This window comes from Ursus maritimus, unplaced genomic scaffold (genome assembly GCF_017311325.1).
Source record: "Ursus maritimus isolate PB19 unplaced genomic scaffold, ASM1731132v1 scaffold_11, whole genome shotgun sequence".
NCBI classification, from domain to species: Eukaryota; Metazoa; Chordata; class Mammalia; order Carnivora; family Ursidae; genus Ursus; species Ursus maritimus.
Window position 1 is genome coordinate 41,130,649 of NW_024423453.1, and position 144,179 is coordinate 41,274,827.

The window sequence follows — 144,179 nt, forward strand, 5'->3', positions numbered from 1 at the left end:
TGTCTGTGTGCGTTGAGATAATTAAAGGCTCATCTTTAATAACAGGAACTTAATAGATGACATCTTGGTTTCGAAAATCATGACCTATCTGTATCAGCATGTTATTTGGATGCCAATATTAAGAGGAAAAAGCACCTGAAGAGTTGACAGCAGTTGCTTCTAAAGAAGCCACATTAGATGAGGGAAAAGGCAGGTGACACTTGATTTCTGTTTGTTTAATTTTTTAAAATTTTATTTATTTATTTGAGAGAGAGAGCACCAACAGGAAGAGGGGCAGAGGCAGGGGGAGAAACAGGCTCCCCACTGAGCAGGGGGCCCATCGCAGGGCTCAATTCCAGGACCCTGGGATCATGACCTGAGCCGAAGGCAGATGCTTAACCAACAGAGCCACCCAGGCGCCCCATTGTTTATTTTTGTTATTGTGTTTTACAAGCCCATATATTACTTTGATAAAAATAAGAATTTAATTTAAAAATTAAGTTTGTACAGATTGAAATATCTCAATATAGCCCAATTTGAAAAGGAGCAGGCTATAGTGGAAAGAACCAGAATCTGATGCTTAGATTCAAGGACAATTCTGCCCTTTCATTGCTTATGTAAATCTGTGAAAGTCTTAAGCCTTGAGACTCAGTTATACATTAATAACTTGGGGATAGTAATACTTGCTCTACTATGTCAGTTGTTTTTTTTTTTAAGATTTTATTTATTTATTTGACAGAGATAGAGACAGCCAGCGAGAGAGGGAACACAAGCAGGGGGAGTGGAGAGGAAGAAGCAGGCTCCTAGCGGAGGAGCCTGATGTGGGGCTCGATCCCAGAACGCCGGGATCACGCCCTGAGCCGAAGGCAGACGCTTAACTGCTGTGCCACCCAGGCGCCCCTCCTATGTCAGTTTATAAAGGCTGCCATAACAAAATACCACAGACCAAGTGGCCTCAACAACAATTTTATTTTCTCACAGCTCTGGAGGCTGAAAGTCCATGATCAAAGGGTTGGCAGGGTTGGTTTCTCTTGAAGCCTCTCTCCTTGTCTTGCAGATAGCCACCTCCTCGCTGTATCCTCAAATGGCCTTTCCTCTGTGGGAGTTCAACCCTAGGGTCCCTTCCTCTCTATGAGGATACTAGTCATAGTGGATTAGGGCCCTACCCTAATGGCCTCATTTTAATTTAATCACCTCCTTAAAGACCCTATCTCCAAATACAGTTCCATCTGAGGTTCTGGAGATTGGGATTTCTACATGTGAATTTTTGGGAAACACAATTCAGCCCATTATACCTACCTTCTACATTGATTCATTTGCTGGGATTTACTGGGGCTCCTACGTGTTCCATCCTGTGCTAGGCAATGAGGACTGCATGAGAGGATCAAATGAGATAATGGTCCTTTGAAAGGAAAATATTTTTTTAAATTAAGGCACAGCCCATCTGACATAATTCTTTGCTTACAGGAAGTAATTAGATTGGAATTAAATCAAATGAAGAAGATGGAAAATTTCTAAAATGGAAGAAAATGGGAAGTGTGGACAAATTTATTAAATTGCACCTGGTATGTGCCAGGCACTGATTATAAGATTTATATAAATTATCCCACTTAATCCTTACCTCTACCCTGCTTGAAAGACATTATCAAAATCATTTCCTGGTGAGAAACCTATCACTCAGGGACTCAGTAACTTCCCTAAGGTTGTACAGCCAACCTGACTTGAATTTGGATCTATCTGATGCCTCTGCTCTGTACTGTAAGCCACAACAGAAAGGAATTGTGGTTGGGCTTTATTTCCTTAAATTATTTCTGTTAAATATTGAATACACTCAAAATATTAATTTATGTGTATATAGAGTATAACAATAGAATGAACCCCTGTGTACTTACAACCTGACTTGAGATAGAAAATATTACCAATACCATAGAAGTCCTGTTATACATCTCCCACCATCCCTATTCTCTTCTCTCTTCCTTCCAGAACCACTATTCTGGTTTCTTTTTAAAGTTTTTTTAATCTATTATTTTTAGGTGGTGGGGAGGGACAGAGGTAGAAGGAGAGAGAGAATCTGGAGCAGACTCCCCACTGAATGAGGAGCCCAACTCGGGGTCAATCCCATGTCCCTGAGACCATGACCCGAGCCAAAATCAAGAGTCAGACACTTAACTGATGAATCACCCAAGTGCCCATATTCTAGTTTTGTGTTTACTAACCTGTTACACACACACACACACGTTTACATTTTCATTTTGCATGTTTTCAAAATCCAAACAATTCATGTGTTCTTCTGGAATTCACCTACCCCACCCTATCAACATTAGGTCCCCAAAATTAACTCATATTGATGTATATGACCATAATTACATCCCCATCGCCTCTGATGGCCTAGTGTTGCCCACCTGGCTTCTAGAATCCTGTTATGTCCATTGACTCTGAGGCATCTCTTATCACCAATCTTGGTCTAGAGGATAAGCAATTGTGAGCTTCTCAGAATGTACTCGTACAGTACTTATCATTTGAGTGAAGGGAGTGTCCTCTGAGCCCTCCCAGGGAATGTTGCTAGCTGGTAGGTTCTCTAGTATTACATAATAAATGCATTCTTAATTCTAACCTATCTGAATATTTTTACCCCTTCCTCATCTTTCTTCTAAGAAATTCCAGTATCTCCATCTCATCATTGTTTTCAAGTTTCAAAGAGCCACTTTTGCAACATACTGGCTACATTTCTAGGCATTCTACCAGGACATAAAGTCTTGAGTCACTGCATAAGACACACTTATTAATAAACTCTCCCTATCCAACCTTATAGTCTGTCCTCCCTGATCCAGCACCTTTAAGTCCCATTTCCAGGCAAATTCTCCCATTTCCTGCTGGTACATATTTGCCAGGTGCTGCAGCGCTTTTGGTGAATAATCCCTTTCTTCACATAGCAGTATATCTCTGCTTGGCTCATAATGAGACTTCTAATTATTGGTCTAGGAGCAATAAAGAAAGACAAGGAAAGATCTTGCAGACAAGCATCATCTTGCAAGGCATCTGCCCTAGGTAAAGCCTTTGCACAATCTCCAGGCAATCAGACACTGGTTTCCTCTAGCAAGAAGAAGGGCTCCAGAGAATTCTGGCCCAGAGTATCCAAAGGAATCTAGGGAGTTAAGTCTTGAATCCCAGCCACCCAACCATTCCCATCAGAGGTTGCAAGGCTCCTCTTCTTCCCTTTCGAGGTCCTGACTTGAGCATAAGAAACATTCTGGGCAGTGAATTCAACCTCCTTTTGCTGTACCAAAGATCAAATGTGAGGTCTTGTTTTTCAGCTTAGTCTAGTCTGTCCACAGGAGGTGAGAGTCGCTTTTAAAAATGCCAGGAAAGATTTCTGGCCTTCTTTCAAACTATGTTCTAAATTAATGGTTACCTGATCTGAGCCTGTTATTTTCTTCCTTCATGGTTCCTCCGACAGCTAACAACATACCAACTTCAAAATTCTAATAATTACATTGCCCCCCCCATATATTGCAGTTCAAGAGCTATTCTATAGGCCAGTGAATTTTCTTACACTTGTACACTATCCCAATTCATCACAAGTAAGACTCTTAGTAATAATGATGCGAGCGTATGCCAGAGTTTATCAACAGCAACTGGGTCTTCATTGCCAACTGACCAGCAAGTAGTCCAATTCTAGAACCTTATTCTGGTCGTCTCCTTCCTTGCATCACCTCTAGGAACCCACTGACCTAGGCTGGTTTCCTCCAAAAGGTCTGAGTACAGGTGGCATGTTTGAAAGGTAAAATGTGACAGTAGGAAGTACTGGCAGAGGGATGGAGAAGCAAGACAGAAAGGGAATGAAACAGTACAGAGCACTTTATGGAGCAGGTACTGCTGAGGACAACTGGAGCTCAATCCCATAGGGGATCTCTAGGAAACATGTGGAATATACATCAAAGGGGTCCCACCCAAGAAGGCAGGAAGCTAGGATGTTTGTCCTTCACCTCCCATAGCCATTGGCTGAGGTCTGTTCCCTGAGCATGGGCCTGCCCCACATTCAGATACAGAGAAGCCACAGACAGAGAATCACAAGTGCTTCCAGTGAGCTTGGCTTGTACTGGATCATTCTAGAGTACCTAGGGGATGCGGGTAGGGCACCAATGGCTGTCAGCTATACTTTCTCTGACTTCCTTTCTAAAATAACACACACACCCCTACAATGGAATATTACTCAGCCATAAAAAAAGAATGTGGGGTGCCTGGGTAGCTCAGTCGTTAAGCGTCTGCCTTCAGCTCAGGGCATGATCCCGGCATTCCGGGACTGAGTCCCACATCGGGCTCCTCCGCTGGGAGCCTGCTTCCACTCCCCTGCTGTGTTCCCTCTCTCTCTGGCTGTCTCTCTGTCACATAAATAAATAAAATCTTAAAAAAAAAAAAAAAGAATGAAATCTTGCCATTTGCGACAACATGGATGGACTTAGAAGGTATTATCTGGAGTGAAATAAGTCAGACAGAGAAAGACAAATACAATGTGATTTCACTTATATGTGGAATCCGAAAAACAAAACAAATGAGCAAACAAAACAAAACAGAAATGGAGTCATAGATCCAAAGAACAATCTGGAGGTTGCCAGAGGGGAGGGAGATGGGAGAATGAGCAATACAGGGGCAGGGGATTAAAAGGCGCAAACTTCCCGTTTTAAAGTAAAGTCATGGGGATAGAATGTACAGCATAGAGAATATAGTTAATAATATTGTAATGACTTGTATGGTGACAGATGATAGGTTTATCATGGTAATGATTTCATAATATATATAAATGTCAAAACACTATTTTGATACCTGAAACTAATACATTATTATCAACTACCCTTCAAAATAAGTGAATAAATAAAATAAAATAAAATAAAATAACACACACCACATCATCACCCTTTACTCTTCCATTGTTTCTATTATATTTATTTAGAGTCTCCCTCCACCACATACACATCTACTAGGATATAAGTCAGAGACTTCATCTGATTTATTCACTGCTGTATGCTCCATGCCTAGAACAGTGCCTAAAACATGGCATGCACACAATAAATATTTTTGAATAAATGAATGAAAAAAGGTACTATTTGCAATATGGCTTGAAAACACTCAGCCTCTGTGGTTAGGAAGTCAGGAAGAAGGAGGTGGCGTTTCAGAAGATGGGCTTATCGAGCAGGGCCATGAAGGATGAGCTCTTTTGCAAGTATTTTCTCCCAATTTGTGGCTTGTCTTCTCATTCTTTTGACATTGTCTTTCACAAAGCAGTTTTTCATTTTGATGAAGTCCAGCTTGTGAATTATTTTTTTCATCGATTGTGCCTTTGGTGGTGTATCTCAACAGTCATCACCATCGCCAAGGTTATGTAGATTTTCTCCAGTATTATTATTCTGAGGACTTTTCCGCCTCCTATATCAATCATTTGCTCTTTTTCATTGTTGAGTTCCATCGTGTGGGCATATCACAATTTATTTATTTACCTGTTGATTTATTTACCATTTATTTGTTGATGTTGATTTATTTACCATTTTCCATTTATTACCTGTTTATTTATTTACCATTTCTCTTAAGTCAATATCTAAGAGTTAAATGGTAGGTCATTTGACTGGTATACATTGAACTTTTAAGAACTAGTTAGCTGCTGTCCAAAAGTGGTTATATCATTTTGCATTCCCACTAGTAGTACATGAGAATTCCAGTCACTCCGCATTCTCCCAACTTGGGATCACTAGTCTTTTTAATCATATCCATTCTTTCACCTGTATAGTGGTAGCTCATGGTTTTAAATTTAAATTTTTATGAAATCCAATTTATTGACTTTTTTCTTTTATAGTTCATGTGTTTTGCGCGTGTTTAAGAGATCTGTGCCAAACCCAAGGTCACTACAATTTTCTCCTCTGTTTTTTAATAGAAAGTTTATAGTTTTAGCTCTTACATTTAGGTCTATGATCAAATTTAAGTTAACTTTTGTGTATAATCTGAGATGAAGGTTGAAATTCATTGTTGCTCTCAGTTAAGATGTGTGCTTATTCTAAATCAGGAGTGGGGTGATGGAATATAGAGAGGATAGCAGTGAGAGATTTAGAAGTAGAAAAAAGACTTGTTAATTGACTATATCCTAGATTTTTCAGGAGAGTCTTGATTTTTCATTTTCTGTCCTTTCGCCTCTCCCCAGCTTTTACTGTAAAAAAAAGTTTAAACACACAGAGAAGTTGAGAAGAACTTTTACAAACACCCTTATGCCCACAATGTAGATTCAGTAGTTGTTAAAGTGTTTCCTAATTGGTTTAATTATCTTTCTGAACCATTTGAATGTAAATTGCTAAAACCAAGACACTTTACACCTAATGCTTCAACACACAATGTTAGAATGTTCTTTTACATAAAATATTACCATTTTCACATCCAAGAGAATTAATATTATTCCCTATTGTCATGTAGTATCCAGTCCTAGTCAAATTTTCCCTAGTGTGGTCTCTGGTTTTTTCAAACCAGCATCCAACCAAGTTTCATCTACTGCATTTGGTTGTTATGTCTCTTTAGTCTTTCTAAATCTAGAACTTTCCTCCCTTGTTTTAAAACATGTCTTGTAGAATGTACTATATTCATTACATGCTGTGTAATTCCATTTATATAAAATTCTGAAAAATAAAAACTAATCTATGGTGACAGAAAGCAGTTGATGGTCACCTGGGGATGGGGACACAAATTGAGAAGGAGGGATGAATTGCAAAGGACCTGAGCAAACCCTTGGGGTGATGATATGTGCATTATTTGATTGTGGTGATGGTTTCACAGTTGACAACATAAGTCAAAACTGATAAAAGTGTACATTTTAGGGGCGCCTGGGTGGCACAGCGGTTAGAGCGTCTGCCTTCGGCTCAGGGCGTGATCCCGGCGTTATGGGATCGAGCCCCACATCGGGCTCCTCTGCTATGAGCCTGCTTCTTCCTCTCCCACTTCCCCTGCTGTGTTCCCTCTCTCGCTGGCTGTCTCTATCTCTGTTGAATAAATAAATAAAATCTTTAAAAAAAAAGTGTACATTTTAAATGTGCCATTTATTGTGCAACAATGACACCTTAACAAAGCTGTAAAAAGTTGGGGAGGGGCAGAAATGTATAAGTGAAAATAATAGGACAGAAAATTTTAAGTTGAGACTATCCTGGAAAATCTGCTGTACAGGAATTGTGCTTATTATCAATCACCAAGTCTCCATCTTACTTGCTCCTCGATTTCTCACCAATATCCTAATTTTACTCCTATCACTTTCCAGTGGATTTAGAAGAGGTATATAGCAGAAATACATCTTAAGTTTTAAATTATTTCTATATAAGTGCTTGAAAGTAAATTAAGAAAACATGGAAAACACATTTTAATTGAAAAAAAACAAGGGGTGCCTGGGTGGCTCATTTGGTTAAGCATCTGCCTTCAGCTCAGGTCATGATCCTGGAGTCTCGGGATCGAGCCCCACATTGGGATCCCTGCTCTGTGGGGAGTCTGCTTCTCCCTCTGCCCCTCACCCCAATCATGCTCTCTCTCTCTCTCTTTCTCTCAAATAAACAAATAAAATCTTAAAAAAAAAAAAAAAGAAGAAGAAGAACAAAAGAACAAATTTTCAGTAGCCCCCGCATTTCCTCCTGAATCAAACAGAGGCAGGTCACATAAGGATCTAAATCTCTCTTTTCAGCTTCTGCTCCCATTACGCTCTATACATATTCCATCCCCAGATTGACGGGCTTGCCTGCTGCTCGCAGACCTCATGTCTGCCCTGCTGATGCCCTTGGCCGCATTGTTCTTTCTGCTTGAGGTGCCTGCATTTCCCGGGCGCTCTGCTCCTCCTTCAACTGTCTGACAGGCAGAAATCCTCCTCATCCTTTAAGGCTTCTTCTGGAAACTGCTGATTCTCACCCTAACCAGATGCGTCTTCCTTGGCCTTGGAGCACTGCTGTTTACCCTGGCCCCATTGTCCTTTCCAGCCCTGGGACCAGGGTGAGGCCAGGGAGCCACCCACCGGAGATGCAAATTTTAAGGGAGCAGCAAAAAAACTCAGTAATCAAGTATTCTTCAAATCAGCACCTCATCACGTTTCACTCTTTGCATTTGGTTGTCATCTCTTTAGTCTTTTTTTAATCTAGAAAGTTTTCATCTCCTGTTAAAAAATGTATCTTACAGAATGTACCATATCTGGTACATTTTACAATACTTGTATTATATATTCATGTGATATTATAACATTTTTATCATATTTAAATTATAGTTTATATAGACTTCTTCAAAAAATTTTAAATTAATGCAAAATGTAGATGATAATATATTTGATGATACAGAGATTTTAAATGAAGACAGGATCAGGATGACTAATTTTCCCTCAGCCTCAGGCTCCAATATGGCTCCAAGTGGCACTGGCTCTTTCCCATACGGCCTGAAAGAAGGCCTGACTCATCCTGTGTCCCCTGCAGCCCCCAACCTAAGGCCTGGCAGGTTGTGCCTACCCATTCACCTGCCTACAGTTTTCTGCTTCTTCCATATAAAACTTCCCCCATAAAGGAAGGGAAGAAAACAGCAGCTGTGATTAGATGTCTAAGGATAGAAAACCAATGAAGGAAAAAGAGATGATAACAGGTTTGTAATTTAAGAGAATACAGATTGTCTCCAAGGCAAAGAACTTCAGCTGCACCCTGCATGTGAAGACAGACCGCAAGGGAAAAAACAAGCTCTTACCTTAAATTTCTCATTTTCAAAGGCTCTTTTTTTACTCCCATAAACAATCACCTGAATAATTGAAATCATCATGCCCCCTTCTTATCCTCCGTATAGAATTTTTTTGTCATACACAGATGCATATTCTTAATATAAAAATAATAAATAAAGCCTCTTTCCAGATTTTCTTTATCTTTCAGTTGTAGATTTCTTGCTTGCAGTAGGGTTGGAAAGAATTGTCTGTTTGTGGGTGTCCACATTCTTTGTGCTTTAATAACCATTTTGACAGTCCTCTTTTGTGGGCCTAAGACTTCAAAATAAAATCGGTGAAAGTATTTGCTGACAAGTAGGGTATCTCAGTATTCCTATTGTGTTCGTGTATTAATCACAGATTTAATTATTCATTTCTTCAGGCATTATGATATCATCATATGTAGTCTCTTTTCTAATCTGGTTAAAACCAGTTTGGTTCTCATGACTGTAAATACACCGTATAGTACAGAAAACCTCAAGGCTTAAAGGGGGGGGGGAACCCTAATGTAACTTACTGCTCTGTTGTACATTTTCATGTTCTTAACAGTATTGTTTCTAATTATATACGTAATACTGCTTTGTTTGGTAATATATCCTATTTCTAACATTGGTCTTATCAGAATATAAATACCTTAAATTAGGGTAAATAATACCCTACATTCATGGAAAACTTAAAACTACTATTAATTATAATGGAGATTCATCATTTTGTTCCATCTTTAGAGTGAATAATAATAAACAAACAAGCTAAAAAAAAATCCCCTTAAAATGTGAAGTATTTTTAAATGAAATAGACTTGATTCGAGGCTGGGACTAGATTCCTCATCTTGTTCACCTAACGAAATCTAGCACATACAAGCTGCATCTTGCCAATTGGGAGGAAGAAACCAATGAAAGAGTTGAATGATACCTTATATTTTCATTTGCAACTATATTACTGGTAATCCATAAATTATCTTTTGAAATTTCAATTACTTTAGATTTTATTACTGATGATAGGCAGAAATGCATTTCTGTACATTAGTCATTAGGTAGGAAGGAAGATCCAGATATGCTCCAAGCTAAGAAAACAGGCAGAGATCACCTTTTGGAGCAGTTGCTTTTCTCTTGCTTCATCAAACTTCAGAGTTAAAATTAGATCAGGATCTACCTTGTGAGCCAGGAGAGCTCATCCCGTCACAGTAAGGAGAGGGAACTGGCGGGTCAGGAACCTGGTAAATCACTTGTGCATACCATTGGTCTCCTCAAATCGTAAGCAAGCGATTTCTTCAGGGGAGAACAAGAAGACCTTCAACACAACAGGTAGAGTTCTTGTTGCCTTGGAAAATCTGTTGTTGGGGACTGAATATCTGACAGTTCTCAAGCTTAGGTCAAGGGCAACAATCTTGCTTGTCTTGTCTACTGCAGTATACTCAGCAACTATCACTGTGCCTAGCACATAGGGGGTGTTTAATACATATTGTTGATGAATCTTTTAAAGTCAATAGGCTTGAAAATACACAAGGGACGCTTAAATGTGTATTTCTAAGTGAAACAGGCCAGTTTGAAAAGGGTACATATTGCATCATTCCAACTATACAACATTCTGGAAAAGGGAAAACCACAGAGACAGTGAAAGATCAATTGTTGCCAGAGGTTCTGGGAAGGAGGGAGAGATGAATAGGTGGAACACAGAGAATTTTTAGGGCAGTGAAACTATTCTGCATGGCATTGTAATAGTGGGTATATGTCATTATATATTTGCCAAAACCCATGGAATGTACAATACAAAGTCGAACCCTAAGGTAATGCAACGGACCTTCGTTAATAATAGTGTATCCATATCGGTTCATCAGTTGTATCAAATGCATCACACTAATGTAAGATGTTAATAACAGGGGAAACTGGGGAAAGGGAAGGGAGTATATGGGAACTTTTTGTACTTTCTGCTCATTTTCTGTCAATCTAAAACTGCTGTAAAAGATAAAATCTATTAATTAAAAAAAAAATCTTTGAAGCTTTATTGTGCCATTTGCTTCCACTCCAGGACAATATAAAAGAAGCTGCCAGAAACTAGATGAATGAATGAATGTGGTATTTGAATGAACGTAGTATTGGATATTGAATGAATTTGATATTCTTTAGAATCTATTTTGAGTAAATAAATACCTATTGAGTGCCAACCAAAGCACCACTAGGCAGGGTACAGTAAAGAAAGAATAGAAACCGCTCCTTATTCTGAGAACTACAAAGAAGAGCTTTTTATTCTCTTGACCACAAGAGTCTTCAGGAGAGAAGATGTCTGCCTGCCAAAGGAGAAAAAATTAAAACTTTAGGGAGTGTGACAGTTAAGTAGGAATTTAAATAAAGTTGACTGGGACAAAAACAAAGTTTCAAAGCCTAGGGAAATGTGTGAAGACAGGGAAAGCATCCCAGTAAAAGTGAAGGTGAAACAATCCATGTTGCCAATAAATGGATGCAAGAATTGCGATCCCCTGAAATGATCAGAAAGCTTATGTATGGGTTTGTAAGTCACTGGAGATACGCTATAGTCACAAAGACACACACCAGCTGTACTCTCCAAGGATCTCCAAGCTCTAGACAGTCGAACGCAGCTATGGGAGGTAGGGGAGAAGGAAGTATCTTATTTGATGCTTCCACAAAGGAATGCAAAACACAGGCTTCTACAATTAGGACATCTTTCTCATCACCAGAAAGACAGAGAGGTAGTACTGCTCCTTCCTGCTTCCATACCCAATCCTCCCTTTGTGACTTTCTTCATTCTTCAAATCTGGTGATTTTAAGCTGGCTTTACCTGTACACCAATTGCAATGCATCAAGTGGTAAAGAAGGGTGATAAAAGGAAAGCAATATGGGTTACCCTAAATCCTACCCCACATAGTAGAGCCCCAACTTGAACATAGCATTTGGGAACTATAGCCTATTCAACATAGATACACACACACACACACACACACACACACACACACACACACAAAATCCCCCAAGATTCCAGACACTGGACAAGCATCTTAAAGGGTTGGACCACCAGGGCGCCAGCATGGCTCAGTCAGTTGGGTGGTCAACTCTTGGTTTCCACTCTGGTCATGGTCTCAGGGTCATGGAATCCAGCCCCACATCAGGATTCCCATCCTGAAACTCTAGGTGTTCTTTTTAGGTGCTAAAAGATCTATACAAATACTAAAACTAAAAAGAGACAACAAAAAGTATAGGAATTTTAGTCCAAAACCCACCGGTAGTATTTAAGTCCTACCTTCAATTCTGAGGTCAGCCAGAATGAAGTATTTTCTAAATTACAAATTTTAAATAAAAACTCCACAAGAATCGGAAATTTCTTCCTCGACCAAATGAATTTTGCTCCCGAAAAGAAAGAGCAAACTGGACAGAGGAGAACAAGGTATCAGAATCTTGATCTATTTGATGAGAGAAAACCCTGATCCTAGCATTTGGATACTTTCCAGAAGTTTCTCTCTTAAATTTTATGCAGTTCCAATGAACAGCTCAATAGGATCTTTTTTTTTCCTTTGGAAGTTATCCTAAACTTCATCTGAAAGAATGACCAAATGAAAATAATATGGATATTCTAAAGAGAAATGAAGTGGAGAGCTAGTCCTACCAGCTACTAAAACATAAAGCAATAAGAATTAAAACTTTGTGCTGCTGGTATAAGGATTGAATTGACAAATCTCTCAATGGAAGATTATAGCCTGTCAATGGGTTCTAGCATGCATAAAATATATACTAAATGTTGTATGACAGACCAACTGGGAAGGAAAGTTCAGTTCATAAATTGTAATGGGTTGAATAGCTAGCAATTGAGAGAAAAATCAGCTCATATCTTCATCTCACATTATAAATAAAAAACAAAATTTGCAATATGTAGAGAAACGAAAAAGAAAAAAATCAAGCTTTAGATGAGCTCCAATAAAAGAGAATTAAATATTTTTTTTTTAAGATTTTATTTATTTATTCGACAGAGATAGAGACAACCAGCGAGAGAGGGAACACAGCAGGGGCAGTGGGAGAGGAAGAAGCAGGTTCATAGCGGAAGAGCCTGACGTGGGGCTCGATCCCGGAACGCCAGGATCACGCCCTGAGCCGAAGGCAGACGCTTAACCGCTGTGCCACCCAGGCGCCCCGAGAATTAAATATTTTTTGAACCTCTGGAAAAATAGGAATGAAAGAAAAATTTAGGATAAAACCTTATGTGCACACTGAGACTGCAACTAGGAAACAATAAGCATATGAGAAAATAGATCAGATTGGTAACATGAGGGTCATGGGGACTGATTATGTCTGACTTCTTTCATTTTTTTTTTTTTGATTTCCCAAATGTTCTGAAATGTATTTATATTGTTTGATTAATTAAGACACAGGTAGAAAAAAGCCATATGCTCTTCAGAACCTACCAGCTTCCTAGCATTTTTATGAAGAATTTCAGCTACCCCAGTCTTAATTTTCAGAAACTCTAATGACAGGTTTTGCTAACAGCTAGCCTCAGAAAATCTCTCGGTTAAAAAGAGAAAGAAATTCAAAGGAGCACTGGGCATGACAGTGCTCCTAATCATAAAAGATACATTTGCATTGAGTCATTGTGAAAGCTGCCAAAGCACAAAATAGAACCATGATGGGTTTTCTATACATACACGTAAGCTCACATCAAGACATATCCAAGATCAGATATAATACTAAGAGTTGTTAGAATTACTCGTCTCCATGCCATAGCCAAGTACATAATGAAAAGGGTCCTTTATTTATTATCTGTAACAGGGAGTAGCTAATTGAGAATAAATAGGCTAAGGCCTAGGAACTCTACGATTTTTACTTTTAAAGTGGTGTTTACAGCTTTTAAAACTGTAGCCCTCCCCAAAAGTATCCCCAAAGCCTAAGGTGATCACAACTGTTTCTCAATCTCCACAATGACCTTCTCCTTGAAATCACATTTCTTCTTATTCTCAGCGCTCTTCTGGCTCTTGGGCAGTGCTTCTGCCCTTCTAGAGATCCCACAATCACCCACGCTGGTTTATTTGAGAGTCTCACCTGTTTTTCAACCATCCGGTCTCAACCTGATGGATAAGTTCACCCAGTGTTCGCACGAATAGTTACGGAGTGCCTATCTGTGGTAGCTCCTGGGCAGAAACAAGGCATTCTTTCCCTCTTAAAGTTTACAGTGTACTGGGAAAAACAAGTGAACAAAACAAACAAACAAATACAAAATTGGTTAGGTTTTAGGGTGGAAATAAATAGGATTTACTCCTAAGATGGTCAGGAAAGGCCCCCCTGGAAAGGTAAGTTGAGATCTGAGCGTGAGGAGGAGTCCCCCTGGGGCAGAAAAAAAGCAAGTTTATTTAAAGGTGAAGTTGGTTGGGGCATCATAGCCAAGGGACTAAGTGGCGTGAAATAAGATGGGCGTGTTTAGAAGATGCCAGATCAAGCACGTCCTCACTGGGGGGCTTTTATTTAAAATGCAATTTAAAACAATTGGAAGGTTTTAATCTGAGAAGTGACATATCCAATTTACTTTTATTCTTGCTTCAATCTTCCCATTTATTTATCAGTTTTCAAAATAATGAGTGAGTTTCTCAGTATCAAGACGATAAAAACTTTACAATTGACATTGATATTCATAAAATAAGTGGCTGAGATTTTGATTGGGATTGTGTTGAAATCTATAGGTAGGCTGGGGAGAACTGGCATCTTGACAATATAAGGCTACCTGTCCATGAATGTGAGGTATCTCTCCATTTATTTAGGTCTTAACTTTTTTTCAGCGGAGTTTTATAGTTTTACGTATATAGAACCTGAACATATTTTGTTCGATCTATTCCTAAATCTTTCTTTTGGTGTTAATATAAATGGAATTGTGTTTTGATTTCACATTCACTGCTGATTTATAAGAAAGCAATTGGCTTTTGTATATTAACTTGTGTCCTGCAATCTTGCTATAATCACTAATTAGTTCTAGGATTTTTAAAATGATTCTTCGGGATTTTCAACGTAGGTGATGAGTTAGCATCCTTCAAAGGTTTTACATATGTGTGTATAATGATATGAATTCATGTTATTATGAATTCATTGATCTGAATGACTTAATCTGTGTCAATCTCTTGTGATTATCATTTTATATTATATATAATATATTATATATTATTTATTATCGATACATACCTATCTCATATGGGGCCAGTGGAAGTCTCTGCAGGTTGATTCCTGTATCAACCTCCTGACATGCCCTTAGTAGTCTTGGATTTCTTCACTGCTTTCTGGTATGGCAAGACGTTCCAGGTTAATCTTTCACATTTCTTGCCCCACACCTGTAATCAATTTATTCTTCACGGAGCCCTGACTCCTCTTATTGGTAGTCCAGATGTACCATCACAGCATCTTCTAGTCCATTTCTCAAATCACGTTTATCTTGCTTTTATTCTGTTCTCCACATAAAAGTATGGATGGTTTTAAAATCACACCCAGAATTGTAACTCCTAAATACCATTTCCCAAAAAAACAGCCCTTTAGGGAAAAGACAGACTCAAAGAACAACTTCCAAGTTTTGGGGGAAGACTGCTGGGGGGATATCAATATCAGAATAATGAACCTTCTGCGAAGATTTGAAGTGGGATATTAAATCACTGCTTCAGAAAGCCAGAGGTCTAAATTTCAAAGATATAGTATAAACAATGTTTCCGAAATTCTCATGCCCTTAGTAACTGTTTACATTACTTTGTATACTCTTCCAGTCCTTGTTGGCTAAGTCTACAAGTTAAAAGTCGCAAGCAATATGTTCATTCTGTTTTCTGGCTTGCATCTTTCCATGTAGACAATCACTTTAAAAGATATTTAATCATTCTAACATACACTAATTGACTTATTTTCTTATTTTGGGTACGTTGCTTCTGATTTTTTTATTATTGTCAGTTAAGACTTCGGTTATGAGCAACAAAAAGAGATTCAAGTTACTTTAAGTTGAAAGAGTAATTTATTACAAAGATAGAAGGGTGTGTCATGGAGTCAAAGGGTAGAAATGCAGTTTGGGCGTCTGGAAGGAGCCAGAAGGTTGACAGTCCATTCTTTGTTTATCTCTGTTTTTCTTGGTGAATCCGTTTCATTCTTCTTTCCTTTACCCTGACTGTCTGTCCTTGCAGGGAATAGAGTTACCTCATAGTTTATTGTATCACTCTGACCACATACAGAGATTAACCTGCAATTTTCAGTCCCAGTTTCACATCCTGGTTTGCATTAGATCCAACCCTGGTTGAGTTGGAGATCATGAGGGGGATTGCCCACTACAAACGTGGATGCCAGGGCCCCATCTCTGGGAAAGGTGGAGGGGGGAGGAGTTCCTACAGAAGAGGGGCTAGCTCGCAGGCTGGGCTGACCCCTAAAAGACGTCACTACAATTTGAATAACGCTGCTATGAACACGTTTGTGGGAGTTACTTTTGTTCTTTGTCCTTGGAATATGCTCTTCAAAGGGGAATTAGTGGGTCTCAGAGTAGGAACAGTTCATGACTTATCCTTAGACAATGTGAACTGGGCCACGCTGACAACAAGAGAGGAAATAAGGGTGTTAGGAAATACTGGTCTGGCAACTCTCAAGAGGCTCTTCCTTATCTCTGTGATATGCCTTTTAAGTCATTGCCTGTTCCACCCTCAGAAAGCACTAGAATGAACACACTCTCTTCACATTCCTTCTGCTTTTTATCTTTTGTCCCTTCGGTAGTATTTTTTGAACAGAAGCTATGAGACGACAATAAAATCCAATGCTCCTAGAGTCGCATCGCATTCTTAAAGGGAGTTATGAACTTGCAAATTAATTTCTTCTCACAAATAAATACCCCACATTCTTTCATCTTTCCTGTTGGTCCCCTCTTCCAATCCTTTTCTCATTTTTCTGGCCCTTCCCACTCTCTGTCTCCTTTCTCCCCTCAGACTGAAGATCTGAGCCATGTCCCTCCAACATACAGAACTGAGAAATACCCAACAAATTAAGCTATTAACTGCTCGGGGTAAGTTATCACATTCAAGGCTATTGACTACCTTAGGACTTTGCATTTCTCACATTTTAAACAAAACCACATTGTTCTTTTTTGGTTGAGGCCAGAATTTTAATGTATCTGTGGATTCCTTAATTCATGAATTTGGGAACTGGATAGAAGTCAGTACAAGACAGCAGGAAGTCGGGGGCAGGGAGGTGGATAGGCCAGGGAGAACCAGGACAGAGGATGTCCCAGGTCAACACTATCCTGGCTGATCGGCAAAAGCCACACCCAGGAGGAGGGAAGAGAATGAGGTATCAGCCAGTAAGATGGGAGGCAGCTCCCTGACCCAGAGAAAATGACAAAGTGTGGCCTCTCAGCAGGGCAAGATAGCTATGGAAACTAAGGGTCCTGAGTTTGCCAGATGGAAAGATAAACTTGAAGCCCAAGTGTCCAAATGGAGGGTCCAAGGCATGGATGAAAAATATGGCCAGCTCCAGGGGCCAGAAGGATAACCAGAGAGCTTTGGCTCCATACATCAGCATTGAGAGAAGGATTTGCCATGTGTTTTCAATACATTCTAATTCCCCCAAATTGCCTTTTTTCTTCATTCTATTGCAATGTTCCAATGTGGCTTATTTGAAATTGTGCCATTCACAATGGCACTGTCAGAACACGGCTCTCGGTTCTAAGTCAGAAGTCTCATCTTCTGTCTTATTTTTAAGTGCAGGTGACAAAGGTCAGCATAGCCTGGCAGGTGTGTTCTGGTCCACAGTAAGACGGCACTCAGCAGATGCCGCTGGCTGGACTGCAGCCCCGCAGGGGGCAGTGTCCCCTGGGGGATCCCTCTGTTCCTAAAGGAGTTCTTCTGTAGGTACAAGGGGAAGGTTAGGAGCCCTTTCCTATATCATTCATTGTTTGACACACTCCCACCTAATTTTAAGGGTATAAAGGGAACGGCAGCCGGTTTCTGAGTTTGCAGGGAAAAGTGCTAAAAGCAAATAAATAGTTGGGAAATTGTCTTGGAGTCCATGGAGTGAACAAGGCACTAATGTGTAATAGAGGAGCTTTTAACTGTTCTGGGAACATTCTACCAGTGTGTTAGAGAGATGGTTGGCTATTGTTTTTTTCTTTTTCTTTTTCTTTTTTTGAAGAATAGCAAAAGCTTCTCTCTAGTAGTGTTTGAGGGAATGCTGTGGGCACATTACACAAGAGAGGGGGAGGGGGAATGCATGAGCACCATTAAGCAGCTGTCTGTTAGGGAACATTTAATTTAAAATAAGATAAGCATCCATTGTACTGTAAAACAAATATTTTTGCAACATTTCCATCTCTGCCTCCTTACGCTGCTGTTTTCAGACTTTGCTAGAATGTGGGATGGAAAAACAATGTGAAACTCAGATAGAATATGGCTTGATCCCATTCATCAGTACTGAGGGAAGTATTTGGCATGTGTTTTCAATACATTATAATTCCCCCAAATTGCCTCTTTTCTTCACTCTATTGTAATTTCCCCTATGTTGCCTTATTTAAAATTGTACAATTCATAAAAGATTAATGTTTGCTCCAATGAATATGCTCAAATTTCTCATTTGACATAGAATTACATGTGCTTCTGTCTTTGTTAGTAGCTAACCCCTTTTGGGTACTTAATTCTTAATAAATATTAGGTGATGTATTTGCTTTTATGTTCTTGGCTAGAAATTACATGACCGTGCATACTCTTAAATTGTGCACCTTTTTGGATAATGTGCTTTTGTAGTAATGAATCAAAACAGATTTGTATTCAAATGCTTCCAAGAGTTCAAAATAGAGAGAAAGGGATTCTAGGATCTTTAAGACACTAGGGAAATGTGACTCCACAATGGAATTGAGTCAAATGAAACCGCTAGGATAACCTGAGGAATGTTTTTCTAACTATTAATTCTGGAAGTAAAAGGAGAATTTTTTTAAAAAAAGGAATATCTCAAATGAGATATTATTAATTACAACAATTATTTCAACTACTCCAGGTTATGTATGATAACTGAATCCATCCAAATGAACATTATGGACTCTGATTTAACTAGATTGGACCAGTTTTTCAAAGCAGTGAACTTCAACTCGTATTTAGTAGGATTTTTTTTACTATGCTGCTGACCTACTTTCAGACGTGGACTCACAAATCCCAGGCCCCTTAGGAGAGTAGGAAGAAAAGTTACTTGCTTATATTCCACAATTTATTACACCAATTTATGGTCCTTCAAGTCTGGGCAGGGGATGGGCTGTTCTTGTTTTATAGAAGAACCTTTTTGTCCTTTGTTGGGGACGTTTCCAGCAATTTAACAATTGACTCTAATAGAATCTTATGAATAAAACTAATGAAAACATGGAGAAATGAACTCTAGAGACCAAACATACAGTAGCTTATTGTTCACTCTCTGGAGAATAGAAATACCTTCTCTAACAAGGTACAATGGTGCAAACAGGAACTAACACTTGAGTTTCAACGAATAAGGCATTCAGGGTCAGGAGAAGGCCAATATTGCTGACCTTAATCTGGTCAGTAAAAATAAACTCCATAAATGGGTATGAGCCGAGGTGAATGATTCAACTTTGGGCTGTGTTCAGATAATTATTAAAATTGTATTAGGAGAGAAACAAATTACAAAATCTAGCTCTTTGTCCTTTGACTCATCTCCGTATTTTTTTTTTTTTGAAGGGGTTATATATAATATTTAGTGTTCTCTCATTTACTAAGGTCAATCCTTCTTTTGCCTACTCTTGGATTCTGGGGAGTATATGGGAAACGTGAAAAGAAAGAATTGGTACTATTGAAATACCTAGATGGGTTTTTTCCCTCCAAAGATTTATTCATTCATTTGAGAGAGAGAGAGAGAGAGAGCTTGGAGCCCGACACAGGGCTCCATCTCATGACCCTGAGATCATGACCTGAGCCAAAACCAAGAGTCGGCTTAACTGACTGAGCCACCCAGGCACCTCCCCTAGAGGGTTTTTAATTACCAAATTCTTATATTAAGCCCTTTATTGGAGTTGCAATCACAGACTCTGGGCAAATCACTTCAGTTCTTTGGGTCTCAGTGTCTTCATCTATAAAAGACAGGGACGTATGTGATCAGTGTTTACCTAAGTGTGCGACCCCCCCCATGCCACTCGTAGTAATGAGGTGATTTCAGATGACAAATGCTTTAAGTTATGTACTTATTTTACTAGTCTATCAAACCTGCGATGTTTATGAATATTACTTCTTGAAAGTAAAGTAAGTATTGTGTTTTTTTAAGACAGTTGACCTAAAGGAAAATAGTAAGTAAGTGGTATAGGAATATGACAAAAATAGTGACATGTTATTTTTGCATGGGTCTCATCTAGAATATACTAGACTGGATAAAATCCCTGAAGTATGTTTAACTCTAAGTCTAAACTGTCTATGATTTTTAAGCCTTATTCCAAATCTTACTCACATTAACCATAATAGAGAAGCCAACATTAAGTAAAACAGAGAAGGTTAAACAGCAAAAGTGGAAAGGAAGAAAACCGAAGTGCCTGAATAATTCTTAGGCTTGAACCTCACTCAAGAATTAAAACTGGATACATTTCCTTTGATCTTGCCATAGAATTTGCACTTATCTGTCTGAGCTGCCGCAGCAACACTTTCATAAAAGCCTTTAAAAAGACCCCCATCTCAGGGCGCCTGGGTGGCACAGCGGTTAAGCGTCTGCCTTCGGCTCAGGGCGTGATCCCGGCGTTATGGGATCGAGCCCCACATCAGGCTCCTCTGCTATGAGCCTGCTTCTTCCTCTCCCACTCCTCCTGCTTGTGTTCCCTCTCTCGCTGGCTGTCTCTCTCTGTCAAATAAATAAATAAAATCTTTTAAAAAAAAAAAGACCCCCATCTCGAATGATCAATTCTGTAAATCCGCCCGAAATGTTTATATTGTGATCAACACTGGTGTTCTAAACAGTTGCAAATTCTGTTTTGGTTGTCTTTTAACTGCTTGTTGCACCAGAAAGATCATAACATACATACTAACTTCATTTATTGAGTGCCCAGTGATGGCCTTGCACTTTATAAACTTTGTCTTATGTCATCCTCACAACAACCCTACGAAAGAGGCATTATTTTCCCTGTTTTCAGGGTAAGAGACTGTAGTTCTTTGAGATTCCTTATTTGTTAACTATCTTACCCAAGGGCTCACAGCAAGTCTGTGGTGAGCATTTAAAAAAATGCCATTCAGGTCTGTCCCCTTTCTAAGCACATGCTTTTCCACCACATGGAAGTTTTAGGTAAGAGTTTTATTTAATTTTTTTAGTATGTTTTTTATTATATTATGTTAGTCACCATACAGTACATCCCTGGTTTTTGATGTAAAGCTCGATGATTCATTAGTTGCATATAACACCCAGTGTGAGTTTTAAAAAAAACAGTTCTTTTTCTCTACGTGTGAAATAAAGAGCCCTTTGGCCTTGACTAAGAAAAGCTTTTGGAAGAACTCAAATTCCCTAGATTGGACCCCTCGGCTGAAGTTGCAATGACAGGGTGGGTCATTCGAGAGAAATCAGTGGTTATCCTGGAGATCTGCTATTTCCCTTGACAGCTTATGCCTCATTCTGGGGTCCCTGGATTGCGACTCTTCCTCCGCAGAGAACCCCCCACCCCACCCCACACCAGGGTGAAAGTTGACATCTTCCATTACTGCTTTACTAGTCTTTCTTCTGCCGCAGCTTATCTGTCCGGATCCCCAGCCTATTCTCTCACTTCCTCTCCACCACTTTAACTCAGCAAAAAGGGACCCTATGGTTTGCCAAACCTGTGCAAACCCCCTCCCCCCACCCAACCTTTCCTCCCCCTTTATTGTCAAGGAGTTCTCTCTGGAATGCTCTAAGGAAGACCAGTTATTCATTCCCCTTTCCTTGAGAATTCTGTCATTCAAAATCAATGCGGGAAGATCTGAAGTTAGAAATTATATCTGCACATAAAATGAGCAACCTCTTGATCCTTCCAAAAATAAGTTTTTATATAAAGTAATTTTCTTAACCACAGTAAAAGAAGTATCTTATCAAGTGGAGGAAATAAAACTCAGAACGTTGGCAGTATTTGGAAAGCAGTCTTAGTCATAAAGGTGCTCAGGAGAGAAGGAAGCTCCCTCTAAGTATAGTTTAAGACACAATGGCCTCAGTTACAGACAGCTGACAGGTGCCCAGAACAACTGTTCAAGGGCAAAGAGCCCAGAGAAGAAAATATGGATGTAAGCCCTTGGTTTAATCCAGCTCCCAATTTTCTCTGTTATTAGCACCTTTCCCACTCACAGGTCGAGTCCTAGATGAGGCTGTGTCATCAGGGGACCTCTCCATGGCCAGGCCAACCCACCTCTTAATTTCGATATAGGAGATCACCATTTTGCTGGTTACATAATGGCCAAACATCACCGATTCCGACCTATATATTTCCTTCCCATCAAAGGAAGGTAATGCTCCTGCCTTGTACTTGGTCTCTGTTTCTTTCATTTTCAAGGGACAGCTCTTCTAGATTGAAACTTTGTAGGCCAGCCCCCCATCTAGACACCATCTTTAGTGCAGATGGATTGATCCCTGGACTCCAGCTTGGGTAGGAGCTCTGCTCTGCGACCAATGTCCCTGCCCAACTTGCTTGGGAGAAGGCTTTAAATTTAAAGGACCATATCCTGAGAAAAGTCGGGGACAGGGTATTCCTCAGGGAATTCCCATCACTGAACAGGTTCTGGGCCCCAGGCACCACACATACACCCCCAAACGCAGACTACCTCATCCTTGCTACGGACAATGCACATGGACATTTTCTATTATTCCATTAAAAAATGCCAGTGGGTACCCACTAAATTTATTTTGTGACCCCCAAATGGGTCATCACCTACTGTTTGAAAAATATTTCTCAGAGGCCTTCTGAATAAATTCTTTGAATATAAGTAAAAACTAACAAATGGGTCTCTTACCCCGGAGACTTGCTTTCTGGGTACCATGACTAGTCCTTCCAGTTCTGCTTCAATCCTTTTGTCACTCTGGCTCAGAGTTTCCTCATCGAGGGGACTCGACAACTGCTTTGGGAATCTTGTCCTTGCCTTCCTTAGGCCTCCACTCCCTAGGTCCACCCCAGGCTGCCTGTCCAGAGTTTCTTGCCCCTTCAAAATGTGTGCATGACCATGATATGAAGTTCTAGCTTCAGGGATTCATCAGTTTGCCACGTTAGTGATTCCATGTTTTCATCCAATCTTGAAAATTCGAGATGTATCTGATACAGTTTATCTTCACGAAGAGCCCCACTCACAAACAAGTAACCTAAGTACTAACATCATAGCTATCGATTATCAAAGACACTGAGATTGAGAAATGGCAAAATTATATTTCTCAAGTATTTTTTTCAATGTCTGCTCTATTCTCCAAGATTTTTAAAAAGTCAGAATTTTTCTTCATATCTTTTCTTACAGATTATAGTATTTATCTGTGGTTATTTGGTCAATCGTGATCTCCTCTCCATTAGATCCAAGTTCTGTGAGATCAGAAACTCCTTTGATCACCCCCCAACATCTAGCACAAATGATCGGGATACAGTTGGTTTCAGTAACTACTTTCTGAGTGAATAAATGAATGTGGCCTTTAAGAAGGCTTCAGCAGGATCTCGTTTTCCACAAAGGCTTTGAACTCTCTCTCTTGTCTTATAAACTAGAATACTGAGTGTGAACTTGTCACTGAATCAAAAAATAGATGTACAGCCCTATAGGTTTGAGTTATTTTTAGGGTCCCACTGGGTTATACTCCTCCTGCAAGATAAACACATGAGCATCCAACCCCAAATGTACTTTCTCATAATAACAGCTGCCGTCCGTGCATAGTTCACCGTAACTCCAGGAGGTGGGTGCTATTATTATCCCCCATTATACAGAAGAGGAAATTGAGGCTCAGAAAGGCTTAATCTAGGTCTCTGGATTCCATGCCATTTTGCCTTTATTCTACCTTTTTATGAAGCATTTTGTCATCTTTTTAAAAAAGTGGTGGTTTTTTTTCTCTCCATCCTTCTGAAAATCTTTTCTGCAAAGAGAACATTAAGAAATGTCACGAAAGGGAGCGCCAGGGTGGCTTAATAGGTTAAGAGTCTGACTTTTGATTTTGGCTCAGGTCATGATCTCAGGGTCTTGAGATCGAGCCCCATGTTGGGCTCCACTAGGCATGGAGCCTGCTTAAGATTCTCTCTCTCCCTGTCCCTCTGCCCCTCCCTCCCCACTCGCTTTCTCCTACTATTAAAAAAAGAAAATCATGGAAAAGGAATGAGCTTCAAAATCAGGTTATTCCGAAAGAGAATGTGTAATATCCTCATGGAGAGGTTCCTTAAAGATGTTTACACATGTTTTGAATGTGCCATTTAAAAAATGTGTCTTTTTTCAGTGCAAGTAAATGATCAATCTTTCAAATAGCATCACTACTGCCTGATCGTGGGTTATGTTCTTTCATATATAAATGGAAGTCACAGTAACTGAGAGGAGAAATAGCTGGTACCAAAATAAAACATTTAAAATGAAGAAGAAGAAATAATAATTTGTAGTTAAAAAGCAGTATTCTAAACAGTTTTTTTTTTAATTTAAAAGAGAGAGATTTGTTCATCTATAATTCTATGAATAATTTCTACCTTGGAGCATGAAAGGGTTCTTGAGATATATTTTAATCTGCAAGCTCTATGCCTTTCATCTCGCCAGTTCCCTCTAATTGAGTGGTTAGAGTGTGCAAAAGGTGTTAAATGGGGCTCAGGGGGCAGGGGCTGAGTCTCCTGATTTTTACAAAAGCGGTGGCAATTTTTATTACTTTTCTCAGAGTTATTTGCATTTCAAAAGGACACACATCCCGGTATTGTTTTGTCTCTCATAATTGATCATGACAGTGAGGTGCTTTAGGAATCTGGTCGGCAGCAAACAAGGCGACCACCCAAAGCACTCAGTAAATGCTTAGTGAGTAAAAACTGATGTTAAGATTGACCTCAGCAAGCCCCAGGCTGAGAGGTTGTTGAGGAGCAATCCACATTGCTTTTGCTCCTTGCTTCTCTTGCCCAACCTCACCTTTGACCTCGGGAACTAAATCGAGATTCTTTCTGCTGGTTCACGGTGGGAAGGTGCCAATAATTAAGTTAAAGTATCCGCTGATAACATTAAGGCGACTGCTTCCCCCCTTCCCCACCCTCCCCCCCATCCTTGATTTCCGCCTGCGGTCAGTCCAGCTGGGGGCTGGACAGCAGCCAGGGAAGCCACGGTGGTCCAGCCCCTCCGATCATCCGAGAAACAACCCCGCGGAATCATGTTTCTGCGTACACATCGAAGAGGGAAATCACGCAGATAAACGATGCTGCTGTGATAGCCATCTCTCATCTCGTCCCAAAGAAGAAGTTAGGGAATAAGATGAAAAGCAGATTTTAGAGTTTTCAGGGGTTGGGCATTTTGTGATACTAAAGGAGCAGTGGAAAAAGAAATACGCACACTGATGAGGAAGACCAGTTAGAGTTCCTCCACACTGGCTCAGTGTGGGGTCTGGGGTCATTTCTTACCTGCCTGGTCTGGAAAGTTCTCAGCAGCCAAAACACATACACCTGTTGAGCAGAAACTATAGGAATCCCAGTTCCTTACTTTTCACCTCCTGGGAAATAAATCGTCTTCTTTCTTTTCGAAAAAGATAATATAGTAGCAATAAAAACATCATTTTCTTAAATCATGTAAATATCATAACTCTAACAAAACTTCATTTTTGCATATTACCTCCCACATGCATGGTTCAAATATAGTTGCACTCATAGTGTACATACATTTCATGCAGGAATATTTAACAGTAAATAAATCCACCCACTTGAACAAAAAAAACACCCTGTCCTTTGATTTGTTTACTGCAATATACTATACGCATTGCCAGATCTTTTATGTGACAAGTTCTGCATATGTTTTGTTATTTTTCCTTCTTTCCAGGAATGAAGGATCCTGCGGGACATCTGACATTTTGCTTGACTTTTGGACTTGCGTTGTCAGTGGGATTTTAGTTTGTAAACTAAACTTTGTACACAGTTGGATTAAACAGGCATTTAAAACCACCGTGACCTTTGGGTACTCCCAAGTTTCCATATGGCTTCGGCTCCTGCCATGCTATTGAAATTTTTCCTCCTGAAATGAGGGACCACCTCCACCTTTTGAAAACACTCTCCTGGTATCCCTCCACTCCTCAGGCTTCTTCGCTGACTTGTCTTCCTCGACACCATCTTTAAATGCTGGAGTTTTGGGGGTTCAATCGGGAGGCCTAATTTCTTCTCTCGAATATCCTCTCCCTAGGGCAGTTCATCTACACCCATGGTTTTAAATACTTCCCCAACCAAGCCTCCCCTCTAGGCTCACATACACCATATCGTCAATCTACTTATCAAACTGGCCTCTGCCATTTCCCCAGTTTCACTGATGTTTGAAGATGCTGATGGAAATAATCACAAAAGCATCTTAGAGCATGACCATCTTTAAGAATACAGAACTTTCCTAACAGGCACCTCAAAGTCAATATTCCCCAAACAAAACTCTTGATCCAACCCAATCCCCACCCCAGAACATTCCCTCCCCTAGTTTTCTTCCATCTTACCGAGTGGTACCATCTTTCGTCTGGTTGCTAAATCCAAAAGGCCCTGTCATAGTGGGTTCCTTCCTCCCTCTTTTCTCTCACTTCCAATAAATCTTGCCTTTTCTACTTCCTTGAATATTTTTCATCCTCCAACAGTTTCCCTCCAGCTGTAAGCCATTCTCCACTCTTTCCCAGATCACAGCAGTAGTGGCCTGACTTCCCTGTTCCCACCAAAAGATAGCCAGGGTGTTTTCTTTTTAAAATATGAATTGAATCACAATACAGCATTGTTTGACAGCCTTAAACGGATTGTGCTTCCAATAAAATCTAAACGTCTTTCCCGGCCCACATGATTTGGCCTCTTCCCTTTTTTCTGTCTTGTCCCACCTGTTGCCTTGCTCCGCGCATCTCAGCCACACTGAAATCCTTTCTCCAACTGAATATACCATCATCCTTTCTCCTTCAAGGCCTTGTACTTACTGTTCCTTCTAGTTGGGACCTTGCTCCCCCTTCTTTTTGTTTGTCTACCTCCATTTTCAGGCCTTGGCTTCAGTGTGACCTCCTCCAAGAGGCCTCTCTCTACCTAACTACACACATACACACAGCACACATATTAATATCCCACTGCTTCTTTCCATTTATAACATTTACCACGCATTTAATCATGCGTTTTTACTTTGTTTATTGACCATTGACTGCTTCTGCCACTTATCTTTTCACTAGTTAATAGTATATGAGTATCTGTTGAATGAATAATTTATGACATGTGGACACAAAATAACTGGCCTTTAAAAAGGGCGGGGTACAAAGATACAGACGTAGTGAAGAGAAGGGCCATATGCACTCCAATGTTCATAGCAGCAATGTCCACAATAGCTAAATCGTGGAAGGAGCCGAGATGCCCTTCAACAGATGACTGGATTAAGAAGTTGTGGTCCATATATACAATGGAATATTACTCAGCTATCAGAAAGAACGAGTTCTCAACATTTGCTACAACATGGACGGCACTGGAGGAGATAATGCTAAGTGAAATAAGTCAAGCAGAGAAAGACAACTATCATATGATTTCTCTCATCTATGGAACATAAGAACTAGAATGATCAGTAGGGGAAGAAAGGGATAAAGAAAGGGGGGGTAATCAGAAGGGGGAATGAAACATGAGAGACTATGGACTATGAGAAACAAACTGAGGGCTACAGAGGGGAGGGGGGGTGGGGGAATGGGATAGACCGGTGATGGGTAGTAAGGAGGGCACGTATTGCATGGTGCACTGGGTGTTATACACAACTAATGAATCATCGAGCCTTACATCGGAAACCGGGGATGTACTGTATGGTGACTAACATAATATAATAAAAAATCATTATTAAAAAAAATAATAATAAAATAAAATAAAACCTAAAAAAAAAAAAAGGGCAGGGTAAACTATTGAAACTTAAAAAAAATTGTGTTTCCTTTGCTTTGAAGTCTTCAGGTTTATAATCATTTGAACTATAAGCCAATAAAATAATTTTAAGTAACGGTGCTCTCCATGAACTGGCTCACAAGCAAAGAAAGGCAATGTTTGTGTATTTTTTGCGAATGTGACACTCAAGACTGAAGAAGTTGATGGAAATTATCACAGAAGAGTCGTAGAGCGGGACCATTCTTACTGATTCAGAATTTTCTTCTACGGGTGTTTATGGGAAGAGATAATGTCAATAATGGCATTAGCCAAGGCTGCTGTTGTGCAATTATCAGTCACAATAAAGAATCATTTGATCTGACAAATGAGTGACAAGAGGGTTTTGTCATCCCGGTTCAGATAAAACGGCCAAACATCTGGGATTCTCTCAGAGTTTAGGATCTTTTCCTGGTTTATGAAGAGTGCATTTTTTAGAAACATCTGGGCTGGACTTCTTCCAGTTTGGTAAACAGTTGAAACTATCCCATAGTGTGAGTTAGCCAATCTATTCAAATATTTTGAGGAAAAGGAATCTGCAGTGAGTGATATTATGGAATTAGAAAGTGAGCTAATTTTATACTATGATTTAATAAAAGTAAGTGTGCAAATTTTTGATTATCCACCATAATGGTACAGTGGATAGGAATATTTATTGCTTGAATTAATTAGGCATCTATGGTTTTAGTGTTATACGAGCCCGCCTCCATTGATCAAGGAAGGAAATAGTTCCGATGCAAAACCAGGACTAAGGAGAGCCGGAATGCGAGGCCAAGTGAGGCTCCCCAGAACCTCTCCACCTTTCCTTTAAATGGTGTGCCCCCCACAGCAGAGCTGGCACGTGTGCCCGTGTGTGTGCCTGCACGCAAGGTGACCGCCGCAGGGAGCTAAGTGGCCCGCACTAAGAACGAAGGCCGAGCAGAGAGTACACAGAGAAGGGGGAACAGCAAACCCAGGGTGTTTATATCAGCAATGACTTCTGAGCCGGATAGAGATTTGTTTTAAGTTAATACTCAAACAAGAAGTTATAAACATCCTCTTTACTTCTCTGAGAGCTTACAGGCACAGCTCAGACACAGACCGAAGAATCAATTGAGAAGGGGGGCGGGGGTGAAGGGAGAATTTCCCGGATAACAGGTGGCCCCTGCAGGCCCGTGCTTGCTGAGGGAGGAAACACTTGCCTTCTGCTCCACGTGCGTTCCTATCTGGCCTATGACAGAAACACAGTGGATGGCGATTCTCTTTCTCAAAGGGGCACTTCGGGCCACTGCAGAGGGGGAAGGAAAATGAAAAGCCTTCGTGCGAGGAATAACCATTTGGATGACAGCAATCATGGATGAGGAAGAGCACGAAGCCTCGTAGGGCGTTACTTCATGAAAATACCCAGGGAAAGAAAAGGAAAAGATTGTGACAGGCTAACACAGATACAGTGACCCCAGTGAAATTGTTAAGAATCACATGAAATGCTCAGTGACGAGGAGTAAAAGGTAACACCAGAACTGTTCCGTGTATTTTTATATATAAATTTTGATCGGGTCAACTCTTTGGTTGAGTCTATATTGTGAGTTGCCAAAGTATGGATTCCATCAACCTCAACTTATTTATTTATTTATTTTTATAAATTCCCAAATTAAAAAAACAAAACAAACACCAGTCTAGGGGTTGGTTAAAGAAAGCAAGCTGTCCTTCACAAATCCACCTGCTAGTTGCAGTCAAGGTTCCAGAGTGGGCAGACCCCTCAGAGAACAGGGTGCGAGGGGCCGGAACGGATGCTAGTGGAATATGAGTGCTTCCGATCCTGTGATGAGAGGTTGAACAAAGCTGGTGTTTGTCCACTAGACCACAGTCTCCCAAGACCACTGGAGGCCGGTGCCACGGGTGGCAGCGAATGGGTTATGACAGTCATTCCAGGGGAGGGATGACTGAGCTGAGAGTTAGGAAAACCAGATTCGAGAACAGAGGCTATACCAGCAGCTGGCTGAGTGACCCTGCTCAATGCTCCTGCTCCTTTCTCATTGTGGACAACATTCTCCCCTCTAGTCCCAGAACCTTCTCTGGCTTGACTCCACTTACTCTCACACTCTGTGAGATTCCTCAACTCTTCCCAGAGAAGCTCTCAGCGGTCTGGACCCGTAAGCTCACCTGGACCGGGGCCTCTTGCCAAGAGCCTCTCTCTGCTTGCAGAGGATCTAAGATTTCTCTACTCCACCTGTGCCCCCTCCCCCCACACACCTACCTATCAAAGTCCAATGCCTTCGCGGCCAGGTCAGATCCTGAGTTCACCAACAATTATCCTCAAGTCCTCTCAGAATATTTCCCCTGCCTCCCAGAGTTATTTGTGTGTCTATCTCCTTTCTGCTCCTCCTGACTGTGGGTTCCTCCAAGAAGAGATCAGCTCTTCTTGGCTCCAGCCCCGAGCATTTGCTTTGTCGAGTCTGTTGGGTTGCTTGGAACAAAATACTTCTAGGTTTTTATTAAATAAATATCGCCAGGGATAAGTGTAAAAGAACTGGTTGGATGATTTCATACACACACAACACAATTTGACAAACTTTTTTTTTTAACTCCCTTGTGGAGACGTGATTCACATATTCCATAATTCACCCACTTAACAGTGTACAGCTCAGTGTTTCTAGTATGTTCACAGGCTTGTGCGACCATCACCACAATCTACTTTTAGAACAGTTCTGCCTCTTTAAAAAGAAACCCTGGCCCCAATACCAGTCACCCCCATCCTCCTCCCCTCGGCCCCTGGCAACTATTAACCTGCTTTCTGTCTCTAGATATTTACCCATTCTGGACATTTTATGTAAATGGAATCATACAATATGTGGTCTTTTCTGATCTAAGCTTTACACTATTGAAACATTCAGAGAGTTTCCTTTAAAAAAAAGATTTTATTTATTTGACAGAGAGAGAGAACAAGCAGGGAGAGCAGGAGGCAGAGAGAGAAGCAGACTCCCCGCTGAGCAAGAAGCCCCATTTGGGGCTCAATCCCAGGACCCCAAGATCATGACCTGAGCCGAAGACAGACACTTAACCGACTGAGCCACCCAGGTGCTGCTCAGAGATTTTTCTTTTTAAAAGGTTGGCTCCTTTAGAGGGGCACCTGGCTGGTTCGGTAGGTAGAGCACGTGACTCTTGATCTTGGGGTCATGAGTTTGAGCCCCACTTTGGGGTAGAGATTACTTTTTAAAAAATGTTGTAGTTTAAAAGTTTGGCTCCTTTAAATATACGTCTGGCAAAATCCACGCTGGAAGGGAGAAATCATTAATCAGACAGAGACACTGAATGACCTTTCCAAGGTTATTTGTATTTTAACAGAGAATAACAATGCCACCACACAAATAAATGACTCATTGAAGGGGACGACACTTGGGGCGAATGTGCAACGTGTCGCAGGAGCAGCTGTCCTCTCCCGAGCTGGCTCTTGCCTCTGGAATCTTCCGATCCTCTGGCATACCCTGATGGGAGGAACTGTCAAGTTCTTGGAAAAGGCCAGAACTTTGCTGTGTATCTTCTAACGGGAGGAGGTACAGTTTTTCGACAATCTTTGAAAAGTTGCCTGAGAATTAAACCCATCCTCTGAAAAAACAAGTAGAAACCTTTATTACCAATTCATGGATTCTAAGATACAGGTATTTTCTTCCCCACATTTAAATGTTCCTTCTTTTGGGATGCATCTTATAGTTGTCGCTGGCCTGGTGGCAGTCACGAAAGAGTTGTCATTTCTGGCACAACCACAAACCTGTCATAGCTGGTCATGGGGCACTTCAATTGAGATGTGGCATGGTTGTCACCACCTGTGCCGAGCTCCCAGGCCATCTACAACGTCTTCTGAAATTTACACTATGATTCGACATTGACATTCTATATACCCATTGCCCCTGACAGCACAGAGAATGACATTATATGAAGGATCACAGATTTTTTGACAGAGGGTTTTTAAAAAGTGATTCAGAAGACTCAGACTCTGCATGCAAGAAAAGTGTTAGGAAAACCCTAACCTGATAGTTTCCTTTTTCTGTATGTATGTATTTATGTGCGAGTGATGTGTGACTTTAGAAAATCGGTCTAAGTAAGTCCAAAAGAGTATTTTCAAACATTTTTTTAAAAGCTTGTTTTAGAGTTGAATTAGCAGGTATTTCTTTCTTAATGGTACATTTTACAATCTTAAATTCTGCTTCTTAAACTTGGTGTATCCCTGGTGTGTTATCTCATTCTGTGCTCCTCGTGAATTAGAGGAGGGGCTGACAAATGGAGCTGAATTCTCAGAAAGATTCAAGCCAGCAGGGCTAGAAAACTGAGTCTTACGTAAGTAACTTTTGAGGTTACTTCTCATGCCCCAGCGCTTGTACAGAGAACGACAACAGCAGAAATCATGATGGAGACAAGTAACACACAATACACAAGGTTCAAGTGGAATTCAGTGTTCAGAGTGCTGGCCAGCAGCCTGGACACGCTCCATAAGCTCCCGGAATCCTCCGGAGGATTGCAGAACTCCATAAACTATATGCTGACATCATCCCTGTCTGGGCAAAGACAGGACCAGCAGCCACCCAAGAATGGCCTTTCCGAATCCCTAATGAATTAATCGCCACCAACCGGAGCGGGAGAGGGAGAATGTGTTCCTGCCGTCAGTCTGCCTCTGCCCAGGGGTCCCACCTCCCATTCACCAATTAACTTTACAGTCGCATCTGCCTTTCCTGCCAAGCTCTCCCATAAAGGAATTTATCACCTTCTGTTCTGCTTTTCTTCCCAAATGTGAATCAGAAACCAACGGTACCGTTTAAAAAGGCACTTTCAAAATCCAATTATGCTCCCAAGCACCTTTTTGTGGAATGAGGGAGCTCTTCTGCATTGCCTTTTGTGGCTTTATTAACCATGCTGGCCAGAAGCTCGCTGCTAGCTGGGGCCAATAATAATAGGAAACACTTGCTGGGTGCCAGGCGCTGTTCCGAGGGCTTCATATCGATGACCTCATCTAATCCTCGCAAGAATCCTCTGCAGCACGTACTATTACACTCATGCTACAGATGAGGCAACTGAGTCAAAGACAAGGTAGCAAACTTGCCCAAGGTCACACAGCTCTAGACAGAAGAGAGGAGGGTTGAACCCGGGCAGGCTGACTCCAGAATCCGCGCTCCAGCCACCATGGTGTTTGACCATGAAAAAAAGATGATCGGTCTCTTCACTTTGCCTTTTCGTAAGTAAAGAACGTGAAGGGTAGCTCATCTTGTGGTTTTTACATCTTTAAAATCAATCTTCCTTAGAACTTGATTTATACAAAGCTTCCAAGTTTGAAATGGGGGCAAGGGCCCATAGGTATTGACCCTGTTTGGCTTTCCTCCAGACCCGTGAGATGGTCCTGGGCATTTCCCGGGACCCCAGGAGCTTCTGGAAAACCTCTGCCTAAATGCCCCTTCTTCTTGACAAGTTACCGGCGAGCTCAGAGAAGCAGTCAGCTCCCCCAGGCTGCAGGCAGAGAGAGCCCAGCTCTCCTGCCCAGCTCCTGGCTCCCTGGCGCTGCCCCAGCACGTTGCCTCTGCATGTCGGTTAGCGCCTGCTACGCGGCACTTAAGGAGGACAAACAAATGTGCTCATCGCATTGAGTTCAAGTGTGAATGATGTGATCATTCTGCTCCTGCTAGCGATCCTTTTTCTGGAAAGATCTAGGACAGATGCTGCAAAGCTTTGAACATAAACTCCCAGATAACAGTGGCATGCTCAGAGGGAAGTCCTGAGAATCAGAGCCTCAGGGTAGCTCCATTTGTGAATCCGTCTCCATTAGTCTTATCTTCAAGGGAGTTTCTTGTCCAGCTATTACTATTATCTCACCCCAGATATTGTTTGGAAGTCTGTCCTTCTAACCTATCCCTAATAAGATAGGGGACAGAAATCCTAAACCACCTGAGAAATTTCAAAGCATTCAATGAAGTTGGTAATATATCGTTCTGGGGGTATACGTCACCAATGTCATCTGTATGGATCACTTTATATCTGCAGAGAGCCCACAAAGCGTCATCATTTTGAAAGCATTGTCACTTAAAAATGAATCCGTGTCCTTTCCTTTCCAGCAGGTGCTATCAAGACCTTCTCTGAGGGCTCAACCCAGATAGATGGAAAAATTGGCCATGAAGTAATAGTAACATACAATTACCACTCTGTATGTCTAAGCTAATAAAGACATGATCTCTTGATTGCAACACTTTCCTTTGTGTTAACTGAACGTTTACTACCTGACATGGTAGTTTGACAACTTTTTCAGAACTCTGGTCACATGTATGAAAACCTGAGGCAGTCTTGCCTCCCTTTCTGGCCTTGTCTGAGACTGTTTTGATAACTTCAATACTGTTACATTTATGTAGGATAGAAGGGGGGAAAAGAAAGAATTGTGTTCTCATCTAATACCGATTAAAAAGAAAAAACCATTCCGTCTTCCTCTCTGTGAACAGATGCAGACTTAGAGCCAAATGCATCCACGTTATTATGTTCTGCGGCTCTGGGCATCTTCAGATTTGTCTGCCTTCCTCCGTTGTACCCTTGGCCAAGTCACACTTAATTTCTCTCTAGAAATAATGCCACGAGAGTCGTTAACAAATATGAATTCCCTCTTGCTCTGGCTTCAGATCCGAACTCTTAGCCATAACTTGGAAAATTGTGGGGAAAATGAGCTGCCCAGTTAGGAAAGACGTTATTTACAGAGGAGGAGAATATTTCTGCTTTCGGTTAGGATGGCTATCTCCTCGGGTCTCATGCCCTTCTGAAGTCAGTAGTCTGGGGAAGAATAAGCAGTGGATAAGCATCTTCTTGTCCTGATGCAAACAGGTATAAAGGAAAATCATATAACGTCCTTCAGAAAATAGTCTAACAATAAATGCTACTAGAATTGCCTCATGTCTTCCAGTAATTCTTCAAATGCAATCTCTCTTAAGTGAAGCATTTTCAAGGTTAAAGTCCCTGGGGATGTGACCCAAACAGCATGTTAAAAAGGCTTTCCAAGTTTTTTGTTGTGTCTACCCTAATTAACTAAGAATGATTTCTCTCAATGGTTTGTGTTTGTATTCCAATTTTAAAAATTGGAACCACTCTTGTAAGTTTTTGTAATGCTTTATTATTGGCTTTCCTGATGGCACAATTAATTTCCCTGGTTAAAACACTACAGTGCCAGAAGGTGATTTGAAAGGTAAGGTTCACAGCAAATGATCCCTGGGCAAAGGCAGACAGGATAAAAAGTTCGGGGACTTCACCAAGTCGCGGTCTGAAGGAAGCACGGTCTGTGTAGGTTAAAAGCTCTTACCATCTGCTGACTGGATGCTGTGACTTTGCTGTTAAGCCAGCAGCAGACAAGTGCCCCCGTGCCACCAAACCCTGGCCTGGCCGTTATCGGCAATAGGTAGTCTGAAGCATAGAGACCCAGCACTGAGCAGACCCAGCAGGGTCTCTGGCCTATGTCCGCGTCCCCTTTCCTGGGGAGGACCCCTGAAGTCTTAAGGAGAACTGTGCTGAACACCCACGGAGCAGGCCTCCCAAGGCTGTTATTCCTAAGCAGCACTCAGTTCCTTCTGGAAGCACACATGCTTGCACACAGCTGGCGTTGCTGACGAGCGGGTCATTGCCCCTGTGTGAGCAGGGCAAGGCTGAGAAGTGGTTAAACCACGCATCAAAGGCCAGATTGTACCAAGTTTAGGTTAATATATTGTAGTTTCATACATCTCTGTCGTCATTTTACCAAAGAGCATTTTCTCTTGGGCAAAGCGACACCCTTTCAAAACGGCAAAGCGTGAAATAAGAAGGAATCACAATAGGTTAAATCTTCTCCGAGCTATGGTTTTCTATGTGCAGATGCCCGTCGTGAGTAGCTTGTAAAATCAACCACTGTGACCGTTCGTGCATAGGCTCTGCTGATTTTACAAATACATAGTAATGCAACCGCCTCTCCGAGGGCACGCTCCAGCCTGACGTTTGCACAGCCAGCAGAAATCATTTCTTGCAGGAGATAGAATTTCATCGTTTAGCAATATTGCATCAAAGCAAGCTGCGCCCTCAGCCACACACGCTATTTTGGAGGAGGTGGCTGCCCTCCCCCGGCTGCTTCCCTTCAAATTAATAGGCGGCCAGCAGGTAATCAATGCCTTTTACAGACCGACGGCAGAGAAGACCCTGTAGGTCACCGCTTTGGGAATATTTCTCTGCGAGGCAGATACGAGGCTTTGAAAAATAACATGTGTTGTTTTCTCTTGGTTATCAAAGTAAATCATGTTCAACACAGAAATGTTGAAAAATAAGAAAGCTTGAAAGAAAAAAAGATCATTCTTAATCCAATCATTCAAAGATAAGCTCTCTAACGTGTTAACATAGTTTGCAGCCTCATATGCAATTGGCGTTACATGTACATTCTCTCTGCCCCTGCTCTCCCACTTACTATCTTGTGCACGCCAGACATTTCGTTGCTTCTCTTTTGTGATTATAAATACTGTTTCTGTGATTCGCCCTGTCTGTCATTTTGTCGTCTACCTGTCTGATTGTTTCCTTAGGGTAGTTTCCTGGAAGTGGGATTTCTAGATCAGAAGATGTGAATGAATGGCACGGCATTTACATAAAGATTTTCTGGGTTAATTTGAAAGCCTATCGCTGTGTTTCCTGGTTGCGCACGGCTGTTTCTGGGGAAGGGGAAAACACCTGCCACGAGCTTTTCTCATTCCAACGCTTTTTTGATGTTGCTCTGGTGGTAGGTTTGATGCTTCCTCTAGAGAGCAGATGATTGAGTGACGGGACCCACGCTATCCAGCTGCCTTCTTTCTCTTCAGATCTCCTCTTCTCCACCCTGCTTTGTGCCTTGCATGCCTGACCTTCGTGAACTACATCAATGGGTTCCCCTGCTCCGTGCATTCCAGTTGGGTCCAACCAGTAAGGACTGGGGGGCAGGGTGTGGAAGAATAAAGGAGCTGGACCTGCTCCCTAAGGAATTAATGTGGGTTGGCTGCATCCTGGTTGTTTTTTGTTTTTCTTTTTTCCTATCTACACTTAAAAAAATTGTGATAAAATACACATAACATTTACCATTTTAACCATTTTTAAGTGTACAATTTAGTCTTGTTAAGCACACTTACTATGTTATACAACCATCACTACTAATCCATTTCAAGAACCATTTCATCATCCCAAATAGAAATTCCATACCCATTAAACAATAACTATTACTCCTTCCCCTTAGCCCTTAGAAACCTCTATTCTACTTTCTGTGTCAAAGAATTTGCCTATTCCAGGCACCTCTTAGAGGGGGAATCATACAGTATTGGAGCTTTTGTGTCTGGCTTGTGTCACTTAGCAAAATGTGTTCACGGTTCCCCCACGGTGCAGCATGTGCCAGAGTTTTCTTTTCTTAAGGCTGAATAATATTTCACTGCATACACCAATTTTGTTATCCATTCGCCTGTTGATGGACATTTGGATTATTTCCACTTTTTGGCTGTTGTAAATAACGCTGCTACGAACATTGACGTACATTGGCTGCGTCCTTTTACGAGACCACAAATTCTGTCGGGTGGTCCTCTCCATACGGTGAGCGTCTGTTTGTCCCAATAACCACTCCCTTTCCTTGGCTCTTTAGGCTTCGGGTGGTAGTGACTCCCTACGTTGCTAGTCTTGGGGTACTATGCACCTTATCCATGCCTTTCTAATTCTCCTCTTTATTAATCTTTCTTCAAATGACCTGATTTGAGTGTGTCATCTGTTCCCTGCCAGGATTCTGCCTCACGCTGAACTTTTGCTGTAAACTGTCTCCTCTATAGGCCTGAAACAACAGGGTACCTCTCATAGAGAACCTGGGCGTATGGCCGATGCATCCCAAAACAAAATAATACACATGCCCAGGCCCCATTCCACTTCAATTGATTCAAAGTATCTAGTGCTGGGACCTAGAAAATCTTCATCTGAAAAAAATCTCCCCATGACTCTAATGCTGTTGGTCCAACTCTCGCACGACCCCCTTGCCGTGGGCTCTTGTTTGTAGCAATGAACCGAGATATAGTTCTAGATCTGCTTTAAGAATTTAGGCCAACTTTTTGGGGGGTGCCTGGCTGGCTCAGTCATTAGAGCACACGATGCTTGATCTTTAGGTCGGGAGTTCGAGCCCCACATTGGACACAGAGCTTACTTAAAATAAATAAATAAGTAAAGATATTACCTATTAGAAGAAAAATTTTTTAAAAAGAATTGAGATCAACATTTTTTAACTAAAATAACCAAAATATATTGAAATGAAGATAGCTGAAAAGTAATCACGTTTTATTCACTTTCTAAGCTCACTTTGTTTCCTATCGGGTTGCCTTCCACATAATCAGGTTTTTAGGAAGGCAGAACAGAGAATGATGCTCAACCCAGAGGTGGTATTCATCTTCTAAGCTGCCGACATGTGGCCCGTTTTCCTCCAGGCGCCGTCTCGTCGTGCCCTCATCTTCTTACGTTCGAGATCTGTAGTAGCAGCGAGAGGCTAACACCGAGAAGCCTGCTACCTTCATATTTCTAAAACTTACTTAATTACCAATGCTTTTTGTAGTCTCTTTTCTGAGGTACACAAACACAGCTGTCCTTAAGTGTAATATCAAAAGCCGCATCAGACAGGCTATGATTGCATTACCAGTCCCTCTTGGCGAGCAATGACTCCAAATATTGGGACTCCGAGAGAAGTAGGGAGCTGAAAGGCAAGAAAACGGGCTTTATCTACCTCAACATTTTGCCAAAGACAACTATGAATTGGGAGTATTAAATAAGTTATTAAAATATCATTTGCTTATGACCCCAGATTTATTCTCAATCCTGTGAGGTGGTAGTTTTAGGCAATTCATTTAGCTTCCCTAATCTTCATTTTTTTTTTTTTTAGATTTTATTTATTTATTTGACAGAGAGAGAGACAGTCAGCGAGAGAGGGAACACAAGCAGGGGGAGTGGGAGAGGAAGAAGCAGGCTCATAGCGGAGGAGCCTGATGTGGGGCTCGATCCCATAACGCCGGGATCACGCCCTGAGCCGAAGGCAGACGCTTAACGACTGAGCCACCCAGGCGCCCCCTAATCTTCAATTTCTTCATCTGAAAAGAAGGGAGAGAAAATAGTTTTGCTCTACTAAAAAACATCTAAGATCTCATCAAATTAAAGATTCTTTGGTTCATCAATTCCACGTTACAAATGAGGATGTGAGGTACAGAGGATATTAAAGGACATGTCTAAGTCCAGAACACTACGTAATAGCGGGATTAAGCTTCCCATCCAGGCCTCCTGGGTCTTAGTTTCATGGAGAGGCCAAGACACAGCCAGTCAGAAGGTTAGGAGGAATGTAATTAGCAATAAAATAAACAAAAACAAAAAAGAGAGAGAAAGCACACAGACAAGAGCTGCTGCTATGAACACCAGACTTTCCCCACCCCTGGCCAGACTGAGCTGGAGTGTGGTCACCATGCTTAATGCCACCAGCCAGCCCTGATATTTAAAAAAAAAAAAAAGCAATAACTTGCAAAAGATGTGAAATATCCCCCACCTTAAGTGAGCCAGACAGGAGCTAAGCACAAGGGAGGTGTTACCAATGACGAAGAGGCCCTTGTCTGTTTCATTGTGGCGTCCAGTTCAGGTCAGCCACGAGAAATAACCCGCGGCTCTGCTTACAGCCCCGGCGGCTCGGAGGCCAGATGCGAACACTTCACAGGGCTAAAAAGCCTCCCTTCTGGGCCTGATACATTTCTTCAAACTTATCTACAAACGTCCTTTGCCCTCTCATCTTTAAGATGCTGAATCACTAAGTTTTATTCCTGCTCTTTAACTAAAAAAAAATCAATAATCTTTATTTTCTAAGCATCTTTCTAGATCCTGCTGGAAGCTGCTCTCTAGTTGACTCAATTGCTTTCATAATCGCCCAGACTATGAACTGTTGGTAAATGGAGCTTTTAATGTTTAATATTTCAACATAATTACATTTGGGATGATCTTATTTATCTTTTGGAGAACTTGACCCTAAACCACTATCATAATCACTATAGCAAGTTGCTGTTTTGAATCAGAATTGGTTTTCAAAAAATAGATAACTTCATTTTCAGCACATAACATACCACTTATGTTTACTTCAAGATCAGAAATAGGGTTCTACTGGGGGCAGAGCAGGGACCCTCTCTTTCTCCTCAGGCGGTGGTGTAAGAAAGCATGCTGCAGATCGTCCAAAAGCAAACACCTTCCGTTTCTGTAGTGTATGCAGCCTTTGCCCAGCCCTGAAATGTCACTAAATTTGAAATCGTTTTCTAACACACCACACCCTAGCTTTGAGCTGACTGTTGGAGCCATCAGCACAGGCAGAATCAGAAGCCAGAGCCTGCAAAGCCCTAACGTTGGGGGTGGTAGGGACCAGATAAAACAAAGCACGTAGGCTCGGGACAGCTTCCTGGAAACCAGGTGTTAAATTCTACTGCTGTGTCATTGTCATGTTCTTTTTCTACGTGTTGCAGGCTAATTGATTAACAACGTGAGTCAGCTGTGGTCACATCACCTTCATATCGCAATGAACGTGTGAAATAAAAAAACCAAATGTTTCTTATACTCAGTAAATTCAGTTCCTTTTTCTTATTCACTTCTTTAATGGAATGTCTTTTTTATTAGAGCAGCGAAGAAATGGCTACTAGAACTAGGAATGAGACTATGTCGTCAAGTTACAGGGGGATGAGATGACTGTTCTTGTGACCGGAAACTGCCCCCTCCCTCGCAGAAAGGATATAATGGATGTTCCCTCCTTTTGCTTCCGGACCTACAGGCCTCAGGGTGTGATACCAGGTTTATGGTGTTGTATTAGAATGCGGAGGTCCTGTTGAGAGGATGCGAGAGGACCACCTCCACATGGGGAAAGGGAGGGATTTTTCCTGGTGGGAAATGTGTGTGATCATTCCCAGGGAAGGATTATTCCCAGCAAAGGACCTCAGTAGGGAAGCAGAAGTGGGAGGGCAAGGCAGGCAGGCAGAAAGAGCAGTCCTTTGTCCTGATAGCCTCCCCCTGCCCTTGGGCTGGGATTTAGACCTCATTTCCCAGCCCCACCTCTGGGGAAGGGAGCAAGATGGCCTCCATGGTAGGGAAACCTTGGGAGCGCGGTGGCAAAGCACGTCCTGAGCGCCAGGGGACGCGGCACATTGCTCTCCGTGTGATTGTGGAGGCTTGCTTTGAGGATTTCAGCTCAGTTGTGGCGGTGCTGGGAGGAATTACAGGTGGAGCTGGGAGTCTTTGCCCGGGTCACTGTCCCACATGGGGGAGCTGCCGTCTCATGTGGGATAGTCCCAAACGGAACAGGGACATGGGGAAGCAGAAGATGGTGTGCGGCTGCCAGCCCCGGCAGGGCCTTTTCCTCTCTGGCTAACGTTGGAGGCAGTTTGCACAGCAGTTACACGTAGGACTCTTGAGCCAGAGATCGGGCTTACTGTCTCAGTCCTGTCGCTTATTGGTTGTTGACTTTGGGCAAGTTAGCCTCTCTAAGTGAGTGCCCACGGAAGTTGAAGGTTAAGGATGCTGTTGGATTTCCTTCCATCAGGATTCTTAGGATCACTGCTGAAACGGGTGTGCGGCTGCACAAGGCAAGGCCAAGGTAAAAGGAGGGATGGGAAGGAGATCAGAGAAAAGGATGACATGGCCACCCCCTGGCAATGAATGTGACATAGTTACAAAGGACACCCTGAACTGTCACCTCCAGGGGAAATTGTTGTGGCCGCCTTGTTTCTGCCCCATGGGGAAAGGGCAGGGGTGAGCTTTCGGCTTGGACTCAGGACTCTTTTGGTGGTAACAAAAGGAGTGGATTCAGATAAATCGACCCCCCCCCCATGAAATAAAAACTTCCTGTATTTTACAGTACAGTGACCTCGAGCACAAACTCTAGGGATATTTGGTGAAGCTACCTCACAAAGGAGCCGATGACAACTCTTCGTCCTAAGGGGAGATTGCTTGGCTCTCATCTGGTGTCTTCCTCTGACACACAAGGTCGCTGGCACCCCCACCGAATTAGTTTCCCAGGGCTGCGGTAACAAATTACCACGCACTGAGTGACATAAAACAAAAGGAATGTATTCTCTCACAGGTCTGGAGGCGGGAAGTCCAAAATCAAGGGGTGGTCGGGGCTGATTCCTTCTGAAGGCAACAGTTAGGGTTCAGGATGAGCTTGAGGACCCCCTCAGAGTCTCCAGTTGCCGATGGGAGTTTCCAAAGCCCCGTGACAGCAGGGAGGGGACAGTCTATGGCAGGGTGAGGGTTTGTGCAGGATAGCACTAGGGTAAACACTGCATAAAAACCCATATCCACATCTGTTTGCACTGCCCTTTCTACACCAAGCTGCTAACCCTCCAGCAGAGAAAATTGCCCAGTCTCCATGGGGCCCCCAGAGAGGAAGGACAGAGAGCCCGTCCGCCCATAGAAACAGCCAACACTCCTGAAGGCTGGCCAGAGGGGCCAGCTCCTGATGTGGAGGCTGGCCTGTCATTAGATGGAAGCAAGGATGACATTCCAAGCCACTTTATTTTCAAATGAGCAAAAGCAAATCAACGGCCCTTCCTTTTCATCTAGCAGGGTATTTTCTCCATGCAGCGGCACTTAGCAACGGCCTCGTCCCTCCTGATTAGTGCTGCCATTAGAGAAATGATTCCTCAGCACAGTGAGTCATCTCCGATCCTGACAACTGTAACCATTCCAGATGGTGAGAACATCCACGACCATAATGGCCCTTCCTGTCAGTGTTTGCCGTGGATTGTTCTAGGAACCGCAGGGGACAGACACCAGCTTGTAGCCTGGAGAGATTTACAAGGTGTGGCTGCAAAGTTAATGACCCTGATGCCACAAGCCACGGGTGGGAATCAGTCACTTTTCTTCAGAGTCACCACCTCCAAGTAGGGGCCAGATCACAACACCGACCTGGAGAAGCAAAGAACAAAAACATCAGGCAAACCAGCAAAACGCCGAACACGCAAGAAACAGGGGCTCAGTCTGTCTCCGGGACGGTGCTGTCAACCCAGGCTCTTTGCAGGCCTCTTTCATACTGTCACCTCGACCGACGTGCAGGCCTCGGAGGAAAAGACAGGCATCCGAGATGCAAGTGGGAAGATTCAGTGGGAAGAAGAAGAAGCCATCTGCAATCGCTCATGGAGACAGCAAAAAGCCCAGCATCTTGGCATTTTGGATTTTCAGGGAAAGATATGCTAAGCTGGAGAAAAATAAAGGCGGTTTTTAGAATTTGTGCAAATGACTTCACGAAGCTGGCTGAGCGGAGCCGTCTCCCCGCCACACCTGAATATCTGGTTCTGGAGGGCTACGAGAGCGTGCTAAGCACAGCGGAATTTATTTTACCAATTTTCAAGCTTACGTTATAAAAAATAGTGCCGGCCGAAGCGTCATCATCATTACGGCATAGTGAAGTGCTCATTTCACAATTGGTTGTTTAAAGTTAATAGATCAACTGAGCAACCACTAAAAAGATGATGCATTGGCTTAATTCCACGCTGTTCCAGAGCTCAGCAGCTGAGTTAATATATACATGGAGATGTTGGCAGACGGCTCCTTTTGGTAATAATATTCATTTTTATGAATGGCTCATTTATTTTTTATATGTTCCTCTTTAGCCCTGCCCTCATTTCTCCCCTCTGTACTGAGCCTGGCTCCCAGGACTCTGAAGGTAGAGAGAGCTCTGCATTTTAATGGCGAGAATGAGCAGGCTGCTGCCTAGGATGGCTCCGGAGCGTTGAAAAATGAAGAGAAAAAAAAGATTAGGAAAACGAATCCGTGGCAGCAATTGGTTTCAGAAGTGCCAGTCAGCTGGTTATTTACTGAGTCTACACCCCGCATCTCTTTGTAGGTGTGTTTGTTTCAAATCCAGGTGGTGATTCATCATCACAGTGAATCGCTCCCATCCGCTCACTTCCTGCGGGAGGAAACTGTGTATGTGCGAGGCATTTTATCTTTTCATCTAATCACCTGAAGAATAAGAGGAGCATACTTACCTGGGCATAAAAAAAAAAAGAAAAAAAAGAAAGAATGAAAAAGGACAACCCTCAAGGAAAAGCACTAGCCCTTTGCCCTGAAAGTTATTGGAGCGCGTGAGGAGGGGCTTACAGCTGTTCCCGCTTCTCTCTTGCATTTATTTGCAGGTATGTTTATAGCAGGGCCCCAAAGGGTCTGATCATCACTGCTGAGCAGTTCCAGTACTTTCTCTGCCTAACAAAGCTACCTGCTTTCCCCAGATTTCTGGATGTTTACTGTGAAGCAAGGCTTCGAGGCTGCCTCCATTATCCCAAGAGCATTATCCCTCTTTGCCTGGCCCTCTCTCCACACAGCCTTCCTCTAGACCGAGGATGCAAATGGAAAAATTGCAAAAGGAATGGCTAAGGAGCTCTTTGGGGTTGCAGGCAACAGCTGAGGGGGGGCTGAGACTCCTCAGAACATAGGAGAGGCAGTTGAGCCAAGGGGTTTAGAACTTCCGCTGCCGAATCAGACTGCCCTGCCTGGAATCCCAGGTCTCCTGCTTCCTAGAGGGTGGCCCTCAGCACGTTACTTCACCTCTTTTGCTTCAGTTTCTGGAAATTGAGTACAATCGTAATCCCTCTCTCACAGGTTTGTGGAGAGGCTTAAGTGAGTTAGGTAAATTACTTGTATGTTGCCCAGCCCATAGTAAGTTCTAGCCACTGTTGGCCATGATTCAACTTCCTGTACTAACAGTCCCTGATTTAAATGCCAAAGAAGTGTCCAATTGTCCCCATCACCCTAAACTAGCAACAGGAAGACCTCGTCAGGGGAAAGGAAGCCTCTTCCCCTCGCCCTCTCAGAGCCATACTGAAGGGAGCAGGTCTTTGAAAGTATCGCACGTGGGTGTTGAGGGAGCCATGCTTGAGCTTCCCCACCAGTGGAAAACTGAGAAGATCTTCTCTTCTCAAAGCTAGTCATGCCTCACTTGTGTCGGCATCTCATCAGGTCTTGGGGGTCTCACTTGGCCTTGTGCAGGGGCTGCTGAAAATGTCCAGTAAGTCAAGGTAGATCCTGCAGCCAGAGGTCTCGTCCTTGGAAACAGAGATGTTCATTCCCAAGGAACGGGAACTAACGAGAAAGGCAGCCTCTGAAGGAGATTGCGGTGCGTATGGAGCTGGGAGCGCTCTGGGAGCTCAGGGCAGAGAGGGTTTGGCGCCAGCAGCTCAGCCCCGGGAACCCTGGGGCTTACCCTTCAAACCTCTGCTCCCAGGGATAATAGGGCTCTTGCTTATTCTTTTTCTTTTTCTTCCTTCTCCTCCTCCATCTTCTACCTCTTTGAGAATTTATTTGCAATATATTTCGGAGGAAGATACAGCACTGAGACCGCTTGTGGCAGATTTCTATGGGGTCCACAGGTTCCTTGCTTCAGAATGACCTGACATGCTCATTACAACTGTGGATTCGTGGGCCAAACCCCCTTTGGCTTCAAATTTTTAAGAAGCTGCTCAAGGAGATGGTTTTTGGGTGCACTTTGGTGGGACAAGTATTGATTTGGAAATGATTTAATCTAGCTGCTTTGTTTTGCAGATGGGGAAACTGAGGCCTGGGGGAGTGAAGCAGCTTTCCCAAAGTTCCCCAGCTGGTTAGTGGTAGAAGCCGAAGCCTGTAGGAGAGGAAATACGGGAGTGTTCTGACTGCAGAGAGGGCCTCAGGCTCTCTGGATGTGAAACTCTCTCAGACAGGCAAATACTGAGCTCTGTTTCCTCTCCAGCTGGCATCTGGTCCTGGCCACAGCGATAGGGGACTTATTGCCATATTTGACAACAGACATAAATTCTGCATTTCCAAATCAAACCAGAACCCGGTATCTGCCCAAAGAGAATAAATTAATTTTACGAGGAACTCACGTGTATTTACAGCTTTTGCATGTTTCATTTGGCAATTTAATGCTATTTTACCTTGGGTGTTGATACTGAATTGATGAGGTTGTTTTTTTTTTTTTAAGATAGGAAAGACGAGACCATAAATATAACTACTTCCCAGCCTTTAAAATTCCACAAGAACTAATAACACAAAACTTTGTAAAGAGTAGATAACGACAGAGTTGGGGAAATATCAGCAATAAAGGGGGAAGGTGGGAAAAATAAAGCTACAGCACAGCTGTCTGCATCATACCTCGAAGTCATGATGTCTTAGAAAATGTCATTATGGCTCATATTGAAAACAATTCAAGGCCAGCCTCTATATGACTCTCATCTTCTTTGTACTGTCCACAACACTAAGCTCAGTCTTGTGTCAACACTCCAAATCTGCTGCCTGCTGGATGGGAGAGGAAGTTGGGGAGCAGGTGAGGTAGTGAGAGGGGATATGCGAGGGTGGGAAAAGACAACTGACATCAAGGAGTGGAGGAAGTCCATGTCTAGTTCATCTTTGATAGAATCGGCGTGTACAGAAGGGGTGCGGGTGTCACAGAGGAGAACGGCATGGTCTGGCAGGAAGGCCAGCGGGAGGCTGAGGAAGCCAGATGCTGAGTAGGGCACACGCAGAGAGCTATAGCGAGGGCAGAGAAGAAATGAGCCATCCAGCTCGAGAGCTCTCAGCAAACAAACAGCAAAAGCATCTAAGACAGGTAGCTGTCCACTGTCATTTCATCCATTCATGTTTTGTTTGCTCACTGATTCATTCACTTATTCTAAAGACTCTTGTTTCTTTCTCATAATCACGATAAGAGTGACCGCCAGTGATAAAGTGCCTACTCTGTGCCATCACTCCATTACATCGAAGAGGAGCTGAGGTTCAGAGAAGCTGGGTACTTTGGCCAAGCTCACACAGCTGGGATTCAAACCCAAGACTTCCATGCCAGCCTCGCCTCTGACTCACTGTAATGTTGCATGAAGTGAGTCCTTACTCAGGTATGGTCATCTGGGGCTGCTGCAAACTCTCCCCCCGGTCTCTTTCCTCACTTCATCCAGGGAATCTGGTTCTGGCCCCAGCTCAGCCACCCACCTGCGGTGTGACGTTGGCCAAAGCTCCCTGTTTCTATGGGTCAAGTCTCTTCATCAGCAAAATGCAAGGATTGTACTAGGTGATTACTGAAATTCCTTGCTCCTCTGAAATTCCGTGTACCCGTCACTCATTCCTCTCAGCTGGATAAACATTTATGAAACTGCACAATTCTCTCATGACCTCAACCATCTCATCTAGGCTCTGGCTTCCCGTGGTAGAATCAGCCATTGCCCATCCGATAGACATTATTCTTAGGAGAACCCCTGACTTTCTTTAAGGTAGCAATGCACCCACCTAACGGACTACGTTTTCTAGCTTTCCTTAAGGTGAGATGCACCACTTTTCTAGTGGTTTGGGCCAATGAGACATAAGTGCATCAGAGTTTTGGGGGAACATGGGCCACCTCCCCTCTTCTTCCTTCTTGCCAGCAGGACAGGCTTGATGACCAGCGCTCCAGCAGCATCAGGGCCAAAGGCGGCTTTGAGGATAGAATCCACGTTCTAAGAACAGTGGCATAGAAAGGTAGAGGGCATGGTCTCAGACGACCATGGGGCCACCATATCAGTCCTGGACTTCCTACCTCCAAACTTCTTGTAGTTGAGACAACAACAAACCCTTGGAAATTTAAGCCTCTCTTCTTTTGGATTTTCTGCTACATGCTGGCAACTAATTCTCATTAATGTACCCCCAAACTTGTCACACTTTCTTTCTCTAGCTGTAATACTCCCCTTGAATTGTAGTGTTAAATTTGCCACAGCCTACTGGACACATTGACAACCTGCGGGGACCTCCAAATCAATTTGTATAATGCTGGGTTCATAATCTGGAAAACAGAACCTGAAAAATGGTTCTTCTTATGTTCTCTGTTGCAGCAAAGGGCAACACCAAGTTTCCTGCCACTAGTGTCCAAAGCCTGGTGTTAGTTTTCATTCCTCTTATTCAGTCAGTTATCAAATCCTGTAGATTTTCCACTCATTGATCTAACATTTTGAGCGTGTGTTAGCTCAAGAGATGATTGGTGCAGGGAATACAAGAATAAGCCAAACAGATATCTGTTGCTTGTCGTGATGCTTGCAGCCAAGGGCAGGGATTTGTCTGTTCTCATGAAACTTACAACCAAGACAGGCATTAGTTGAAGAATCACGCAAACAAATGTACAATTGCAATGGCAGCACGTGCTACAAAGACGCAGTGGGGGCCAGAGAAGGCTTTGACTAAGCTAAATTCTGAAGGATGGATGGACCTACAGTGACAAGGAGTAGGGAGGGGTGGGGGATGGCAGGGATGTATTTCAGGCAGAGGAAAGAGCATGGGAGAAAGTCCAAGGAAGGAAGGAGCAGGGGCACCGTGTACTCCATGAGTTAAAAGAAGGCTGTTGGCTAAAGCACTAGGGGCCATGAGGGATCCAAGAGGCAAGGGTAGTGTTCCGACCACATTAAGGACTTTGGCTCATTTGAAAATCCATGGAAAGCCATTGCAGGTTTTTAAGCAGCTAAAGGAGGGTGGGCAGTGACCTGATCATATCTGCTGTGTCCTTCCTATTTCTTTTCTCCCCTTTTCTTAATTCCCTCTGCTGCTACACTCATTTCCTATTACTTGCTTCTCTCCCTGAAACTCACCCTCCACCTGTAAGGACCGTTCTTCCAAATCCCAGGGCTGAGCACCGTGCTCTCATTCCCCAAGGTCTTCAAGAGCTCCTCATTCCCGCTGAATGAACTCCAACTTCCTCAGCCAGAGTTCAAGGCCCTGGCTTCCCTGTGCCTCCTTCCTCACTTGCCACTCTCCCTTACACGCCCTGTGTGCTCCAGCCGAATTGTGCTGTACTGTGCTCCCCGATTCCGTGCCCTTCCTCATGCTCTTCCCTAGAACTGGAATGCCATTTTCTTGAATGACCATTTGTCACAATGCTCTGCCCTTTAAGACCTTGCTCCAATTCAACTTTCCCCCTCAGGTTTTGCCTGCTGTCCCCAACCCAGTCATCCTTCCTCCTCTGTGACTCTGAGCCCTATATCTGCTCCTCCCCAGGAACTTGTCACTCTGCATTTGGGCGCAAGCCTTATCTCTTGAAACAGCTTGATGGGAGGATCCTGGCTTCTTTTCCGTGCCTAACAGGTCCCACTGTGCCCTACTTAGAGCAAGGGGCTCAGTAAATGTCAGCTGAAGGAACAAATGAATGATATTCAAATAAGTGGGCAAACGCCACCCAGGGTCACCCTTTGCATCATTCCTTCACAGTCAATGGAAACGGCACATCTGCACAGTGAGCCTGGTAACATGCAGTCTGCTTTGGGAAACAGACTAGCTGGGTTCAAATCCCAGCTCTACCACACCCTACCTGTGTGCCCTGAGCCAGTTACTCTTCTCTCTGTAGATGGGGGTAACAGGGACACCTCGGTGGCTCAATAGGTTAGGCATCCGACTCTTGGTTTAGGCTCGGGTCATGGTCTCAGGGTCATGAAATCGAGCCCCGTGTCGGGCTCCCCACTCAGTGCAGAGACTACTTGAGATTCTCTCTCTCCCTCTCCCTCTGCCCCGCCCCCTCCCTCTCTAAAAATAAAAAAATAAAAAATAAAATAAAACGGGGGTAATACTATACTTGCCTGGGGAGGTGAACACGTAGAAGAGTATCTGTCACCAAGTGCTCAGGGGAAGTCTGCATCATCATGCTGTCATTCCCAGTTGGAATGACTCTCGCTAGGTGACAGTGCCTTCTGTGACCCAATGACCTACAAAATGGTGCTGGGGCCAGAGTCCTGGGCAGCGAAATTTCCTACAGGCTATTCAGGGGGGAGACTCCCAGCAAGTCTGCATCCTACCAACTGAGCCTGGCACGTTCTTCCCCTTGTTCGACAAACTTAGAGTTTGTGCCATTTCAGCCTCTGGACTGTGGTCTCCTTAAGGGGGAGACGACAAGAGGAACACCAGCACTAGACAATCCTTGCCACACACTGGGCACTCACTGTTCACAGCGTTCACATGGATTGGTTCACGTGGTTTTCCAGAAAATCTTATGAGGCAAGTAGGGCACAGAGAGCTTAGGTAACCTCTCCAGAAGCATGGAGCCAGCATTGAAACCCAGCCAGTCTGGCTCCAGAGGCTGGGGCTTTCCCGCACTGTCCCACCTCTCCTCTGTATCTTCAGTGCCTGGCGCAGAGCCCGTAGAGACAATAAATGTTTGCAGAATGAATGGATCCCAGTGGCATCCTCAGGGAAGGCCTTTAGTATTTTCTCTCTCCGGGGTTTCTGCCTGGCTCCCTTTCCTATGGACCCTTCTAAAGCCCCCAACAGCAGCTGGCGAGTGTTCCTGCTATCCTCAGGAAAGCACGCTCCCTCGGGCTGCTTGAGGAAGTGCCCACCCCCCGCCCCGTGGCCTTCATCAGGGTTCACTCTCAGCCTTCTTCTCACATTCCCTGTCTTAGAAAGAGTTGATGGGGACTCCACATCGCTCGTAAGAATACAAATTGCCTTCCGTGGCAACTGTAGAGGTGTGCAAGGGAGAGATTTTAAATGGAGGATATTTTTGCTCTTAATTCAAAATATTCTTTAATATTTAATGATTCTTGTAGTAAAAAAAAAAAAAAAAAAAAAGAAGAGGAAGGAAAGAGCCCAAGTGATTAGACATTATGCAGTAGGGAAAGTCTTTCTAATGCTGGCTTGGTCTCCTTCAGCTTCTTAGCATCTTGACAACTGTTTTAATACCTTCTGCTCCTGTCCTAAATGGTGACACGATCCACAAGGTAAACACAGAGTCTCAAAAGTTACACCGATTCTCCCGTAGGTCCCGAAGAGAAATGCGCAAAGCGTGTCCACACGCAGCCTGGGATACAGGAGTGCACGGAGAAACAAAAAGACCGATACGTTTCACGCTGCAGAGCGAGGCTTTCAGGGCTTTTTACCAACCCCTGTTCTGAACCCCTTCTCTTTCCTACAAAAAGTGGTCCTGTCATATACACTTAAATATATTCACTAGCTTTGCAAGTAAGTGTCACAAGACATTCTTATGCTGTAAAAATATTGGTTTTTCCTGTTTGAAGTTCTTAAAATTTCTGCCTTGGTTCATGAAAACTTACCCACTCTGTTTTTTGTAACATACATGACAAAGGTAATACATATTTACTGTGGAACATTTAGAACATATTAAAAATGTACAAAGAAGGGGCGCCTGGGTGGCACAGCGGTTAAAGCGTCTGCTTTCGGCTCAGGGCGTGATCCCGGCGTTACGGGATCGAGCCCCACATCAGGCTCCTCCACTATGAGCCTGCTTCTTCCTCTCCCACTCCCCCTGCTTGTGTTCCCTCTCTCGCTGGCTGTCTCTATCTCTGTCAAATAAATAAATAAAATCTTTAAAAAAAAAAAAATGTACAAAGAAGGTAATGAAAAGCATCAGTAGATCCACCATCTTGAGAACCTGGCCCTCTCTGGACTTCTGACTCTGAATGTGGTTGAGGAAGGGGAATGGGAAAGAAGAGCACGTGTAGGGTGGGGGGATATCTGCGTGCGTGGCTGGTCCCAATGCCCTGCATCTGGTCAGAGCAATCTGATTCCCTTTAGAAGCTGCTTCCTCATGAATCCTCTTCAACCAACCAACGAACTAACCAATCAACCAACCAACCAACTAATGAACTAATCAACCACCTACCCCACCGACTAACCAACGTGTGTAACAGACACACACACACACACACACACACACACATACACACACGTAGCAGATACACACACACTCAGCCTGTGGTAGCACAGGGAAGTGTCAACCCCAGTCAGTCCCGGTACCGTCTTCACAGGGTTACACATAAAAGTCCTTCTGCGGGACTTTTCGTCATTGGGTAAGGGAGAGAGATTCCCTTCTACTTTGGTGCGAAAGAGAGAAAGAGGAGCTCCCTAGAGCTACTAGCTGCCATAGTTATAGCCCCGTGGAGGAAGCTGTTTCCGACAATGAAGGAAAGACAAAAGCACGGAAGAATCCTTACTGTGTTTGAGTACCTGGTCTGGCTGTCCCTCGCTGTAGCTGAACCCGCTTCTGCTGGCCTCTGAGAGCTTCCTGCCTCTGCCCAATTTGGTTACCTGAACCCATAAGTCTCTTTTGGTCTGACGTATTTTGGGTTGGAAATTTTCTCATGGAATCAAGAGTCTTGTTTAAACAAACACACCAACATTACGTGTGAGGCAGAAAATTAGAAGTGTATTTATTTAGGACAAATTTGTAAAAGTTATTCAAAAGAAAGTGTTGGGCCTCGCCCTGTCCACACGTCGCGTCGCCTACTCTGGATCTGACCAGAGATATAGGTGGTCTGCCCCTTCTCAGACAATCCAGTTAGCTCCCACCCCTCTCACAGCTCTGATAGGAGTCAGGGCATGTGTCTCAATGCTGTGGGAGCATGAATCCTAACCGAGGGTTTAATATTCATGCTGTGTCTCTAGAACTGAGTTTCTCAACTTAACAGGGAGGAGACACAACTCTGTCATAGAGAAGGTATTATTATCTAGTGTCCTTTCTGCCCTTCCACCATGAAGCCAGGCTGATCACCATTCCCTGTGCGTCCAGTGGCCAATGAAAGCGGACTCTGGACAGCTCATCTCCATTGTGGAAATCACCCAGAACCCTCCTCACTCTTCTCACTCCCAATCCTTTCTAGTCTGCTTCTGTCTAACTCCTGCCTCAGATTTGTGTTCCAAATTTTGTTTCCTATCCTGCCCCTTTGGTCTTCACAACTAATCTTGGTTTCATCTGTTGAACCAGAGAACTCCCCAAGAGTTTTTCCTCACATACTCCCCACTCCCTTCCCCAGCCCACTGTGTTCCCCTTGTTCGTGCTCCAGCCCCACTCAGAACACAAATGCTAACATTAATTCATTTGGCTGCTTCCCCAGATATATCTATTCCCAGTCCCTCAAGGCAGAGCGCTGGGCACTATACGCAAAGAGGAAGGATGGAGGTCCATCTGGAATGGAATGGGTTACAAACAGAAAGGTACATTCACAGGAAATGAGAAGTCGTCAGTCATTGCATGGAACAAGATGGAGGAATTTCTGCACAGATTCATGGAGGTGAGAAATAAATGGGTCCCATAGTTTACTATCTTGCCCCATTAGCTGGCTTGGTTGGCTTCATCTACATTTAGTGCTGGCTGGAGAACTTTCAAGAAGAGTTTATAGCACCTCTTATTTTACTCATCTGTCTTCCTATCCAGGGCGGCAACCGTCCATATCTTCCTTGTATCATCACCTAAAATAGATCATTGACTCTTTTTATTAATAAAACTTGCATTTCCTTTCCCCATGCACATTCTAGACAGCAAAGAAGGGGAGCCTAGAGCTAAGCAGAAAGAGCTGCTGAGAAGATTTCAGTGGTCTGCTGGGCTCCCCCCTTGTGTTCCTTCCCCTCCAAATGGGGGCCACCTTTTCCCCTCCACCTCCACTTGCTCGTTAGTTCAATGATGATCGTTCTCTGCCACCTTCCAGATTGGATTTGAGACAGCTAAAAAAGAAAAGCACACACAATAGGACAATTTCAAATAAAGACTAAAAATGGCAACAGAATCTATTAGCTGGAAGTGAGGGAAACACAATGGAACTGGAAAGTTGGGTAGAAAATGATAATGGACAATAAGCAATTCTCTTTTGTGTCCTGTTGTCACTGATGATAAAGACTGACTCGGTACTAAGGGCAGTACAGTGACTCTCAGCTCAGCAGGTGATTGGTTTTCCCAAGATTATTGAGCATTTCCTAGTGCCAAGCACTGTTCGGGACACAGCGATGCCTAGCGGTTTTCATCCCTGTCCTCAAGGTGCTCACAATCAAATCTGCTCCCATTATAACCTTAGGTACTGAGAATAGGCAGAAGTTTAGATTTTTTTGGTTTTTCCCCCCCCCCCCCCAGCCTGTTCTATGCTATGTCCCAGGGCTCATGTAGCTGATGAAACCTACCAAACATTATTGGACCAGGAATGCTTGTCTAAGCCAAAGACAGCCTTACGGGCACTGGATTCAGGGAGGTCAAATATTCCTTAGGGCACTGATGTGAGCTTGCCTATTGTATTTCCTCTGGATAGCATGGAGCCACACCAACTTGGGAAGATGATGTTTTCCAAAATGCCTATTACGTATCTCCCATCCCACTTGCTCTTGACACTGAATGGTAACATTTACGTCCTCTCGCCCTTGAACTTTGTGACTGCTTCAAATGACAGAGGATGGCAGAAGTGATGATATGTGACTTCTAAGTCCAGCTTATAAAAATGCCATGTCCTTCCACTTTGATCTCTTGGAATATTTGCTCTTGAAACCTAGCTACCATCATGGTGGCAGCCATGGAGAAGACTATGTCGTAGGAACCAAGCCCCTGGCCCACAGACCTGGCTGCGTTCCAATCAAACAGCGGGTCCCAGCTAGCCAGCCTTGGGAGTGAGCCGTGTGACGGCGGATCCCCCAGCCCCAATTCAGTCGTCCAGCTGATGCCATGTGGAACAGAGATGAGCTATTCCCAATGGGCCCCACCCAAATTGCAGTCTCATGAGCAAAATAAATGATCGCTGCTGGTTTAAGCTATGAAGTTTTTTGGTTTTGTTGTTGTTGCTGTTTTGTTTGGTTTGGTTTTTTGGCTTCAGCTACCAAGTTTTAAGGGAGTTAGGCAGCAATACATGGGCAAAATGCCAATTCAGATTTTCTCTCTTGCGAAGTACGAATGCTTCCAGAGGTGGGACTCTTGAGCTCAGGCCAAATCTCAAACAATGCTGCTTTTCCTCTTCTCCACAAGTCCATGTACCTACCAGGTTTGGCTGTTCTGAAAGCCACAATGATTATGGCTGTTGGAGAGGTGATCTTTCAAGCAACTCTACATTCACACGTGCTCGCACTAACCACCTGTGTTCGAGAGTGTCTGGGCACGCCTCTCTATCGCAACCTTAAAGAGAACAACCGCTATCCTGTTGACTTCAGCTCCAGTAAATGGGATTTTATTTTTTTCACTCAGTGACCAAATCCTTACCGGTACCTAAGTCCAGAAACTAGGTTTTCCCTTCCTTATCCCCCCTATTGCAAGCTCTGGTTTCTTTTTCTCAGCATGATATACCATTTCCACTGGCCCTGTGTGCCGTCCTTCCTTCCCCACTGGCCTGCAGCTTCCGTTACTTCTTGTCTGACCAGGCCCACCTATGGGCCTCCGTGCCTATGACTTACACCTTCTTAAACATTCTCCTACTGTTTATTACTGGGTAGGTGGTTGAGTGTAGTAGTTTAAAGCGCGTGCTCTGGAGTTGGAAAGACAGGGGACAAGTTCATGAGTTCCCTAATCCAATCTTAAAAGTATATGGTGAGGATTGAAATGAGATGATGTGGGACAAGTGCTTAGCCCCTTATGGCCGGGATTGCTACCTCTTTGGATACGCAGGATTCCCTCACTGCTCTGAGAAGCAGAGCCTTACTGTTGGCTGTACTAATGTGCCAACCCCAGAGACCCCTGTGCCCTGCCGCCTGGCAGATAGAGAGGTTGGCTCATGCGATGTAGATTGAGTTGTTTCAATGTGCTGGCAGGAAAGCTCTTTCAAGTGCCTCACCCCTGCACTGCTTCCCTTTCTCTCCTCCTTGTGAACGTGGTGCTGGAGCATCTGCCTCTTACGGCCACCTGGACGACAGGAGCTCTGCCCCATGGAGGTGGGAGGGTGAGAGGGAACCCAGGTCCCAGGGGACCATGGAGTTACCACACCAGCTTACCTCTGTACCCTTTCATGTGTGAGAAGAAAAGATCTTGCTCAAAACAATTGTATTCTGTGTGTCTACTGTGAGAAGCTGAACTCAATTCCTAGCGGATACACACAAGAGACACTAGTTTTGTTCGTATTACTGTTCTCTCTTAGTATCATTTCCCTGATGCTGTGGGACTGTCTGCTCTTCGGGCCCAAGCCATCTCGAGGCTGATCTGTCCCACCACTTCAGTCCCTCAGTCGTTCTGGTTCAAATAGGAAGGAAATGCAGCTGCCACAGACTCGAGCAGTAACATGCCATAAGGTACCAGGTACTACTTTAGCCGGGGCCTGGAGGGGGATCTTTCTGCTCGTTGTTCATCAATGTGCTGACTACTTTTGTGACCTGCAAGAACGCGTCCTTATTCAAAGACGTCTTCATATGATCTGTGTGTGGTGAACCTACCTCTCAGCCTTGCTCTAACTATTATAATGTCAATGTGTAGAAAATGAAATTAGGATTAAAGGCACGAAGAAAAGTAAATAATCAGGACAAAGAGAAGGCTTTAGTTCTGAGATTTTTCTGTTTTTACTAAAAATACTTTCAAAAATTACATCCCATAGACAAATAAAATTTCATTTCTCAATTTAAAAATATTTTGCAAAGAAAAAGACAAGACTGTGTTATGGTATCTTTTAGATAGGTAGAAAATCCGATTAATTTTTAGGGTAGATAATTTTGTATAAAGCAGGCTCAATTCTATAAGAACTTTTAAAACTGGCATTGCTTCGTTTATTTAAAGAGGTATACAGATCAAAAGAGCATAATTATCAAAGGTAACAATCCTTCTTTTTCATAGTCACAGAAGTTAAATTATAAGAGTTTTTCTTTAAAAAGATGTTTAATTCACCCCTTTACTCTCAGTCAGCAACATTTTAGTAAACAAATACCTTACCTTCAAATGAACATCTATTTTAAATGTTAATATACATTAATTACATAGAAACTAATGTCAAAGATATTCTTTATTCCTATCTTATAGTGCTGTTTTTTTCCATTAAATTTAGAAATGCTTTTAAGTCGATCACTGATGATTGAGCAATTTAGCATACAAGCAGATATGGACTTATTCATTTTTTTAATAAAAAATCATGCAGCTGAGAATAGAGCAATTTATACAAATACATATGACTATCTGACATTTCTAAAGCCATTAGCTGTAAAGGAAAAATATTATCATGTATATTATTTTCAGCATACAAGGCAAGAGAAAAAACCCTAAAACCTTTCATCAGTCTTAAACCTTTAGTAGTTGTGGGACGCCTGGGTGGCTCAGTCAGTTGAGTGACCAACTCTTGATTTTGGCTCAGGTCATGATCTCAGCATCTTGGGGTCAAACCCCATGTTGGGCTCCATGCTGGGTGTGGAATCTGCTTGAGATTCTCTCTCTCCCTCTCCCTCCTCCCCTCCTTCTCTAAAAACAATCAAACAAAAAGAAAAACAAAAAAAAAAACCCCAACTTTAGTAGTTTAACAAATCAGTTCTAGTCAGTAGTGATGGGGCCCTTTCTTACCTGAGGCTTCCAAGGTTGAATTTCTACACTGAAGCCAGGTAGTCAATACAACATCTGATGATCTTACTGACCTTCTGAGGAAACACTTTATACTGCTTGAAAAATGAGAGAGTCTAATAAAATCATTTTTTACACTATTTTCACTTAACTTTAAAAACAAGATGCATACATGCTAAACCACCAATGATCTACCCGATTATTTTTGAACTTGTTGGAAAATTAGAATCTCCTCTCTTTCTGAAAGCTGACATTTATTAAACACGCAGAGTGTTCCTAAGCTCTTGATGTTATTTATAATTTCAGGGGTTTCACCTAAGTCAGAGTAATATGGTGATTACTCTCCATCTGATATTGACGCTGAAAAAAATGGGGCTTACTATTTGTAGTTTCTATGTAGCATTCATTTAATTCTTGCCACGCAGACCAAAGAAGTGACAAATGTGAAGAATATGGTTTTGTAAAAGGTCCAGTTATTTACTTGTAAAGTACCAGAGGCCAGTGATGATACCGTGATGGGGAGTGAGGAGTGTGATTACCTGAGCCCTCCACACCTGACGTCCAATTGAAGAGACTCCATTCACCTTGGTTGTCTTAACAGTTCAGTGTTGTATTTCTAAACCTGTACAGCACTGAAATTAAAGTCTTCATGTTATTGGATGTACTTCGGTTTAGAAATTGAACTTCTTAAAATATTTCAAAAAGACCTTAGAGCATCTATAGAATTGATTTTTGAAAGTTTAATTTTATACAACTGTATGGATTGCTATCCTGTGAATACGTTATTTAGAAAAGGTAATAAGGCAAAAACCAAAAGAAACCAAAAAAAAACACTGATTCTCTACAAATAGGCACCCTCAAAAGGACTAAGAGGAAAATAAAATTTTGGTACCAGATCGGAGAGTTCCAAGGTAAGGTCAAAGAGCTGCTCAAACGAGCAAGCAAACTGAGATAATTCATTGTTTGGATTATGCAATTATTAATAACCAATTGGACTAACTCCATTCCACACTATTACAGTGACTCTCCTGGTTATTTTAAGATTGAAGAAATGTAACCTATGAATGAAGCTAGTCTGGCCTGCCCATTGTACCTATTACATGGAACCCCAGGATTCATCCTGGATATCTTCTAGGTGTGAAAACATGGCATGTGTAAATTTAATTCAGCATAAAATTTCAATGTTTTCCCCACAATGAGAATTTCGGCGGTGTCGTCCTAGTATGTAACCATGCCTGATCACTCCAGTACGTTCAGAATTTGTATCAATTCGGACAGAAATTGAAACTCAAGTCTGTATTTTCTGTTTAATCATCATAGGGGCCTCCTTCCAGAAGTGGTGCAAACTGATAGTTTAAACAACCCAAATTAAAAAATAGACAAAAGCCTTTTTAAAGCATCCATTTACATTGCTAGAGGCATTTGCCTCCCCTCCCCCACCCCAACCATAGATACAAAGTTTGATCCATGCCGCATTCCTGTGTTTGGATAACAATGAGCTCCCCAGAAAGAGGAGTCACATCATTGAGTTAAGAGTAACAGACTGATATTCTTACATATTTATTAAAACAAGTTTCCTGAGAAGTTCGACTCGACTATATATAAGATACCTATTGATTGAACAGTAATAAAAAGATACAGGGTGCTAGGATTGACCCTTCACTGCTTTGGTTCATATATCTTGCCAGAATAATCTCCCTTTAAAAAAAATGCCTTTTATACTGTGCAGTTATAGAGGTTAGTACATTTTTCAGACATAAATTGAATGACGTGTTGCTGAAGCCTGCTTCTTCTGGAATTTGAAATGATCTTAAATACCGAATGAGAGTATTTTAATCCTATCATAAAATATTGCTTCATCAAAATGAGATTCCAAGACCCCTGATAGCTCTCTGGACTTCTGAGTCGCATTATTTGATAGTCTCGGATAAAATGTACAGGCCTCAGTGTTCACCACAAATCCTGGATGCTTAGAGAGAGAGAGAAGGCATCTGAGACTCTTCTGAGAGTCAAAGTGTTGAGAAGAAACAAAGTAACAAAATAGGCAGAAAGGATGATTCCAAAAAGTGGCAATCTTGGCATAAATATATGGGAGTCACTGTGGACCCCAAGTTGAATACGAGTGTGCAGAACAGAAGAGAAAACAAAAATGCCATATTAGGAGGTGCTAATGAGAATATGGCAGATAAATCGGTTGAAATTATATACCACTGTCTTTTGCCAAAGCTCTGTCAAGTCTCAGGATAGCATGATAGCAGTGGTTAAGCACGACCAGATCGTTTTCTTTCATTGTGTGGAAAGATCTCCCCGGCTTTGGAACTCTGCCTTTAAAACTATGGGCACAGTTCAGAAGGCGAGTGTGCCAGAGGGATTCCAAAAGGGAGGAGGGGGTGGTTTTTGTTCTGTATGAAGGCAGCCTTTCAAACACAAGACCCCCAATTCAGCAGCAAATGTTTGGTGAACCTCATCTCCCCTCAGTTTACATGTAGAGAGTAAAATAAATAAAGTTTTCATTCTTTACTTCTTTCCTGGAATAAAATATCAGGTGTCGTAGAAGACCTGAGGACTCCCAATTTGCTAGATTGCTTTAAAGGTCAGAAGTGGAGAATTAAGGATTAAAGGAGGATTGCTGTTACGTGAGTGGGAGTGATAAGCAGGCCCTTCTGCACTCGGCGCCATTGCTTCTTGTAAAGGGCGTCAACACACACCAGGGGGACCGTCCTCTCTGACGGGCTCATAGCGGCCTTCTGGAGAGCTGTGTCCAGGACAACGCGAGGCTTGTCCCAGCTGGACGGGAAAGGGCTCTGAGTGATATCTGCCACAAGCAGAGGGATTTCCTATTCCTATTCTGTTTGTTTCAAATGGCCTTAACCATCTCAGAAACACAGAAGGTTGACAGCTGAGGCCCCCGTGCACCTGTCCTCGTCACATACCACGGGCAAGGGAGGTGTGGTGAGAGCAAGAATGAGCTTGGGGGGAAATGTGAACAAGCAGGTGGTTTTAGCTGAGAAGGAAATCACTTTGCTCTCTCACTGAAGATTCCTAGTGCTCCGAGAAGGTCCCAAGGGATCTGGCCAACTCAGAGTCCTCGAGGCACCCAACAGCATCTCCTTGGGACGGTGGCCTCTCTCACTAGGTCTTCCGGGCAGGTAGCTGAGCTTAGCTAGCCCCTGCAGTGATGTATACAGTGAAACACCCGCTTTGTTGTCTGTCTTTTGCATGATGTAACTCGCCCTGAGGAAANTTCCTGCTGAATGCAGATGACCTATCAGAGGACTTGACTAATCAGAGGAAATTATCCAGAGCTAATTAGGTAATAAGGTGACCCAGAAGGAAGCCATATATAAAACAGCTTCCTGATTGAAACTCCAAGGAATGAAGAAGCAGAAAGGTAACAAAGACCCAGAGAGCGTGGCCAGAGTGAGTCCAGGCAGCGAGAGGTTGGCCGAGAGGAGGGCAGAGGCCCTGATGAGAGCTGAAAACCACGTGCTTCCTCCTCCCTCAGAGGTCACCATGGACGGCAGCTGAGCCTCTTCCTGGCGCTTCTCAATCGTGCATTCTTCCAAGTACAGGTGATGCCATCATTAGGAAGAGTGGGCGTTGAAAGAAACAGCAAAAGGTTCTTGTCTATGTTGATTTGAAATTAATTAAATTCGCATCCTCTTCATCGTCTGCTGGCAGGCTCGGCAGGCTCCCTCCGGGCCGCTTCTCTTGGAAAACATTAGCACCATTCACTTTCAGGATTCATTGTCACTGTGAAAAACAGAACAATCGTATATTTCCAAGAAGCTACCGAGAGCTGGTCACTCCACTGTGGAGGTGACTCAAGAAAACATAAACAGTCAGGAAGCCAACAGTGTCCAGCTTACGATTTCTGAAACAAAGGTTGGTTTGGATTTTACATTTGATCCCTGAGGAGGAAATCCATGAAAGCCAAGAAATAATCCCTGGCTCTTGTTCTAATATCCCTCCCTAGTGCCGATGTGGAGACAACCAGATGGAGTTGGGGGTTCCCCCCCTTTAATTAAATCTAATCCCATTCTCTATGAATAGATGCCAAATTACTTTTTTTTTCCTTTTTAAAAAATTTCCATGTGTTGTTTTTTCTCTGGAGTTTGTGGTCCTGGCGTGTTTTCAAAAGCCCCTTTTGCTCATATCCCCAAAGGATCTGGAGGTGACTTCTCAGTGTCATTTAGAATTCAGTCATTGGACATCTTGGGGTGTGAGGAGACATAAACTATGGACATGGTGTTCGGACATGACTGCGCTGGCAGGCTAATTTGTGCTTTTGTTTCTAACTAGACTACCTTGGCCACATATCTGGCTCGGCAGCTTTTCCCCAATGAGACCATGCCTCCACCCACGTCTCCTGGAAAGCAGGCCACTCTACCTCTCCTCCCACTTCTTTTTTTCGGTTTTGTGTCCCATCGCTCAAATCCCAGAATATCCCTACTTGAAGTCACCTTTGTCTCCAAGAAAGTGCCTGAATGATACTAGACAACAGAACCTCGCATCTCCTTAGCTCACAGGCGTGTATAGTCTGCAACCAACTAGATTCATCTGACTCCTATTCCAGAGCTCTCCTGCTCAGGGAGACAGCCTGAGTTTCCAAAAGGACTGAAGCAAACTGACAGATAAATAGATCTATCCAGGGAAGGAGAGGGGAAACGTATGTATGGTTACGTGTTTGTGTTGTGAAGATGAGGGGAGAAGCTGGGATTAAGGATGGGTAACCGATGGGAAAGGGGAAGGCGGACAGCTGTGAATAAAAGACAACTTCTGTAGCAAAACTTACTTGAAATGGAAAGCTGATGGAAAATTGAGACACTGTTTAGCCAAAGAGCAGATGTAACCACCCCTTCACTTCGGTGACCCTGAATTACTCTTCACCTGGGCAAGGAGGTTCCGTTTCTTGGAAACTGGGTGGTAGCAGATATTATTTCCAAGATTTAGGAGGTCATCTCTATAGCACTTAAGTCTCTTTCCTTCCGAGGCCTTATCTTGAGAATGCATGTAAATGGGGCTTGTTGAGAACACCCTAGGAGCATTTCGAAGGCAGAGCGTGTGACGCCGTCCACCGACCCGAGCATGTTTCCTGCGGGCGCTGCAGAGCCCGGGAGCTCCCCCGGGGCCCGGGCTGCTCAGCTCTGTGCCGGTGAGCCGTGCGACGGCGCCTGCCACACACGCCCCCAGCGCACACCAGTTGCTCGCGCGGTGGGACATCGGGTCCTGCCTGCTGTCCCGCTCTCACGGGCACTTTGGGGGGGGGGGGCTGCCGCGGCCGGGTCCTGGCCCACCACCTAGGCCTGGAGGCGTTGTCGCTCGCTCGCTCAGTCCCTGATTCAGTTAGACGTGTTCCCTGCTGGCTTTGCGGCCATTCGTCATCTCCGTGAAATGAGCAAGGAAGCCCGGGCGTTTTTAACGCTGGCAACTCCTAGCGTTCCCTGTTAAAAATACCTTGGCAACCTGCCACACGATTACAACAAATGAAATCCGCGATCCTGCCGCAAACCTCTACTGCTCGCCTCGGTGTTAATTCTGGCAGCTTTAGTGTCTTGCCGACGACAGTGGCATTCGTGAGTAATTTCTCTCAGAGGGTTGCAGAGATATTTTAAGAATGTGGGACAGCTTCCCCAAAAGCCTTTAGAGTAACAGGCCTGCCAACTGTAACAACAAATTGAACTGATGACAAAGCATCGTCTTACGATTTTTAAGAAAGCATCTAATGGGCACCTAGCAGTGAAATGAGGGCAGAGGCAGCTCTGAACACCTTGTTTCCTAACTGCCCCTGGGTCGCAGGCGGGAGCAGATCAGCCGTCTTTGTTCTCCTGACCCGTTCATCTTCTAACACCCCCTCTGTATGACCACTTCGAACGTTCCCTAGCTCCGAAGATGGCAATAAACCTGCATTAAACCTTTCCGTGTTATCATGCTCCCTAACTTGGTTTTGGGGCAATGCAGAGCTCGGTATAAGCAAAGTCACGTGATGATTAGATCATGCTCTCTTTCTCTTCATTAATATAACCTCCCTTCCCCTTCCCGAAAGGGGCCTGGCCTGCCGGGGGCAGGGGGTAGGGGGAATTATAGAGGTCACGCATCTGGCTAACATCACAGCCAGGCCTAAAATTCATCCAGCACACATAGATCATGCCCGCTGCCGACATAATCTGGGCCACTATTCAAGCGATGCCGTGGTTTATTAAATTTAATACATCTTCCCTCACCCACCACACGCATACGCAGGCACACACGCACGCACGCACAAGCACACACACACACGCACACACACCTGCATTTTAACAATGTTATCTGAGGTTATCATCCTGTGGGATTATAAGCGGTTACCTTATGACCCTTGTATGTCACGTATATCCTTCATAATACAGAGCTCAGATTTGAGGGGAACCAGTTGCCACCCAATACACTTCCCATTGAATACTTGTTGAGTTTTAAAGGACTTTTGAGAGTCTAGAAAGGAAAAAAGGAAAAAAAAAACTCATAAAGAAAATAACTAGAAGTGGCCACAGAGATTTACTTGAGTGGAGAGGCCAAAACAGTTGGCCAAAACTGCTGTTTTCTCGCAATTAATGGTTCAGTCTTGTCAATGACTGCACGAGATGATGGATGCGCCACTCACCAGATACTCTCATGCGTTGGCCTCATGGTGGCTGCCTTTCTTGCTGTGGAGTGTCCCTTCTATTTTTTAATCTCTAATTTGTCTTTTAATTTGTAGAATGTCTCTTATCTTAATTAATTAATAAAAGAAAATGAAAATGTACTTTAAAAGACACATTGAGTTTTATCACAAACTTACTGTGTAAATTGGACAAATCACTTAACCTCCCTGATTCCAGGTTTACTCATACAGATTATTTCATTTTAACTGGTTGAACTGTCATGACGTAGACCATGCCAGGCACCGATTAGGTGTTCAGTCAATATAGTTTGTAAAACTACATCAACAATCATACTTTAAACAAACAAACAAAAAAAGAGAGACAAAGAGAAGAGCAGAAACAGGAAGAAATTCCCAAAATTCTTTATTAAACTAACCTGGATTTTCCTAAGAAATACTGAGGTGATCCATTTTTAAGTCCCTGAGCTCAGACATGAATCATAAAATAAACAATAGAATTATTACAAAAGCAGAGCAGGCAGGCTGTTATTGACCCTCTCTGACTAGCTGACTTCCCAGGTGAGAGTGCCTAGGCTTCTGGTATGTATAAAATGCTCTATATGTGTCTTCTTATATTTTGTTATTGATGTGCTTTCAAAATCCTAAATCCACTGGGATGGAACCAAGTCAATTTTTTCCCTTGTCTTTCCCAATGCTATTATTCAATATAAACTCATCACAGTGGCCAATTGGCATAAAGGGAAAAAAGACGGACATTTGGCTGATATTTGCAATTCCTTTTCTGTGGTTATTCACCTAAGCTCGCAGAGACAGAAACACCGAGTTTGCAGGAAATTGTCCAACGATAAAGGCCTCGGGAAGAAGGGCCAGGCTGGCTAGACCTTCAGCACTGTGATGAAAGGGATTCTCTCCTTCACGTGGTTACGACTATCTCGGGGCATTCAGGAAGATGCTGGGAGGGTTCGGGTAGACAATAAGGGAGTACGTTCTTCACAGAGAATTCAAACAATAATAAAACCAACTCAGTAGATCTGCTTTCTGTTATCACCAAGTGCTGGCAAAGCTTAACAACGCCACTGACGAGATCCTCTTCAACTCCAGCGCAGACCTCTCCCGCTGCCCCGCCACGCCCCCTGCACACTATTTCACCGACACTATTCCCACTACTCTTACAACGCCTCACACGTGACAGATAAGAATTAGGGGGGAAATGCTAAGGTAGGAAATAAGAACATGTAACTCCCCCTCCTCCACAATTCCTCTGTTATCTTTTCTCACTGATTTTCTAAAGACATGAAAACCATAGTATAAACTTCCCAGAGTGCTTTGTAGGTCTCCGGCCCTCATAAAAGTCCTGTGCTAAGTGTTAGATTCCACAGCATAAAAGGAAACGTCCATTGCATGAGGACAGGGCAAAGTAATGAACGATGGCTGGCCAATGGGATATGTGGGAAAAGACCTGAGAGACCTGAGACCATGGGCCCTAATGAGAAAATCTTCACACCTAGTGCGGTGCATTAAGGGTAAGGTGGTGACCAGATTGACTCCTTTTTCCAGAAGTACATGAACTCTATATATAACAGAGGTTCTGTGTCGGGCTTCTGTGCCTAGCATCAAGAAGGATTGAACTCTTGAAGTGGGTTCTGGATGTCTTACTGTAGTAAGAGGATGGAGATGGGTGTTTCCCACTAAGCTCACTCTCCAGTGACTGTTAGGTACTTTCTGAAGCATTGTGGTCACTGGCATGCTGCTTGAATGGTAGAGGAAGGATGAGTCGCAAATGTAAAAGCCAATGGGGAACTTAGGGGGTAATGATGTGTCAAAGTACGTTAGCTGATTGGGACAAATGTACCCCTCTGGTGTGGGACGCCAATGGTCAGGGAGGCTGTGCATGTGTGGAGGTCGGGAGTATATGGGAACTCTGTAATTTCTGCTCATTTTCCTGTACACCTGAAACTGCTGTAATATGGAAAGCCTTTTTTTTTTAAATGCCCCAACCTCCAATATGGATGTGCCTGGGCCTTTGGACACAGGCTCCTTAGCCCAAAAGGCAGTGAATTTATGTAAATCGATTTTAAGCTAATAATAATAATACCAGGGACACCTGGGTGGCTTAGTTGGTTAAGCATCTGTTGTCGGCTCAGGTCATGATCCCGAGGTCCTGGGTTGGAGCCCTGCATCAGGCTGCCCGAGGGAGCCTGCTTCCCCCTTTGCTGCCCACCCCCTCGCGAGCGCTCTCTCTCTCTCCCTCTCTCAGACAAATGAATAAATAAAATCTTTAATAATAATAATAATACCAATACTTATTGAGAGTCTATTTTGCGTCAGACTTTGTTCTGAGTGCTTTGTATTTTTCTGAGTTTTTAGTGACTAAAAATTGGATTTGCTTTACAATCTTGTGCTGCTCTTTGAGTAATCAGAAAGTCCCTACAGCACCAGGGCCTTGGGACTTGCCACTGCTCGCTCCGTAATGCCGGTGCCGGCTTCACTGAGAGGGAACGAAGTGAAGCCGGACTGTCGTCCTATGAATTGAAGCCAGACGGATCTGGACCAATGGAGGAAGGTAGACATGCACCTTAAAAACAACAGTTTAGCATAAAGCAGCCCTCCAAATAGGATAAGGCTTTTTGTTTTACAGGCAGAAATGAGCTCGAGCTTATTTTCCAAGACCAACTTTTCAATATTTCAGAAACGTGATTTCTAAGATGCTTTCACAACCATGTAATCCTCTAACATTCAGTTTCTTCTATGTTGCCAATAATTTCAAAGATCAAGAGGCAGGTACATAAAAACCACTGATGTTTCGCATCATTTGAGGGTGCCCGTCAGAGATAAGGTAACAAGATATTTATAGGGTTTCGGCGGTGATGTGGGTGAGCCCCACACTGGGCATACACAGTGACTCATTTTTAGGTAAGATGAAAACACGGAGAAAATACTCCTTTGTCATTCCCTTTGTGATATTCCCCTAGCATTTTCTTTTCTTTCGTCTGCTTGCTAATATCTGGCATCTCATTTAAATAGGATAGAACCTTTTCTGAGCCAGTGATGAATTTTTAACATGCAGATACCTGGACAGATAATAATGACTGAAATCTTCAATACGAAGTGGATTTCCACGTCAGAGCTGAGGCTTGCCTCGGTAGGACTCTGGGGGCCTGATGTGTGAGATGTGGGGTGACCGCCTCTCAGACAAGGTTACGGGAAAGGTGCAGAATAAGAGTTCAGGAGACAAACATCTGACAGCCCCAATCACTACTGACTATCAGTCCTCCCCTGTGCTGTTCCAGCCTCAGGGCCTGCCCAGCGACAAGTGACTGCGGTCTGGAAGCATCTAACATGACTGGCACAGGACATTTGGTTAACATGGAGGGAGAGCAGACGGGTGATGTTTTTCCTGCTTGAAAGTTTCTTCTATTTATTCCCACAGAAGTGTAAAGTCTCGGTTACAGGCTCAGTCACGTTCTTTGCTCACCGATCACCTCTGTGTCACCCCCTACTAACAACTTGGCGCCCCCCAAATCACAGTGCTGCCACGTGGCACAAGTCCCCGAGCTGCTGTATTATCACCCCTTTCTCCTGCGACACTTCTCAGGTCCTGACCAAGCAATTCTCTGATCAAAAACACCCATACATGGTTATTTCCATCCTCGAAAACGGTAACATTTAAACAAGATTACGGTGTGCTGAACACCACCCAAGCCCTGGACGCTAGAATCTTCTATCAGGCAGAGCCACCTAGTGGTAGGATGGAATACGCTTATTAAATTCTCGTTTAATTTCTCTCCTACACCAACCATCCAATCCAGATGGGGTTTTGTTTTGCTTTGTTTTTCATATGTTCATTTTGCTCACTCTTATTTACGGCTATCCCCTTTAAGACGGCCACTTCCACCTGTTTTCTCACCAAACATCGCTTCATCCAAGCTAAACAAACCTATAGTTTGTTACAATCACAAAGTTTCATGACTAAAACGGAAACCGACTCAACAGTGTGTCTTTCCAAGGGCAAGAAAATGCCAATTCTAATTTACTTCTAAAGATGAAGTCACTAGGAAATTTACTTTGCATTTTTCTATTTGCCGTAACTCACACTTTCTTTTCTCCACATGACACACACATATACCCATGTAAATTGTCACTTAAAATTCATAGGCACAGAGACAGTAAGCAAAAGGGCTCTACCGCGGTCTCCCACCCCCTCCCCCATACACCCATCCTCAACAGTGGGAACTAGAAGTACCTTGGGTTGTGGTTTGATTCCTTTTCTTCCTTTAAAGTGGGTAAACATTCACAGTCAGCTAGGACAGAGGAAAAGCAAACTCATTGTTAGTCACCAAAATTCTATTTTCTATCCACAAAACTCTTACATCTGAGCCTCACATTTCCGTGATCTGTATGGTGACTTGTGCAGAAATGGCCTCACTCGGGAGTTCCAGAGGTTAAAAGATTAATGATGGCAAGGCTCTTGAAATGGAAAAAGCATTAGTAGCACAGATACAAGACTTCAACACGCCTCTGGCCCTGTTGGAAAGGGCGCAATTCATCACGGCTTGGTTATTCAGTCCCTGAAGAACCCCGCTCTTGCTCCAAAAGCTAGATCTGCATGTTTCAGGTTAGACACTGGAATAAAATAGCTTTACCGGGGGTCCTGATGTGCCCACGGAATGATTTCTGTCAGGATGCCCAATCGAAAAGCAGCAGGTAGAGTGAGGAAAAACTAACCTTCTTAAAGTCGTCAGAGTTCCCTCCCATGAAGCCACAGTTATTCTTAAGGACAAACAAAAATCCATCGGCTCCCTCATGTATGTGTCAAAATTTCTCTCTACTGTAGTTGTTAAATAGAAATGCCTTTTTCCAGGTTTCTGGTTTAGCGAAGGTAATAGGACCCTCGATGTGTATGACAATGATCTCAGGCACGAGAGGACATACGGCAAATGATTAAGAGAGGTGCTCTTTGAGGGGTATACTTTTTTTTCTTCTTTCTACCTTTTCTTTTTTTGGTTTTTCCAAATTATATTATGTAGGTATGTTTTATCATCTAAAAACAACAAAATGAAACTACCTTCAGGATTATCTCAGTGACCCCTCCCTACCCTTAAATGCTTAACGGAGCTGTTCTTTCCTCCGTGTTGGGCTATGAAAAACTGTTCAGCTCAAAATTGTACAAGTTCATTGAATTGTTCTAATCTTTTGGAAAGCTTATGTTGATAAGCCTTGGGTACAATAATTCTGATGACAGGTGTCTGGATTTAGACTTCACTAGTGTTGAATCTGACAGACCCCAGAGTATTTTTTAAAGATGCGTATTAAAAATACAAATGCTATGATAATATCAACGGTGGATTTTTAAATTTAATCTGAGCATTAAAATAATTTCTTGACTTTTGAAAGGAATTTTTAAAAAGAAAAAACAGCTACCATCATTTTTAAATCCGAGTATTGATTTAATGAAAAGTAAGGAACACATACAATTACTGGCAGATATCAACTGGCAAATAAGTTCCTGAAAATATTTATAATACTACCTAGATTAGTGTTGTCCAACAGAACTTTCTATAGTGATGGAAATGTTCTACCTTTGTGCTGTATAATAGAGCAGTCTTGAGCCACAAGTGGCTACTGAGCACTCAAAACATGGCTAGAGTGACCAAAGAACAAAAATTTTCACATTATATCATTTTTTAAAATTTTAATATGGCTCGCGTCTGTCGTGCTGGACAGCACTGACGTATGTGAACTGGATGTGGTAAGGTTTTATATACACATACAGATGAAAGTCGCAGATCTCTAAATTCTAGAGTGTATAAAGTAATGCCAGATGCTAACTTCTTCCAGATAATTTGGACCTGGAGAGTTCCTTGTTGGAAAAAGACCATCTGCTTCTTTAAAGAGGCCATTTGAAAAGCTTGTAAAAAAATAAAACCAAATGGTACCAAATGGTGCGCTAATCAAGCTGAGTCTTTAGGGACGGTCAGACCCAGGGTCAGGATCTGCACGTGCCGGCTCAGACGTGGACCGGGCTCACACCGGCACACTCCAGGATTTACGGGGTATTTTCCACAACTCCGGCAGCCTTCTCATACTAGAGAAGACGGAACAAGCAACTTCAGGTGACCGTACCGTTTCTGTTCACGCTGTTCATCCACTTGTCCAGCTCTTCCATTTCGATTTCCATAACAGACGGTGTGTCCTCCTCAAAAATGGGGCTAAGGGGAGAGCAAAAACCGTGTCGAAACAAAAAGAAGTGTGGTGGGTGGAGTTCCCTTTGGGGAGAGCCTGGAAAGCTGAGTGGGAGAAGGGTGAAGTTGACACCCTGTGTGACACTCCAGGGCAGCTGGCGGGTTTGCCCAGGTCACACGTACCACACTCTCAAAGGAGGAAAGGCCAGAACTAAAATAAGCCTTCCTCTATCACTGATCCGAAGACTGAGGGCACACAGCTCAAAGGGAGCCCAGGAGACCCTGACTGCGCCCCAGAAGGTGCAAAGTTGAGCCGCCCGCTTCCACCGTGGGGATCCTCGGGGAGGTGCCCTGTTTAGCATTTTAGCCTTGCTTAATTTCACTTCCCTTTCTTTGAGGTTCCTGATCTGTGCCCCAGGTCAAGAGGCCACTGTGCACAGACTGCTTTCCTCACCTCTCGTCTCAATTCCCAGGCTTCTCTGTCACGGGGAAATAGAGCCCTTGCTTTCAGAAACCCACCGCCCTCACTTACCAGGGCTGGGAGCCCACAGCTATGGGAAAGAGCCCCCGGTTAATGTAAGTGGGGTCAGGGAGGAGGACCACCAGCTCCGAACCACAGCGTGGGCGGGACACCGCGCAGAGGAAGTGAGCAAAGTGTCTAAACAAGCAAGGTTACGGCGGGGAAAGCAGGAGGGGCGGTGACATGGCCCCAGAACAGTCTTCTGGTGGAATCTTGCTCTCTCTCTCTCACTCTTCCTCTCCTCTTCTCCTTCCTTCCCTCCCTCTCCCTATCTCTCCCTCCTTCTCCTTGCTCCCTCTATCTCTCTGTCCCTTTCCCTCTCTCCCCCTCCCTCCCTCTCTCTGTCTCACACTCTCTTCCCTCACTCCCTGTTCTATCCTTCCTTCCTCTCCACCCCCCCCCCCATTCCTCTTCTCCCTCCCACCCCACCTTGGTTCTGCCGCATGAACTTCAGGCTTCTACCAGGGCTCTCCTCCTTTAATACAGGGAACATCTCTTCCCTGGTGATAAAATGTTTAACCAGATTAAACGAGCCCATGTCCTTGAAATACACCCAGGGTCAGAAAGCCGAACTACGATGCATTCGGAACTGGAAGCAGTCAAAAAAGATTTTTTTTTTCTGTAGAGGACCCTGTTCTTCACCCAGATCTACCACTGAATTGAGGTTAGGGGACTAGAGTGTATTGCCCTCCCCCCTGTAGGCTGCTGAGGGCCCTCTCCTGGGGCCCAGAAAGCAAGCGGCTCCTCACGGGTCCCTCAAGGATGTCAGAACAAAAACTCTTAAAAAGGCAGATGGCTGTCTAATCTGCTCTTCTCCCTGATATCCTTGTCCTCACTGAGCTGGGTCAGAGGCAGTGGGGACTTACACTTTGATGTTTTCACTTCCCAGTTCACCTGAAGAGAAAAAACATAAACGTCATGTTAGCTTTCATGGTCCATAACAACTTTTTATTTCAACAGCAGTTGAAATCTCCTTTACAAAGACAAGGGATGGCTTCAAATCTCATTTTTAAGGGAACAATAATTAACCTGAGTCAAACATGCGCCATATTGAAACGAGGTCCTCATCCACAGGAAGTCTGTTTTTTTTTTAAGATACGATGGTCCTCTGGGAGTGTTTACCTCAAAGCAGAAGTTTATCCCTTTTCATTTTTTTAATTCATATGAAGAAGAAAACAGTGATGAGGGAAAGCAAGGGAAAACAGTGGTGAGGAAAAAGCGAGGGAGAGTCAGACAAGAGGGATGGTTCCTTGGCCCTGTACCCCAAAATGTCCCAGTTCAAAACACCACTGTTGCATTTCCTTGTGACCCATCGAGCCCAACACTGTGACTGTCCCTCTGTCCCGGAGCAGGCTGTGGTGTACTCCATCAAGCTTCCACCTGCAACTCTGCTCTCCCCCATGCTGCTTGCTTGGCTGGACTCCTCACACCCTTCTGGTTTCCGTTTATACTCTTGCCTCAAGGAGCACCTTACACCTGAAGTAGGGCCCACCTTTCCGGTCGTTCCCCAGCCCAGCACCTTTCTTGCTCCTTTACAGCATTTCCCACAATTTGTCACTGATCAATCCATCTGCTTAATTTTGTCTGTCTCTCCCACTAAAACATAATTCCAAAAGGACAGAGCTCATGCCTGTCTTGTTCGCCCTGATGTCCCGTCACCTCCCATCTGTCTAGCATAGTACCTGGCAAACACTCAGTAAATATGTATTGAATAAATTCATGCCCAGTGCTTTGGACTTCATAATATCATAAAAACGACACTCTGAGCAAACCAGTTTTGTGTTGCTGTGGTTGAGGTGAGAACCAGGTAACAGTTTGTCAAATGCCCATCGGACTCCAGATGAACATGTGGCAAGGATCAGAGCCCAATGCCCCAGCTCCAGCTCTGTTTTGTTTGGCAGGGGAACCAGTGCACCCAGAGACATGAGGCAGTGATGTGCATGAGTGGATAGTGCAGGCCCCTGCACCTTTTATGATGTGAAAACCATTGAGAAGCAAACCACTTTTCAGAGGTCCACCAAATAGTTAGATATTCCTGATCCTTGGCAATCAGAGGTCTCTTTTCGCCAGGCCTACAGAAATGCACGTCCCCATCGAGGAAACACAGCCAGCAGGCACCTGGAACTGAGCTCCTGGCAGCCAGCGCCGCTGTCATTTCCTGGGGGTTGGCAAGCTTTCGTGGCGTTGCCGATCCAGGAAAGCTAGGCACAGATGGAAGTTTCGTGCCATTACTGCCTACCTTCCAGGGCTCTGGATTATGTCTTCCTGGCCCCTGGTAGGAATCTGAAGCTCCCTGCAGGTGGCTGATCCTCAGACACTTGGGCTGGGGAAGGGGAGTATATTCAGCCTATATTTCTTATATACATATTTTTAATCTCAAATTGACCTGCTATTTCCTTAAGGGATTTTACTATAAAGTCCCTACACAATTGAGCCTCCCCTACAGATGACCCATAAAGATCCCCTTGTTTTGTCACTTCCCCCCTTTCCCTCCCCTTCTTTTCCTGCTTAGTAACACCCCCCCACACACACACACACTAATTTCTCAGCGAGCAAGTGGCCCCCCAGCCCCACCGTAGAAGGCAGGATTTATCTTTATAATTTGAGCGCCCGCAGGCTTTGTGGCGAGCAAAAGCGAACCCTGCATGCAGATGATGGAAAAGTTTTAAAAACCCATTACAGAAGTGCTCCCGATGCAGCAAATGTGAAGCTCCTGTAATCAGTATTCAAACAGAGCAAAAAGCCTTCTGTGGCCTCGCCTCCCCTGCTCCGAGACCATTACCCCTGGCCCAGCCACCATGGCAACAGAAAAACATCTGGGAGAGCTCACCGGAGCCGAGCATTAAACCAGGAGGGAGACCAATTACGTGTCCCCAGCAATCAGGCCCTGCCCGCACCACTCCACCTGGCCTCTATCTCTTTATTAATAGCCATCTACTCCCTTTGCAACCGGAGGGCAAATGTACCTCTTACACAACCCCCCACCTGCACTTGATTCCATTTCCCTCCTACAGTCCTTCCATTTCATACCCTCCTCCCCACTTTGTCCTCTGCCTCCGGTTCCCAGTTACACCCACTTAGTCCCCCCCGCCGTGTCCCCACCATCAGCCACTCTCCTCTGTTCATCTTCAGTGGTGGGATTGCTGCGCTGTGGGGGTGGGGGCCAGAGCCCCACAGGAGACAGGCTTGCTTAGCTTTTTTTCTACAAAGAACCCGGAGCAAGACAAAGTCTTTCTGGAGATGTACTGAGCCGAGCCAGGGGTCGCGTTGCCACAGCCTGTTTAATGCTTTCCTTGCAGCTCTCAGAGAGACACAGCGCATCGAGACCCTTAATAAATGTTCATAAGAACAGCTGCAAATTTAAGTCCTGGAGGTCTAGAAAGAAGGGCAATAGAACAGTGAATTACCACCCTGCACTTCCCTTCTCCCGGACTTGAAATGGACAAGCCCAAAGGAAAAACGTGATTGCCGGTCGGAAGAAGGGTTCTTCCTGAAGGTGTTGGCCAGGTCTTCCCCAGGCATCAAGTGTACAGGCTGACTTCCTGCTGGAGAAGAACACACCGGGCTCTATTCACGTGGGGGAGAAACCGATGTGTCTATCTCTAGCTTTCTGAGGGGATATCATCCATGCCCTCCCACAAAACATTGTTTTGGGTGCTTTTCAAGCAAAATGCTGGTCTGACCCAGCATGATAGTTTTATTTTTCCTGGAAAAAAATATTTAAATCACATTTTGTTAATTTGAACAGTCTCCTTTTATTTATTTTTTCAAGATTTATTTATTTAATTTTTAGAGAGCTGGGGGTGGGCGCAGAGGGAGAGGGAGAGAGAATCTTAAGCAGACTCCCTGTTGAGCATGGAGCCTGATGTGGGGCTCGATCTCAGGACCCTAAGAGCATGACCTGAGCCAAGAATCAAGAGTCCGGCGCTTAACCAACTGCGCCACCCAGGCACCCCTCTCCTTTTATGGACTTGCGTTATAATGTCAAATATGAATGCGTGACTTTGGCGGACAGTAGTGGGTAACTTTTCAGCATTGAGTTTGTTTGAAGAGATATCCATGGTTAAGAGATATCCATCCCTATCTATATGAAAGGAAATATTCAAATAAAGCTCTCTCTATCAAAACTTGTGATAAGCAATTGTTTTGAAATTTTAAGATTTGTGTGTTGTTTCTCTTAAAACGAGGCATATTTAAAACAAAAAGAACGTGCCCATTTGTATTAAGAAGTTTCGAATTTGTTTTTGTCTCTGAGAATAGGTAGGTGTTCTTCTAAAAAAGTGCTAACGCTGTTTCAGTAGCTCGTTCATTCAACCACATTTATTGAGCAGCTAATAAATGTGTTGGGCTAGACACCCTGTCAGGTCAAAGGGGCAGTAATAATAAGAAGCAGCAGCTAACACAATAAGCCAGCTATTCTTTTTCCTAAGTGGTTTACACAGATGAATCCATTTCATTCTCACCATGGCTCCGTAAACCAGGTGTCCTATTTGCCCATTTCACAGATGAGGAAACCGAATCAGATGAGTCATGGAGCTAGGAGAAAAGTCAACCAGGCAGTGCAGTTCCAGAGCCCATACTCTAACCTCCACACCACACTATTAAACAAGATAGATAAGACAAGTTCTTGGTTCTCTTGGACCTTAAAGAGAACATAACCTAGTAAGAGAGACCAAAAAAAAAAAAGACAAGTCATCCACTTTTGCCAACGTAAATACTGTGTACAGTAAATGAGAAGTCTCACAGAAGAGGCAGCGATTCATTTTGCCCAGGGAGTGATTACTCAAGGCTTCATAAAAACTTCTAGAACTGGGCATGAAGAATAGGGTGGCAGTTTGCCAAGCAGACAAGACGGAAACCCCTAAACAGAAGGGTAGTGTCAGCCAGGCGTGTAAGCATCGTGAACATGTAAGCCAGGCTCCTGGAACAGCAAAGACTTCGAGGGCAGCTCCAGGGTAGGACGCAGGAGCCCTCTGAGAAGGAGGCCGGTTCTTGATTGGGAATGGCTTTTGAACTTTGAGTTGTTCCCTACAGAGTTCCATGAAAAATCCCTTTCTGTCTTTAGAGCCTAAAAGCATGCACATTTGACTGGACTCCCCCCGCCCCATCCTTCCCCCAAACCCCATGACATCATTATTTAAGACTGGCTGTAGGGCTATGGTTTAGGCAGGAAATTCTTACTGTCCCTGAGGTTAAGAAAATGGGGTCCAGACAGCTCCGTTTGCTTTATCTTTCTCTTTAGCTTACAGAGGAGCTCCCACGTGACCACTGTTACTAGGTCACCCTGAAATTTCAAGCAGTGGAGAAACATGTGTATTTTCGACCCCCTTGGAATCTATTATATTGGCTCCCGCCAAGAAAGGTAATGCACATCAGGGCTTCTTCCCTAGCTTGCATTTACCATACCTGCTGGCAAAATGGAAAATGACCGTTTCTAGCTCCTGTCAAGAGCTCAAAGGCTCTCCGGGTGTAAGGACGGTGAGCCAGGCCCGCAGGCCAAGGGCATGATCTCAAAGCCAGGGGTGCCCTGTTAGTGAGTGTGAGGGATATAGAGTGCGTTTTGTATGCACGTATCAATACATAGCTCATGCGAGATGGTCTCACCCCTTGAGTGATTTTTGGAATAACGAAAGGCTTCAACTTTAAAAAATCTAATTAGAGTCATTTTTACCAGCATAAGCCAAAAGTACTCAAGTCTGCTTTGGACTTAGAAGTACCCTGACACCTAGTATTTGTTGCTCCTAGATATGGAACTGAGTACTCCAAGAGGTATCTCTGACCTAGGGAATTCTCTGTCAGATTGGTTTCAGATCAATGCTGGTCATCTTCAGCCAACTAGGAATTTCATACAAAAGTTAGCGTAGCTTTAATGAGAATAAGAACAGTGCCTTACTCAAGCATTTTCACAATCAAATTGGGATGTGGCATGGAGGAGAAAACAGTATTTTCCATAGAAATATACAGAATATATTATATATAAAATACAGAATATACGGCAGAAGAATCCTCTTCCGGTGGAGACGAGCCCAAGGTCTCAGCCTTCCATCCCCAACCCCAGTCTGACCCACTGCTTCGCCATTTTGAGTGTTTCCTCCAATTTAGGGAATGTTGCATGGACCTCTTGGCCAATATTAGACAGGGCCCTCATCTGGATTAAGTACAGAGATAGCAGCTGTGTGTTGTAAATCTCAATTTAGGCTGAAGCCATTCTTTTTTTGAAAAAATAAGGGGGAATTCATCATTTACTATTTTATGTACTCCTGTTTGCTCAACTTTAAAACCTCTCCCTTCTTTTTCCTCCCTCTCCCCACTCCAGACAGGCATTAGGATCGTACTCACATGTCTGTAAGACACTCTGAGATCCTTGGCTAGAAGGCTCTGTGTAGAAGAAGCAAAAAATACTTTGTTTTACTGATTGTTCCTTAACCCATGAAGCGATTGTCCGGAAATGGGAACATACAAAATATTTACCTTGCTTGTTCCTTTTTCTTTTATAGCGTATTACAATGATTATCACTGATAAAAATAGGAGGGCAAATAAAATCACTGGGATCAACACCATTAATATAAACTCTAACTGATTTGCATCCTCCTCGTCAATGTAAATGTCGCTAAGACTTGAATTTGCCATGAATGTTCCTGTGGTCACCGCAGCAAATTTAAATGGACTATTAACATCTTCATCTCTGTGTTCGTCTTCCAGGGGCGTATCTGCTGACTGTTCCGGTTCCTCAGAAGAATCTGGAGGGGCACACACAAAATTGAGATTGCCATGGAGACAAAGCTACTGTGTTATGTTTTCAATGATTTTTAAATATATCCTACATGCATTCAGTGGTAAACTTGATCCCCTGAGTTCCAGTTCAGTGTGACAGAGTATTGATTTACCGTAAACGGAGCTCAAGCTGGGAGTATATTGAACATGGAATCAGAGCCCAGAGAGAAACCTCCCACAAATGCAGGCAGTTTAGCCTTGACCAGATACGTTAGACACACTTATGCAAAAGGCATTGAGAAGCTTTGTTGTGTCAAGGGTGATATTGCAGAACATCTCCCGTAGGGTATCATTGCTATTTCAAAAACAATTCTGGAGGAATCTAAATTCATATCTACTAGAAGTTAACTACTTTCCTCGTGACACTTAGGTACAAAGGAATCCACACTGTCCCCAATGTTTTTTAAAGATTTTATTTATTTATTTATTTATTTATTTATTTGAGAGTGAGAGATTGCGTGTGCTCTCAAGTGAGTGAGGGCAGGAGCCAAGGGGGAGGGACACAGGGAGAGAGAGAATCTCAAGCAGACTCTCCGATGAGCATGGAGCCCAACGCGGGGCTCAATCCCACAACCCCGAGATCATGACCTGAGCCCAAACCAAGAGTCGAAGAGTCCGACACTTAACCAACTGAGCCACCCAGGTGCCTTGCACAGTCCTAATTTTTAATTAAAGGTTACCTATCCGTGTGGAAGAATTCTTAGAAACTAGGGTGACTGATTAGATTTCAGTGTCAGGTCTCACATTCTGCAGAGAACTGAGTGTCTCTGAGATTACCTGACAGAAATCTTCCTGGGTTCTAAATAAAAACACCCTGAGTCTTTCGTTTGTGAGGCAACATTCTCAAGGAGGAAGTTCCCGTAGGGACTAAGGAAACCGCACCAATATTTAAATGTATTTAATAAAAAGCATCTTTAGAACTTTCCCGATTAAGAAGCTATAAGCAAGTTTATTCTGTTTGAATTTCAGATTGTGTTGGAAAACCATCCTGGGGCTCATCGCAGGGCAGGAAAGGACTATGAGCCTGAAGATTATCTGAAAATCCTCTCCTCGCCTTGGCTATGTAGTGACCACCGTAAGGGAAGCTGAGGGTCTTCATCCTACCGTAGCATAACGGTGCCTATCGTTCAAATGGGGCCCGCCGAGGAAAAGAGCATATGAGTTTAAGCCATAGAAAACTTCTCCAATAAGATGACATATGGGAAAATTCTTTCTAAAGTGCAAGGTGCTGAGCAAACAGAAAAGTAGCTGCTTCAAGCTGCGCTCTATAACCAGAGGTTAGGTCACCCTGTGGAACACCTTACCCATCTGCGTGAGTGAATGACGATGGATTCCTCTGATTTCATTTATAAAAATATTTGCTTGATCACAGTCTAATTTTTTTTTTTTTTTGGTTATACAGACAAACATTTCCGTTTCCTCCAAGACCAGGGAATCCACTTGATAATCACATTGGTAAATGGCACCCAAAACCATCAGAACCGATTACAAACTGCAGAGTCCAGCTAACTGGTGTTCCTCACGTGTTTATGCCAAAAGCAAGATTTTTAAAAATATATACTATTTATCGACCTCTGTCTGGTTAAGTGGACTTGTCTTATATTTATGTCTTTGAAATAAGGTAATAAATTAGTAATAATAGCATATGTTAAAAGCTTTGATACATCATGTATCGCCCTGAACCAGGAAAAGGTATTTGTCCACTAGAATAAATCTCATTAGAGTCACCCCACCTGTAGAACTATTAGGACCAAATAGCATTCTTCACTGATAATCCAAGCGGTGGTGACAAGACATTTACAGGGCGGGGGTGGGGGGCACATATGCAGGTGCAGCTGGTGATACTGACCCTATTCCCTGAGGTCAGTGCTTACGGACCTTCCTCGAATACCCTGACTTGCCTTTTATCTCTTTTGCTTACTCTACTACAGCCGAGGCTGCTGCCACTATGTCAGGCTAACCTTTATAGAGAATTGACTAAGCCAAGTCCTGTGCTCTGCCTTTTACCCAGATTAGCTCATTTTGTCCTTACCATTTTTCCAGATGGAAACTGGGCCAAAGAGGTTACACAACTTGCCCATGGCCCCTGAGCAATCATGGAGCAGGATTTGAACCCAAGAGGGCCAGTCGCTGAACCTGAGCTTTGAACCTCACGCCTTATTTTCCTTCCGATGAGACAGGAGCATAATGATTAGTAGTCATCAAGTGGTGAACAAGAGAGGGAGCCCCATGTCTTTGCCCCTCTGCCTATAAGGAGGTGGCTTCCTGGCACGAAGGGGAAGGGCAGGCAGATGGGTCCCAGAAACCTTGGCTTTGTGGGGCTCCTGCTAAGCTCCTTAGCCCTGATGCACTGTGAGCAAAGCTGCCCAGACCAGCAGGATGTGTTCGGCGCCTCTCCAAGGAAGGCTTTTTTTTTTTTTTAAGTTTTATTTATTTTATTTTTAAAATTTATTTATTTTAGAGAGAGAAAGAATAAGAGAGAGAGAGCACAGGCGGGAGGAGGGACTGAGGGAGAGAGAGAATCTCCGGCAGACGTGCCACTGAGCCCAGAGCCCATTGCAGGGCTCGATCCCACAACCCTGAGATCAAGACCTGAGCCAAAACCAAGAGTTGCACCGTCAACCAGGCACCCCTCCAAGGAAGGCTCTGAGTCACCGCTTGACCCATGGCCCCAGTAGAAGAGAAAATAGGAAAGGAGATAAGGTAGCAGGAATAACGAGGGCATTTGGATAATCAGGAATGAAAGAGAAATGGAAAGAAACACACCAGATGGTCCTGGGCTGTACTTTTATTTTCTAGCATAAGGGGCAGGACTGGTCACAGGTGGCCTTTAGTGACAATTTGCAGGGCAAAGGGGGGGATTTTTCTCCCAATACCCTTTTCACATACACCCTAACATATGTTTTCCACATTAAGCATCATTTACTCCCTCAGAATCTCTGGCGACTCCCTAAATAAAGAAGAACCAAGGGGTCAGTCTCTCTCTACCTCTCTGTTTTATTTTTCTATACCCTACAGGCCTTCATCTCCAGACGCTTCTATGATAACCTTCCTCCCAGCCCTCTCTGCCCCATCCAACACCAGCATAGCCAAAAATGATAAATAACAGTAACCGGCATTTATCAGATGCTTAGTATGCTAAGAACTAGCTAGGATAACAGGCACTACCTAATTTTATCTTCACAAATTTATTGTGCACATTTTACAGATGAAGAAACTGAGTCTCGAATGTCTTGTCCTGGAGCACAACCCTGTCATTTATAAGTTCCGCTACATAGGGTTTGGAAGCTGCATTCCCTAGAGCATAAGTGCCAAATGACAGCGAAGTTTCTAGTCACAGCTCTGTCACTTCCTCGTAGCGGGAATTTGAAAAAATGATTTACCCCCGAGGCTTCATGTCCTAATCTGTACAACTAAGGGGTGATCCGCAAAGCCCCATCTACTTCCACATTTCCACACATATGGTGTTCATCTTGTTTTTAATTAGAATTTTTGAATTGGTACCAGACTCATGGTACCAAGGTCAGAAAGGAAATGTCACTACGCCTCGTCCCCCAGTTACCCTGTTCTCTCCCCAGGGGTAGCCATTGTTTCTGTTGCCTTCCAGAGAAACTCCACGCGTATATAAGTATCATTTCCTGTTTCCTTTTTTAAACACAAAAGGTAGCAAAATCTATCTATGTTCTTCCCCTTGCTTTTTTCACATAAAATTTGGTCTTCAAGATTATTTCCTGCTTATATACAGAGAGTTGTTTTTCCCCTATTATTTGGCTGTATCATAACTAATCCTACTGACAGAGATTCAGGTTGTTTCTTTTGCGTTTTCAGCGATGCCACAGTAAACACCCCTACACATCCTTCAGTTGGCACGCGTACACGTATCGTCTGTATTTTGTCTCAAGTGTGGGGAGAGCCGGGGGGAGGGCGTTGGGTGCAGGGGGAGAGGAGATAGCGCCAAACTACTCTTGGTGGTCTGCCCTCACAACTTCTCTAAGATAGCTCCAGCCCAGGCCTCACACCATGAGAACAGGCAGAAACTAAGTCAGGAAAGTGCTGGGTGTGCAGGGGGTGTTTGATGGCAAGGGGGGGCAGGATTGACAAATAGTGGGGATCGGCCCCGAGAGTTTGTGCTAGGAGAATTACATGTCATCAACAGGGGAGCTGGAAAACCGGGGTGGGCCATCGAATCAAATCAGTGACCAAGCATGGGCGACCCAGGGGACAGAGGTAAGAGGAAGAAAATCAGAGGTGGACAAACGCAGACGGGAACCGCAGAGGAGCCAGGGGTCCCAAGAGCAGCCAGGGGAGTCCAGAGGGCAACTCAGGGGACGTTTCCCCAGACCATGATGGAGGTTCCTCCTGTGGCCTGTGAGGTAACAGCAACTCTTAACCCAATGGACACGGGGCCCCCTAAAACCACACACAGACATGCCTTTGGACCCCAGCCTTTTCTAAGGAACACTTGCTAAAGAGGTAGCAGTCAAGGGTGATTTCCTGTAGGAACCATCCTATGCTTCTGGGGTAAGAGCGACACTTTAGGGGGGCCTGGGTGGCTCGGTCGGTTAGGCATCTGCCCTGGGCTGCGGTCCTGATCTCAGGGTCCTGAGATCAAGTCCTGCCTCATGCTCCCTGCTCAGCGGGGAGTCTGCTTCTCCCTCTGCCCCTCCCCCAGCTCATGCATTCTCTGCAACTCACTGTCTCTCTCTCTCAAATAAATAAATAAATAAATCTTTAAAAAACGAAAACAAACAAAAAATAAATAAAAGTGACACTTTACAACCTAAGGGGCAGAACCCAGAACTCTCTTTCAGGAAGTGAGTCTGGAGCTTGCATGTGGAACCGAACGTGCAGGGCCGTGTCTTGGGTGGTGCGTGGACTTTGTGGACATCTCTGTGGCACCGTGGAGGGCAGGATGTGGATGCAGACAGGGCTTGTGAAAGCCCCTCGCATCTTCAACCGTCTCTTTCTTAACGGCCAGGAAAGGAGGCCCCTGTCCTGCCCGTGCCGTAGTGCTTGTATGAAGGGCAAAGCGAATCACAACGGGGCAAAGGCCGGCTAACCCAGACAGCGCCACACTCATGCCCGGTGCTGGTAGACGTGCTGCTTCCTTTGTGCCCTATCCATTCTCCCTCCCCCATCTCTAGACTCACCAGTTTCTCTGCTGCTCCCCAGAGGACTAATCTGCCTGCTATAATGTCGTTATTTTTTGTTGTTGTTGTGTTTTACCTAAATCTGGACGTATTTCAGGGTAGAAGATGTATGGCCCAGGGGCTAAAACTGAAAAAGCTGCAGAAAGCGAGAGGATCAAGCCTGAGAGCGAAAAGGGAGAGGCATCAGCCAGCAAAAGCACAGAAGAGAAGAAGAAAGAGAGAAAGAGAGAAAGAGCAAGGACAGTAAGTGACAAGCAGACAGGCTGCATGAGGGCCGCCCTGGGCCCTCGGAATCCCGGCAGGATCCAGGATCGCAGCACCACCACCACCACCAGCACCACCCCCCTTCACCACCGGTCTCGCTCTGCTCAGATCCTGCCCCATTACTAGGAGAGCATGGGCGTGGTCACGGGAATGAGGAAAGTACTTCACTTGGCTTTTAATCCTCAAATCCTAAAATTGCCAGCTGGTCAGCTGCACGGTTGTAGCGTCCCTTACAAAGGATCATTGACAATATCCATGCAAACACAGTTGGGACGCATATTCCACACATCTGGCAAGGACCCTGGGGAAAATCCTCATAGGTCGGAAACTAGGGGGGGTGGAGGGGGAATGCTGGAGGTGAGCCTGGCAACCCCAGCCTCCTCCGAGCAGGCACGTCACACTCCCACCACTGTCCCACCCCCATCACTGCTCCAAACACCGTCACGAAGTGGAAATGACTCTGCTTCCCATGAAGCAAACTAGCTAACTTCTCCTTTTTTGAAAGTGGAACAAATATGCAACCAAGCTCTATTTTTTTTAAGTGAAAAAAAAAAAAACCCACGTATTACGTACCAACTGCAAGAATGCCGCGCTGCTGTTATAATGTAAAATAGAACAAGGCTGAGAGCATGGCGTAAACTCAGGATCTCGAGTATGTTGGGCCTCAATCAGAGGACCCATTCTTTCATTTGTTATATAGACTCCCTGCACAAATTGTGTCAACTATTTTACTTCATTTTATTATTTTTTAAGATTTTATTTATTTATGTTTGCAAGAGAAAGAGAGAGAGAGAGAGAGGAAGAGAGAACATAAGTAGGGGCAAAGGGAGAGGGAGAAGCAGGCTCCCCACTGAGCAGGGAGCCTGATGCAGGGCTCGATCCCAGGACCCTGAGGATCATGACCTGAGCTGCAGCTGGACGCTTAACCGACTGAGCCACCCAGGCACCCATATTTCATTTTATTTTATGATTTTTAAGAATTTTATAATTCAGACAATGAAACGAAAGAAAACACAAGTCAGGTGTCAGGCATTTGACCTCAGCGCTGCTCTGAGGAGTAACTGGAGGATATGAATGTCAAGATATTCCAGACACCAAACTCAAGAAGTCTGCCTACTTCTCATCCCCCTGTACGTCTGCACACAGCAAAGAGCCAGTCAGTGTTAGAAGGATGAGACAAAACCAAAACAAAAGCTTTCCAGCGGGTCTCAGCCTTGGTTGCACGAAAGAATCACCCGGGACCTTCTAACGCTCCCGATGCCCAAACCTTTACCTCACAATCTCTGCAGTAACGTGGGCCTCAGTATTCTTTACAGTTCTCCAGGGGACTCCAAGGTTGAGAACCACTGCCCCCGACCCTACCCATTTCTGGTCTTCCCCCGGGCCACCCCAGCACCCCTCCCCTCCTGTTCTCTGTGCTTCTGCTTGGCAAACTGAAGAAAAATCAGAGGTCAGGGAGTTGGATGCCAAAGGCGTGCCTAGCGGCTGCCAAATCAATCACCAGAATGCGGTAGCTTAAAAATCCCCACTGATGCCTGGAGCTCCTGACAGACTCTGGCCAGGCTAGACTGAGAGAGCACTGTGACCCCTGTGCCTTCCCGAGTAAGGCTGAACAGGAGAGAAGGTGCTGGAGTGTAAAAGCCTCATCTCCAGGAACGATCACCCCTGACAGATCAGCTTGGAGGTTTACACCAGTGGTCCTCAAACTTTAGCACCAGAATCACCTGGAGGGCTTCTCAGACACAGAGGGCTGGCCCCTGCTCCCAGAGTCTCCGCTTTAGGAGGTCTGGGATGAGGCCAAGAATTTTAAGGGTTTTTTTTATTTTAAGATTTAAATTTTAGGTAACCTCCCCACCCAACATGGGGTTCGAACCCACAACCCCAAAATCAAGAATCACGCTCTTCTCACTGAACCAGCCAGGCGCCCCAAGCATTTTCATTTCTAACAAAACGGGGCTGCTCCTGGTCTGGAGGCCATCCTTTGACAGCCGTTGGTTTAAGTTGCCCAAACAACCTCATTTAGTTGTGCATTTAGTTGTTCTCAACACTTCAGGACGCACCAACATCGCCTGGGGGATTTCAAGCCCCCCCAGATCCGTTATGGGAGGGGATCTGCCGCCGCACGTGGGCAACGATAGGTTCTCAAAGCTCCCCCAGTGACCGCGCCGTATGTAGGCAGGAAGGAAGTATGCTGGGCTGGGAGTTACTGAGTTAACTTGAAATTCAATTGACGTTATTTTAATTTGTTGTTAGTCGTGAAGATAGTCCTTCCCAGCTTTAAAGACGATTGGAGAGCCCTACACAGAAAGAAGCCTCTGAAAGCAAAATGAATAGGCGTATGGCCTCTCTCTCGGGTTCTGGTATCTTTTTACAGATCAGTGCCTCGGCCTCTGTGGAATCCGGCTGTGCGGGACCAGGGAAGAATGGGAACAAATGACTTAGCAGACCCGTCAGGCCCCGGTCTGTCTGTGGGAGGGTGACTGCGTTTGAGGCAGGAAGAGGCCAACACTGAGTGGATGGGCTGGATGGACAACGGTCCCTTGCTGGGGGGCCACCGGGACACCATCCTGCATGGCTTCTGAAGTGTTCTGCCCTTTCTCGGGTTTGCTTGGTTTCAAAACAGTGCTAACTTACTGTTCATTATCTGAGAGTATTTCATTCAGGTCCTTGTCTCTTGCCCAGTGCCTCCGCGCTTGGGCGCCATGTCTCTCCCTAGCACCCGGGAGCCTGTCTGCTGCGCAGCAGCCATTGGGTACAAGTCGCTCAGGAAAAGTAAAGCAGCCAGGTTTGTCGGAGAGACAAGGTTAGGACATCTGTCACCTTTTTACCACGAATATCCTGTCCTCCTCCCTCTGCCCACCCTCTTCCAAGACCACACACAGTGCATTCATAGTCACAAAGATCTCAGGTGGTTTGCTCTAAAGGTTATCTGAATTTTAAAGAAAACACTGGAAAATGAGAGGAACTGTTTAATGCCAAGTGAAGAATCCTGAGTGATGAAATTTCATGTTTCTCGTTTTCATTGGGTGGGGTGGGGGGAATCCGGTGTTCTACATGGTTTCCCGCAGGTGACCTAAATCTCCGGGGACAGGCCTAGGGAATCGGAGGGATTGTTGTTTCATTGTAAGCTCTGTTGTACAACGTATTTAACAGTTTTGGTTAAGTGAAATAGTCACTTACCATATTTTTCCTGACGTATTTACCCGAAGAAGATACGGTCAGAGTAAGTAGGGTCGAACAGATGCGAGGCCAAAGCCCCGAGGGGTATGGGTAGTTCTAACCATCACGGGGCTGCCCAGGGAAAGCAATGCCCGGGTTTTGCATACCCTTTCTCTCCAGCCATCGCGTGACTAGAGGGGACGATGCCTTATGTTGAAAGAAGGCTGACAAATGTTTCTTTTGCTTATTTGGGGAGGGTCATCTGGTAAAATGCTTTCCTGCGGTCGTCTGCTCTGGGAATTTACTTGTGGAGCTCGGTTACATTTTTACCTCATTGCCTTGAGAAACACACCTGCAAGTACAATTTACTATCAGATGGAAACGCCCCACGAAGGGGGCCCACATGCTCTCATGTCTTTTCTGTTTTAAACTGGTTATTTTGATGTCTTTTTAAGAGAAAGCTTACTCATATTTAATCAGACTTGCCCAGACCCTAAGGCTGTCTTGGTTTGAAGTTACTCACCTGGGGAAGCTGCATTTGACCATCTGACTACCTTTTTTGCACACTGGAGACCTATCCTGGCCTGTGGAACCTGGCGGCTTAAAGGAATGGATGTATTTTTATGGGACAGAATACACATACACTTTTCACATTTAACTCTTTCTATTGTCAGTGGGATAATAGACGCACAAATGCTTTATAATGGGAAAAAAAGGATTTTATTAAAATGATAGTTATTGTCACTACTAATCTGAATACTTTTCTATTTTTATTATATTTCTCTCTCTCTTTTGAATAGCCAGTTTCAAGAATACAATTCTAGAGAGTAAGTTGGAAACAAATGTTCTTGGCCATGCCCTTGTCTTCTCCCTGGCCTGCTACCAGCCCCCCTCTGAGTAGGGAAGGGAGACAAGGTGGGCTCTTGTGTGGGGCGTGGAGGCCCTCAGTCCAGGCGTGGCAATCGTTGCTCAGATCAGCACAGGCTCAGAGTTGCCAGAGAAAGGAACTGAAAGACAGGGATAAGCCAACAAACTAAGTGGTGGATGCATGTTTGTGGTAAATGAGAGGGCAGGAGAGCGGGGAAAAGAGATGCGGGCTGGTATCTCAGGGGCTAAGGTACCTTCACCACAAGCTGCAGGAGAAAGGGGGACAGGGTGTAATCAGAATTTCCCATCGCCAGCCTATGGGGGAGCAGAGAGCAAAGAGTTTGGGAGGCTGAGGAAGAAGGCAATCTCCTGAGGTCTCTGACGTGGTGTCTGAGGGGAGCAGATGGTGGGCTGGACTTTCTGGGCTCAGCAAAGTCCCTTACCAGGTCTCTAAGCCCTGCTTGCTTCTGATCCTATTTTACCTTGAGAGAGAATCAGTCCTGCCCCCCCATCCCGGGCAACCTAACAGGGCTCGAGCACTGAGAATCGAGCACTGCTGCTTGAGCTACTGACGCTGGCCAGTCCCACTCTTGCCAATCTCTTTTCTGTTTTCACTATTATGATCCTGCATTTTTTTTTCCTCTTCTAGTTTTTAATAGGATGAATTACATTAGTAGATGTTCTAAAGTTGACCCATTCTTGGATTCCTGGTTTTAGCCTATGCAATCTCTGGGACGTTTTTTGTTCTGTTTTGCTTGTTTTGTTTTGGTTTTTTCCAGCACAGTTCCTCTACTTGTTATTTGAATGATTGATCTAGGACTCGGCCTAAATTTTCTTCTGATATTTGTTAACTGGCTACATAGCTAATATGCTTGTGGTCTTAGTGATGCACCAAGATAAGGATGGTCTTTGCTTCACAAAAGATAATCATAGTCATAGAGTTACTAAAATACAGGATGCCCAGTTACATTTGAGTAACAGATAAACAACAAATAATTTTTTGGTATAAATGTGTTCCATGCAATATTTGTGTGGCCTATACTTATACTGAATTGCATGAGATGTACTTATGCTAAAAAAAAATAAAATAAAAGTATTTATTTGAAATTTACATTTAACTAGTGTCATATATGTTTATTTGCTAAATCTAGTAATCTTAACCATAAAAACCAAGCATTATGTTTTAAAAAGAATACATGAATTTTTAAATTAATATTGCCAATGGAAGAAAAAAGCACATGTCAGCAAACCTTAGTAACCACTGGGCTCCTGTTTCTAACAACTACAATGGGACCAGGAAGCAGGAAATAATAAATTCATATATAACAAAGACACATAGAAGAAAAATTGAGATTTCAAAAACGAACTAGATTTGGTGGTTTCGTTTCAAGGAAAAGAAACCAAAACACCACCAACAACTGGCCCCTCTCTAGTAGATAACTCTCCTTTCAAACCACCTTCTTTAATCAATCAGGAAAGGCTTCCGTGCTGTTGTCCCCCCCCCCCATGCCCACGCAGACTTTTCTATTCATTTTATGTTACAGAAATTTTATTTCTTTTTCGAGTTTTCAAATCAGCTCTTATTGGCTTGAAATTTATCATCTATGGAATTTGTATTCCTTTTGTATTCCTTTCAAAAGACTCCTCAAAATGTTTGTGACTACCTGGCCTTTCAGCAAATCGTCATGCTGCTCAATGCATATTTTCTGGGTCTGAACTCCATCCCTAGTTTGAGAGGAAGACAGATAAGAATACTTTCTCAGGGGGCGCCTGGGTGGCTCAGTCGGTTGAGCGTCTGCCTTTGGCTCAGGTCATGATCCCAGGGTCCTGTTATCGAGCCCCACATCGGGTTCCCTGCTCAGTTGGGAGCCTGCTTCTCCCTCTCCCCATTGCTCGTGCTCTCGCTATCTCTCTCTCTGACAAATAAATAAATAGAAATCTTAAAAAAAAAAAGAATACTTTCTCAGCTCTACTGGTAGACGCAGCTACGTGATATTCCCTACGGGAAGGGAAGCAGTAACTGTTGCCTGTTTTGGTGTGAGAAGACGGAAGTAAACTATTTACACATAAAAAGATTTGGGATAGTTCACATTTTGGAATAAAATAAAACATGGTTAACTAAAAAATCCTATTCATCCAGGTATTACCACAGTTTCATTTTATTATTTAAATGGTTATGATTTTTTCATGAATACATGTAAATCTTGGATAAATTTCATGTCATTCCTCAGTCAGTCGTGTGTCTATTACGTACTGGACGCAGTTCTAGGTTCTGGGATATAAAGGTGAACGAGACCAGGTCTATGCCTCCCAGGGAAACACGGGTAAGTAGGGACAATGGTACATAAATCAATAACTACAATACAGTTTAATAAAAGCAATTGTGTATGATTGTTGGTGTATGGAGTCCCATGAGGACATGGGGGAGGAAGGCCTTCATTCATCTGGGGGTAGAAGATTCAGGAAATCTTCACAGAGGAGGAGTTCCTTAAAAGGAATCTCAGGAGTTCATCAAGCAAAGAGGTCAGGGAAAGGCACCACAGTGGAAGCACACAGGAAGGCTCAGAGTTTGGCACATCCAAGCAGGTGTACCCACGGGCATGTGGTAAGGAGTGTCAGGGTTGAGCAGGAAAGGAACTCAGGACAACTCATAAGGGGCCTTGAAATGGTGTCAAGGGGTTTGGAAGCTATCCCAAGGAAATGAAATCCCACCGAAGGGGTAAGTGCAGGAGGAAATGATTACTTCTGTCATAGAGCTATTCTCTGGATGTTACGTGAAAATGGGTTGGAGATGAGACTAAAGGCAAGGAGATAGGTTAAGAAGTTAATGAAGTAGACGAGGTGAGAGCTCACAAGGGCCTAAACTAGCAGGGAGCTGAGGAGTTCTGCTCTGGACATGTTGAGCTTAAGGCCCCTGTGGCGTGCCCAAGGAGAACCGAGGGCAAGAACGCAGGTCTAGAGCTGGGCAGCTAGGCCTGGTGGGAGGTGGTTTTTTGGGAATCATCAGACAAGGAGTGAGATGAAAGCCAGGAACATGGATGCCATGACCTAGGAGGGATGTAGGGAATAAGAAATAAAAGATAGACATTATTATGGAATGAGCAAGTGGAAGAGAAAGACTCCTACCCCCAAACTGGAAGGGAGCAACCAATGTCACAGGAGATCAAGGAGAAAATGGCATCATAAGACCCAAGGAAGAGGAGCATTTCTATAATTGATTAATTATGTTAAGGGATACAGAGGAAAACGTGTAAGAAGAACAGAAATGCGTGCCTTCGGTGTAGCTGTTGGAAGGCACTGGTGATCCAGAGAGAGCAGCTTGAGTGCTGTGCTTGACACAGTAGCCAGGTTGCAGTGGGTTGAGATGAAGGCATGCTGACTGTCTTTCAAAGAGATTGGGAATTATGGAAAGGAAAGATAGAGGAAAGCTCGAGAAGAACTCAGAGGTGCTCTAGTTATTTTTCATTATGAATATATACCTATCTTTTTTTTAAAAAAAGTGTTGATATTGTTTAGACACTAATTTGAACAGAACAACTATTAAAAAACATTTACAAGATAATTTGCCAGAGCAAATTAGACATTGATTGGATATGTGATGATGTTAATTTTTAAAATAATAATTGTATTGAGGTTATACTTTTTTACATTTTTTTTTTTTTAGAAAATAACGTAACAGATAACCGACTACCAACCACTAATTTTTTTTACACTTTTCCATATTGACCAGAGGGTGGGTTGGCAAACTTTTTCTCAAAGAGCAGAGAGTAAATATTTTCGATCTTGTGGTCCAAAAGGCAAAATGCAGTTTTCATTTAACCGTTTAAATAAGTTTTCATTTAACCATTTAAGTATATAAAAACCATTCCTAGATCATGGGTCAGAAAAAAACAGGACACTCACCGTGATTGGTCCGTGAGTCTTCATTTGCTGTCTGCAGGACCGTCATGTTTTTTCCTGAAAGAAACACAGCAGAGATGCAGTGAAGCCCTCCTTGTACTCCTCCCTGATCTCATTCCCCTGCCTCTCTCTCCAAAGGGAACTGCTCTCCTAAAGTTAACATCAATCCCAACTTTTCAAATATGCCTATATCCCTAAGCAATATAAGCATAATATGGAGTGTTTTTAAAAACTTTAAATAAATATAATCATTCTGTGCATAGTAATTTTCAGTTGGCTGCTTTGGCCAACACTACATTTGAGATTGAGTCATCTTCATACCCTTGGACTAGTTGGTTAATTTTACCTCTTGGATGATATCTCATTTTGTGACTCTAGTAAGTTTCATGTACGCTTCTTCTGTACATGCACATTTAAGTCGTTTCTGTCTTTTCCGTCTTTACAAACAATACTACAACCAACATTCTTGGCCATGACTCTTTGTGGCACATTTGTGTTTGATCTGGAGCACACACCTAGGATGGAATTATTGGGGTCGTAGGGCACGAAAATATTCAGCTGGCTAAATATTTCCAAATTGTTCTCCAGACTGATTGTATAGAAAAATTTTCTTTTCCAGTAATCTGATATAGTTGGTAACCTGAAAAATTCTCCCAATATGCAACACCTAGAGATACTGAATGAAATATAAGAGGCAACTTCATACATGTATAAAGAAACCTCAAAAAAGCAAGGAAATCCCCAGGTCCCCGGAAAAAAAGTCTTTTTTTTTAAAGAAGAAAAGAAAAAGGTGATACAGAAAATTTTAATCCAGAGACAAATTGACCTATGGGGACTTCCTAGAACAAAGGTTTGGGCCCGTAGGGACATAAGAGGCTATGTAATACTTCCAGAGGGTTCCTGTCCATCTCTAAAACACCAGGCCATGGGGAGGGGGGGGGGAGAAAGAAAGAAAGAAAGAAAGAAAGAAAGAAAGAAAGAAAGAAAGAAAGAAAGAAAGAAAGAAAGGGAAAGGAGGAAAGGAAAAGAAAGGGAAGGAAAGGAAAGGGAAGAGAAGGTGGAAGGAAGGAAGAGAGAGAGAGAAAGAAAGTGAAAGAAGGAGAGAGAGAAAGGGAGAAAGAGAGAGAAGGAGGAAGTGATGAAGGGAGAGAAAGAAAGAGAGAGGAAGGAAGGGAGGGAGGGAAGGCGGGAGGAAGCGTTAGGGAAGGAGGAAGGGAGGAAGGGAAGAAAGGAGCAATGATTTTGGCCAAGTTCTAAGTCAGAGTCAGGTGTGCCATGCCCAGGCTGATCTCACCATCACCCTGACGCTGTGGACCCTGGCTCTGCTTCTGATTTTCAGTTCGATTTTGTCTACTTCTTTCTCCTTGTCAATAATTTTGGCGTTCTTGTCTACCTGCTTCTGGGATCGGCCTGTCCCCACAGCAGACCCTGCTTTGTTGGCTTGCACATTTCATGAGGTTTTGGCACCTCCTCATACAACTCTTGGAGTCTGACCCCTGAGGCCTCCTCAGCCTGTCCCCTCTCCATCCCAAGGCTGGCCTTTAAGCCTGAGGTCCAAGCACCACCGGCTCCGCTCAAGCCCGGCACATCCCTGCCTCCATATCTTCCAAACACTATTCTGTAGTGACAGGACTAAGTTGTATTGGGAAAGTATTTACAATAACCTGGTGATGGAATCAGAAAATCTGGGTTTTTGCCAAATGGTGTGAAGTCAGCCTCTGTGTGCCAGAGTGCGTCCTCAGTGCCCCCAAGATTTCTATTATGAACGGGAATCAACAGATACAATAAGCAACAAGATTAGGTCTACAAACACTGCAGGTCAAAGTTATCAGAAAATACTATGTTTTTAAAAAAGACATAAAAGAAGGAATAATTAACGCAAGAAAAAAAATAAAAGCAAGACAAAGTATATTTTTTTTTCTGGAAATGAAAACAATTTTCTAGAGTGAAAAATAGAACGGAACTGAAAAGCCCAATGAACGGGTGAAGCAGCAGGATAGGCTCGGGGATTGCACGAACCCTCCCACCAGCAGCGCAGAGTTCCTGTTTCTCCACGTCTTTGCCAACATTTAAGGGCGGTGCAATCTAGACGCAGGTAGGCGGATTGCAGGTCGTATTGTTTCTCTGCAGAACTGGGCCCATTCCAGCCAAGACCCAGCCCTCTTCTGGCTCCTTGGATCAGGCTCTCAGATACAGAGGGACTTCAAATCCCAGTAAATCCCTTTCTGCCTGGTTTTTTTATTATTTTTATTTTTTGGTGCCTGAAGGCAATGTGGTCCTTGGGGTCAGCTCTCAGCAGGGCTCTCGCACAGGGTTCTCTCACAAGGCTGTGCTTTTTCTCCCTGGTTCCCACACCCTGAAGCCTCTTACCAGTGACTTCGTCATTCCACTTTTCCTGCTTCTGGTCTTAACTTTGCTAATCCCCGGATGTTCTGTTGCTCACTCTGCACCTTGCAGCTCTTCCCTTCCCCCTTCCTATAGGCCAGTTTCTGACCCAACCAACCAAAAACAGTTCCTTTATTAATATGCAATAACCTTCGACGCCGACTGAGGGGGTCTAAGATGTATGTGATACGTCTACGGTTGGAAGGATACCAGAGACATATTTTTCTAAACCTGAAACTAGACACATATTCTGGCAGAGCCTAAAAACCCGGAGATGTTATAATGTATGTCAGAGCATGGATTCCTGAGACTGAATCTTACTTAGGTTCACTATTTAGCTGTGTGACCTGAGGCAAGTCACTTAACCTCTCTGTGCCTCCTTTTTCTCATATGTAAAGCAGGGATACTAGTACCCACCATATCAGGTTGTTAGGAGAACTAAATGAGGGAGTGTATGTAAATTATTTAGAAGGGCACCCAGCATACAATGAGGACTATATGCGTTTGCTCTCATCATTATTACTAGTGGAAATCAGAACTGTCCCAGTCAATAGCAGATGCCAGTCGCATTCATTGAAATGAGATCAGTGTCAGAAAATGCAGCTCCATTTATGCGACTAGTATTTTCTTTAATTCTTTCTTTTCTTCTCAAGGTTTATCTACTAATTACATGGTTCTTACTCTTCTGAAACGGTGCAGAAAATCTCCCCGTCTTTCCTGTCAAACCCAGTGTGTAACCCTGGCCACCAAAACAGTTACGGCCTCCTCGTTTCTGCCTCATGCCCTTAGCTCTCCTTTTACAAACCATTCTGCCCATCGCAGCTAATAAATCCCGTGCTTTCGGAGTCTGGGAAGTTACTTCTAGCTTTCTGATAGTGTTAAGCTGACGTGGACAGGGCACAGGGCAAGAAGCCAGGTGCAAATGACTCCCTCGCTCCCAGGACAGAATGTTGCCTTGACATTGAACCTGAATTTTCTTAGCGTCCAACACTGGCCAAGATACCTAAAGCACAGCTCTTCTTTAACAGTGCTCATCTGTTTGGTCAAAATCCCAGAAAAGCTGTTTTCTCATTTCTCTCCTGGTGACTTCTAAGTAGATTATTTCACTTGGGATAGTAATCAAGACTGCAGCAGGCACTCCATAGAAAGAGAAAGGACACTGACTCCGAGGTATGGATGCTGGGCCAGGTAACTGCTGATATGAGATTATGTTGCCTGTTTGTGGTTGGCGTGACTCGAGCTATATCCTGGAATGTGCTTGCAACGAGGGGCGTCAGGCTGTTCAGTAGACTGGGTTCTGCGACCAAACATCTCCAAGAGACTTGCTGAAGAATTCAATGAAATACGAGTGTAACACCCATACACTAATTCACATCCTCAAGTCTCAGGCACCATTAGCTCAAAAGGATATACATTAATTAATTTAAAAATAGATAATCAGTCTTTAATTTATAAGAGACTTCCCCTTGGCTTTGATTATATAGCAAAGTGTGAGTGGGCATTTTTGCATTTTCTGACATTGGAAATCCAGACAGGGCCCAATAAGCGTGTTGGATTATCTAGGTGAGTGCTGCACTGGGCTGAAACGCTGAATTTCCCCTCCGACTTCCCTGACGTTCTCGCACTACCTGTTCTCAGGAGCTCCTCGGTTTTTAGTGCTCCGCCTCAAATCCATTCTAGAATGATTGTAGCATTTGTCAACAATTACAGAGTTATTTATTTCTGCTGATGCCACCAAGGTTTTGGGAAGTCAAACATGAGCGACCGAGGATTTTCCCTGGCGGCTCTCACAGCCTGGTGGGCGATAGGGACACGTACACACTAAGGGGTCGACACGATCAGTTGTGTATATGGAACTTTAGCTTAATGTGGGTGTGACCCAGGGAAAATCACCAGGCAAGGCGCAGTGAGAGGAGACATCAAGGAGGAGGCAACCTCCAGTCTGGGTCTTTAGGGTTATGTAGGAGTTCACTAAGGAGGAAAAAAAGAGAACTTGTCATTCACTCTTGGCAAGAGCCCCAGAGGCCTGGAGCACACGCTCCGTTCGGCATGACCAGCTGGGCCGTGGGAGGGCCCACGGGAAGAGACGCCATGGGAAGGGGGTTGAAGCAAGAGTCAAAGTGGCATAAGTGAGGAGCACCCAAAGGTCTTCATGTGCACGAGCCACTGATCAGATACGAGCATTAGAAATTAGAAAGAACACTCGTACTGAGTCTTCAGATGATCCTTTTGCTTCGACTCAGAAATGTCAAGAAAATACCCAGAAGCTCAAGGAAATACTCAGGCAAGCTTAACAATCACTCTCAGGACGCGTTTGGAGGCACCTGTGGCAGTGCTGAGACTCACAAGAGGCGGAAGTGGGATGGCGGGCTCTGCTTCCTGGGGTGCTGAGGGACACCCTGCAGGGAAAGGAGTCTGGCCTGGAGGGCTTTCCACTGGGGCAGAGGAGGGACCCCCGGAGTCCCGGTCAGAAGAGCTGAGCAGCTGTGAGGCTTGGATATCTGACCTTTCCCTGTCCCGGCGTCTTGCCCTGTGCCACCTGGCCACCTTGGAAGCTGCGACGTCCTTATGCTCGCTCCCAGCCCCCACACAGTGCGTAAGACCACACACTGTCCCCCTCGGGGCATCTGCAGCACTACCTCCCATTCCAACCAGCCGTCTTTCCATTGGGAATGGTTTGCCTTTCACTTTTCATTTTGCACCTCAGATACCTGGCAAGACCACATGGGGAGCACGCAGGGCAAGAGAAATTGGTGGGGCGGTGTGGTTGGGTGCTGACCGTGAATCTCCAGGAAATTGCCACATGCTAAGTCAGTGCCTGGTGCCTGCCCCCCCTCCATCCTATTTAAAGAACCCTAGCTTGAGAACTTTCCTTTTGCTTGAAATACTGACCTACACTACTAGAAACAGGTAGTTATCTGTTGACAGAAATCATGGGCAATGAGTTTATTTACCCAAGGGCAAGTCAACAAAACCACATGAGGCAATCGAGGGTGATTGAGCTTGTTGTAGCAACTGTCAAGGGTATAAATCAATTGCCGCTCTTAGCTCAAAATAATGAGAGTTAATATTTTGCCTTTCCAATACCTTTGATTTGCTCCAATCACATTACTTGCTAAAATAAAGGTTCATTAGTTACAATCAATGCAAAGAAAATATCCCCCAAAGTAACAAGATCAAAGAAAAACAGATGAAAGACTTCTCTTGAAAAGTTAGAATGGATGCCTGGTAACTCCTCCGATGATTTCCTGTTTACTTTCTTTCTTTCTTTTTTTTTTTTTTTAACTTACTTTTTTTTTTTTTAACTTACTTTCTTTTTTTTTTTTTTAACTTAACTTTAGTATACTTTCCAGTAGTACATTTCCATGCCCCAGTTTTTCCAGGAGATTTTGGTACTAGCAGATTTCCCAGTCCACGTTATTAAAAGTAAATTCATGACTTCTGATTGAAACATTTTTTTACACGACCTGCCAAAAAAGTTTATGGTTTCCTTACGATGCCTGTCAAAGTGGGGAAATTACAGGGACCCCGCACTTGTTAGAAGACAAAAATTTCAAGAAAGTTAAATGGAGTGAGGGAGCTGGAGCCGGATTGGCCAGCAGCCGGGAAAGCCAGACAAACCCCCCCTTACTCCACACCCCCCCACAACTACAATTCTAATTGTCTCCGTCTTTCACAGAAAGGACTAGGTTTTCTGGGTGTTGCCCTCCCCGGCAGAGTTCTGTAGCCTGGGGCACTGCACCAGCCTGGCTGGCGTCCTTCCCTGCGGTGGAAAGCGGGGAGGTAGCTTACCCCGAGCCTGGCTGGTGGGCAGCAGCGCGATCACCAGGGCAAAGGCGAGGGCAGCCCCGGGAGCCTTCCTGTCAGCTCGCCGCCCCGGCATGATGCTCCGCTGGCTTCAGCCTCCCTGAAACCTGAACATTTCCTGTTTCCTGCTTGTTTGGGTCGGTGCTAACTTGAAGGAGAGGTGTTTGCCTGTTTTTTAGGAAGTGATGTAATTCTGCAGGAGCCTGTCAGACCAGCGAGGATTGCAAAAGAGAAGTTGTTCTGCAAGCACTGATTCAGTTAGCAAGGTCTCCCGGAGCCCTTTTCCGTCCCGGCCCTGCCGCCGACCCCCATCTTTTGAAACTGTCTCTGAGAAACGGTGTCTATAGCTCAGCTGTCGTTGGGGATCCGGGACTGAGGATCCTGGACCACAGGCATTCTCCATTGGTGATTTTACTCCAACCCAAATGAGTCTCTGGGGCTGCCCAGAGCCTAGAGCAGCGCCATCCAGTAGAACTTTCTGAGATGATGGAGAGGTCCCCAATCTGTCCAATACAGTAACCATTAGCTACATAGGCTATAGGGCACTTCAGATGAGACCAGAGCAACATGAATTTGTGGTTTTATTTTTATTAATTTAAATTAAAAGTACTCCCTGTGGCTAGCAGCTGCTGTGTTGGACAGCTCAGGCCTAGCGAGCAGCGGCACCTGTACCATCAGAAAATGGCCAGGACACTTCTCTCCAGCCAGGCACGTCACCATCCCTGGGCCCTGAATGCCCCCTCCCTCAGAGGGGGGTAGAGGACAACGCTATCCACATGCCTGAATGTGCTCTGCTTCCCCGGAGAGAAATGCTTTCTATTTTTTTTTCTTTATAAAGCCTTTGATTTCTTAGATCAGTTTTAGGTTCACAGCATAATTCGGAGGAAGGTGCAGAGAGGTCCCACGTACTCCCTTCCCCCACACATGCGCAGCCTCCCTTTATCGACATCCTCCGAAAGTGGTACAATTGTTACAATTGTTACAATGGATGAACGCACACTGATACGTCACAGTCACGCAAGGTTCATAGTTGACACTAGGGTTCTCGTGTGTCACACATTCAACGGGTTTGGCAAATGTATCATGACACAAACCCACCATGATAGTATCCTCCGAAATAGCTTCTCTGCCTTAAAAATCCTCCACGTTCCACCCATTCGTCTCTCCTTCCACCCTAACTCCAGGCACCCACGGATCTTTTTACGGACTCCGTAGTTTTGTCTTTCCCCAAATGGCACGTAGCTGGAACCATGCGGCATGCAGTCTTTCAGATAGGTTTCCTTCACTGAGTAACATGCATTGAAGTTTCCCGCGTGTCTTTTGATGGCTTGATAGCTCATTTCCTGTTGGCTCTAAATAACAGTCCGTTGTCTGAATGAACCACAGTTACTAATTCACTCACCTACTGGAGGACATCTTGGCTGCTTCCAAGTTTTGGCAATTATAAATAAAGCTGCCAGAAACATCTGGGTGCAAGCATTTGTGCAGACGTGTGTTCAACTCCTTCGGGAAAAGACACCAAGGGGCTTGATTGCTGGGTGTATGGTAAAGAGAAATGATCTTTTAAAGGGCCCATTTCTGAAGCAGAACAGGTTCTCAGGGAGAAAAAAATCTGCACTTCACTTTTCTCCCTTCTTACATAACAAAAAATTTCTCAGAGGTGGTTAGCAAACCAAATAGGACTGAGCTGGATTAGAAGGGAGTGGAAATCCCGCCCAGCGGAAACAATGCGGGAAGGAGGTGTCTGTTTAGAACAGCAGGCAGGGGAGATTAGAGTGTGTTAGGTGTTTGCGTTCTCCTTGAAGTCCTTCCCTTGGTGTAGGTTTAGGGCCTAGGCAGCACAGAATGAAAGTTCATAATCATGTTTGCGCTGGTGCCAAGAAAGGCAGAGAGCGAGAGAGGCATCAGACACCGATCTTGTCTCTAACCCTTCGTGGGCAGGTACCATGAGTCACCCCTTACCAGTCAGTTCTTCTCTGGGGCTCTGGTTGGTGTGAACACTGGAGGCAACTGGAGTTCCTCAGCCCCTGACACAGCCAGCCGTTTTGGGGTTAGTGCATCGCTGCTTTTCAGCGACATTAGTCACTGTTTACCTCCGTTCTTATTCACAAGAAATGGGTTGGTGACTCATGGAATGTTCAGTTTGCTCACGGATCTACAGTATGCATTTCACTGTTTTAAACGGGCTTAGAAAGCCAACTGATACGGTATGCTTTGCCGCTTAGGTGACAGTGCAGAGAGCACTGCTGGAGAAAACAGACAAGCTCAAAACTGGATGACGGATTTGGAAAACAAGAGGGAGCGAACTCTCGCCGAGCAAGTGCGCAGACCACTGGCTCGGACGGTGAGGGCTCTGAGTCTGGCTGGCAGTTTTCCCCATCCTAGCACGCACCTCCCCCGTGTGACACCCACGCGCGGGAGAGGACGCCCAGTGATGGGAGTTCCCTTCCTTTGGCCGTTCGCACCCTATTAGGACTAGTGTTGGAGGCCAGGCTCCCGGCACTCGTTTGGCCATGGCGGGATGTCAGCCTTGGTTTCTCCAATTTAAAACGACAGCTCACCGGGGGGCTTTGCAGAATCTGGGATCTGTGGCTGGACCGCAGACTCTTTACTGCGGCAGAGTCGGGCAGCTCCATGCAATCTCTCCGAGAGTGCCGGGCATGCCCCTGGGCCGCACGACACCACAGCAGTTGGCGCGATGTGCCAAATCAACGAGGTCCTGCAGAAAGCTTGCACAGCCATGTAATTTTCTTTTGACCCCTGTGCTCTCAAAGACCCTTAGTGTGACTAAGCTTATCTTAAGGAGAGGAAAATTACCATCACCGATCAGAAAAGTGTAGCACCTCAGTGATCTCTTTGCTGCTGTTAAAATCACAGGGAGGCTGTGTGCTAGGTAAAGGCTATTTACCTCTGTTTGTTCTAATTTTACCAACCATTAATTTTGGTAAGTGGCCGCCTGGCCTCTGATTAAATCCGGATGCACCTGTAACTAAAGGGAAGTCAGGGCCCCAGTCACATCCATGAGACCCCGGGGAGGCCCCGGAGGGCATGACAGGCACAGCGGCAGGGGGGCCACCTCGTCCTGGTGCCTGCCATTGGCTTTCAACGATGAAAGGAGAAAGGGAGGCCATGAAGTATGGTGGCTGGGCGATGCTCTGAGGGCTTGTCGCGCTCAAGAGGGCAGGGGAGGGGCTGGAGGGACAGGTTATCGATTGGCTTTTGTCGTCAACTGTCCCTATCACAGAAGTGACTCTCATCCAAATTCTCCTCCCTCCCCACCAGCCCTACAAGAGGAGGGGCAAAGGGAACAAACCCAGAAAGTGATGAGATCTCACAGTGAGTGCGGACTGCCACTCTACCCCGCACCCCTGCCGCTCCCACACACAGCTCCCTCGCACACGCACGTCCTCGTATACACAAGCTCTACACACTCCTGGGCGCTGTGGAAATTCAGGAATATCATCTAAATGAGAGCAAACAAGGACTGTCAAATCCAGGCTTGCGGGAGCAAGGGAGTCGGCCACCATCACTCGCATTTTGCCCGAGAGGCGAAGGCAGGCCCAGGAGCGGGGAAAACTTGATAGTGGGAAAAAGAGAAGGTTTCACGTATGCCCTGATAGCAGAGGCTGTTGGCATGAGGCACTAGAAGCAAGTTCTAATTGTTGGTTCCAGTGACTGGCTAAGGGTGCCTTTTCGGCTTCTCCCAACTCGGAAGAGGGAATACAAGTAGGGACCATTGTTACAGGGATTATTGGCTGGCTTCCTGGACCAGTGACTAGAGATAGGGTCTGACTTGTATGTGTTCGATTTATGGCAGACTGGCTTCCTGAGTTGTTTGCTATGGACCGTGGGTTACAGTTTTACTATCACATATATAGTCTGGCCTTTGTCCATTTATAGATCGTCTCTCAACACACCCACGTGCATACTCACGGAAAAACTCCACCCCCACCGAGACACATGCACACACGTTCTAGGGCTTCTTTCTCTGTCTAAATGTGAGATGGTGGTAGCTGATGGTCTGCAGTGCTTACTTAATAAGAAGGTCCTCAGACATGGTAATAGTAAGAGCAGGTGGGCGTGTGATCACTCTGAAGCTAATTGAGAGGGTGTAGGGAGCAGACTAAGGTCCCAGGCTCTGAAAGGCGTGCCCATACAAATAAATGGGCAGGGCAGGGCGGGGGCAGAAGAACCCCAGAGTGTGCAGAGAGACTACAGTCAGGAGAGGCGCTGATGGCAATTCCGCCATGTCTCGGTTAGCTTGGGATGCCATACAAAATACCATAGACTTTACACTTGACCTTTGAATAACACAGGGCTTAAGGGCACCGACGCCCCACACCTAACTTTTGATTCCCCCAGAACTTAACTACTAACAGCCTACTGTTGACCAGAAACCTTATGGATGACACAAATAGTCCATTAACATCAATTTTGTATATGTATTATAGACCACATTGTTACACAAAAGTAAGCTAGAGAAAAGAAAATGTTGTAAAGAAAATCATAGGGAAGTATGGAATCAGAAAAGACCCCGAATAGCCAGAAGAATGTTGAAAAAGAAAACCAAAGCTGGAGGCATCACATTCTGGACTTCAGCCTGTACTACAAAGCTGTAATCATCAAGACAGCATGGGACGGGCACAAAAACAGACACATAGATCAGTGGAACAGAATAAAGAACCCAGAAATGCACCCTCAACTCTATGGCCAACTAATCTTCAACAAAGCAGGAAAGAATAGTCAACGGAAAAAGACAGTCTTTTCAACAAATGATGTTGGGAAAATTGGGAAGCCACATGCAGAAGAACAAAACTGGATCACTTTTTTTATACCACACACAAAAATAAATGCAAAATGGATGAAAGACCTAAATGGGAGACAGGAATCCATCAAAATCCCAGAGGAGAACACAAGCAACAACCTCTGTGACCTCGGCTGGAGCAACTTCTTGCTAGACATGTCTCCAAAGGCAAGGGAAACAAAGGCAGAAATGAACTTTTGGACTTCATCAGGATAAAAAGCTTTTGCATGGCCAAGGAAAAAATCAACAAAACTAAAAGGCAGCCTATGGAATGGGAGAAGATATTCACAAATGGCGTATCAGATAAAGGGCTACTATCCTAAATCTACTAAGAACTTACTAAACTCACCACCCATAAAACAAAAAAATCCAGTCAAGAAATGGGCAGAAGACATGAACAGACATTTCTTCAAAGAAGACATAAAAATGGCCAACAGACACATGAAAAAATGCTCCACATCACTAGGCATCAGGGAAATACAAATCAAACCACAACGAGATACCACCTCACACCCGTCAGAATGACTAAAGTTAACAAGTCAGGAAATGACAGATGTTGAAGAGGATGTGGAGACAGGGGAACCCTATTACACTGTTAGTGGGAATGCAAGTGCAGCCACTCTGGAAAACAGTATGGAGTTTCCTCAAAAAGTTAAAAATCGAACTTCCCTATGACCCAGCAATTGCACTACTAGGTATTTACCCAAAGGATACAAACACAGTGATTTGAAGGGCACATGCACCCCAATGTTTATAGCAGCAATGTCCACAATAGCCAAACTATGGAAAGAGTCAAGATGTCCATCGACGGATGGATAAAGAAAATGTGGTACATAGATACAATGGAATATTACACAGCCATCAAAAAGAATGAAATCTTGCCATTTGCAACGACATGGCTAGAACTAGAGGGTATGTAAGTCAGTCAGTGAAAGACAAATACCATATGATTTCATTCATATGTGGAATTTAAGAAACAAAACAGATGGGGGGGCCTGGGTGGCTCAGTTGGTTAAGTGTCTGCCTTTGACTCAGGTCGTGATCCTAGGGTCCTGGGATAGAGTCCTGCGTTGGGCTCCCTGCTCAGTGGAGAGCTTGCCTTTCCTTCTCCCTCTGCCCCTCCCCCCTGCCCCTCATGCTCTCTCTCGGTCTCTCTCTCCACCTCTCCTACTCTCTCTCAAATAAATAAATAAATAAAATCTTAAAAAAAGAAAGAAAGAAAGAAAGAAAGAAAGAAAGAAAGAAAGAGAAGAAAGAAAGAAATCAAACAGATGAACATGGAGGGAAGGAAAAATAAGATAAGATAAAAACAGAGAGGGAGGCAAACCATAGACACTCTTAACTCTAGGAAACAAACTGAGGGGTGCTGGAAGGGAGGTGGGTGGGGGAAGAGGTAACTGGCTGATGGACATAAAGGAGGACACATGATGTAATGAGCACTGGGTGTTGTATGCAACTGACGAATCACTAAATTCTACCCCTGAAACTAATACTACACTATATATTAATGAAATTGAATTTAAATAAAAATATTTTAAAAATCAATCAAGAAGAAAAAAAATCATAAGGAAGTTCCAAAAAAATCATAAGGAAGAGAGACTACATTGAGAGTATTGTACCTTATCAAAGAAAATCTGTGTATAAGTGAACCCATGCAGTTCAAAGCCATGTTGTTGAAGGGCCAACTGTATTTTCTCACAGTTCTGGAGATGGAGAGTCAAAGATCAGGGACCCACATGGCCGTGTTCTCGGGAGAGCCCGCGTCCTGTTTATAGATCACTGCCTTCTCGCTGTGTCCTCACATGGCAATGACCGAGAGCAAGCTCTCTGGTGCCTCATCTTGTAAGAGCACTAACCTTAATGTGAGGGCCTCACCCTAATGACCCCATCAACCCCTAATATCTCCCAGAGTCCCCCTCTCCAAACACCTTCATACTGAGGGTATAGGCTCCAACTTCAGAATTTGGGGGGAGGACACAAATATTCAGTCTCTAGCACCCTGTCTTTGAAGCTGGAGCCTACACAGCTAGGTCCATCCTGACCAGCCCCTCTGCACTTGTCAGGACCCTCAGTGGTCTCTGTCCCTGCATCCAGGCTGCCGACTCTGGTGACACACGCTTCAACTGGTCACTCCAAGAAGCTGCTGCAGCATTTGGAGAATGCTAGGAGCTCCCACCCCGGGCCTCAGTGGACACCTCCTCCATGACAGAGTCTCCAGGGCCCAGGCGGATGGCTTCATCACCAAAAATGAAACTGAGAAAGATTGTGGTTAGGGGCAGAAGTGGCAATGAGCACGTGGGGACAAGGTGCAGATCTGTGGTCTAGAGGGCCCCATGGGGAGCATGTGAGGAGAAGAGGCTGGCTGGCCCGGAGAGCCTGCGGCCCTCCTCACTGCCTCACTGCCCAGAGTCTCCCTGAGGGCAGAGGGCTGCTCTGTTTCGTTCTCCGGTCAGCCTTGAGGACAGTGCTTTCTAGTTGTTTGAATGAACAAATGAATAAAAAGTCGATTTAAAAAAATTCCTTTGATAGTGGTATTTTTTTTAAGTGGGTGGAAAGAGGAACCCACGATGGAGTTATTTGGGTGAGCTTGTTTATTTCAGAGTCCTGGACCGCACCCCAGGACTACTGAGTCAGAATCTCTGGAGCTGGGGTCCAGAACTCTGCATGTTTCATCATGTTCGAGGGGATTTTTTAATACAGGCTAAAATTTGAGAATCGCGAATCTAGAGTTTCATTTTTAGCTCCTGGAATGGTATTTCCCTTTTCTCAAATAGTAAAAATAAGTAGCACATTATATTTCCCCTTTTTGCCTTGTTTGTCAGGAAGCCTGAAACGAAGAGTAAAACGTGGTTGTAAAACTCTGCCTAGCCCAGGTTCCCTTTACCACTTCTAGGAACTTTTCTTTTCTTGGCTAATTCAACTTATCTTCCAGGACCTCATTCGAGACCCATCTCCACCAGGGAGCCCTCTCAGAAGTCTCCCCTTGCCTCTTGCATGGCTAAGTGCCCTTCCTCGTCCCCACCCCCACAGCTCTGGCGAATAGACCCGGGCAAGTGTTTCCCACCTGACTGCCCCGGTCTTACTCATCTGGGCCTTCCCATGCCTGTTAAAAGGAACTCAATTTCCTTCCACTGCTGTTTCGGTTCTGATCAAATGATATCTTGATGACTTTTCTAAGTCTCTTGAAGTAATTTTTAAGTAGGGCAAACATTAGTAAATACATAATATCTGTTCCGAAGTCCACTTCAGAATGATAAATGCAGATTAGTGGTCTCAGTGCTTTTTCTTTTATTGATTTTTCTATTTAATTTGACTTCTCCAATTCAGTGGATGTCCTGGCCAACTAAATCCTCAACACCAATGAAACTAGAAAATATAAAGGCGCAAAGGTTTGGGGGGAAATTGCAAATTTGAATAAGAAAGATGTAAGGGGAAGCAACTCCAAAGCCAAGGTATGTGGGTAGTGCCAAAAATAAGTGAAAATGGAGAGGATTTGTATCAGGTAGGACTGAGTAGTGGAGGGTGGGAGGTGATTGTTTTTTAGTTAAAATACTATCTTTCTTATTACAAATATCGTGCGTGTTCATTGTGGAAATGTTCAAATGCATATGAGCAAAATGAAAGTATTCCGTGTTAATATTGTTGCAGAACTTTTTCCATACGTTTAGCTAGCAGGGTTACTCCTACTCTCATTGCCAGTAGTAGTAGCCGATACTACTATCTTGCCAACACCAATAGGTTCAAAATGCACAGTCACAAACTCAGGTCTGGAAAACAGTAACTTACTCTATTTTTCCATTATAGTGTCACTTCTGAATTTCAATTCCGGTAGTGATAAAAGGAAGATAGGCACTTACAAAGACAACCAGTCAGTTTAGCAATTTCCGTTTATGTGGGATGAACTTCAGTCACTTCAGGGTCCCTCCATCCCCTTAGTTTTCTCTGAGATTGCCCTGGGAATTCCCGAGTTGGGGGGGAGGGCTGTCTCTAAAATGCAACTCTGGTCCTCGGCCCTTAGAAGATCAGAAACTAAGGATTATCTCTATAGTTATCTTTGCATTTTAGCTGAGATCTCCTTTTCCTAGGCCAAATAGTCTAATTTGCTGGTTTGGGGAGCTCTCGATGAGTGTGTGGACAGAGAGAGTCCAAGGCCCCATATCCTTGTATTTATAGACGTTCATCAGGGACCTGCCGTGCTCATGATCCTTTTAGTAAGAATGCAGCTGACTGCCTCAGGGAAGGATGGCAGCGGTGAGACACTCTGGGTCCCCTGGATCGAGAATAAGAAGTCCAAGACCCCGGCCTTTGTTCCTTCACTAAATGGACTCTCTGGGCCTCATTCGCTTGATCTCTAAAACAGTAGGTTTGGCTGGATGCCCTCGAAAGTCCCAGCGCTCCCATGCTATGAGGCTATGAGTTTCTTTGGAGGCAGGCTCATATAAGCATTTTCAGAGGAGAGCCCGACCCCCCTTTCTGAGGCCGGGACCTGCTTACGAACAACCCAGCCAGGTTCTCGCGACGTTCCTTCATCACCGAGATTCAGAAACGTAGGCCTGTATTCAATGCAACACAGCGGCGCTGGGCTGGGTGAGAGCAGGGAACGAGGATCACTGAGCGACCCGGAGCAGCCCTGTACGCGGTGGGCTGAGAAGCCTGACGGTTGTGGATGAGGCAGGAGGACGGGAATGAGCAGGCGAGGACACTTAAAAGAGGATGTGTCTCCATGTTTCCTTCACTGTTCGTGAAGCGGCAGGCTCAAAGCTTATTTGGGGCCGGGAACCAAAGCCCTCAAAGTCTGTGGTTATGATTATTTCAGCTGTAACCACACAGGAGCGCTGGGCACAGGTGTCAATCCCACATTCTAGTACCCAAAGGTCAGCAGCAGCCCCACTGCCCAGGAAGAGGTCACTTACTTATGCATCTCATTGGTAGGTTCTCTCTGTGAGATACAGCAATCCCTTATAATAGATTAGATCGTTGTTCCCAGTTCTTTATGCTTTCTCTGAATTACATAAATTACATCCATGCCCTCGTGACTTGGCGGTTCCTTCTGCTCAGATAGGCACATATTATTTCCCGGCCTTAGTGGTGTGGGGCCAGGCCATGTATCACTTGCTCTGCCGAATGAAATACGGGGGCGGGGGGGAAGGGGGGAGATAGTATGCCAGGTGTGAGCAAGCTCTTTAAGAGACATCGCGTAATCCGGCTTGCCTTCTAGCATGTCTGTGCTCTGAGATCATGAGCCCATAAAGTGAAGCAGACCTCGACAGGGTCAGAAACCTGGACTCCAGCCTCGCTCAGTCAAACCTCAGCGGACTTAGACACCCAGGGGCATGACGATGAATGTGTCTGATTTTGTAACTATGGAAGGATTTAGGATTACTTTTTACATGAGTACAGCAATAGCTGACTCACGTATTCCTTAAGATTCTTCATTCACAAGTTACAAACCTGAATGGAGAAAATCAGAGAAGAAAATAGAGCTGTTTTTGGCAAAGTCACCAAGTTCTGCATAATGCGGCCGTCACCCATACTGTAGACGGTAAAGATAGGGCTTGTAAAGATAGGGCTGATCACACTTAACTCGCCACTATCCTCTTCGTCCCCTCCTCCTGCAAGAGCCGCAGCTCAGTCCAGAGCCAGCAAATACATACGGCTGAGTCATGCTGTGTTACCACTCAGGGTATGCCTGGATCTCTGAGTCCCTGTACAGTTGTGCTAAAGACACTGTTCATGGCAGTGATTAGTGGAGAGGAAGTATAGTGACAGCACCTGCGGCCTTTTAGCTCTACTCATGACCTTTATCACAACACATTCCGATTATATAATTTAGACAATCTCCTTCTGCCCTAATTGACTGTGGGAAAGCAGGAACCATGTCTGAGTTTACTTTAAGACCTCCTGTTCCTCAAGACAGCCTAAAACCAATTAATATCTGTTGAATGAACAAAGGAATTAAAGAATCTAAAAACGGCCCTTATTCAAATGGAATTTTTTTTAATCTCTTTTTTGCCTTTGTAAATGGTCACAAGTTACCAAATCAGAAACAAAATAATTCTCACTGTCTGCCTGCCAGGAGTTTAGATTCGCGAACCTTCTCAAGGGAGAACATTTACTCCCCGATGCACACGCTGCCTAAATTTTCCTCCTCTGGTGTAGTTATTTTTCCCATTGCATAAAAGTGTCCGTCCTCCATCCTCAGGTTTTTTTGGTTTTTTGTTTGTTTTGTTTTTCCAAAACACATTGCCTCTTTTTTTGAAGAAAAAAAAATCAACCACAATAGAATGGAGGTTTTAATGTTTGGTGTTTTGTATACGAACACCTGAAAGTGTTAGCGTGGTGATGTCTGGAGATCTGTTCGGGCTGAGCTGAAGGTGTTTGGCTTGCTTGGCGAAGGGCGATCTCATGTGGTTGGAAAGTGGAGTGTAAGGTTGGAAAGGAAGGCAGAACAAGGTCCTAGAGGAATGCAACTGGAGTTTGTTGGCGATGCAGAAGCAATATGGCTCGACTGGCCATTCTAGTGAAGTCCACCCCATGAAGAACATTTTCTTTTACATAGCATGTATTCCCCTGCCCATGTTGCAAAATGGGTTGCTTTTGAAAGCATTGCCTTTGGCTTATACGCTGGGAGCCTGCTTCTTCCTCTCCCACTCCCCCTGCTTGTGTTCCCTCTCTCGCTGGCTGTCTCTCTCTCTGTCAAATGAATGAATAAAATCTTTTTTTTTTAAAAAAAGCATTGCCTTTGATGTTGGTGGGTTTTCACTGAGGACTGGGCGGTTGGCTACAATTTGGATAAACAAGTTCCTGAGGAATTGGAGGCAGATAAAAATAGCATCGTGCACAGCTGTCCTTTTGGGTGCAATCTAAATCCACAGCAAGTGAAGTCATAGCACAAATACTCATGTAAGTAGCCATCATCTGACACTTACCCAAATAAGTTTATTACCACCATTCTAAATTCAAATGAATCAAAATAGGCTACAGTGTGTTCCCAGGGTATCTCATGTCATTTACGTTTGCTAGTTCTGGAATGGAGATCATCACCCTCAAAAGCATTAGAAAACAAAGCCCTTATTACTTACGGCACCACACTGGGCACTATACCAAATAAATTCTTCTTTTTTTCCTTTTATTTACTTACAGGTCATACATTAATGTAACATTTTCATGTATGTTTTTAAAGATTTTATTTATCTATTTGGGGGGGGAGAGCACAAGCAGGGGGAGGGGCAGAGGGAGACCAAGAAGCAGACTCCATGCTGAGCAGCGAGCCCAGTGACGATGGATGACAATGTGGGGCTCTATCCCCGGGACCCTGAGATCAAGACCTAAGCCAAAGGCAGATGCTTAACCAACTGAGCCACCCAAGCGCCCTAACATTTTATTATTTTTGAAGTGATATGTGCACACTGTAGAAACATTAGAAAATGCAGATCAGTAGGTGGCAGAAAATAAAAGCATCACCCACTATTTCTTTCTAGAGTTTTTTTTTTCAAAAGAATAAAGAAAAATTATCATTTTTTTCAAAGAATAATTCTGAAATTACACTTGTGTTTTTCTATTTAAAAATAAAAAATTTCCTGGAATACAGTGTGGAGATTCCTCAAAAAGTTAAAAATAGAACTATCCTACAATCCAGCAAATGTACTACGAGGTATTCACCCAAAGAATACAAAAATACCAATTCGAAGGGGTACGTGCACCCTGATGTTTATAGCAGCATTACCAACAATAGCCGAACTATGGAAAGAGCCCAAATGTCTATCGACCAATGACTAGATAAAGAAGATGTGGTATATATATATGTATATATATATATATATATATATATATATATATACACACACACACATACAGACAATGGTTTACTCAGCCATCAGAAAGAATGAAATCTTGCCACTTGCAATGACATGGATGGAACTAGAGGGTATTAAGCTAAGCGAAATATGTCAGCCAGAGAAAGACAAATACCATATGATTTCACTCATGTGGAATTTAAGAAAAACAGATGAACATGATGGGGGAGGCGGAGTAGAGAAGAGAGAGACAAACCATAAAACAGACTCTTAACTATAGAGAACAAACAGAGTTGCTGGAGGGGAGGTGGGCCGTGGGATGGGCTAAATGGGTGATGGGATTAAGGAGCTTTGCACTTGTTACATCATGAGCACGGGGTGTTACATGGAAGTGTTGAGTCATTAAATTCTACGTCTGAACCTAATATTACACTGGATGTTAACTGCAATTTAAATAAAATGAAAACAAATAAAAGTAAAAATTTTCCATTTAAACAGTGCCTGGGTGGCTCAGTCGGTTAAGCGGCCAACTCTGGATTTCAGCTCATGTCATGATCTCAGGATCATGGGATCAAGCCCAGAGTAGGGCTCCCAGCTCAGTGGGGAGTCTGCTTGAGGATTCTTTCTCTCCCTCTCCCTCTGCCCCATACCCACGCATGTCCTCGCTCTCTAAAATAAAAATAAATCTTTAAAAAAAATTTTTTTTCCATTTAAGTAAGTACAGGAACCTAATCTATCCTCCAGGTAACTCTGTATTCTTGGTAAAGTTGATGCCTGTATGATAACCTCTTGCTCTGGGAATATAATTACATGTATAGTGGTAATTGACCGTAAGGAAAAACAACTACAACAGTGCCTCGTATATTGTTTTTATATTAACTACTTAATTTAATATTTCTAAATATTATTAGTCCTTTAGAAATATGACACTGTGGATTGATGGTTTGTCCCAACAGAGCACATCTTTGGTTTAGCCCTGATAACTTAGTTTCCATTTCTTTTCCCCAATACAAGTTACGAATCATTACCAATTTTACTTTTTTAAGATTTCTTTATTTATTTTAGAGAGAGAGAATGCCACAAACAAGTTGGGGGGGAGGGGAAGAGAAAGAGAGAAAATCTCAAGCAGGTTCCCCACTAAGTGCAGAGCCCAATGAGGGGCTTGATCCCAGGACCCTGAGATCATGACCTGAGCCGAAATCAAGAGTCTGACACTTAACTGACTGAGCCACCCAGGCGCCCTGAGAATCATTACTAATTTTGAAAGAGAGACTTTGATTCTGTTTTATTTCATTCTTTTAATCTGAGGAGGTAGAAATCATTAAAAGCACAGCAAACAGGTAGCACAGTGAGAGGCACGACAGCAGTGACCAAAGATATTAGTTCTGGAGTTATTTTCTATATCACCTTTTTAAACCCTTCAACATGCTCGTCATGGTGCCTTTCATTCCCAATTTCCTCTCAGAGTTTGAAGGAAGATACATGAGGGTATTTTATTGTCTTGAGGCAGTCGTTGGCTGACTCAAGGTGGCACTTGATCCAAAGCTGTCCAGTGGTCACAAGGTAGTGGGACCGAGAGCTTTTTCCTAATAAGGTGATAATAAGCTAACATAAACGTGTCCCTCCGAAACCTGAAAGCGTTTTTACCCGTTTGGCCAGTTGGCTGGTGGAAAGAGAAGGACAGAACTCACAAATAGAAAGAGAGGCCCACATGGGTCCAATAAGTTGGAGGCAAGGAGAGGACAGGTTCAGAGCTGTGAGATGTGAGAGGTCCGTCCATACACAGCCTCACAATAAAGCCTCTGTCTCTAAAGGTGGTCAGGTGCCCTGCTTTTGCTTTGAACCAAAAGCTTTCCGTGCATATGCTCACTTTAGTGTTCCAAGGGATTAGCATAAGCTTGATACGAACTAAGCCTTAAAATGCATGGAAACGAAATAACTACGGGAATGAAATAATTAATTTGTTCTCTCAAACTACATTGTATTTGAGACCTTGGAAAAATTCTGCATAAAATGTCATGATTCCAATAGACAATATTAAGAGAATTAGGAGACAAGACCCAGACTGGGAAAAAATATTTGCAAAAGACACATCTGATAAACGACTATTATCCAAAATATATAAAGAACTCACAAAATCAACGATAAGAAAAAAACCTGATTGGGGAGCCTGGGTGGCTCAGTCGTTAGGTGTCTGCCTTCGGCTCAGGGTGTGATCCCAGGACCATGGGATTGAGGCCCACATCAGGCTCCCTACTGGGAGCCTGCTTCTTCCTCTCCCACTCCCCCTGCTTGTGTTCCCTCTCTCGTTGGCTGTCTCTCTCTCTGTCAAATAAATAAATAAAATCTTAAAAAAAAAAAAAAAGAAAGAAAAAGAAAATAACCTGATTGAACACTGGGTCAAAGACCTTAACGGACCCTCATCATAGAAGATATACAGATCGCAAATAGGCATGTGAAAAGATACTCCACATCATAGGACATCAGGGAAATGCAAATTTAAACAACAGTGAGCTACCACTACATACCTATTAGAATGGCCCAAATCTGGAACATTGAAAATACCGAACACTGGCGAGGATGTGAAATAACAGGAATTTTTACTTCTTGCAGGTGGGAATGCAAAATGAAACAGCCACTTTCGAAGACAGCTTGGCAGTTTCTTACAAAAGGAAATAATCTCTTACCATGTGATCCAGCAATCATGTTCCTGGGTATTTACCCAAAGGAATTGAAAATCCATGTCCACATAAAAACGTCCTGCACACGAATGTTTATAGTGGCTTTGCGCATAGTTGCCAAAACTTGGAAGCAACCGAGGTGTCTTTCAGCAGATGAGTGGATAAACTGTGGTACACCCGGACAATGGAGTACTATTCAGTGCTGAAGAAATGAGCTCTCAAGTCATGGAGAGACATGGAGGAAACGTAAATGCATATTACCAAGTGAAAGAAGACGATCTGAGAAGGCTACGTGCATACTGTATGATATGAAATATCTGCCATTCTGGAAAAGGCAAAACAGTAAAAAGATTAGTGTTGCCAGGGGTTGGGTGGTGGAGGGATGAATAGCAGAGCGCAGAGGGTTTTTTTAGGGCAGTGAAATTACTTTGTGTGAGCCTGTCATGGTGAATTTATGTTATTATACATTTGTCCAAGCAACACCAAAAGTGAACCCTAATGTAAACGACGGGCTTTGGATATCAGTGTAGGTTCCTCAACAGTAACAAACACACCACTTTGGTGGAAGATGTTTTAATGGGGAAGGCTATATATACATGGTGGGGGGGGGGGCAAGGGGTGTCTGCTTAATCTCTGCACCTTCTTAATTTTGCTGTGAACCTAAAATTACTCTTTAAAAAATGAAGCATTTTGGGGTACCTGGCTGGCTCAGTCAGTGGAACATGCATCTCTCGATCTCAGGGTTGTGGGTTTGAGCCCCACATTGGGTACAGAGATTACTTAAAATCTTTTTTAAAAATGGAAGCATTTTTTTAAGATATAAAAAAATCATGATTCCTGATCTCAAGAAATTTAAGATATATACACAAATATCTGCCGACAAAGAAAAATAGAGAAATCTTCAGGGGGCTAAAATATCATATATCATTTAGGGTGCTTTTGGCTTGAAGAAACAGAAGACCTAACTTCAAATGCCCTAAACAAAGAGAATCTCACGTGACAGAAAGTCTGGAAATAAAGCAAGTCCAGGGTGTGTGAGCTCAGTGGCCCAAGGACATCGTCGAGGACCTGGTTTCCTCCCACCTTTCTTCTCGGCCATCTTTGGAGTATTGCCTTTGCTCCTGAGGCTTGTTCCCTCAGAGATGCCAGATGGCTCTTTCTTCTCTGAGGATCAAACCCTCACACAACAGTCTGCAGCCTGGCACACAGAATGTTCCTGATTCCTGTTCTAAAGAGAACTTTCCCAGGGACCACCAGCTGACTTCCCGTCACATTGCCATTTTTATGCTAGTCACTGGCAAGAAAGTGGAATTACCTTTATTGGCTTAGTCTAATTAAGAGTCACCCCTGATAACACTGTATTGTATAATTGAAATTTGCTAGGAGGGTAGAACTTCAATGTTCTCACACACAAAAGATAAACGTGTGAGGTGATGGATGCGTTAATTAACTAGATGGGAGGAACCCTTTCACAGCGCACGCGTACATCAAATCATCATGATGTACGCTTTTAAGTATCTTACAATATCATTTGTCAATTACTTCTCAGTGAAGCTGGTAAAAAGATCACCCCTGAGACTTACAGGTTTTCATGAGGCACATGACTACCCAATACCTCAACAAAATTGGGGTCTGGTTAACAGGAAAGGGGGATATAAAATGAGCCTGGAGTGGGCAACTGTTATATGGGCCAAAAGGGCAAATTAAAAAAATATTGATAAAACAAAATGGAATATAAATTAACATTAAATGTGATAAGAAAAATCTAGATAAACTATAAATTCAGGGGCGCCTGGGTGGCTCAGTCAGTCACGCATCTGACTTCGGCTCAGGTCGTGGTCTGGGTCCTGGGATCTGGCCGGTGAAGGGCTCCACACTCAGTGGGGAGTTTGCTTGTCCCTCTGTCCCTCCCCTCTCATGCCCCCTCATACTCTCTCTCTCTAAAATGAATAAATAAAATCTTTAAAAAAAACTAAAAGTTAAGAAAAAATATATAACATAATTTAATAGGAAGAGGAAAACAAAAGCTAAGGAAAATCAAGATTTAATTGAAACACTAAATCCGGAGAACTAAAATACTAAGAGGATAAAATGGTAAAGTAAGACCCACGGTTCTCAAAGCGCGATTCTTGGAGAGGCAGCACCAGTGTAACCTGGGGACTTGTCAGAAAGACAAATGAGTGGGCCCCACTCCAGGGCCCCGGCATCACGAACTCTGGGAGTGGGGCCCAGCAATCTGTGTTAACAAGTTTGCCTGGTGATTCTGCTGTAGCTAAAATTTGAGGATCCAGAAGGAAAACAGATATTTTAAAACATTAAGACTTGCAAAACTCAAAAGATCACTAGGCAAACAAGGCAAAATAAAAACCAGCCCCTGGATGGATTCCAGGGTTAACGCCCTTGTGCGGGGCAAACGGGTCCTCTGATCCTCTTTACTTCCCCCATCCCTCTTCCTCTCCCGACTGGCCACCTATTTGGTTGCCCCACCAAAGGTAAAGTCAGTGGTTGTCACCCTAGCTACACTTCAGAATAACCTGGAGAATATTTCAATAATGTGGCTGTCGCAGATCCCACCTCAAACCAAGTAAGTCAGAAGCCCTGCAGGTGTGGACCTGGCACTTGTATTTTTAAGAAATACTCAGGTGATTCTATTATGTACAGCCATAGCTTTGAACCCTTGCCTTAGAGCCTCTGGGCTGAGAGCGGAGGGTCAGAGAGGCCTCTTGCTCTTCGTGGCTCCCTTTGCCTGCCCACATTTGCTGCTCACATCCCGCACAGCCTGGCTAAGAACATTTAGGAAAAGATGAAGCAAACATGCGAGCAGCTCATTTCTTTTCTCCAGCAAGTCTGCATATACCTGCCCCACCCACACACATCTACCCCTCAAATAAGACCACCCAGTGTGGGAAAGCATAGGCCAGTGCTGAAATCCTTGACTGAGGTCTCCTGTTTTCTGAACACCTGCTGGGAACACAATGTCCTTCCTCACTTCCAGCCTGGGCTGGTTCCCCAGCTAGCCAGCAACCTATCAGCGCTTTCAAAGCAGCGCAACTGCCGTGGGTGGCCACGACACGAGCCGCACAGGGGCTGGGCATGGCCATTAAAGGCAAACCATGGTGGCCAACAACTCAGCCAAACACTCCCTCAAAAAGTGACCCTACCTAGGCTCATCTGATACTTTGCTTTCTCATCAAGAATGGGCAACCCTTTTTCCCAGTCTCGGTCATGTGTACTAGCCAGTTTTCCTTCCTGGTTCATTTTTGTGCCCTCTCTGACATTTGTGCTCGCTTCATCCCTTAGTCTAATGCAGTGGACTCCAGGGGCCCATGGCCCACAGTACTGACCCTTCATTGAATCACCAGTGCTTACAAAGTAAGACACTTCTGTTGACTTAGAGAATGATTTCTGGAGTCCTGAACATTAAAGGACCAGAATCCAGGCCTCTTGTCCATTCTTGAGCCATTCCCTTGACTTACATGTCTCTATAGACTGATTCCTTCTCCTCTACATGGCTTACTGCTTCCCTGCCCTTATCCACTCTGTGGGTAAGACCTGCTGACTCATTTCCCCAGTGTGTCCTTCAGCTCCCTTGACTTCCCGAGGCCCCCTCATCACACATCTTAAATGTCTGTAGCAGTGATCCTCAATCATGGCTAGACTCCCCTGAGAAGATTAGGTAGATAGACAGTGCTTTGTAGTAACGTTTCTCAAGAGGGTGAGGGCAGAGAGAAAACAAAGAAGGTTGTAAGGAGGGAACTTAAGGGAACCCAAGGAATTTATGTGATTACATATATAATCGATAAAGGGATCTATATTATTACATAGAATATGTAAGTTCACATACATAAAGGAATTTACATATAATAATTATATGTAAACTCCTTTATTTTATGGGATGATAATATCTCTATATATGAATTCCTAAAAAATTTTATATATAATTTTATATAATTTTTATATTATATATAACAATATATTATAGCTAATGTATTAAGTAATTATAATATTAATTATATATGTAATATAGACATGTGATTACATATTATATGTAATAGTATTATATATAAATTCCTTTATATGTAGTTATAATATACTTTTTTATGAATTCCTTTATATATAGCCTTAGGAAATTATACATATGCATAATATAATTACATGTATAAAGGAATTTATGTAAATTGTATAATATATGTTAATTACATATGATTACATATTACATAATTACAATATATAAATTCTTTTATGTAGACTTTCATATGTAAAAATATATGTAAATCTCTTCTGTGTAATTATATCTTATATATATATAAATTCTTCAGACTCCCTTCTTAGAGATTCTGACTTAAGTGGTCTAGGCTGGGGCCTAAACATTTTTGAAGCTTCTCATGTGATTTTCCTGTGCGGCCAGAATTGAGAACCACTGATTTAGAACGAATCCTTTGTAAACTGAGATCTCCAGATAAGGTAACTGTAACATATTTAAACTGAAAGGGAAAAATACAGCTAACCAAAGTCCCCAAAGAATTCATGTTACCTTCACCACAGAGCACCATCAATAGCTCCCGTAGTGGCATTGGCTCTTCCCCTGATCCCTCTGTCTTTTCTTCTTGTCCCAAAGGCTTTGCTCTCACTCCCCGCCCAGGGAGTGAGCTCAGTTCAATGGCCTCTTCACGTTTGCCCTCTACGGCTAAGCCTCACTTGAACCAACAGACACAAACAATGCCCCCGAGGCTCCTTCCTGTCCTCAAGGCTCAGCTGACTGTCCCCAGCAAAGCTGAAGGTATTCTTCCGGAATGGAACCTCACGTGTGGCAGCGAGATCTTACTAAGCACAAGCATTTCCTATTTGTTGCCCTGTGAGCATGCAGGGAGTTAATTTCCCAGTTTAACTTTTTGCTTTTTAAAAAATTAAGAAAGAGTTGATTTCGATTTACGCTGGAGAAAATGCTGTGAGGGCTGAGAAAGCATCCAACCAGATTGTCCATGGAGGGCACGGGCTCTTCTTTTCCTGGTCAATAAAAATAGAACCATTTTTCTTCAAACAGGGATGCTTTCGACAGTACCCTGCCTTAGGATGGGAGGGGGGGGGATAATAAGTACCCCTTCCATTTATGTCATATGTTATCTAAATTTCTTTCATCCTCCTAAATTTATTGTCAGTGAAATAATCATTTCAGGTGGCAGGGCTATATTATTTTCCCATTTCCTAGATGAGAAAATGTAGCATGAAAGAAGTAAAGTGACTTGCCCAAGGTCCCACAGTGAACTGGAGAGCTCGAGAATATTCTTGACCCAGGAGTCTCGGTTCCCAGGACTCTTGCCACACTAGCTGTCTTCAGCCTTTAGCACATATTAGAATCACCTCCAAGGGCTGGTTAAAACACAGACTGCAGCATCCACCCCCAGAGTTTCTGATGCAGGAAGTCTGAGGTGGGGCCTGAGAATTTGCATTTCCACAAAGTTCCCAAGTAATGTTGCTGCAGCTGTCTGGGGACCACACCCTGAGAACCACCTTGTTACACCATGCCTGTTGGCCAACTAGACTGGCAGTGGGAAAAAAAAATTTTTTTCCCTTGAGGCCACAGGCCCATAAAAGTTTCTTTAACTTGAAAAATCATCTCCATGGAAGTCACTAGCATCTGACCACCTTTATAAACAACGGGGAGCTGGGTTATCAGAGCAATACAGCACACACATCTGTTCCCGGGGTAAGGGGCCCATGCTTTCCAGAGTCCCACCACACAACCCGAATAGGGAGAAGTGGAGCAAGACATGAAGAAATATTGAGCACATATTCTCTTCTATGACAGGCATTCTTTAAGGTATTTTATAATACCCTTAAAAGAGTAGAACCTAAAAGGGTTCATAGTTCCTCTTTGATATAGAAATAATTTTTTGACTTTTGCAGATTAAGAAACTGAGGTTCAAAATGTTATGCAACTTGAAAAAAGAAAAAAAGTCGAATATCTGACTTCAAAACTATATTTTTCTTTGACATCATGAATGATTTTAGATCCATTACCTGGTTTCCATTATACTCACCTTAATTTTTGTCAGGTCCTCAACACATCAGTCAATGTTTCTTTCCCCCACTCTACAAAGTTGTTTGCTCCCTAGCCTATGGCCTTATATTTAACTTCTCCCTAATCCACAAAGATCTTTTCTGGACTTTGGTGCCGGAATCAGTTAGCACTTGTGAGCTGACCAATTCATTTGAAGTGAAAAGATCCACCTAAGAAGGAACTAGTTGGGTAAGTATGTACATCCAGACGGTGCTGTTTTCGTACACACTGAAATGAAAAGATTGTCATAACAGAATCAACGTTTTCAAAAAAGCAAGTTACAAAGGCAAATGCCATATGGTTTTATTCATGTGTGGAATTTAAGAAACAAAACAAATAAGCAAAGGGAAAGAAAGAGAGAGAGAGAAACCAAGAAACAGAGTCTTAACTATGAAGAATACACTGATGGTTATGGGGGCGGGGGGGGGCAGGTGATGGGGATTAAGGAGGCCACTTGTTATGAGGAGTCCCCGGTGTTGTACGGAAGTGTTGAATCACTATATTGTACACCTGAAACTAATATTACACTGTGTGCAACAACTGGAATTAAAATAACTTAAAAATTAAAAAAAAAGCAAGTTGCGAAACATCTAAGGTATAGCTTTTTTGGTAAAAATGAAGTCATGTAAACACATGTGTGTGTATGCGAATGCACGTACCCACATTTCAACACTCAGGAAGAGCATACGTCAAGATGTTCAGTGATTATCTCAGAATGGGTGGCTTTACGGTGACTTTTTTATTTTCTACATTTGCTTTTCTAAAGCTTATCCTTTGTCTTCCAGGGGCATGTATTATTTTGTGTTAAGAAGTCCTTCTTTACCAACCCTTAAAATCTCCCTCTTCCTTCTTCACACTTTCTTTACATTTTCCTGGTGTTTCTTCTCCTAATTGAATATTGAGCTCTATCTTCCCCTCTGTACTAGAAAATAAGAGTTCTTTGGTAACAGAAAGGAAAAAAAAAAAAAAATCCAGCCTCCCACCTCTGTATAGTTCAAGGAGAAAGGAAGGCAGCTACCAAACCTCCCCGGGCTCACATTTTATGTGGCAGTGAGAGCACTCTTCAAGGGCATCTAAGCCCTGAGCATATAGGATAATTATTTCTTCGGGATTCTTGGGCTCTGCAGGGTATGATTAAGAATGGACTACACCAACTCATAAATCCAAATGATTTATAACAAGAGCAAATATACCCTAATAAATACTCATGGAAATCAATGAACAAAACTTCTCTGTTGTAGCAGTGCCTAACCAACACGCAAAAATTAATAGCTAAAGTTTGAAGCCCTCGATAGAGTAGTAAATTCTCTAGCAATTCTCTGCCCAAGTGAGTCTGCTTGAGGCTTGAGGACAGTGAGGACTCAAAACTGCAAGTCTGAAGAAAGATTGGGCCTTGTGAAGCGATCGCCCTTTGGGGAGCGAGCCTCAGCGCCAGGCCTCTTCCGGTAGAAATCTTTTGCCAGTGGAACAGGAACCACCAGGTGATGCCCTGGGTTCTGACGACTTGCTTAATCACACCCAGTGCCCTGAGTCAAACCGCCCACCCACTTCAAGGGAGTGGGTAGCTGTCCTCTATCCCAAGAGCAAAACCACCTTTCACCTCTAATGACGGGCGAGCCAGAAAGGGAAGGAATATGGCTGCTTTCATATGAGTTCATGGAAAGGATGGAGGGCAGGGGGAATCATTCACTGAGCAAAGAGAAATATTTGAAATTAGAACGCCTCCAAGCCTGCAAATAAACATCTGTAAGCCTTCAAAATAGGATCGTGAGAGTGAGAGCAATTTCTGGCCCTGAGTGCTTCACCCAGACAACCTTCCTGAGGAAAACAAAGGAGCCAGCCCCTCCCCGGGGTCTGGCCTGAAGGCTGGTTGCTTAAACGGATGATTGTTTTCTAAAGAGCTCTCGGGGAGAGCAAAGTAATGAAACCGTTTGGTGTTTTCTCTCTGGAGAGTCAGCCTTTGGCTTTCTTGCCGCTTCTCCAGAGCCTTATCCAGCACTGTCACCCGCAGACCTGTCAGGTGCGAGTGGGGCAGACAAAAAAGAACGACTTCTTAGGGAGCATGGTGACTCTGCAGCGGGGCACCTGATGGCCAAGGGCGAGGCAACACGTTGCTGCATTTCCACTGGGTGTCTGTCGAAGACATTGCTCCTGAATTCTATCTTGGCCCTGTTGCTGAAATGACTGTATCCCAGACTCACTTCCTCTTTGAGGTGATCTTTCGGAACGTGTCTCTGTGTGTGTGTGTGTGTGTGTGTGTGTGTGTGTGTGTGTGTGCGCGCGCGCGCGCGCCGAAGGCTTCTGCTCCCGGCCCCAGCCTGCCTCCCTAACGTGGGGTCCCCGCCATCAGCGGCGTCACGGGTGGTCTGTGAGCTGTCCCTTCTCCTGTGAGCGCTCCCTCGGGCCCCAGGAAGACTGGCAGGGCCGGACAGCACAGCAGGGAAATGACCAAGCTGGCAGCACCTCACATCCCAAGCCCTGGGCGCAAGGGCGCTGTGAACATTTCTTGACCAGTGTAAGCGGAGGAAAATGCACAGCGGTGGTGGGATGGCCTCCGCTCCAGCAGGGGCGCTACACCGGCCCCTGCACCTCGGAGCCGCAGGGCCAAAGAGACTCTTGGAAAGTCTTTGGGAACCTTGACAAGCCGCTGAATCCGATGAGGCACAAAGCGGCTCTCTAGCCGCAGAGTCCTGCTCGCAGCCGCACGTTCGTATTTGGAATTCCTAGCCCCTGCCACTGCCCCTGCCACTGCCTAGTATCACTTGCCTCCTACTTCTCCGGAGAGGTCCAGGGAAACAGTAGCTCACTGAGTTGTCTTCTAGAATAGCCGCACAGATACGAGAATAGCAGAATGTTTCTCATCTCCCCAGGCTGACTGTAGTGTGCCTTTGCCCCTCCTGCGAGAGGACCAGGGCTTCCTTGTCCCTTCCTGTCCTCCTCGTTCTTATAAATCTATCTGAGAAAACACTCACTCTGCCTTTCTACATTGCACTTAAGCACCCTTTCTTTTGGAGGCATTTCACTGCTTTGTTTTGTTTTTTAAAGATCTTATTTATTTATTTTTTTGAGAGAGAGAGAGATCACACAAGTGGGGGGAGGGGCAGAGGGAGAAGCAGGCTTCTCCCTGAGGAGGGAGCTCAATGCAGGGCTCCATCCCAGGACCCCTATGCTCCTGGAGCCACCCTGCCACTGGTTCTGGAAAGAATCCTTTGGGCCAGAGATGAACTAGGGCCTGGATGGCTTCCCCAGCTGAATTCCTGTCTAGTGTGCCATGCCCAGGGTGGGGCCCAACAAGGCAGGCCGTCTTCCTACAGTGTGGAGGCTCGAGGGTGCCAGGATTCTCTTTACCTCTGGTTTCTGCCTCGCCCTGGCTGGAGGCTTCTCGCCATTATTCTTCTCATTGCTCTTCTCTGGCTCTTGGTTACCCTGACCAGCAGCCTTCTCTCCCTCTCTCTTTCCCACTTGTATTGAGGTATGATTGACATGTGATAAGCAGCCCATTCTAAACTATACAATTTGCTAGATATTGACATGGGCATACTCTCAGGAAACCATCACCAGAATCAAGATAGAAAATGTGTCTATCACGTCCCCAAACTTTCCTCATGCCCACTTTGTAATCCCTCTCTCTTGCCCTTGCTTGCTTGCCCCTCATTCTCAAGATTCACTGATTGGCTGTCACCATAGATGAGGTCACATTTTTTAGAGTTCTATATAAATGCAATCATACAAATCTCTCTCTCTCTCTCTCTCTGGTCTGGCTGCTTGCAAAACAATTATTTGAGATTTATGCCTGTTGCTGTATTTATCAATAATTCCTTCCTTCCTATTGCTGAGTAGTATCCTATCATATGGCTATGCCACAATTTCCTTGCTATACCATTCATTAGCTGGTGGGTATTTGGATGATTTCCAGGTTTGAGGCCGCCTTTCTCTTAAACCAGCTGGGCTGGCAGTCCTTTAGGAAACATCCAGGCTTCCAAGGCTTCTTGCTCCAACCTCCCCTGACCTGCCAGAGTGGGAGTGGCAGGCATCAGTCCGCAGAGTATGGGAACAGCTGTTCGGAGACCATTCTCCCAGCATCTCCACACACCCCTCCGCTGCTCCCCTCCTTCCCCACCACCTCCATGCCAGCAGCCTCTTAAATCACAACAGCGCCTTGATTTGAGGAAGGGAGGTGACCATATGAGCCCCGGGAGGAAGGGACAGTTTGATAAAGATATCTTCCATGGTGATATCTCCCACCGTTTCAACCCTTTCAGAAGAAGGCAAGTAAGTCTTTGCAGTGTGTTAGGTTGTGGACAGCTTTTTTTGTTTTGTTTTTTTGAGATTTGATTTTATTTATTTGACAGAGAGAGAGCACAATCAGGGGGAGCCTAGACAAAGAAAGAGGGAGAAGCAGGCTCCCCCCAAGCAGGAAGCCTGATGTGGGGCTCGATCCCAGGACCCTGAGATCATGACCTGAGCCAAAGGCAGACGCTTAACGGACCGAGCCACCCGGGCGCCCCAATTGCTGACAGCTTGTGTAACTGGCTCTTGGAACCTGTTTTTAAGAGACCAAGATAAAACGTCTATGGCAGTGCTTCCTCGACTTTGATGCGGACCCAAATCATGACAGGATCATGCTAAACTTCAGATTCTGATGCAGTAGGCCCGGCCTGGGGGCCTTGGGTTCTAGATTTCCAGCAGGATCCTGGATGATGCGATGCTATCACTCTTCAGACCACGCTCCTGGAAGGGGTCAGTCACAGGTATGTAATCACTTAATAATTGCTTTTTAACAAGTGTTTAATCACTACCTGTAAAACTCCACTAAATACGGGCTAATTCCAGTCTTCCTGTCTCCTGAAGATCCCTGCGGCTGTTCTGAATTGGCCAGGGCCTCCTACTGAACGCCTCCAATGTTCCCTGGAGGTGAGGACTGGCTTGTGAGCTGGATGGTGTCAGATTTTAGGGGGTCAAGAACAGCACCTCCTGCTGGCAAAATATCTACTGCTTCTCTTGTTTTCTGCCTTATCCCTTAGTTCCCGAGAAATACTAAGTTCTGGAACTAAGATGCTACAGAAATGGGTTATGGGATAGGCTGAGAGACTTAAAAAAGAGAATAGAAACAAGGGTATGAACAGGAAAGAGAGGAGGAACTCCTAATTTGTGCCCAAGGTTGATCCAGCTAGGGGCCCAAGGACTGGATGGTGGTGAATCTGAGCCTTGCTCTAAGTTTCAAGCCTAGATCACTAGAAAAATTCCAAATGGGTCTCGCCTGGTCTACTCTTCCCATGAAATGCCCCTACCCTTCCTTTCATTGGCCCTCAAGAACGTCCATGTTTGAGGAATGGCTCTTTCATTAATTTGACTCATTTTTCAGCCTCTATACCTTCCCCAGAGCCTAGCTCTAATGGAATCTATTTTCCACAGGGGCCAACTATCACAGACTTAACTAGAGTGGAAATGAGCTGGTGATGGTCACTGTGGAGATCACAGATCTCTTGAGTACAAAGTTTTGATAAGGTGATTCATTCAATCATGCAAGTGAGTATCCCCTAAAGTGTGCAAAGCACTGGGGATACTATCCCTTCCCTCAAGGGAGGATGAGACAGAAACTGATATGTCCACTCTCATTCATGTTGGGAGGTACAAATTAAACGTTTGAGGAGAGCAGACACGAGAAGTGTCACTTGTAGCTGTGGTAAACAGGGAGAAGGCAGCCTGAGGCCGGTGGGCCTTACCTGGGTGATTGCTAGAAACTTGTTAGGGGGAATCCTTACGGAAGGAATGCTCCAAGTGAAAGGCACAGAGGTGGGAATGCCTGTTGTCCTTAGGAACAGGAATTCACCCAGTCTTTGTGTTGGGAGGAATAGAACAGGAAGATGGGAAGGGAGGCCAGAGAGCCACCCTGACTCTATTGCTACGTGAACTCTGTTGATGGTTAATTGAGGATACAGAAGTGACAGAACCAAAATGGAGCTTTAGGGTTCACTGATGGATGTGCTCTGATGGATCAGAGTGGGGTGAGTCGGGAGGTAAGGAGTCCCGTTAGGAGGCTGCCATATCAGTCTGGGTGTGAGGGCGTTGGCCAGCATGAGGTTCTGGGAATGGAAAGAGTAGATTGGATGAAGGAGTGGGGAAGTGCGATACTCCGGAATTGGGGGTCCGTATGTCAGAGGTGATGGAGAGAATGCAGTGGTCATGTTGTGATTTTGAGTCTTTCTGGGAGAATGACAATTCTGAACCATAAATTTAGTTTTAATTAAACTGGGACATTATGTGAAAATGTCCAGCAGGCAGTTAGAAACATAAATCTGTCGCCTTGAAGGCAAAGGTCTCCTGAAAATACACATTTGGTTACACTGAGGTCCTTCTAGAAACAAGCAAACAAAAACATGAGAACCTCTGGAACTCCATGCAGTGCTACTCACTGGGGCTGGAAAAGTAAGAAAGACAGGGTCTTTCCTTTGTGCAGTTTTCTGATTGTAGAGAAAACAGACCCCTTCTGCAATAATAGATTCCAGTTCCCCGGATGGGAGAAGTACTGCAGTAGAGAGGCATTCGGGGTGCTGCCCATGAGGAAACTCCTGGAATGGATAAGAGTTCTGAGGAGGCAAGGGCATGAGGAAGCAGGTTCTTTGCCCATTGGCTACATTTTCTGTGTGCTTACAATGTGCCAGGCACTGTTCTATGCACTGCAAAGCACGGACCTGAGCCCACTGTGCCATACCGTCCTACTAGGTAATGTCTGCACTCTGCGAGCAGAGGAGAGAAATTAGAGAACATGGAGGGGAAATCAAGATACTAAGATGTCTCTGAAGTAAAAAAAGAAAACAGTTGCAAGTGATAGCAGTGTCAAATGCTACCAAGAAGTCAAGAAGGATAAGAACTGAGTAGAGATGAGGCGCCTGGGTGGCTCAGTTGGTGAAGCATCCAACTCTTGATTTTGGCTCAGGTCATGATCTCAGCGTCGTGAGATCGAGCCCCGTGTTGGGCTCTGTGCTGGGCATGAACCTGCTTAGGATTCTCTCTCTCCCTCTCCCTCTGCCCCTCCTCCCCACCCCCCTACCCCTGCTCTTCTGTTTACTCACTCTATCTCTCAAAAAAAAAAAAAAAAAAGAAGCGAAGAAGAACTGAGCAGAGATGACTGATTTGGGGACTTAGGAGGCATGGTGACCTTGGGCAACAATTTCAGTTGAGAAGCATCAGAGAAAGCTATATTCTAAAAAATTAAGGAACGAGCTAGTTAACAGGAAGTGGAGGAGCACTGAGTATAGATGTCTTTTTCGAGAATTTTGGTAATAAAAGAGGAAATGAGTACTGGCAGTTCAAGGTGAGAGCAATTTAGGATTTTTTTGTTTTTGTTTTTGTTGTTTGTAAGGTAAGAGAGCCTGGGGCATGTTGGTACTCAGAGGAAAGAAGGAATCAGTGGAGTGGGAATGTTCAAAGGTTGGGGAGATAATAATGACCTAGATCCCAGCGGGAGAATGTAAAGCTCTCCTCAGCTTCTAGCTTCTGGGGGCCCTGCTCTCCACATGGGATCATCTAGCCCTCACCTGTGGTGGCAGCCCTTGGTGGAGAGAATGGGGCCCTCAGTCAGTAGCACTGTGGTTGGACCCTGAGTCTTTCTGGAACCACCCTGCCCTGACCAGCAATTTCTCTCTTGTGCTCCATTTCCCTGAGAGTGAATTAGTGGCCTGAAACCGAGTTTCTAATGGCGTTGCTTTTGCCTTCTCACCTGTAAATAAACTCTTGACCTGTCACAGAGATTTCAAGAAACTGGTTTTCCTAGTTCTAACCACCAGATTCCCCAGATACCCAATGATAAACAGCTCCCCACCATTTGTCTACCTGGGTTTCTATGAACTCCAGCTTTATTTACACAGACACCCAGGATTTGAGACTTGGTTTGGAAATTTCGCTAGTTGTTCTTCTCCCAAGAGACTTTACGTGGAAAACACCTTTCTAACACACAGCTCTTAATAACCTGCCTTATTTTGGACCAAATAACCAGCATTCGGCTGTCTCTGGTTTAGCTTAGCCTGCTGTTGCCTCAGCTTTGGTGCGGAGAGCAGGAGAAATTGTGACAAGAGCATGGGAGTTGTGAATGGGACTACACCCCTGACTTCCGGGAAGTTCAAAGGAGGGGGAAGATTAAGGAGTTCAGGCAGGCCAGCCTCCAGCTCCCGGTTCTCCAGCCCATCCGTCATCCACCTACTCATTCATGTATTCATCCCCTCAACCACTTTTTGTCTGTTCACCAGTAAGCAAGGTTTGTGAAGTCCCCACAGTATTCCAGGCACCAGAAACAAGAGACAAAAATACCGAGAAGTCTCAGGAAAGACTGAAACCAGTCCATCAGTGACTCAGAGACCTAGACTCACCCAACTTCTCTCTTGCTTTCCGCCAAGGAGAAAGGGAAAAACCTGTTTTATTCGCCCATCTCAGTGCTGGGGCCTCCCTTAACGAATTAGGATCTCAGGCCTCTCTCACCCTCCCATTCTCCCCTGGGAATTGCGAACAAAACCATCATTCGGCAATTCTGGACAATAAACCGAGCACGGGATGCCAAGTCATTTAAAGACCTTGCCCTGATTGCCAAATCTAGAGGCGGGGATGAATGTGCCCTGCCTACTACATCTTTCTATTCATCAAGGCAAGAGGAAAATGAAGATTCTCAACATCTGAAACTCAAATTTAACACCAGGCCCTGGTCCAACAGAAGCCCCATATGGCCTTCTCAGATTTCTGCTGCTCAGCCCGGAGAAACCAGCAGTGGGACCCGCTCATCCCAGTCCCACCCTAGAGATACCTGCTTCTAGCTCCACTTCCTTCCCACACAGGACTCATGGGACCCAGAATCCGGCCAGCCACGTCTGCTCCTGCAGGACCAGGACGGAGCCCAGCCTTGGCTAGGCAAAGGAAGAGGCGGGGCTCTCAACTACAAGGTGGGGTGAAATTCAAGACTCTAACAAAGGCTCAGGAAGGATGTTCCACCCCACCCTGCCCCTGTCAGACAAGGCAGTGTGTAACAGGCCTACCTCTAAATACGCGTGTTTAAAAATGCTTTTGTATTTTTTTAAATTATCTGATTATAAGCAAAAATTTTGTTATGGTAGAAATTTGTAAAATATTAAAAACTATTAAGAAGAAATAAAGGTCACCCAGAAATAAGCACTGCTCACATGTGGTCTGTTGCCTATGTATACACGCGTTCTCTTTGCCTACATAAATTATGTATTTACAAAGTTGTTATCGGGATTATGGATACTCTTCTGCCATCTGCTTTTTTTTCTTCACTTCCTGTATCGTGTCCATTTCCCCCTATTTTTCTTTTTTTTTTTTTTTAAAGATTTTTTATTTATTTATTAGACAGAGATAGAGACAGCCAGTGAGAGAGGGAACACAAGCAGGGGGAGTGGGAGAGGAAGAAGCAGGCTCATAGCGGAGGAGCCTGATGTGGGGCTCGATCCCATAACGCCGGGATCACGCCCTGAGCCGAAGGCAGACGCTTAACCGCTGTGCCACCCAGGCGCCCCTCCCCCTATTTTTCTATGTTCTACGACCTATCTGATAGCCATGTTGTAGCCCCAGCAAGAAGAGTAAGGAAAACAGCAGCTAGCACATAGACTAGGGCAAGCACCTTACACAGAGCAACCCAGTTAATTCGCACGGTGACTTAGTGAGGCAGATGCTATAAAATTATCCTCAGTTTACATGTAAGGACACTGAGCACAGAGAAGCCACCCAGTACTAAGCGAAGAGCCAGGATGTGAACCCAGGCAATGTCCGTGTGCGTGCTTTTTTTTTTTTTAAGATTTTGTTCATTTCTTTGAGAGAGAGAGCACAAGCCGGGGGAGGGGGAGGGTCAGAAAGAGAGGGACAGGCAGGCTCCCCGCTGAGCAAGGAGCGCGATGAGGGGCTTGATCCCAGCACCCTGGGATCATGACCTTTGCCAAAGCTGGACGCTTAACCAACTGAGCCACCCAGGCACCCAGCGCGCAAGCTCTTAACCACTTACTCATCCCGCAAAGTAATTTACTGAACCTTTTCCCAGCTGATGGCTATCACTCCATCTCAAGGGCTGATTTGCTATCATCGACAATACCGAGTTGAACGTCCTCGAATACACACTTTTGTGAACATGCTCAATTATTTTTTTATGATACTTCCTAGGCCAAAGGGAAAACTAACTTTTAAGGCTTTTGATACATATTGCCTAATTTCAGGAACATACCAAGTTACATTCTGAACATATGAAAAGTACTGTATTTCTATGAATGCTAAGTTTTTTTCTCCGTGGTTTTTTGATGAAAATGTTCCTCATGGTTGTTTTAATGCGCATTTACTTGTTTACCAGTTGGGTTTGGTTTTTTTTTAACTATTTATTTATTTATTTATTTGAGGGAAGGCAGGGGTAGAGGGAGAGAGAGAATCTCAAGCAGGCTCCACACCTAGCCCCTGAGCCCCCAGGGCTTAATCTCACAACCCCAAGATTATGACCTGAGCTGAAATCAAGAGTCAGACGCTTAACCGACTGAGACATCCAGGCGCCCCACCTTGTTTACTAGTTTTATAGAAAAGTTTTTTCATAAAATTATTGGCTACTTGAATTTTTCTTTTATAAATAGCCAATTTATTTATTTGCATATTGTTTTCTATTAGGGTCTTCTCCTTTATTTTATTTATATATTAAGATTTTAAATCTCATGTCTGCAAGGTATGTTGGAAACATTATTCAAGGTTGCTATTTGCCTTTAATGTTATTTACAGTGCTTTTGAAAAAATGTACAGACATTTTTAGTTTTTACTGTGTCAAATTCACTGATCTTTTTCCTTATGTTCTATTTTAATGCCATATTTAGAAAGAATTTCCCTATCTCAAGAGAAGATGAATATTCACTTCTATTCTCTTGCAATTCCTTCCAAACAATGTCCATTCATGACTTTATGGTCCAGTGAGGAAAACTGCAGAAAATCCGAACAAGGTATCCAATGACTTGATGGATTGTCCATTTCAATATCTACTGCGCTGCCATTTTTAAAATGCCCCTCTTGGGGAAAGACAGGACTCAGGGCTATGTTGTGGGTCTCTTGAGAGCAGCCTATCATTCTGCCTCAAGGACTTAACATTGCTCATTCTCACAAGGCTTCATTTCCTATCTCAGAGGTGGGCTGCTTGAGTCAAGATGATTTCTTGCTGCTCTTGATGGGAGCTGTGGGTTTACCATCTGTGTGCACTTGGACAACTTTTCTTTCCTCTCCAGGCTTCTCCAAAGAATATGTTTAGGAAAAACAAACACCTAGAGCTCCCAAAGACATTGAAAAATTGGTCCAAGGACTCTAACATTTCCTTTCTTAAAAAAAGAGAAAAGAGAGAGAGAAAGAGACAGAGAATCACCTTTGTAGATTTTTTTTTTTAATTGCAATGGCCTGTTTTGGGTTTGTTTTTTTTTTTTGTTTTTTTTTTTGTTTTTTTTAAGATTTTACTTATTTATTTATTTGACAGAGAGAGACACAGCCAGCAAGAGAGGGAACACAAGCAGGGGGAGGGGGAGAGGAAGAAGCAGGCTCCCAGCAGAGCAGGGAGTCCGTCCAATGCAGGGCTCGATCCCAGGACTCCGGGATCATGCCCTGAGCCGAAGGCAGACGCTTAACGACGGAGCGACCCAGGCGCCCCTGTAGATGCTTGATAAACCTTGTCCCTGCAGGACCAGTTGCACCCAGGGGCCGCCCTCTACCTGGCTGTGATCCTCACAATAAGGTGGTTTTCCAAGCCCCACTGGGCATTCTTGCAGAGGGATAGGAAGACTTGGTGTATTGAGCTGCATTTTCTCAGCAGCCACTGAGGAAAAGATCATTTGAGTGCTGAAGAGTCACACACTGCTGGCACAGAGTGTCTTGCTAGACAAACTTCACCTGGTGCAGAATGAAAGAAATATGTCCTAAATGCCTGAGCAAGAGGCTGGCAGTCAAGCAAATGGACGCATTCGTGAGGCAAGAGCCTATGAAATCAGTCTTCTCACACTATTTCTCCCCCATTTTGAGTAAAAGGAAAGAAAACTCTGCATAATTTTTCTCTGCATAATTTATCTTTATCCCCTTACCTCACCATATTTCCCTCCCTCTCCCCAGCCCCCACCCCCGTATTACAATTACTACCAAAGTCTTTCAAGAGAGTTCTCCAGGCGAAGTGTTTTCTCCCTGCGGTGACAAAGGTGTGAATGAAAGAAGCTTCTGCTGAGACAGGAGAGGAGGGTTGAGGCCCAATCCGCCTGAATTCTTAGAAAACATGACTGTGTTACTCACAGTTTCCCCATCACCTCCCCTGCCTGCCAATGTATCTGCAACCCTGAGGTGGAAACTGGTCGTAAGTCTAAAGTGAGCACCAACTTGCTGCTTCTCGCTGAAGAGGAACAGGAGGATGACAGGAGATGCCTACAAAATATCAACTTTTAGTCACTTTCAATTCCTTCTCCCGCAAACATACTTCAGTCTTCAGCTAAGGAATGCAGGCTTGTGGGGGGCAAAAGAAGAAATGAGAAATCGTGAGAGGCTCGGTCCATCATACCACCAGACTCTACCCAATAACCAACTTACACCATTAATACACTTTCTATTTTAGGACAGTTTCAGACTTATAGAATTTTTGGAAAGATAGTACAAAGAGTTCCCATATAGCCAGTTTCCCCTATCATTAACATCTTACAGTAGTATGGTACATTGTTCACAATGAAAGAATCAGTACTAATATGTCATTATTAACTAAAGTCCATACATTTATTTACATCGTCTTCATTTTTACCTAATATCCATTTTCTGTTCCGGGATCCCAACCAAGGATATCACATTAATTTGTCGTGCCTCCTTCGGTTACTCTGGGCTGTGACAGTTTCCCAGACTTGCCTTGTTTTTAACAGCCTTGAGAGTTTTGAGGAGCACTGGTGAGGTATTTTGCGGCATGGCCTTCAATTTGGGTTTGCCTGATTAGACTGGGTTAATGGGTTTTTGAGAGGAAGACCGCAGAGGCCGGGAGCCATTCTTGCCATATCTTCTGAAGGGCAATGCTGTTAATACGTCTTACTACTACCGATGTGAACCTTGATCACCTGGCTTGAGGTAGTGTTTGTCAGTTTTCTCCACTGTGAAGTCACTCTTTTTCTCCCCACTCTCCATGACACTCTGAGGAGGGAAGTCACTAGGCCCAGGCCACACTTAAGGAGCGGGGAGTTCCTCTCCTCAAGGGTAGGGTATCTACATTAGTTATTGGGGTTCTTCTGCATGTGTGTCTCCTTCCCCATTTATTTATGTATTCACTCAACATAAATATAATTATTTACATTACTATTGATTCATGGACATTTATTTTATACTTCAGGTTATAATCCAACGTAACTTTAACCAATAGACTTTTTTGGTTATTTTTATTATGAAGAATTTTGATTACATACAAAAGTAAACAATATAGTATAACGAGCCCTCATGTCCCAGTCACCCAGTCCCAAAAACCATTAAGCCATGAGCAAGTCTGTCCTCCAAACACCATATCATTTCATCCCTAAATACCTCTGTGTGTAACTGTAAAAGACAAGGATTTTAAAAAAAAATAACCATGACACAAGGGCCACAGCTAAAATACTGAACAATAAATCCTGAAGAGCAAATAGTCAATATTCAAATTTCCAACTGTGTCCTAATCCTATATTTATAGTTTCTCTTTTAAATTGGCATCCAAATAAGATCCATATATTGTGATTGGCAATGTGTCCTGTAAGTCTTTTTTTCTTTTAATCGATAAATTCCCCGTTTTCTCTCCCTCCTTCCCTCCCCCTCTCTCTCTCTTTCAAGTCTTGCAATTTCTTTGATGAAGGGATCAACTGTATATCCCAAGAGTTTTCCAGTCTGGATTTTGCTGACGGCATTCCTGGGGTGTGGTTCAGTATTCCTGTGGCCTCTGGGGTTCCTTTAAATGGGTGGTTGGATTCAGGATCATTAGCAGTCTTCACAGCAGACGTCAACTGTCAGTGAATGATGAAACAGAAGTTATCTGTACCTGTTGGTGTGACCAAGGATAGAGAAGCGAGTCCGCATGGAGCCGCATTCAAGCCTTGTACCCGTGTCGCCTTGAGGTGGGGAAGCGCAGTGGACCCTCAGAACCTCGTGCTCATCCACAGCAGCCTGAAGAACGCCCACCGGCCGCTGCGACACGGCATCACGCTCGCTTAGCCTGTTCTGAGAACAGAAGCCCCACAGAATTCAGGTTCAAAGAGGTCTGCGTAGAGCTAAGCCTCCCGTTTCTACTAATTTTTCAATGTTCTTGAGGTTCTTTTCAAGCAGCTGCTGACGCTGTAAATTTCTTAACTTAAAATTCCTGCGACCTGGATCAGACCCAGCTCCGTAGTAGGTATGAAGCCCAAGTCCGAAGACGCGGGGGCCCTGGTTCAAAATCCTTAAGAACTTCGAGGGGGCAACAGCAGAGCGTTCAGCCGAGCATCGGGCCCGTCTTGTGTCGGAGTCTGTGTGACTGTCCGGCCCAGGAAGCCGGCCCACCTGCGATGCTCGGCAGTTAAGCTGGGAGACGGACACTCGTGCTCTCTACCCCTCATTCAGGTGGAGGAATTCAGGCATCTTCGCAGGACACCGCGCGTCCCAGCCCAGGACTCACTGCGTTCTCTGCGGAGCGCCGGGGGACGCTGCTAGCTCACGTCCCTGCACGACCGATCTCTCCTCGTCTGACTCACGGACCCCCAGAGGCAGTACTGCCGAGGCCTTGGCCGGGCACTCTAGAGCTGTCGCGTGGCTGGTTACGCGGCTCGGCCCCAGAGGGGTTCAGATTCCAAGGCCCCTATCTCCATTATTTGGTTACGTGGGAAAGTTGTCTCGTTCTTAAAAGATACCTGCTTAAGTATTTAGGGTAGAGCCTCAGAATGCCTGCGATTTATTTTCAGATGGTTCCGATGTGTGTGTGTGTGTGTGTGTGTGTGTGTAAAATACATTAACGTACATGTGATGGTAAGGGACAGCTTAATTGTGCACCATGTATGTGGACAGGTGGGCAAAGAGCATTCCAGAACAGGGAAGCACAGGAGCGAAGTCTTGACCCAGGGTGCCCTCGCCAGGCAGCCAGCACGACAGAGCTTAAAGCCTACATTTTGGGTTCCCAAAGCCGACACGTGATCCCACCATAGCATAGTTCGCCGCCGTATGAACTCACCTTATCCTGCGTGACTTGTTTCTCCCCCAACTAGGAGTCATTAGAGAAGGGACCGTGTGTTCTTATTCACCCCATACCACCGTATCCCAGCACCCAGAGCAGTGCTGCAAGACTAGAAACTCCCGAGGCACTTGTGGCCTGAGTGACGATGTACTAGTAAAGGGTCGAAACGGCCGCTTCACCTCAGGAGCTCAAGGGCCTGTGGCTCCCTGGTTTTGCGTGCCGCTGCCCTAAGGGCGTAAAGGAGTCAGCGATGTCAGGCCCAGGGACTGGTCACATCTCCCGCGGCTGCCTCTCCGGAGCATGAGACATTTCAAAGAGAGCCGAGCGAGAGGACAGTGTTATTACTAGAAGGTGCCATTACATAGCAGTGGATCACAGGGTTGGGGTGGGGGGAGAAGGGTGAAAGAGGGGAACTTTCCTGCTTTGCAAATCATTCCGTATCAAGGCAGTTTGGGCCGCACCCTCCCTTTCCCTGGGTGGGCCTCCTAGACGTGCGTGGGAGGGGAGGGTGCGCGAATTGCTCCGGGAGGGGGGTGTCATTTCCTCTCAGCTCAGCAGAACTCTCTCATCAGAAACAGGATTTCAAAGGTCCAAGGGTTCAAATGCCGCCAAGACCCCTCACCAAGCTCCCCAGGGAGCTTCACAGCCTGCTGGAATTAATCTCCTAAGGTTTGGCCATAACCCACTGACTGATTTTATTATTCTAATTCTTCACTCGGGAACTACACAGTAGCCATCCGGATGGAAAGGGACGTTTGCGTCGCCCTGCCTAGAATACTGATGACCTGGCAGAATATAGAGGCATCTGGGGCCACATTTTTTTATTCACCATTTTTAGCCTCTTCTGGCGCCAAGAAAAAAAGGGAAAAAAAACGACTATCTGGGAGATCAAATAAAATAATTCCGGACCTTAAAAACCAGAGTTGGATGCCTGCCACAGGGCTGAGCACTCCTGTCAGACATGTTTTAAGAACAGCAGGTTTCTTAAGGACAGCACCACACGTGGGGTTGGCAAACCTGCTCTGTTGCTTCCCCGCCTTGTGAAATGGTGCAGTTATTCATCTTAAAACACGTTGAGATCGTCAAATATTTAACGGAAAAATAGGACACGTCGTGTCATATAAATAGGATTCATGAACCAAATATGATTTGTATGTCAGAGAGCGCACACTGGAAGTCACTAAGGAACTAGCTAGAAGCTTGAAAGTCTAAAGGGTTTTTTTTTTATATCATTCCCCAAAGCCAAGAAAACAAAATAAAAATTATGCCAAATTATTCCAATGTTTCTCTCTGCTACTGAGTTTAAAATCTTTTTAGGGAACAGTCCATCTGTTTAGAAGAAAAGAACAACAGTCCCTTGGCCTTGACACAGGTAAAACTTCTTCAGAGATCTGGCCCTTTGCCTCAGGTAAAAGCTAGACACGCCAAGTGCACAGACGTATCAGAAATGGAGGTGATTCCCTTCCAGGAACAAATACCCGTCTAGTTATTTGGCAAATGACTAGGTGAGCGTCCTGTTGGCAGACAGATAAAACTGAAGCAAAAAGACAACTTGAAAGTTTCTGTGGCTTCTCTCAGAATCAAAGAAACAGAAAGTTGGTTCTATCAGCCGGCCCACCATAGGACTAAAAAACAGGCATTCAATAACCAAGTGCAAGAGAGCTCGTGTCACACAAATGACTAATGTCACCAATCTAAAAACATCCAGCAACAGACACCTGCTTTAGAAGAATTGTCCTCTAGCTTTCATCAGAAGTCATTGCAAATTTTAAGAGCAAAGTTAAAACTACTAGCAAGATTAAGCAAATTGCTTTAGATGGTAAGCAAGTGTCTAGAGATGACGTAGGAAAGGTGAGGAAGGTTGAGTTCATTTTGTTCTTTCGCTTTGGGTCTTTATTTCTGTTTCTTTGCTTTCAGGCTGGGGCAAGTCCTTTCTTAAGAAACTAAACAGGTAAGAACAGATGTGGTAACATATGCTGTCAAGATGTTTTCTAAAACATGTGATTTAAATGATAACAGTATTTCTAAAAATAGTTTGAAATCTGAAACTGTTGCTAAGACCTATGTCTAAATATTAGTCAGATAACTTTTTTTTTATTATTATTAATAATGATTTTTTATTATATTATGTTAGTCACCATACAGTACATCCCCGGTTTTCGATGTAAGGCTCGATGATTCATTAGTTGTGTATAACACCCAGTGCACCATGCAATATGTGCCCTCCTTACTACCCATCACCGGTCTATCCCATTCCCCCACCCCCCTCCCCTCTGTAGCCCTCAGTTTGTTTCTCATAGTCCATAGTCTAATGACAAGAAGGAGAAGCCCCCCCCAGCAAAGAAAAGACAGTGATTCTGTGGCCTCTGCCACAGAAATAATGGATATGGATGTAACCAAATTATCAGAAATGGAATTCAGAGTAACGATGGTCAAAATGATGAGTAGAATTGAAAAAACTATTAACGAAAAGGTTACTGAGAATATAGAATCCCTAAGGACAGAAATGAGAGCGAATCTGACAGAAATTAAAAATTCTATGAGCCAAATGCAGGCAAAACTAGAGGCTCTGACGGCCAGGGTCGCAGAAGCAGAGGAACGGGTTAGTGAATTGGAGGATGGGTTAATAGAGGAAAAAATGAAAATAGAAGATGGTCTTAAAAAAATCCACGCCCACGAATGTAGGTTACGGGAGATTACTGACTCAATGAAACGATCCAATGTTAGAATCATCGGCATCCCCGAGGGGGTGGAGAAAAACAGAGGTCTAGAAGAGATATTTGAACAAATTGTAGCTGAAAACTTCCCTAATCTAGCAAGGGAAACAAACATTCGTGTCCAAGAGGCAGAGAGGACCCCTCCCAAGCTCAACCACGACAAACCTACGCCACGTCACGTCATAGTGCAATTCGCAAATATTAGATGCAAGGATACAGTATTGAAAGCGGCCAGGGCAAAGAAATTTCTCACGTACCAAGGCAAAAGCATCAGAATTACGTCAGACCTGTCTACACAGACCTGGAATGAGAGAAAGGGTTGGGGGAGCATATTTAAAGCTCTTTCAGAGAAAAACATGCAGCCAAGGATCCTTTATCCAGCAAGGCTGTCATTCAGAATTGATGGAGAAATAAAGACATTTCAGAATCGCCAGTCACTAACCAATTTTGTAACCACGAAACCAGCCCTACAGGAGATATTACGGGGGGTTCTATAAAAGTAAAAAGGCCCCAAGAGTGATACAGAACAGAAAGTCACAGCCAATACAAACAAAGACTTTACTGGCAACATGGCAACATTAAAATCATATCTCTCAGTAATCAGTCTTAATGTAAATGGTTTGAACCATCCCATAAAACGCCACAGGGTTGCAGATTGGATAAAAAGAAATGACCCATCCATTTGCTGTCTACAAGAGACTCATTTCGAACCCAAAGATGCATTCAGACTGAGAGTAAGGGGATGGAGTACCATCTTTCACGCAAATGGACCTCAAAAGAAAGCTGGGGTAGCAATTCTCATATCAGATAAATTGGATTTTAAACTACAGACTATAGTTAGAGATGCAGAAGGGCACTATATTATTCTTAAGGGAAGTATTCAACAAGTGGATATGACAATTATAAATATATATGCCCCCAACAGGGGAGCAGCAAGATACACAAGCCAACTCTTAACCAGAATAAAGAGACATATAGATAAAAATACATTAATAGTAGGGGACCTCAACACTCCACTCTCAGAAATAGACAGAACACCCTGGCAAAAACTAAGCAAAGAATCAAAGGCTTTGAATGCCATACTCGACGAGTTGGACCTCATAGATATATATAGAACACTACACCCCAGAACCAAAGAATACTCATTCTATTCTAATGCCCATGGAACATTCTCAAGAATAGACCATGTTCTGGGACACAAAACAGGTCTCAGCCGATACCAAAAGATTGAAATTATCCCCTGCATATTCTCAGACCACAACGCTCTGAAATTGGAACTCAACCACAAGGAAAAATTTGGAAGAAACTCAAACACTTGGAGACTAAGAACCATCCTGCTCAGGAATGACTCGATAAACCAGGAAATCAAAAATCAAATTAAACAATTTATGGAGACCAATGAGAATGAAAATACAACAGTCCAAAACCTATGGGATACTGCAAAGGCAGTCCTAAGGGGGAAATACATAGCCATCCAAGCCTCACTCAAAAGAATAGAAAAATCTAAAATGCAGTTTTTATATTCTCACCTCAAGAAGCTGGAACAGCAACAGAGGGACAGGCCTAATCCACGCACAAGGAAGCAGTTGACCAAAATAGTCAGATAACTTTTTAAAAGACCAGGCTTTCACTAATTCACTTGGGGAAAAAAATGTTTGTTACATATGTAAGTTGGAAGCAAACAACACCTTTAAGTTTTAATCTCCTTTTCTGAATTCATGGAGATGAAATAGTAATTTCTATTTCATTGTTGCTGCTGGAGAGAAAAAATGCCCCACACGAAGACTCTCAGCAAAGAGGGCTGATTGCATTACAGCTCTGGTTTCTCCTGCTTATAATACATACCATTCATCCTCTGTCTATTTATAAAACCTACTATGTGAGAAGGAACAAACTAAAGGCTTTGGTGCACAGAGAGAGGGCTCTCCTGTGGTTCATTGTGCATGGGATGTCTAGGATAGGGAGCACATAGGACTAGGAACTGGGAGACTGAGTTCCAGTCCCGGCTCTGCCACCAACTATGTGACTGTGACCCCTGGTGGCCTCACTATCTTCCCCTATCAAATGAGAAAGAAACAAGATCAAAAATTCTTAATCTGGGGCCCACACCACCCAAGGTGTTCAAAGGTAATATTTGGGGTCTATAAACTTGTATGGGGGAAAATACTGCATTTAGTTTCCAGGACATTTAACTGAAAATGGGCATTTTCTGCCATTGTGAATGTAGGCAACAAACCACAGTAGTATTTGCCGTGTATTAGCTGTGCTTTGTCACCAAGAGAAACCATAGGTATCTTCATATTATGTGGAAATTTTACAGGTATCTTGAAATATTGCTTGGGCTCGTTGTTACTTTGAAACTATGATAATTATTAGAATTTCTTGGAGTTTTTAAAATTAATATGTTAATGAACAGCATACATACATTACTATAGTACAAATTTGTGGGTTTAAAAAAAATTTTTTTTATTATGTTAGTCACCATACAGTACATCCCTGGTTTTTGATGTAAAGTTCGATGAGTCATTAGTTGCGTATAACACCCAGTGCACCATGCAATACGTGCCCTCCTTAATACCCATCTCCGGCCTATCCCGATCCCCCACCCGCCTCCCCTCTGAAGCCCGCAGTTTGTTTCTCAGAATCAATAGTCTCTCATGCTTCATTCCCCCTTCTGATTACCCCCCCTTTCTTTATCCCTTTCTTCTCCTACCGATCTTCCTATTTCTTATGTTCCATAGATGAGAGAAACCATATGATAGTTGTCTTTCTCTGCTTGACTTATTTCACTTAGCATTATCTCCTCCAGTACCGTCCATGTTGCAGCAAATGTTGAGAAATCGTTCTTTTTGATAGCTGAGTAATATTCCATTGTATATATGGACCACAACTTCTTAATCCAGTCATCTGTTGAAGGGCATCTCGGCTCCTTCCACGATTTAGCTATTGTGGACAGAGCTGCTATGAACATTGGGGTGCATATGGCCCTTCTCTTCACTACGTCTGTATCTTTGGGGTAAATACCCAGTAGTGCAATGGCTGGGTCATAGGGTAGCTCAATTTTTAACTTTTTAAGGGACCTCCACACTGTTTTCCAAAGTGGCTGTACCAACTTGCATTCCCACCAACAATGTAGGAGGGATCCCCTTTCTCCACATCCTCTCCAACATTTGTTGTTTCCTGCCTTGTCCATTTTTGCCATTCTAACTGGTGTAAGGTGGTATCTCAGTGTGGTTTTGATTTGAATTTCCCTGATGGCTAATGATTTTGAACATTTTTTCATGTGTCTGTTAGCCATTAGTACAAATTTGTTTTTAAAAATATGTTGAGGGGCGCCTGGATGGCTCAGTCGTTAAGCGTCTGCCTTTGGCTCAGGGCGTGATCCCGGCGTTCTGGGATCGAGCCCCACATCAGGCTCCTCTGCTGGAAGCCTGCTTCTTCCTCTCCCACTCCTGCTGCTTGTGTTCCCTCTCTCGCTGGCTGTCTCTCTCTCTGTCAAATAAATAAATAAAATCTTAAAAAAATATATATGTTGAAAACTCCACCTCATACCCATGACGATGGCTACTATTTAAAAAAAAAAACAAAAACAAAAAAAATGGAAAATAACCAATGTCGGCAGGGATGTGGAGAAATCAGAACCCCTGTGCACTGTTGGAAGGAATGTAAAATGCTGCAGCTGCTATGGAAACCAGTATGGTAGGTCCTCCAAAAATTAAAAGTAGAATTACTGTATGATCTAACAATTCTACTTTTGTTTGAGCAGGGACTCAAACAGATATGTGTACACCCATGTTCATGGTAGCATTACTCACAATAGCCGAAAAGTGAAGACAACCCAAATGTTCATCAACAAATGAAATGTTATTCAGGCATAAAAAGGAAGGAAATTCTGACCCATGCTACAACTTGGATCAACATTGAAGACGTTATGTTAAGCAAAATAAGCCAGTCACAGAAGGGCAAATGCTGCATGATTCCACATCTCTGAGGTACTTGGACTAGTCAAATTCATAGGGACAGAAAGTAGAATGGTGGCTGCCAAGGGCTTGGGCGGCCGGGGAGGATGGAGACTTATTGTTTAATAGGTACAGAGTTTCAGTTTTGCAAGATAAAGAACATTCTGGAGATGGATAGTGGTGATGGCTGAACAACAGTGTGGATAGACTTAAGGACACTGAACGGGTACGTTAAAAAATGGTTAAGATGGCAAGCTTTAAGTTACGTGTATTTTATCAGAATTTTTAAAAATAATAATAAAAAATATATTTTGATAACTATATCTCAACATGATCAACATTTCTGGAATCTTATGCATTTTAATGCATTTAAAAATATTATTCTGGAAGAGGTCAGTGAGCTTCACAAGAATGCCAAAAGAACCCATGACACAAAAGATTGAAAACTTAAAAACCCCAGAGGCATTTTTCAGTTTTGAAATTCTATAATTCTCTGCAATGGAAAAAGAAGCAAGAGAAAAAAAGGCTGTTCTATAAAATGGATGAATGTAGCTATATGTAAGATTAGTTAAGCCTTCACTATACATTAATATCTTTTTTCCTAATAAAAACTTTAAGCTGGATTCAGAAATACTGAAAATGTTCTTTAAATCCCAAGAAAGAGCCATCATATCATAATCCGCCTTTTTCTTCAGAACGCTCACCTTGGGGTACCTGGGTGGTTCAGTTGGTTAAGCATCTGCCTTTGGCTCAGGTTGTGATCCCCGGGTCCTGGGATCCAGCCCTACGTGGGGCTCCCTGCTCAGTGGGGAGTCTGCTTCTCCCTCGCTGCAGCCCTTCCCCCATCCCACTCGTGCCCTCTCTCTCAAATGGATAAATAAGATCTTAAGAAAACAAACAAACAAACAAAACCCCTCACCTTGGGAGTGTGTCTCATCAGGTGCTGATGAATTATGTTAATCATTGATTATAACCAATGAAGTCAGGTTTTCCCAAGATACAATAGTGGGCTAAGAGGAGGACTTTTACAACCTTCTGCATATAGGGGGAAAGATCTCCTCTTACTTTTTTAATATCTTGACTTCAAATGGGAAGAGGAAAGTAGCTCAATCTTGAAGGCTTTTTATCTGCGCTGGACACTGCTGGGTACAGGAACTGGGTTTGCGTTGCCAGACCCAGCTGGTCCCACCACAGGAGGAAGGGGCGGTTTAGGCAAAAGGTCAGAAGGATTTTCCTTCCTCAAGGAGAGGCAAAGGCCTCTTCGTCAGTTCTGTTTCCCTTACCTGATCCCTGGGGTTTGTCTAATCACCTAAGCTGCAAGTAGGTCGTTCGCAGTTGTGAAGAATTTGTATATAATTTGTTAAGTAGTGTGTCATTTGTACAGGCTACCTGTCCTACAGAATGCATTCATGAGTCCTGTCTCAGTGGTCTTAGCCAGTGCAATGTCGTCCTCCAGAGGAGACATTTTTGGTTGTCAGGACTGGAGGGTAGGGGTGTGCTACTGGCATTTAGTGGGTAGAGGTTAGGGCCAGGGGTGCTCGAAACATGCTACAAGGCACAAAACAGCTCCCCATACCAAAGAACTCTCCAGCTCAGAGTGTCAAGGTTGAGAAACCCTCCTTTACCTGATTTTGGTAAGAAGAAAATGATTCTGGGATGTCTCTTGAGAGCCATATTGAATGAGGGAAGGTAGACACGGAGGAGAACATAAAATCTGTTGAGTACTTTAGGCTTTACTTATGAGTATTTTTTTTTTAAATATATTTTATTTTTAAGTAACCTCTACACCCAACATGGGGCTTGAACTCCCAACCCTGAGACCAAGAGTCACATGTTCTACTGACTGAGCCACTGGGTGCCCCTACTTATGCATACTTTTAATGCTCACTACCATGTGTTTTAGGTATTTTCTCTATTTGTACAAGTGAAGAACTAAGCTCCATAAACAAGTCACTTATTTGGGTCATAAAGTGACAGAACAAGAACGAACCTGAGCTAGTCTGGCCCTGAAGCCTCTGGGCTGTCTGTTACTTGGGCTGTAAATACTGAAAATTCAGCCGTAATAGGATGGACCTAGTCTGTATTCAGCCCTACCATGCTGCGGACGGAGCTTATACAATACGCATGGCAGCCTTACTCTTTGTTGCCAAAGCAGCATACAAAAGCAGTATTAGATTGTTCTGGGCAGCAGAAATGAATTGAGGAAGAGAAAAGTGAATCTGCATGAAGCTAGTAAATAATAGCACAATATATTATAGCACAATATAGTGACTTGGAATAATAGCGCGGTATACTGACAAGTGTTGAACCGCTTGGCATCAACAATGAATGCTATGGGCTTTGAGAAGGGGACTCATCAGTGTGTGTTGGAGTGGATGGCAAGACTCCATGAAGGCAGTGAGAACTGAGCTTTCAGAGAACGTAAGAGTTGAGCACAGAGTTAAATTCAGGAGAGTAAGATAGTGTATTATCACGATGAACATGGCGTCCTCTGGAATCAGGTTCTCTAGTTTAAATCCTACCTCTAGCACTATAAGTGGTGGGACTTTGGGTGAAGCATCTAGCCTGTTTGTTTTTGTTTTTTCATGTGCAGAAACCAGATACTATATTTTCCTTTAGGTTGTTACGAGAATTAAGTAAGTCACGCGTGGAAAGTCTTAGCATAGTGCGCACCCCACAGTAAATGCTCAGTGAATGTTAGTTAAAAAAAAAAAAAAGGCAGGGTGTGTGTGTGTGTGTGTGCGTGTGTGTGTGAAGGTTCTTACTTAATAGCAACAGAAATCTAGTTAAGCAGGAAATAATTTTACTGGACAGCTATAAGGTAACTTGAAGAATTCACAGACAGGAGGACGGGATCAAGTAACTAAATACAGGTGGGTCACTGAGATGACAGTCAAGGTCATGTGGTGACGGGCAGGGTCCTGCCTTCCACCAAGACTCACACAACGAGGAGGTTCTCCAAGTAGGAAAGGGATTAGACGTTAGGTTGTCCTAGCGGCGCCTGGGTGGCTCAGTCGGTTAAGCCTCTGACTCTTGATTTTGGCTCAGATCAGCCCCAAGTGTGGAGTCTGCTTGAGATTCACTCCCTCTGCCCCTCCTCCTGCTCTCTCTCTCTCTAAAATACATCTTTTTAAAAAAAGATGTTAGGTTATCCTAGATTAGCAAATATCTACTAAAGTGGGTGTTACGTTTTGGGGGACTAAGAATGGATTCTAGGGGTTTGAATTTGCTGGTGAAGGATAATAGAAGAAAACCTCAAACACTGAATGGGCACAGGGTCCGTGGGGAGGTGTTTGGGGGTGCAGATAGAGCCTCCTGACGGTGCCTATATGAACGTGGAAAATGAAAAGTGGCGTTAATGGAAGGCAGAACTTCTAAATCGTCCGCTGAGGTAGCTTAACCAGCAACCAGAGGAGAATGACCTCTTGCCTCTCAGGCACAAGAAGTAGCCCAAAGGGACTGGCCACACGCTCAAAATTTCTCTTAAGTGTCCCGTTTAGTCTCTAAAGTTCTTGTGAATTCAGTATTCTTGTTCACAATATGTTTGTTTTAATATAGAATTACGTTACATACCACTTAAATTCTTTCATATTTTCCCCTCGAAGCTTCAAGTAAAATGTGTGGCTTCACACATCCCCACCCAAATTTGCCTTGTACTCTCCAGAGTGATATGCAAATTTGCAAGCATTCATTCAGCAAGTGTTGATCATTCACCTCCCATGAGCCAGGTGCTACGTATAGAGTCGTGAGTAATAGCCAGTGAGGTCCCTTCTCCCTCACGGAGTGGTGGTCTGTATCTAGTCTAAGGAGCATAAACCCTAGAGGGCTGAGAACAAATGTGGGTGAAGAAATATGGATGGAGTCAATTTAACTCAACAGTCACTAGGCCTTAAAAAGAAAACAGAGTTCACACCAAGTAGGAGAGGCAGACAGGAAGAGGAGACAATCAGACTGAAAAAGTGGGCAGAAAATACATGAAGACAGATAATACGTATGATGTCGTTCTTAATAGACGAATGTCTGAGAGAGTGCAACGGCACGAAGAAGGCAGTGATGAATTCGGGGAGATTTTGCCCTGCAGAGGGTTTTAAGTGACTAGGAGCCGACAAGCAGACGAGAAGGGAAGGGCATTCCGGGCAGAGAAAGACTCAGCGTTGAGAGCCAGCATGCTGTGCTGCGTGTCTTGAGTAAAGAGGGAGTGGAGAGAAGCAGCCTGGAGAGATGAGTGCGTACCACATGTGGCCCCTTTGTCTGTCTGTCACATCAGTGCTGGGACTTTATCTGAATGCAGTGGGGAGTCACCAAAATGTTTTTAAACAGGGGAATGAAAGA

General features: G+C 44.0%; 1 protein-coding gene across 4 annotated transcripts; it reads right to left on the bottom strand.

Annotated features, from left to right (window-relative positions):
- Positions 1 to 42,269: 42,269 nt before the first annotated feature.
- On the bottom strand, positions 42,270 to 97,646 carry TMEM154 (transmembrane protein 154). 4 transcript variants are annotated; one of them, XM_040626360.1, is made up of 8 exons: positions 96,613 to 97,471; positions 90,439 to 90,492; positions 76,792 to 77,061; positions 76,660 to 76,698; positions 71,187 to 71,214; positions 69,742 to 69,827; positions 67,862 to 67,919; positions 42,270 to 42,679 (listed from the first exon to the last, which is right to left on the bottom strand). In XM_040626360.1, the coding sequence occupies exons 1-8, from the start codon at positions 96,701 to 96,703 to the stop codon at positions 42,667 to 42,669; spliced, it is 639 nt and encodes a 212-aa protein (XP_040482294.1). In that variant the 5' UTR covers positions 96,704 to 97,471; the 3' UTR covers positions 42,270 to 42,666. The 4 variants fall into 4 exon arrangements, with proteins under 4 accessions (XP_040482294.1, XP_008683707.1, XP_008683708.1 ...); XM_008685485.2 differs by lacking the exon at positions 42,270 to 42,679 and adding an exon at positions 58,728 to 60,734 and having other exon boundaries at positions 96,613 to 97,444; XM_008685484.2 differs by lacking the exon at positions 42,270 to 42,679 and adding an exon at positions 65,929 to 66,193 and having other exon boundaries at positions 96,613 to 97,646.
- Between the last annotated feature and the right edge of the window lie 46,533 nt (positions 97,647 to 144,179).

Coding starts and splice junctions, on each gene's coding strand:
- TMEM154 (XM_008685484.2), bottom strand. CDS start 96,703: ATGCCGGGGCGGCGAGCTGACAGGAAGGCTCCCGGGGCTGCCCTCGCC. Junction 90,493..96,612: donor GCCCACCAGCCAGGCTCGGG/GTAAGCTACCTC, acceptor TGTTTCTTTCAG/GAAAAAACATGACGGTCCTG. Junction 69,828..71,186: donor GGAAGTGAAAACATCAAAGT/GTAAGTCCCCAC, acceptor CTCTCCCCTTAG/CCCCATTTTTGAGGAGGACA.